Source organism: Anopheles stephensi, chromosome 2 (genome assembly GCF_013141755.1).
Source record: "Anopheles stephensi strain Indian chromosome 2, UCI_ANSTEP_V1.0, whole genome shotgun sequence".
NCBI lineage: Eukaryota > Metazoa > Arthropoda > Insecta > Diptera > Culicidae > Anopheles > Anopheles stephensi.
This window is the reverse complement of record NC_050202.1, coordinates 15,800,201-15,941,826: the sequence shown is the minus strand read 5'-3', so window position 1 is coordinate 15,941,826 and position 141,626 is coordinate 15,800,201. Positions and strand designations below refer to the sequence as shown.

At 44.4% G+C, this 141,626-nt stretch overlaps 9 protein-coding genes across 22 annotated transcripts in view; 5 read left to right on the top strand and 4 right to left on the bottom strand.

Annotated features, from left to right (window-relative positions):
* The window catches only part of LOC118507962 (vanin-like protein 1), a 2,375-nt gene extending 447 nt beyond the window's left edge, over window positions 1-1,928 (bottom strand). Inside the window, exons 1-4 of one of the 2 annotated variants that reach the window (XM_036047289.1) lie at window positions 1,589-1,928; window positions 732-1,522; window positions 424-670; window positions 30-334 (exon numbers count right to left, since the gene is read on the bottom strand). In XM_036047289.1, the coding sequence (XP_035903182.1) occupies window positions 30-334; window positions 424-670; window positions 732-1,522; window positions 1,589-1,654 (1,409 nt within the window). In that variant the 5' untranslated portion in view covers window positions 1,655-1,928. The remainder of the gene's footprint in view (window positions 1-29; window positions 335-423; window positions 671-731; window positions 1,523-1,588) is intronic. The other variant, XM_036047290.1, reaches the window with a different exon arrangement.
* A 19,981-nt stretch (window positions 1,929-21,909) lies between these two features.
* Window positions 21,910-47,855, top strand: LOC118504729 (peroxidase-like). The gene is made up of 6 exons (XM_036039581.1): window positions 21,910-22,154; window positions 44,320-44,525; window positions 44,592-44,965; window positions 45,030-45,780; window positions 45,854-46,181; window positions 46,257-47,855. The coding sequence occupies exons 2-6, from the start codon at window positions 44,320-44,322 to the stop codon at window positions 46,674-46,676; spliced, it is 2,079 nt and encodes a 692-aa protein (XP_035895474.1). The 5' UTR covers window positions 21,910-22,154; the 3' UTR covers window positions 46,677-47,855.
* LOC118504730 lies at window positions 30,760-32,627 on the bottom strand. Of its 2 annotated transcripts, XM_036039583.1 has the most exons (3): window positions 31,624-32,607; window positions 31,425-31,560; window positions 30,980-31,385 (listed from the first exon to the last, which is right to left on the bottom strand). In XM_036039583.1, exons 1-3 carry the CDS (start codon window positions 32,491-32,493, stop codon window positions 31,006-31,008), a joined length of 1,386 nt encoding a protein of 461 aa, XP_035895476.1. In that variant the 5' UTR covers window positions 32,494-32,607; the 3' UTR covers window positions 30,980-31,005. The 2 variants fall into 2 exon arrangements, with proteins under 2 accessions (XP_035895475.1, XP_035895476.1); XM_036039582.1 differs by having other exon boundaries at window positions 30,760-31,560; window positions 31,624-32,627.
* A 2,068-nt stretch (window positions 47,856-49,923) lies between the features above and the next one.
* On the top strand, window positions 49,924-59,629 carry LOC118504728 (peroxidase-like). 5 transcript variants are annotated; one of them, XM_036039576.1, is made up of 5 exons: window positions 49,924-50,330; window positions 50,396-51,125; window positions 51,186-51,513; window positions 51,580-52,487; window positions 53,835-59,629. In XM_036039576.1, exons 4-5 carry the CDS (start codon window positions 52,462-52,464, stop codon window positions 58,900-58,902), a joined length of 5,094 nt encoding a protein of 1,697 aa, XP_035895469.1. In that variant the 5' UTR covers window positions 49,924-50,330; window positions 50,396-51,125; window positions 51,186-51,513; window positions 51,580-52,461; the 3' UTR covers window positions 58,903-59,629. The 5 variants fall into 5 exon arrangements, with proteins under 5 accessions (XP_035895469.1, XP_035895468.1, XP_035895470.1 ...); XM_036039575.1 differs by having other exon boundaries at window positions 51,580-52,492; XM_036039577.1 differs by having other exon boundaries at window positions 51,580-52,719.
* A 315-nt stretch (window positions 59,630-59,944) lies between these two features.
* Window positions 59,945-78,908, top strand: LOC118504723. Of its 3 annotated transcripts, none has more exons than XM_036039565.1 (6): window positions 59,945-60,862; window positions 72,940-74,160; window positions 74,309-74,508; window positions 74,742-75,146; window positions 75,223-76,711; window positions 76,780-78,908. In XM_036039565.1, the coding sequence occupies exons 2-6, from the start codon at window positions 72,976-72,978 to the stop codon at window positions 77,734-77,736; spliced, it is 4,236 nt and encodes a 1,411-aa protein (XP_035895458.1). In that variant the 5' UTR covers window positions 59,945-60,862; window positions 72,940-72,975; the 3' UTR covers window positions 77,737-78,908. The 3 variants fall into 3 exon arrangements, with proteins under 3 accessions (XP_035895458.1, XP_035895456.1, XP_035895457.1); XM_036039563.1 differs by lacking the exon at window positions 59,945-60,862 and adding an exon at window positions 68,582-69,316 and having other exon boundaries at window positions 76,780-78,901; XM_036039564.1 differs by lacking the exon at window positions 59,945-60,862 and adding an exon at window positions 68,582-69,367 and having other exon boundaries at window positions 76,780-78,901.
* Window positions 78,599-81,363, bottom strand: LOC118504726 (serendipity locus protein alpha-like). The gene is made up of 4 exons (XM_036039567.1): window positions 81,192-81,363; window positions 79,447-81,130; window positions 79,282-79,380; window positions 78,599-79,211 (listed from the first exon to the last, which is right to left on the bottom strand). Exons 1-4 carry the CDS (start codon window positions 81,285-81,287, stop codon window positions 79,033-79,035), a joined length of 2,058 nt encoding a protein of 685 aa, XP_035895460.1. The 5' UTR covers window positions 81,288-81,363; the 3' UTR covers window positions 78,599-79,032.
* A 76-nt stretch (window positions 81,364-81,439) lies between these two features.
* Window positions 81,440-83,829, top strand: LOC118504724 (glycosylphosphatidylinositol anchor attachment 1 protein). Its single transcript, XM_036039566.1, has 4 exons — window positions 81,440-81,906; window positions 81,982-83,246; window positions 83,314-83,479; window positions 83,542-83,829. Exons 1-4 carry the CDS (start codon window positions 81,538-81,540, stop codon window positions 83,644-83,646), a joined length of 1,905 nt encoding a protein of 634 aa, XP_035895459.1. The 5' UTR covers window positions 81,440-81,537; the 3' UTR covers window positions 83,647-83,829.
* A 2,849-nt stretch (window positions 83,830-86,678) lies between these two features.
* On the top strand, window positions 86,679-94,814 carry LOC118504727 (glucose-6-phosphate 1-dehydrogenase). Of its 6 annotated transcripts, XM_036039572.1 has the most exons (6): window positions 86,679-87,022; window positions 87,101-87,414; window positions 92,271-92,443; window positions 92,984-93,130; window positions 93,199-93,416; window positions 93,485-94,814. In XM_036039572.1, the coding sequence occupies exons 3-6, from the start codon at window positions 92,378-92,380 to the stop codon at window positions 94,542-94,544; spliced, it is 1,491 nt and encodes a 496-aa protein (XP_035895465.1). In that variant the 5' UTR covers window positions 86,679-87,022; window positions 87,101-87,414; window positions 92,271-92,377; the 3' UTR covers window positions 94,545-94,814. The 6 variants fall into 6 exon arrangements, with proteins under 6 accessions (XP_035895465.1, XP_035895462.1, XP_035895466.1 ...); XM_036039569.1 differs by lacking the exon at window positions 87,101-87,414 and having other exon boundaries at window positions 86,680-87,022; XM_036039573.1 differs by lacking the exons at window positions 86,679-87,022; window positions 87,101-87,414 and adding an exon at window positions 87,439-87,531.
* Window positions 94,815-101,122: 6,308 nt separating this feature from the next.
* LOC118502503 (irregular chiasm C-roughest protein-like) lies at window positions 101,123-111,765 on the bottom strand. The gene is made up of 4 exons (XM_036034736.1): window positions 111,668-111,765; window positions 108,245-108,315; window positions 103,565-103,912; window positions 101,123-101,726 (listed from the first exon to the last, which is right to left on the bottom strand). Exons 2-4 carry the CDS (start codon window positions 108,294-108,296, stop codon window positions 101,686-101,688), a joined length of 441 nt encoding a protein of 146 aa, XP_035890629.1. The 5' UTR covers window positions 108,297-108,315; window positions 111,668-111,765; the 3' UTR covers window positions 101,123-101,685.
* Between the last annotated feature and the right edge of the window lie 29,861 nt (window positions 111,766-141,626).

Below are 141,626 nucleotides of genomic sequence, written 5' to 3'. Positions count from 1 at the left end.
TAGTCAATCCGTCACCGAAGGGTACTTACGCATCGCCAACACTCGGCACAACGTTGTACTCCGTATCCGACACATCGAACGGTACGATGCTAGTGTCCACGTTATTGGGCAGCACAAACGTGTCGCTATTGTCCGCAAACTTGGCCACGATGGTGATGGAGTTGAACGTGACGGCCTGGTCATCGTACGCCTGGTTCGCTTCGAACCTTCGCGAACAGTCGCTATAGTTAGTGGATGAGCAGGCAAAAATGGCACAAGTCGTAATCTGGCCATCGGCAAACCCGTCGAACGTACGGTCAGCATCGTACGCCGCTAGCTTGTAGCGATAGTACTGCTGCAAATGGTGAACAAAAGAAACCAGAAATTAGCGAATTATCAAACCCGATTAATTTGGTGCCGGAGCATGATAACGCCGATCGTTACCGTGTTCTGTAGATTGGATTTGACGCTATAGTTGAGGGTAAAGTTGCAGCAGTGGGTTTCATAGCAAACGCTTTCCTCGAGCTGCGCGTTGGAAGTCATCGGCAGATCCTTTGTAGTGTACCGGTCGATCTGGTCCCGCTTGAGGAACAGCTTAGCCATCTGGGCCGGTGTACCTTTCGGCTGCGGGATCTTGTTAAAGGCCGCGTTCGGGAAGTTCATTTTCGGCACCTGAGCAACGTACAGCTTACTGCAAATAATTCAACCATTATTCTTTCTGGCTGGTGTGCAATCCTTCCGAAAGCCCTTACGTCTGTGGTTCGTGATTCATGACGGTTAGGATCTCACCGCGCCGACCCGAATAAACGCCAGTTCCGGTGCTGCCCACACCCGGGAAGCTTGCACCAGCCGCCAGCAGATTCACATTGTTCGAGAAGGCCCATCCTTGCTGAATTTGCGACGCGGTCAGGAAGGGCAGCTCCGAGAACCACATCGTCGGGAAGATGAAATCCGTCACGTTCAGTCGCACCAGCTCCAGGGCGGGTTCGTTGAACATCAGGTCGAAGCAGATAAAGTGTCCAAACCGTACGCCGAAATCCGTTTCGAAGCTAACAATCTCCGGGTAGCTGGTCGTGTTGATGCCTTTCTCACCGAACAGATTAAACTTCCGGTAGCGCGATACGACCATACCCTCCCGGTCGAACGCCACGTTCGTGTTGAAGTGGTATAACCCATCCGCACTGCACGGCCGATTGTCCAACCCCTCGGGACATTTGGCTTTCTCGGTCAGATTAATCACGACGTACTTTTTGCGATTGCGTGCCGCACAGGAAATGTCCCGCACGACCCGTTCGTACGTCAGGTTGTTGCACGGTACGATCTGGTCCAGTGGATGCGGCACAAAGGAGGCGGTGTCATAGCGATTCAGCGTACCCTCGGGAAACACAATCACATCGGTAACGTTCGCTTCGCCCGAATCTATGATGGTCAGATACTGTGCCAGACGGTTGGCCGTACTGGTTTCGACGGATTCGCCCTCTACCCGGTTCGAGCTAAACTCTACCACACCGGCCCAGTAGTGTGGATCGTTCGGGGTGGAAGCCTACAGGGCAAGGGAAAGGGAATTTAGGAAGTATTCATTCGGTCGGATCGCTTGCAGATGGCTTACCTGTTTGCTCGGTGCAACGTATAGCAGCAGCAGCAATATGCAAATAAGGACCGGCGGTTTATTCATCGCGTCCGCGTGTGTGTGTCTCCTGCTTACGATGCGCGTGCTGTCGACCTTCGATGGTTGCGGGCTGATCGGGAACTGTGGTGGCAGCTGACTGTCATCGACACTGTAGTCACCTGGTCGCCGTCAACACACACAACGGTAGGGCGCGATAAGTTCCAGATCAGAGGCACCCACTAGCGCCATTACATTACCACTATTGATAAGCGTAAGTAATTTACAACGGGGTTCGTGTTGTGGTGATGAGTGTGTGTGCTACAGTGACATACAGAAAAGTACACTGATGCACGGGAAAGGAATGGAATAATTGTTCGTTGATCAAGTATTTGCCCTTAGCTTTGGCTTTACACATGATCTTGCAAAAATATGGTGGTGTAGGTGAATTTTTTTTTTCCCATTCGTCTCGTCGGACCGATTGATAGGATGAGCGGTGTCGTTACATGCCCATACCCATCTTTGACGGTTGAGACGGACCGTGATTACAATTACAATGTATTACCGTTGGACTCTGATCTGGAACCGTCTTATCATGAAGAGGTAGAAATTATCATCCGACGGAAGTGATACTGTCCGGTTTTTGATCACGTTTCGTATAAGTGGTCTTAAGTACGCCCGCTAGTCTGATATGCAAAACCATCATCGCTCTTCTCTGGAACAATAGTTTGTTTGTGTTTTTTATTTCACAACGATGGATGCAAAGGTGAATCGCTTTAAAAAAAAAACTTTAAATTTAGTGACAAAACTTGTCGCCCGTAGGAAGGTCTATCAAACAATGCTAACGCCTGCCCAGCAGCTGTTATCACCCGAAAATCGTGGTATTTGTACAAGTCTCGTACGCTGATTTAGGTTTAGGAATTGATAAGGAAACCGTTTATCTTTCACTGCCGATAACAGTTCGAACCTTAACAAGATGTTTGGCATTGATTATTCGTTACAAATGGTTCATAGAGTTGGTTGTGAAACATCAACAACAGTCTTTCACAAATTCCAACGAGTGCTAGTACGATGTCTTAACTGCTGTGCAGTGTTGATAAGATTTCTTTATCAGGTGGCCGACGTCGAGTGAGTCATTTGCTTTGTTGTGGTGCGATGATGCATTGTATTGGTATTAAAAAAACGATCACTTTTGGACAAAATCCATTCGGTTTTTTCGGCGAAAAAAGCTTTCACTCGGATGGAGCTTTTTATTCTAAATGTTGACACGTGATGTTGCAATGAAGGGATCACGTGTGAGGATTACATCGTATGCTTGCATGCGAAAATTTTCAAGTAATTACAACCTTTAATCGTTATTTGGAAAACGGAATTAGTCCGGAAGCCTTCAATTTCAAGTACTTTTAAAGCTCGTTGCTCTTAGTTTCAAGTGCCGACTGTAGATCATACCAGTGACTCAGTAAACCTCCTATGGATTTTTACAGATAACGTAACGTTTATTGAAACGCGTCTTAATGTATTTTAAGAGGTAATAAAAGCTCCTCGGCATTGCAATTTTCATATCTTTGTGATTTGTAAATAACTGTGTGCTTGAGAAATTCTTATGCTTGTACATTTCATTTTTAAATAATTTTCTTAAATAAAACTTGCCTTTTTTCTCACTTTGTATCTCGTGCTTTTATTTGCCATTAATTTTAATGAGATCGTTATTTACTTTTTCAATATTTTTTTTTAACTTGAACGTTTATTTTGTTGGTTTAAAGATTTTTTTTATTAAAATATTTATCAATAATCAATGTTCACTATTGTATGATTGATGACACTATTGAATCATACAAAGAGCATTACTATTTTACGATACGGCAGGCTTCGAATCCTTTTCGGAAGATTAGGACTTGGGTTATCGGCCACGTGGAATAAGCCATTCAATGGCCCATCAGTGCCCTTCCTTAACTGAGTCATGAGGAATTGTTTAATTTAAATTGTGTATATAATTTTTTAAAGTATAATCGAGCATGCCCGGGGCGTAATACGATAATGGATCCGGCGTAAAAATATGCAAAAAATATGAGAAAACTCTTTTTTTATTATCTACAACTTTGCACAACATCATTTTTACCTATGTCTCCAACTTTTTTTTATTTATTCTTAAACAACTAGTGCCCTTATTGTTCTGTTGCGCACTGTATATTAGCTTGTAAGAAAGATTTTACAACTTAAAAAAAACACGATTCTCTATAAAACGATCGTTTTCGATACAGCAGAAGAACGAACTCATAAGCACTCCAACCTTCATTTGTTTTGCTTAATTTTTCAAAAATTTTATCGCGGCTAATTAATCACCTTCCCGCAAATCGTTCTTCCTGCGGTCGTTGAATGCGATCGGGTATTGTGATAATTTGAGACAAAAGTTTGTGCAAAATGGTGTCTATTTTGAACCGAAGCCTACGGTGGTGTAAATAGTTTAAAAACATAATTTCCGTAAACAAACAAGCCGGAGAAGGTTAAACCATTTTTCCCTCCGAAAACGAAATAGTAAATGAAGAATGCAAAGAAGAGTAGTATGAAAAGGAAAGTGGTAAGACATGGAGCTTATGCATAAGCTTGTCTTCCAGCCACAAAGTTGCCCCATCATGGCAGTAACAACCAACAAAAAAAGCTCCTCCATTTTTGATCGAATTCTTCCGAGTGGCGGGCAAAAAGGTGCGCATTGCATGCGTCGTTGTTCCTGGGGCTTGCGGATAGACTTATGACATGGAGTTTGGCTGTTTTTTTTTGTTGCTGTTTTGCTGTGTGTTGTCCACTTTTAAGCTCTCATTTTTCCCCATCTACACATGCGTGCACTTGTTGCCCGGCGGCTGATCGTGTCCATCGTGGACGCACTCGAAGGTCGTTTCGCTGGCCACCTGCCTTTTCCTGGCATTGACATTGCCCTACCCTCACATCGGATTTTGGAATCGGATCGGTTGTTTTGTTTCTTGTTTGGGAGGGTGCTTAATGTTCAGCCCCCTAACCCCCCCCCCCCCCCCCCCCCAGTTTATGCTGTTTCGTTTTTTGGCGTTGGCTTCTTACTGTTCGGTGCGTGCGCACCAATGCTCAAACGCACGCTCTAGCGAATGTTTCGGAAGAGAATGCTCCAAGCTACGGTGGCCACGGTCTAGGCAATTATGGGATCCGAAGACGCAGAACCAAACTCCAAAAAAGGTTTGTTCACCTGACCCGGTCCGGCCGGGATTGGGTTGGATGGGGTGGGGAGCCTTCTTGTAAAGTCGTCAGAGTCTCCACCCCGTGTAATGTGTAGCGGGCTGCACCCACTCTCGGCTGGTTGGATGAACTTTTTTATTCGATGGCTCAAAGTTTCGATTTCAGTTCCACAACGCGGAAACACATTAAAAGAGACCGAACCACCCGGATCCACACAGCATGTTCTGTTTATTGAATTCTTCTTGGTGAGGTGCATTTTTATTATTACTGCCTTTGGTCGTTTGCTAAAATGTATTTACCCGCACATAAAGATACCGCTAATTACATTCTGCAGCGGACTAAAAATGTATTAATCGTAGAATAATTACCTTTAAATTATCACGCGTTTGCTCGCTTGTTGCTTCATTCTTCTGCAAACAGCAGTAGCAAAAAAAAAGAGAGGTTCAATCTATCAGTTAACTACTTCTAGCAGCTAAACTCATCTAGCTAGGGAAGGAAGCTAGGAACTCCATCAAACACACAAAAAAGGCAAATAGTTCACACCCCATCACGGCCCGCCGGCAGCACGAAAGAACTAGATTAAACCTGCCTCCCCCCGGCGGTGTGTGTTGCCACAGAGCTCTTGACAGCATTCTTGACGTCGAAAATCACAAAATCACCGGGGCATGCAAGAGGGCAGAGTTTCGAACCGATAGATTAATAGTGCATTCTTGGGGTAGGGTAGAAGCAACAAAAACAATCACATTCAATCCACGCGAACAGATAACGCAAAAAAAAAACGCACACAAGACAATAAAAAGCTCACAGTTCCGTGTGGAAATCTGGCGCGAAATGGCCCGAGGGTAAAAAGCTGAGCTAAGAAGCTACAGAGTTGAGGCACTTTACCTCATCGACTCTAAGACCCTCATCGGTGGGAAGGAATTTGAAATCGTTTATATTTCACCGTACAATTTTGATATTCAACAACGTCTAATGACAGTCGAAAGTGAGGTTCAAAGCTATGCGTTTGAATATGCACACACACACACCGCCTCTTATGATAAGACTGCCGCAAGTTGTGAGAGAAAGTACACAAAATTATTCAAATGTAAAGGATCGCGCTCCAATGCATCTTTCGAAAGGAGACCAATGTTTGTCTTTTAAAGCATTGTTGTGGGCAGTGTTGCGAGTGGACACATATTTTAATAAGAACCGTGTTACTTTTACTCCAGTTAAGTTTGGCCAACCGCACGATCACCCGTCCTCGGGCATCCAAAGGGGATGAATGAGCGAATGATGCGGGCTACAGGCGGCCTAAGATTAATTGGGATCGGTTCAACGCTGCTTGCTACTGCTGCATTATTTAGTGTGATTCTGATTTTTTACACGCTCATGAAACGGGGAAATAATGTATCGGTTTTTGTTTTTCGCAACGGCTCGTTTGCTTGGTTGTAATGCGCAAGCGTATATAGGATGTGGTGTGGCATGCTGAATTCGGATTGCTACAGTTACAGTGGCGCGCGTAATATGAGTTTTGTGGTTGTGTTTGTTTGCAATTTTACATGCGGATTAGGCGTGTGTTTTAACTGCCGCTACAGGCGGATTTTTTAAGCATGGTTCTATAAAGATTTTATGGTGAGGTTAATTGGATTACTCCGTTTGAGTTGTGCTAGTTAACTGTTTATAATTAAAGTATAAAGAGCAGTTTTGCAATGTAATAAATTCTTGATATGATTTAAGTCTGTGAGAAGCCCGCGTTCCAATCATGAGTGCAATTTATTTATTTCATCATAAATGAAATAAACAATCAGTTCCCGAGTTACTAGAATACTGAGATAAGTGGAGTGGAGAAATTTTACAGTATTAAGAATTTATTGTATTGTGTAGAATAATTTTAGCTTAAATTTCATGCTTGAATGTTCATTAAAAGAAGTAAATAAGAATTCGATACCTTATTGCTAGGTATAAACAATGTGTCAGGCAGTATTCGAATTACGAGGAAGCTCGAGATATGTAGAGCTCTTCGGTCGGCACTATCCGCGTAAGTCGGAAAGTCACTGTACATACATACTTAATCATGCTGCTCGTATAGTTTCAACAGTTCCTTCACTGAACTTAGTAAATTCTACACCCGAAATTAAACATTGTAAAAAAAGCAACAGGTCCACCTTTAACTGCACTATAGCCGCAATTGATTATTTGGCTTCATTTGATGTAGCTGCTATTAAATTAAAAAAAAAAAACTGACTTGGCCTCTCTCCTTTTCGTTTCTGAGTTTGTCTATTTTGGCCTACATTGCATAACGGATTTACCATCCTAGACGTAGCCAGGTAGTTGAATAGCCAACCAACTGTGTCAGGCATTCGTATACTTCTTCTTAGCTTAACGGTGAACGGCCCGGACGGGATTCGATCCCCGGGCTCTACCGTGTGAAGACTGACGAAGCTATCGTTTGGGCTACCTGACCGCTTCGAAAGTCATATACTAGTGCTATTAACTCACAGCACACGAACATACTCGGTCTGAGCTTATCGCTGAGAATATCTGATGTTTGAGGATCTCTGAGGACTGACGATCTTGCATAGATCGTATCTGGATATCTATCTTGGATATCTTTAAATCACTGATAAGACTTTTAAATTTCATCCAACTTCTAAGAGCATTTAGTAAGCTTAAGATGGAGATTTTTGTTATGGAGATTGCATACATTTAGGCGGATTATCTTAAACTTTCAGAGTTTAGCGAAAGTTATTGATGCAGTAGCTTAAACATATATGGGTAAGTTTGGGCCACGTGGAAAACAGTTTGTGACATAGAACCAATCCCTTAACCAAACAGACACACACTCCGCATGAAGAATAGTGATGAAAGCCCTTGCCAGTTGAATATTGTTTTCCGTTTTTGTAATCTTCCTTTTAAGCTATGGGGGCCCCCCCATATGCAAAACCTACTTGCCACCTAATTGTACGGACACATTGCTCAAAAGGGCTGCGTATAGCGTCTTCTTGAGCGAAAAAAAACACGAACGAACGAAAAAGCGGTGCTAATGATTGGACAATTTTCCTTTGCTACATTTCGGACGCCCAAAACGCCCAAAAAACAAAGAAAAGAAAAACGACAACCCCAAGCGTTACAGATGGTCCACTTGGGCAGAATAATTATGGCACTACCGTTCGGGGTAAGGGTTTTTGGGGTGGTAGGGTGCGCACGAGCATAATGACGTCCCAAAAGGTGGCGCGGATGCATACGCAAAGCGGGCCAAAGAACGATGGTAGCAATTTGGTGTGACACCATTTCTGTGCCAGTGTGTGAAGGTGTCCCGAGTGTGTGGGGCAAGCACGAAACACTGAAGCTACAAGCTCAAGTGACCGGCTCGAGTGCCTTATGCAATGTGCTAACCCGGCGACCTAAGGTGAGTGCGTCGTTGGGCCGTATTAATCGCCGTTTCATCGCCCGATTCTCGGCTGTGGCGTTGGTGGCTGATCGAATCTGAAAGAAAGGCGCTGATTTATTAGGTGCAGCCCGGTAAACAATGTTTCACATTGAAACGGTAACCGCTCGGTCGGTGGCGGTTAGTACCGCAGTTTAACGACGTTACCGAAAAAACACGCCCTAAGCCGGATCCAATCATGTTATCCGTTGTGCGGCAGCCGTCCCCGTTACCGATGCTGAGCAAGAAAGTTTCGGCGGCGCACATAAATCGGCACACTGGAGCGCACTCCGAATGATACGGAAGCGTCCATTAATTCACCACACTGATGATGATGATAAATAAATCATTTTTCGCTTTCAATCCGCGAATTTTGGGGCTAGACAACAGACCGCCGGGTGGTATGGGTGGTTTGTATTCGTTTATTAGTTCGTACCGCCCTGTTTCGCGGTACACGGCGTAATCAAGCAATTAGTTAATGTTGAGTATAATATGCTCCTTTCGATGCGCATTCAAAATGTGATCTCGTGAGTGTGTGTGTGTGTGGAGAGTGGAATGGAGGAGACCAGTTTTGTCCTTTGACTCAGCCATCTCATAGCCATCTTAGCACTAGGTTCGCATAAATGGATTATTGATTCAACACGATCGCTTTCCATTTGCTGGTAGTAGGTGATAAGTCGCGTTAAATGACGAAAAAAGCTGCAGGCGATGGGATCGTTAGGCACTGTTTTGACCACAAACCATGTTGGGTCTTCGGTGCGCTATAAATTAAACGTTATCGTGATGTGCGCAAAGATCGTTACGGGGTAGCACTTGTGCAGATTTCATTTCCAGTTCCTCCGTTTTTTTGTCTCGCTTAGCCGTAAAATAATTAGCGATGATTCATGGCGTTTGCTGGGCGTTTTATAACTTTGTTTTGTATGCATTAGCCATAAATAAATACCTTTTTTACATAAATAGTTACTTTTTTTGGGGGGCGGCGGGACAATGTGTAATCTTGGTGTTGATCAGAATTGAAAGGAAGTTTCGAGGGAGCTAAGCATGCTGAACTAAAAAGCTAATTAATAGGTAATATAGGATTGGTGTAGGATTTATAAGAGGAGATATATTGATTGGTTCAAACGGAGACTTAACCTTTACCGAATAACCATCAGAAGACTTAAGCCTTTCCCTTCAAATTTTATGGAAAGCTAGCAAACTGGTTTTGTTGGACCATACGTACTATGAATGCACAGGTGAATCTCAAGAAATCTATTCGAGTTGACCAGATGTTCACACAAAATCTGGACACCAACTTTAATACCATACTTTAATACCGTAAGAGCACTACGTGACATGTCCTCATAGCACAATCCATGTCCTTGAGCTATTCCAGACACACTGAGATCGTAACTGAGAAACTGGATTTGAGAAAAAATACAAAAGATCTTTGCATCGAAGTGCAAAAAAAAAACAGGAAAGTGTCAACCGAAGTAAGTTTTGTGCGGGTGTTTCCTTGAGCGAAGATTCGTCACTAGATTTGCCTTTTACCTGTGATTTCACAATGAACAAGAATCCAAAAAAGGGTTTACGGAATGCTTTATAGAACTGCTGCGCGCTGCGTTCGCCTATAAGAGCGTTAAGCCCTTTTTCGTAGGGTTTACAAGTTCCAGGTGAAAGGAACTGTACAATTTATGTCCTTTGCTGTTTTGTGTTGCTCAATAAGCACCTGCCAAACAAAAACGAAATAAAAAGGACGAAAAACTATGGAGGATATTATAAATTTCATATATTTTTTAATTACCAATACAAGTTTTGCACAGCCAATCAGTCATCGTAAAGCACCTGAATGTTTCCATCATATATCACATTGTCACCGTAAATCTGTAATTTGGCAGAGTGGAATGAAGAGGAATGAGAAAGAATCGAGAAATACATGAGAGTGAAATTAGAGAGAGTGATGGGAAAGTTAAACAAAAATTAAAAAAAAAATGACAGAGGATTATAAAAAATTGAGAGAAAAATGAGAGAGAATCGAGAGAAAAATGGGCAAGAAATGAGCGATAAATGAGAGAGAAGTAACTAAACAATTAGAGAGAATCGAGAGAGAAATGAGAGAGAATCTAGGTAGAAATGAGAGAAACATGAGATTAAAATGATAGAGAAATGAGATAAAAATGAGAGAAAAATAAGAGCGCTTCGAGGAAATGAAAAGAGGATCAAGATAGAAACAAGAGAAAATTTAGAGAGGCTTAAGAGAAAACTGAGAGATAAATGAGAGAGAGAGTCGAGAGAGGACCAAAAGAGAAACGAGAGAGAATCGAGAGAGAAATGAGAGAGAATCGTGGGATAGTTGAGAGAGAAATGAGAGTAAAATGATAAAGAAGTAAGTAAAATGATAGAGAAAAAAGAGACAGAAATCATAGAAAAATAAGAGAGATTCGAGAGAAAATAGAGGGAGAATCGAGAAAGAAACAAAAAAGATATGAGAGAGAATCGAGAGAAAAAAATCTCAGAGAATCGTTACAAAATTAAGAAGGAAATTAGAGAGGATCGAAAGAAAAATAAGCGAGATATGAGAGAGAAATGACCAAAAAATAAGAGATATTCGAGAGAGAAATGATAGAGAATCGAGAGAGAAATGAGAGAGAAATAACTAAAAAATGATAGAGAATCGAGAGAGAAATAAGAGAGAATCGAGGGAGAAATGAGCGAAAAATGAGATTAAAATGATAGAGAAATGAGAGAAAAATGAGAGAAAATAGAGGAAGAATCGAGAGAAAATTGAGAGAGAATCAAGAGAGAAATGAGAGAGAATCGAGAGAGAAATGAGAGAGAATCGAGGGAGAAATGATAGAGAAATAAGAGTAAAATGATAGAGAAGAAAGAGAAAAAATAGACAGAAATGTGAGAAAAATAAGAGAGATTCGAGAGAAAAGAGAGGGAGAATCGAGAGAGAAATGGGAGAGAAACGAGAGAGAAATGAGAGAAAATCGCGAGAGAAAAATCTCAGAGAATTGTAACAAGCTTAGAATAGAAATTAGAGAGAATCGAGAGAGAAATGAGAGAGAATCGAGGGAGAAATGAGAGAGAAATAAGAGTAAAATGATACAGAAGTAAGTAAAGTGATAGAGAAAAAAGAGACAGAAATGAGAGAAAAATAAGAGATATTCGAGAGAAAATAGAGGAAAAATTGAGAGAGAAATGAGAGAGAATCGAGGGAGAGATGAGAGAGAAATAAGAGTTAAATGATAGAGAAGTAAAAGAAAAAACAGACAGAAATGAGAGAAAAATAAGAGAGATTTGAGAGAAAATAGAGGGAGAATCGAGAGAGCAATGCGAGAGAATCGAGGGAGAAATGAGAGAGAAATAAGAGTTAAATGATAGAGAAGGAAGAGAGAAATGTGAGAAAAATAAGAGAGATTCGAGAGAAAATAGAGGAAGGATCGAAAGAAAAATGAGCGAGAAATGAGAGAGAATCGAAAGAAAAATAAGTGAGAATCGAGAGATAAATGACCAAAAATGAGAGAGAACCGAGAGATAAATGAGAGAGAATCGAGAGAAAATTGAGAGAGAATTGATAGAGAAACGGGAGAGAATCGAGGGAGAAATGAGAGAGAATCGAGAGATAAAAGAAAGAGAAACGAGAGGAAATCGAAAGAGAAATGAGAGAGAATCGATTTTGCCTAATTTATTTTTAGTTAGCAAAACTAACCGACCATACAGCTTATTTTGTTTGAACGATTCAATATTTGTTAGGCCATGTTGAGAGCAATCAGAGCAATAATTAAGCAATACGACCAGGCTGTAATTTTTAGTCCGTCATCTCATCGATACGACCCTTCGCATCAAAGATATGAATTTAGAAAGGATTCTAAAACAGATTTACCATTGAAACCTTACAAGAAGCAGATTGAAACAAAATATAACGATTTCGCAATGATGTATTTGATTCCCAGCCGCCGGAATGTTATTATTAATGACTGTTTTATTGTGTGTAAATCATGTGTAGCGTGATCCAGATCATTAATTACGATCAATTAAAGCATTTTGGATGGCAGGTGCATATCGGCAAAGATTTTAATAGAGCTTGGCATCATGTGACATCGGTATCCTGCTGCTCGTTCATTGAGAAATCAACAAAGCAAAGTATCGAAATGGTGAAAAATCGCTGGCCAACGATCCAACCGGAGTGCGGTAACCTTCTCCATTACGCGTCTGCAGAAGGTTGATGTTTAGCGTTGACACTCGTTCAAGATCATTAGAGTCTAGTCGCCTAAAACGTGTCCAAGAGAGCGAAAATAAAATCCTGGCTTCGAATGAAGTTCAAGTTTAATGCGTCAGCGTAGCTGTCAACGGTGCACACACCCCGAAAAAAAAATTGTGTTTCGATCGCACGCTAGAAACGCTGCCAGGCAATGTCCACAGACAGTCAGATCGACTCACGATCGCCACGGAACAGCGCACCAACTAACCGATGAATGATGATGATTGATAAAGCAAAACAAAAGGAAAAAAATGGAACCCGCACTAGAAAGACCTTGCCTTTCGACCCCTCCGTTCAAGAAGCAGATCCCAGACATTACCAAAAAGTTCTGTAACAATTTCCTTCTTAAACGTTCGTTCATCTACCGCCCATCCCAACACGATCGTCTGGCGGGCAGATTAATGAGTCGTAAACGAGGATAGATCACTTCAACGCCAACTTCAGTATCCGGACATTCACTTGATCTTAGTCCATCGCCCAACTGGTCAGATAAGACCAATGACCACCACCTGCACATTTTTTTTGGTGTGAATTGTACATGGGCAGCTTGGGCCGGTCGGATGTCGTGAGCTTGTTCCGCAAAATCTCCTCGAAGGAGCCAGGTGGATCTAGTTTAGCATCTGGCCTGAAGATCTCAGGGTTATTGAAGCGATAAAAACGCAAGGTACTATAAAACCGACGAGATTCATGCGTCGAATTTTGCACCAGCATATGTACGACAGTCTGGGTATAGTGGCGACCTTGATTGGCCGATCTCGACGCCATTTAATCGCTTACCGTTCGGTGCAGCCTCGATGCATCTCGTTGGACTAGTGACCACGATCTAAGCCGCCAAAACGATAAAAATCCAACGCGATGGGTGCCTTCACACCAGCCGGCGAGTGTGTGTAGGCCGGGCCGCTAATAGATTGACCTCCAAAACGCAAACTGTATCACCACAGGACTTGGGGTTTGGGATTGCGTTGCGAAGGTTTTACTTAGCGCTGGTATCGAACGAGTGTCCGTGTGGCTTAGCTGGACGCTATGGATGATCGTGATTTATGGACGCCATAAATGCGTGCTTGAGGTTTTTCGAACTATTCCCATGGAGTTGGTTGGGAATGTATCGATCGTTTCTCGGATATTGATTTGTTTTCTAGTGAATGAGATAACTTAATATACTGTTTAATCGGGCCTTGTTTTTGTTTTGAACCTGTTTTGAAGTGGGAAATTATTATCCGTAAATACTTTTCGTATTGGAATGGGATTTTGGCTTCTTTTGATCGAATACATCCAATTGACTGATTCTGATAAATGGTGTTGGCAGATGTAGATCAGTCTGTTGTCAGGCTAGAATAGTTTCTTATACTCCTAGAAAGGATTGGTAAGTTTGTTATTTTGTGTACTTTAAGTTCAATCAAACACAACTTCTATCAAACAAAGCTATAAAGGTTTTTTTACTGCAGAAGCAGATGAGATCTGTTTGAAAATAATGATCAGAGATCTTCCTAACAGATTTGCTTAATCGATACATTTTGGACATGCAGACATTTTCTTAGGACTCTGCATATTTTTTACGTTTACGAGACTACGATGATAAGCGGTGTATTACTATAAAAAAGATCGCTAAGCCTGGGAGCCCGTCAGTTTTCGTGGGCGAAGCGGAACTTCAAGAATATCGATGACCTCCTTCTCTTTACGTTACTGCTAATGAAGTCCACTCTAATCAAGTATCTTTAAAGAGTAGGTGTAGTATGTTCTATGCTGTAATTGTTCTTTGTCACTACAACCTGAGAAGGTCTTGGTCGGTCAGACCACGATTATCGTTACCTTGACTTAATTATATCCGTTACTTGATGCTCAGTCCTGTGTACGGAGAGGCGGTCCGGATCCAATCTAACTAACTAACTAACAGGAACTTTGTCAAACTCAAGAGGTCTTAGCCTGTCATTACTGGCTTCCTATTCTGAGTTTACCTCGTCTACAGCCTGCTTATGGGTCCAATGAATTATGATTTGTACAGGTCTAAGTAAAAAATCCAGTTGCCTCCGATATTTTCTTAACTGCTACATTAATCGATTATTTTTAACCTTCTCTTTTTCAGGTATATCTTAATATGCGCTACTAACGGTCTACCGTTCACACACAACGCCTACAAAACACCTCTACCCAACTAGCGGACCCACGATCACACCAGATCATTTACATTGATCTCATTCCACCTGCCCTGCCAGGCCTCGTGACACGGACGAGTGCTTCCGAGTTGGCTGACCCGCGCAAAGTTCACCACAGCACACCGTGTTTGTGGGTACTTGCACCGCCAAAAATAACCTCCTCGTTGGTGGTTTTTATGCCCCATTCGCCACAGCCAGCCGCGGTGATTATATGACTTTACACACGTGCGGCTCACCCGGGCGAATGTTGCAACTTTCATGCGAGAGAGTGTTCGAGAGTGATAAATGGGCTCCACCATGGTTTTTTTTTATTGTGCGTCTTGGAGAGTACCATTTCACAATCCTCGCCAAAAACACTTGACGCAGAGTGTCATTCTGTGTCCTGCGTTGGAGTTTTTCCTTTGACAAACCAACCATCTCTGTAGCTCATGTCTGGTGCTCTACCCTTCTTGAGATTGTGTCTTGTTTAAGCATAGCTTAACAGCTGTTTCTTCATATTGTTCAGAACGGAAAAAAGAGGCGTAATAGCAACCATGAGCAACTTGAGGTAGTTTCTGGTCGTTGTTTGCGTTTGTTTGAGGAGCAACGAAAAGAAAGAACACATGAAGGGTCTCGGACTGGAAAATTGGTCTGTGCCAATGTTCTCAGACGAGATGCTAACAAGTGTGGTACGAGCAATTAGTAGCACGACTTTGCCTTTGGTTTGCTATCAGCGATTGTGTTGAGTAGCTGTTAACTTCCCTCGTTACTGTTTGGGGTGGAGAAGAAAAGTCTTGAAATAGATTGTCTTTAGTGATATTTTTCTAACATTTTTAAAATATTCTAGAAATTCTTTACTTATAGAAAAAATCAAGGACAACTTTATTTTTTTACTATTTTTTTAAGTGAACACTAGGAGAATAGTCCGACTTATTCGACAGCTGCTTACAATATCGAAAACAACAAAACACACACACGACACGATCGCATAATAACGCATAAAAACACAACGCGCACAACACAATTTGGAAACGGTTGTTATGAGCAGTTTGCGCAATACCGTTGAGCAAACATTAGTAAGTAAGTCCGGCGAACACTTACGCTGGACGGTCAGCTGTCGGAACCAGTCGGTGTCTTCCGTTCCGTTCCGCGACACTTACCAGTGGTCAATTGTGGTTTTGCATCGCTCAATCAGGTGAGTTATGATTGGCAGGTTCATCTCCCTACACCTGCTGCAGTCATAGTCTGCAGTACGGAGCTGCAAAGTCACCGCCAGCGTGATGCTCGCGTCAGATGTCACGCAGCACCAGACGATTGGAGTCTTGGTCACCGACAGTAATCGGTGTGAGGCACAGGTGTGAACAAACAAAGCCATAGCACGAGTAACTTTCCCTTGGGCACGGTATTCAAACGGCATGATTTTATGAGACGTGCCACCAGAGCCCAAGAAAAGGCAACGGAGCGAATGTGATAGTTCGGTAGATTCGGTTCCGTATCGTTATGGTCGTGACTTTCCTACCTGTTTTACTCCCGATGGAATTTGGAGTATGTGCGAGGCGGGTTTTTTTTTCGTACGGTGGCAATTCTCTGTCGGTTCGCAAAATTATATGTGGATTTGCCGAGCAGGAGAAAGAGGGAGATGGTACATACAGTTTTGAGGCCCCAATTAATTGAAGGCCATGTGCGGTTGTTGTTTATTGGGCATCGGTTGCCGGTCGCGTTACGCTGACGGGTTCGGGTTGTTTCGCGCATCGAAATCACACACTCTCCAATTTCACCATCTTGATCCCAACATCAGACAACCGATAAAACCATTATCTGTTGCCAACGGGTGGAGGTTGCCAAGTTAACGTGCCATTTCTTTGCCGGGAGTACGTGTGGTGTGCTACCGGTATTGGTAGCCAATTGAGGTGATGCTATAAACGTATTGCTTATCTTTTATATTTTTGTCAATTGTTGATTAATGAAATAATTATTGCAAGCGGTTTTTTTCTGTTTTGAAGGCACATGAGAGTTCACCATTTGTTGTTGTTGAATCAGAGACATTTGAGAGCTTCCGTGATTACGCTTCCTGAGTTGAGTGACATTTTGCCTCCGGTCATGCAAACCGCACATTAATGTTGGCAACGAAACATAGATTTCAAGTGAAAGAGAATGTTTGAGGGTTATTAGTATAATAGGTTTTCGTTGCGAGGCTATGTAAATGTCAGATAAATGAAAAGTTATCTCCAATGAGCTAAATGAAGATGAGTAATTAATACGCACAATGACGAATAAAGCTAGCTTCGAAGCTTCGAAGTACGAAATAAGCTAGCTAGCTTACATCATCGATTGCTTATATTTGTGGCAAAGCTTTGATACATCAGACGTTTGTATCTTTACCTACACATATGACAGTGAAATAAAGTATTTAAATAAAGTATTTTTGTATTTCTTTGTCTTTTGAGTATTGTCAATTTCTTGTTGTTGCTTAATAAATTTTTAACATCTCTATGCTATGTGACTATGTTATTTATTCATCAGGGACGGCCTGGTCGTATTGCTATATCTTTATAATTTCAATAATTTATAATAAATCACAAAAATGTCTCGAGAAGGAAAGGTCAGCGAGAAGGGAGAAGAAGGTCACGCTCTAACAGAAAACTTCAGAATCCAACGCAAATTTAGCACAATCATTATGGAAAACGCATCAGACCCTCGCCATCTTCAGGAACTCGATAATGGATTACGGAACACTTGACAACGAACCGTCCAAAACATTCGTGGTAAGATTCGGAGAAGGAAATGTCTCCCAACTAAAGTGAAAGGTGAACTATTTTTAATTTATAATTAAGCAACGCGGCCAAGCTGTTCTATCAGAATAAAAAAAAAATACAAAAATATGATATACTTCACTGGGTAGTATTAATTCAAAATGATGATTTTGAAATTAAGACAAATATAGAATGATTTTATAATTTTCCACGCAATTGTACGGTGTCGTACGAACTTGTCAATGTAGAAATTTAAGAAGAAGCCAATAATTTTGATTGCCTGTTGATTTAGTTGCTGTAAAACTTGAACCCAGGGGTCGAATCATCAGTCTAAACGGTGAAACGATGAGACATTGATACACAAAATGAGCCAAGATCACTCATGTTAGAATCACATTAAATGAGTAATTGAGGACTCCTGTGATAAACATCTTTGCGTCGGTGGGTGCGATCGTCGATGTAAATGACTTCCAGCAAACCTCAGCCGTGACCGAACGAGTTTTTGGGCAAATCTTCAGCGGAGAGTCTCATTCAATCATTTTGTATCCAACACGTAGTGACAACTGATCTCTTAGGTTCAAAAAGAGCTGACAATTCCATTTTTAGAGACGGCCATGGTCAAGATCCCGTCTAATAGACTTAAGGAGGCTTGGAACTACAGAGAAAAATATTGGTGAAGCATAAACACAGTTTTAAAAAATCTTTATAGCCTTCGAAAGCACATCTATTTATGATACTAACATTAAACCAACTAAAACATAATCAACCAAACTCGAAATAAACGAACCCGTCTACCGAAGATCGTAGGACAAATGCAATCGTTAGAAAGTGCTCAGTATGCAACTTGGATCCCTTTTTCCTACTCTATCGTGCGTTTGGTTCACTTTTCCCTTGTGCAATAACACTCTCCTCAGCTGATTGAGGGGATGGCGATTTTCCTGGAGTTGCTCGAAATTCGTCCAATAAATTTTTGCACACAACCACTCGTCGTCCAACTCTTCACTACTCCACACAAGAAACAAACCAGGACATAATCGTGCACGAACGTGTGTAATAAAAGCTTAGTCTCAATTTCGAAACACTGGACCGGCATACTTTTCGGCAGCATCTGTACAGCACCGCACACTCGCTCGCATCGGCCGATCGTCAAGTGGCAGCCTGTTCGGCATTCGCCGGTCGCCAAAAAACCCCGCAACTGGAACAGTTTTCGAACGTTAGATCATCGGCAGTGAGCTATGCCAGGTCCAAACCACCCGGTGTGGTGACCCGGTCGGCTACTTCACCCATCCCACGGACCATCCTTTCTTTGCAAACCGTGCCACATCCACGTGATCTACTGTGCGGGTGTCTGTGCGGCACATTGTTCGAGTTTCTTTCTTTCACTTGTTGCGCGGACACCGCTAGTAGACTTACCGTTCCGCACTAAAGGCCGGTGAGCATTCGGACGGTGATGGAGAGCGAGTGTGCGAGCGAGTGTGTGGATGTTGGAAAGAGTGCGGGATTCCTTTCACCCACGAAACGTCACCTTGCGCCGAGACGCATTTTCGGAGATGCCTCATCGATGTATTTAGTTTTCCGCCATTTTCACACCCACCATGCGGCTCCATCCACGACAGTTGGATGAGTTGGTTCACAGTTGGATGAGTTTTGGAGTTTATTGTTGGTGGATGTAATACAGGTGCGTGGCCAAGGCAGCAAGAAGCATATAAAAAGGGAGAAGATATTGGAAGGAAGGAAAAGCTTAAATCCGATTGTAATCGATATCAAGCCGGTGCGATCCGGGCATTGATAACGATTGCGAAGTGCATCGTCACATTTGACTGAGCTGACCGTTGATCGATCATCAGGTCTGGCCCTCAGATGGCTGACTGAGGCAACAGATTAGCTGTAGTTGTTGAATAAAAACACACCTTGCATCATGTCCATTGCCGTATGTCACGTTTGTTAGCTGAGGGAACCGTAAGACAACAAGTTGCGTCGGAATAGGGTTATGCTGCCCAATTTATGCCATTTTTAATATTGAAGGGCTGCCAATAAAATGGGAGAAAAAAAGGGCCGACATCTTCTGTTCCACTTAGCCAACAAACCTTCGTCGTCTACAATCGCGATTTGGGTGTGCATTTGGCCACCGGCAAACGAAGCGAGAAATGCAATTGAATTTATTGTTTACGGTGCGAAATTAGCTTCACAAGGGCATATCAATTTCTACCCAAGTGCAATCTACCGTGGTAGGTAGCTTGACAAATGCTGCTACTAGTGCTGGTGACTCGTTAACCACGCAGGACGACGAGCGAGGCGGAGACGCCTCGTTGAGCGTTAAGATTGCGCCGATCGTAAACACAATTAAAAGGCGATGGATTCGCGTAAATCCACCCAAAAGCTTGCCGGTGCGTGGCTGGGTCTTCAATTGCACCTGCACGATCTAACGTGCATTGTCGCATGTTGATGTCGCAAGCACCAGGCGTACGGGTATGTGGTGGCTTTGGTTCTTTCTTTTTGCGAGAATAAACCTTGCAAACACCTTGGTTGGGGATGGTCACTTTCGGTTAAAATATACTGCTAGTCATTTTTTCTTGCACGCGTCTTCTTCAGGGTCACGGTGAGACTAATATTTCGCGAACGTGGAGAATGACCGTGTCGAATGAGTGTGGAGGTGAAAATTTGAAGCTTTTTCCACTCCAGCTCCAACGAATGGTACCCAGAACTGAGGCGGGTGAAAATTAAATTTCAGCGAATAATTATTATTCACTTACAGAGGTGTTACAGTTATGGCTTAAAAATAGTTCGCACTTTTAATTAGCGTTAATTTGGTTTGTGGGCGAAGAGCGAGATTCCTTCACATTCGTTTGTAATTAACTGCAGTGAGGCGCTGCATGAGTGGTAGAAAATTATTCCTCCTCTTAAAGAGTCCACACGGTTTCACACGGTTTTAGGATCTTTGAGGGATGGCAATTGGTGTATGATAACTAATGACAATTTGTGTCTTTCTGCTAAGCTTCTATCTGACACCTGATGGTTTTTGTAAATTAAATGATTTAAAACCCCGAGATATTATGTCTACAACACTAGGGGCTTAGTATGATATTGATGCATGTTGGCGATCTACTTAGAACATACCAGTTTGTTGTAAAGATGTATTCCTCGGCAAACAAAATTCAAACAATACAAGACTTTAAGGCAATCGAGACTCGGACGAATGATCTGGATTTGACAAGACAATACGCCAAAAACTGGCTACTTCAAGCATATATGGGCTTTAGTGTTTTCTTGATGTCCTTTAAGACTCTCCCAAAGAACTGGTCTATGGTTTTGGATGTTTGAACAACAATCAACGAAACGCTAGAGCCTATCCTGGATAATGTGCCCAGTTCACGGTTCCGAGATGGAAACTCTCGGAAACTCGGAGAATAGCACCGTACAACAAAATCCTTAAAATCCTTTGGGACCGTCCATATGGACAGAGAAGGTGGATTAGTTGGCTATTATGGCAAATATTGTCGTGGAAACATACTAGTTTTGGGTTTTTTTTAAATTTATTTCTTGTGCAAAGGGCGCTACATGGTTGCATAGATCTCCACTGGTGATATAATGATTGCCCGTAATTTTTGTTCCTTCCTTCTATGAAAATTGTTAACGTTATCGTTTAATATTCAAATTTTTTTTGAAGGGCACCAACCGTTAAGAAGCTATAAAGACTTTAGCTAGGCTAATATACTAACTTAAACATTTGCTGCTAGAATATCTCTAAAAAGATCCAAATGATTGAGTTAAAATAAGCAAATTAACTAATCTTTATTTAGTTACATTTTTTTACTTTTTGGAAAACCTAGACAGTAAATCTCAAAATATTAAAGTAACTTGATGTAGTCAATAGGCATTAATTTAAGGCGACGATCGACCAGCCGGATGCGATACTATCACATAGAGCAGCTATAACACAACTAGTAGACGTTTCCCTTAATTCAACACACTCGTTCTCTTTCTCTCTCTTTCTCACTCACGACTAAACTTCGGAGTTTTCCACGTTCCACGCTCTCACAGCTGAAATCTTTCTTCGCAAGTTCAATCAGTTACATTGCACATTAATTCACTACTTAACTACCTCCGTTACAGTACACGCTGCTCTCTTCTTTCTCTCGCCGGCGTAATGTTTGGCGCGCATAAATTTATAGCACGAACGAACCGAACCGAGCGGTTCGTTTTACTCTCGTTTTCATTTACCCTTCCCCCGTATGCGCAAAGCCCGCTCTGCCACTAAGCCTTCGTCGATCAATTTTACAATCGTAGCCAGTCGGCCGAACCGAAACTCCCGACCAGAGTACGAGTGTGTGTGTGTTTTATGGTAACCGTCATCGTTGAGATTTTGAAAATGTGTGGCGGCCACGTTGGGTGCGAACGAACGGTTCGGCTAGCGATTCGTCGGGAGGGTTTTTTTTAATGCTTATGCTCTCTGGCGGCTGAGCCACCATTGCTTTACACCGCCGCCGCAACGATTCGGCCGAAGAAGAAAACCTCGGTTCGGCTCCGCCAGCGTTGGGGGTCGTGGAAAATAAGTGGTCCGCGTATAAAACGGAGCAAACGGATCCGTTTCAGTCACAGTTCGATCTTGGCTTCTTGGCACGCACAGCGGGTGCTGAGAAACTAGAGACCACCCTTTCGTCCTTTTTGTTTCCGCCGTCTGTGCTGCTTGTTTTCCCCCCCATCGGCACCATTTACACAGCGCACCGTTTCCTAGTGCAGGAGAGTGAATATAGTTCTGGTGTGTTTGCAGTGGGCCAGTGTTTGCTTGTGCAAAATAGCGGATTTACCTACGTATACGAGCAAGGTGAGAACAACGGCTGATATCTTATAGTTAGGGATTCTAACTACTCAAGAACAATTGTTTGGTGTACGAAGCGAGCAGAAATTGAAGCGTGGATTATAAGAACTGGATAGAGTGATACTTTAATTTCTGAAGGAAATTGTTAAAAGAGACTGCTAAAGAACAATTGTGTGAATTCGAACAGGAAGTGTAATATGTACAAAGTGAGCCAAAAAAAAAAGGAGAACAAACTCAAAAAGATCTGTCAGTGAACCAGATCACAGCCATAAAGTTCATGTTCTAACTGCAGAACATTAAACGCACTTAAGGAACAGATCCGAACCTTGCACCATCGCAAGGACACCCCCCCGAAAGCAATAAGGAACCAATTTTACGATCGAATGATCTAACCTAAACCCCAGAGCTCAGCATCAGAGTAAAGTGCAATTTAGCAGCAAACACATACCGAGCACATGTTTTCGGTTTGCTCCATTGACCCGCTCCGGATTCTAGTGTGAGTTGACCTGAGGTTAACTTGAACTTGATATCCAAGGAACGCTTCGGCCGTCTTGTATCGGCGTAGACAACATGGTCTACGCATCTGCTCATCGATGCGTGTTAATTTAATCGGGAGTATAGACGTCTGATGGAATGCCTTTGTTTGCGTTCGTATTAGCGCCAGATGCAGAGATGAAGAGATAGTGGTTGTTTTTAGCACCTTGCATGCATTTTTTTTATGGCGGTGGCTAAGATGCAGCTTTAATGAGCTTCTGAAGGGTGTTAGATTTCGTATCGGGATGCTAAAAAAGAATATAACTGCTTTCTTAATCAGATTTTATTACAACGATAGCTGATCGTTCTAGATAAATGAGAAAGCGTTTTTCAAAATCATTCACTTGCAGCATCTCAGCAACTCGCGACAATGTAGTTTCTAATGTCGCAATGTCACACACGCGTACCGGACAGCAGGTTCTGTCCGAACGGAGCAGGTTTATGAAACCCGATGGCGGAAGTCTGATATACTCATCCTCCAATCTAACAAGCCTAGGAAAAAGTGAAACCAACAGCTCTACCGAGACCGGATCTTCATACCCCTCTCGAGCCTAAGTCTCCTCTTGCGACCCTCCATCCGATCCGTAGTACGGTGTGTAATTTGCTGATCATCAACAGCGATCACTGACGAAGCAGCGATTTGTTGCCTCCGGCTTCCCATCCTCTGCCCCTCGGACGGTCTCCGGCATGTACGTGAGATGTCTGGGACGATAGCGATTACCTTACCGTTTTCACAACAATAACACAAGAAAAAGTACGCCACTGTACGTGTAGGTGGAGCTTTCCCCGAGTACTGGTTTGGGGGAGGCTTTTGGGATGGGGAAAATTATATCATCGCTTTAATGACCCACTGCCTCCCTGGTTATGTTTCCTCGGTTCGCACATGCGTGTGAGAATTAAGATGCGAAGCTAGCGAAAAAAAAAGGCTACGAGACACACGCACGCACAAAACGACCTTCCTGTGCGCGATTTGGAGCTGGCACTTTCAAAGAACGGTTTTGCGCTGACTCATCTGAGCCCGGTTGTGTGCAGCGAAGAACAACTTTCACAAGCCTGCTGCTGCCAGGGCGCGTTCTGTACGGTGGATGATCGGAAGCCGCAAAACCGGTTAAGTGCTTTTTCGGATACTTTTCACCGGCGAGCGGAATTGGTTCTGACGGTCGACAAAACCGTTTCAACCGGGGCAAGGAAACCGGATGGTTACGTCGACGACACGCAGCTATCACGCGCGCTCGCGCAATGGCAATCACTTGTCGCCGTTGGCTGGCAGTAGATGGGACCTTGGCGTGGCAAGGCCAACGCTTTGGTGCGCTTTCACTTGCGCAGACACTCTCGGTGCGCGTCTCGGCAAACCCCCGTCTGTCTTTCTCTCCGATGTTGTTGTTTCCACCACAACTCAAGGTCCTGTTCTGGAGTTTGGATGCTTGCGAATTTCATAATCCGTCGAAATAAGGGTTCGGAGTTTGTTTGGTGGGCGTGAAGCTCGGGGAGTTGAAGATTGGTCTTATGGAATGATGATTGTGCGAGAAATTGTCCGAGTGCGGACCGTTCGCGGACACGCACTTAAACGCACGACCGGAGCAACTTTAGCCAATGACAGGTTAACGAATGAGGGTCACCATTCAAGAAGGATTGTAAATAAACAATGTTATTCACCCCTCAGGGTAGGAACCAGGTTTCGAATAAAGGCTCCGAAAAAAAAACAAGAGAGAATAGTTTAAGTAGTTGTGCGTAAAACAGGTTCACTATTTGGTTTGTTCAGGTAGTGCGCTGTGTTAGCCTTAAACTGTCAATCAAGGAATAATATTCATTAAGCACATTTGGCGTCAACTTGCATCATCATTGTGTAATAGGGGTAAAGCTGCTGGTGTTTATCTGCCTATCAAGATTTGGGGCCCCTTCTTTCCGATGGATTGTTTCGTAAAAGATTATCTTTTCAGGTGTGCTATCAAAGTCTCAAAAGTTCAGTACTGTGTGAATTGCACGCAGTTTTAATTATACTTTCCCTTAGCTTCGCGATCGCGATCGTCTAACTGCATCTGCCTGTGATTAGGGTGCTATCTCGGCACCCTAGCGTTACCCACACTGCTAATGCATCGCTTATGTAAAGCGATACTGTGCTGGTTAGCAATTTCTCACTGATTAGCCAAACTTTCCCGTTTCGAGAGAACCATAGTGCAAAAAGCCATTCGCCACTTTCGCTTCCCATTTGGACGACTGTCAATTTTTCAATTCAGCCAAACTGTAGCCGGCCCGATGATTTGGGTTCGCAACATAATCACAGAGCCTGACTGACTGGACTGATGAAGGTTCGAGAGCCCATATATCAGAAAATAGGGTACCCCCTGGCCTGGTGGTCAGATAATCACTCAAACCCTACGCACTTTTGACAAACGGATAGAAATTAGAACTGATCGGGTAGCCAGGCACTTGGAGTTGGAGCGGGTGTGCAAATCACAGCCTTTGCCATCTGAAATGGGCCATTAGTGACGTGAGGAGTCACCGAACAGGACGAGCCTGACGCTTGTTTCACAATGAATACAGCGTCGTTCGTTGCGTCATCGTTCGCAGTCGAGCGATTCTTGAACTTTTGCTGGAACTAAATGTCCCGTGTTCGTTTCAGCAAATGTTCGATTTCTGCTGAAACCGTAACCGTTGTACTTGGTTTTGTGACATCGATGCAAATCGAACCGTCCGATCGTACTGCTGTGGGGGTAGGTAAATTGCAAAGTACGCCGACTCGTTACGCTTGTGTGTTTAGCCCTGTCCAATACCGATGGTCTTACCGATAGATCGCGATCAGTTGTGACTTATGGGGTATATTGTCCAGCGGGAGTAGTTAACATTCCTGCGTTAATATTTACACTGCCGAGCACGCGGACTACGCACCAAAATTAAGGTTCAAATTGTGGAGCTCCTATTTTCTTGCGAGCTCCTCCTTCGGTACCAAATACGGGACGACGCAGTGTGCAGTGCCTGACGCCTATCAATTACTACATCGCTTCACCGTCTTCAATTGGAGCAACGCTGCAAACGTGCACACGGCGTGCGGAAAAAAGATGTAACACTTCAGTTAGCCTTGGATGGTCCGGGGACCACCTAGACCCTTTTCCTTCAGGTGGTCTGACGCGAAGCTTACAATTTTCATCAGATTTTGGTCTTTGGCCGGGGGTACGGCACACTCTCCTCTCCAATTACAACAAACGCTGCGTGTACTCGCTGGGAGTTCCCGGAATGTGGAAACATTTCAATCATTTTCATAATAACTCAATTTAAAAAATGCAGCTCTAATGAACCTTTGCAATGCTTAATTAACGAACATTCCGCCGTTTAATCTACTGCTGCTGCGGGATCGAACAAACTCGCATCTACATTTGTGGCGCATCTGTGTCAGGTACAGTCCGGGACACCACGGTGTCTACAAATTGGAATTTGGTGTGTTTCGTATCTAAGTTGGTATTCGAGATGCATCGCAAACTTTGCAGTTTGAAATCAATTCCCCGTTTAGAGTGCTATTAATTGTGATAATCAAGTCAATTATCGTCAGGTGATCGCCATCGCGCTCCTGATCTGATCGGTCACAGTTCGTTAAAGTAGGTTAGCGGTTAACGTGTTGTAATCTTTGGCATGGAAGGCACAATGAAACCGACAGGTACGTCACGCCCTTAAATGTGCTCGCTCTTCAAGATCCCGATCTTCAGACAAGAACGCCACCACCGTTGGGGACTACATCAATCAACGGCGAATGCTCGGTTGAACGCGTAGTGGAGACGGAAGCATGGTCCGTTTGCTGCTGTCACTCATTTAACAGCAAGCATTCCAAGAATTCTCATTCGCATCGCAATTGACAAACGGCACTCAGAGAGAGCAGCAAAAAAAAAAAAAATTCGATTGCGGCAACGGTAGCGAAACGTAGCCGGCGGTCCGTTCGTCGCGGGTTGGTCACCGAGCTGGTGATAATTACCTCTGCCAACACAATTGCACACTGTGGGCTACTAAGCGACGAAAGGGACACTTTGTCTAATGAAGAACCCGACCCTGCGTTCTCACCCGCCGGCCGTTCCTTACATCCTTGCGCATTCTGGGCGGGGAACTAGCGCGTTTTGATTTCGAAAAAAAAGCTCACGCAAAAGGGCTCACACGAAAAACGTAACGTGTCGTATGGGGACACACGGCACGCGATTGCTTAAGGAGGCCACGCTCACGACCGTGCTGAGGCGCCTTTTGTCCTACCTATGCGCGGTGCGTGCGGTGAGCAAAAGGTTTCTGACACGCACGCACCAACCATTCCCCAGCGTGTGACGTCTTAAGCAAGCGAGCTGAGATTGATTAACGGGGTTGGTTGGCCCTGTGGTTTCGAAGGAACAAAGCTACCCAAAGGGTTCCAAGATTTTCGGCACAGGTCACTCCGTGTGGGCCTGTTTCGCAAACAGCAAAGCTGTCACGTTTCTTAATGATCGATCAATTTAGTGAGGGCTTTTTAATGTCCACCACCAACTAATGGGTAGTAAATGATCGAACCACGCGCCACCAGGGAAGCTGCAGGGGTCTTTCGCGAGCTCACGCTTGCAAGGCAATGTTAGGGCGGAGAATGTGTCAGCAGAGTTGTGTAATAATTAGAGCAAGTGCAGCCAGCCGGGTGGGTGGACATGCATTCGCTGGACCTGTCAGCTCGGCGAGGATTAATCCATCCTTCGCGGATGGAAGTCGGCGAACGGGTAGCTTCCTGAACCATTCAGCCCTCCTGCGAGACAAATGGTTGGTCATTTTTTTTACCGCTTCGATGCGATGATGTGATTGACATGTTCGCTATTCATCTTCCGTCAAGTGTCGGCGGCTTAAATAAAACTTTCACATCGCCCAAACAAGTCCGTAAACCGCAGCCACATTACTCACCCTACAGCATCAGCGTAATTCACCCGCCCCCCGGTATCGGTCCAATGCGATATGATTTATTGACTTATAAATTTTTCAAACCAATTTTGCGCCTGTAAGATGTACGATTTCGCTTAATGCAGCCTTTTATAAAACAGCACCCGCTAGGGGGCACTCTCACCCCTATCAACCAGTGGTGGTGGTTTTGCTCCAATTGATCTTGTAATGTAGCTTGGACTCTCGCACTGTTTGGCATCGCTGATGATTATGGATGTGTGTGGTGGTTTTTTTTTTGCGCACGGTCGCACTTCATACATTTTTCATAAATCTCACAACTGGTGTGTGTGGTTGGTGGATTGCATTGGGTTGAGTCAATCAGTCAGTGATCGCCCAAATTTGCTCATTTAAAAAGAGCTTTTCTTTCCATTGCGACTGCCGGCAGGGGTAGTTTAACGGATCGATGAGCAAAAAACTGCCCGCAATGCCACGACATTGCTACGCGGCAGTTCAATGCGAAGGGCGTGTGGCTACTCGGCGGTTACATCAGCCGGATGCCAACCGAATCCTTCACCAAAACGATGCTGATCGCTGCATCGGATCGTAATTTAATTAGTTGCTCTATAATCGAGCCGCAGCGTATCATTATTTATCATCAGTACGGTTTGTTAATTTTCTTCAACTTTATCAGCAAACATCTCGCATTTTTTTTAACTCCTGCTGCTGAGTTAATTGGTTGATCTTGTCGGGGGCTTTTTTCCAACTCACCACGAGACAATAAAAGCGGCACGGTGATAAACAGACACGAACATCACACAGCATGAAACACCCATCTTAAATTAGTTCAATACCACACATATTTAGGTTGCTATACCTCTTCGCTGTTTGCAAAATGATTAGCTCTACGCGTTTCACAGCTATAAATTCTCGCCTTCGACGACCCCCCGCATTAACGCTAATTAGCTTCAATGCCGTTCTCCCGGGTTACGGCTAGAAACGCAAGCAAAATAAAGAGAGAAAAAAATCAAACAGCATCACTTTCACACGACCTCAACCCAATCACAAGAAGGGTAGTACAAGCGCCAACAACAACAGCATTTAAAGAAAAACACAGCAAAAACAAACTCGCAGCATCCATCCACAGACACAATGGCCACAAATTGATCGTTCAAGTTTATGTGTGGCTTCATCCGTCGCTCTCGTGTTGCAGTTTTCTTTGTGTGCCCTATGGCACACAAACCTTCAAACCAAGATCGTAACAATTTGCCCACCAAAAACGATCGCGATGCATATCGCACTTCGGAAGCGCCCGTGCCCGTGCAGTTGTCATAATTTTTCACGGTTTCCGCAAACCGTTGTTCGGTGGGGCCAATAGGCTTGTTTTTTTCGCTCGTTTCGTGCCGTGTGCGATCATGACATTCATGATGTGCCGCCAGATCAGCTGGTGTCTTATTTCAATATATTTTTTGCGAACGATCTACGTGCATCTTCTCACTGTCAAGACCGGAGACCTTTTCCATCAGCTGCTAAATGCCACAGAAAAATTGCGATTTTTGTAGAGTCGCTCGATCGAGCAGGTCTAACCCACGTTGACCATATCAAAACTCACCAAATGTGCTGCCTTTCTGTGTTGCACAAATCACACAGAAAGCGTAAAACAATAAAGGAAAAACTCATAACAAACGCTATCGGGCGCGAACGCGATCAAAAGACTTCAATGCTTCAGCAAGCGACGAACCCCCTCAAATACGTAAGGAAATGCGTTACAGTTTTATGCACGAAGCATTTCGTGCTGGTATCGGTACGGTACGGTGCAGCAGGAAAGAATGATCGCGGGAAAAGCGAATCATTCCGCATCGCAAATTGATTACCCTATGGGGAGGTGGTATGGGAGGTGGCATGGGCGACTGGCAAGGAAAGTAAAAGCGTTGAGAAGGAACCTTGATTTTGTGCGAGCCACTCCGAGCGTGCGCGCCATTATGCAACCCTGGCCCCTGGCCGGGGGGTTGCTTCCTTCGTCCGCAATTCGTTTATCGGATCGGTTTGACGGGGTGATGGCATTCAAGAAACGTGCCACTGCATTGGGTGTGAATTTTTAAGGCTCGCGCTTCCGATGCTTCAGCGGTGCCTATAATTGAGCCAAATTGCCGTGATGCTACCGTCCGCCCGGATTGGTAATTGAAATAATAATTCCTTCCGGAGCGTTCTATTGGCTTTGGAAGCGAAATGTCAATCGGTGGGTAAACCAATTTAAATGCTAACATACAAAAGAGAAGGGCATTTAGCGTGATGCTTCACCACTACCGTTTATGGAAGAGGATATACAGAAAGGTAAAGAAAAGAGATAAAACATATAAATTACGAACAAGATGAACACAAAACAGAAACAATTCAAAAGAGTGCTTAACGAGTGAAAAGTGGCAAAACAAACAAAGAAAAATTGTAAAATTATGAAAAAGTACATAAAATAATGAAGTAAATAATTAAGCAAGCCAATATAAAGCAAACATTGGCATAAGGAAAGGTGTTTCATAAACAATTGCAACATTTTTCTTTTGGCCGCTCCCACCTTTTAAATTGCAATACAAGAATTGTGAAAATACGCGCTCATAAATTTTGGCTTCTTCGGGGTGGACATTTCGTTCCACCCTACATGATGTGTGTTTTGCGTGGCGTAACGCATTGACGCCGGTTACATCGCCACTCCGAAAAAAGATGTAAAAGTGTGTTGTGCTAAATCACAACTAATTATGTTCCATATCGACTTGCGACCGTTGCAAACTGGTGAAGGGAATCTTGTGATCAAGCCGAATGTTTGAACATAATAAGCGCTAACAAAGCGTGCCTAACGGATTTATGGCACTTTTCACCAAAAAAACAACTTTCGTGTGGTAAATTGGACTTCTATTGTATAAGAGAGATGCGCACTAAAGCAAAGTGCTTTAATAAATAAATAAAAGTGTAATGTCCAGAACACCGTCCGGTTCGATCAACTTACGGGTGATGGTCCGAGAAGAAATGGACAAATAGTGTCATAAATGTTATTCAATGGCGCTGGACCAGTTTTGATTGGTGGAACACAACCGAAACACAATTGGGACGTCGTCACATTGCATAATGAGCAAAGCACCTCATTCGAAACGGAAATAGCAGCAGCAGCGAACTCCCTGCCGCGAGTGCCCAATGAGTCTTATTAGCGCTGGCTTAACCCACCCGGCGTGCTTTCTCTCCTTTAACCTACCGCGCCGGAACTCGCAGATCAAACTTTCTCTGATTTATTACCGATGCTGGTAGGCTGGTGTAGGCTACCATGCGTCAATCGGTTCGGTGCGTGGCAGCACCAGCAGCCGGTGCACAAGTAAGTAGCATATGACATGGCCGCACACGCTGTAGGTGGATTAAATAATCGAATCGCGCTCGGCTCAGCACACCGGAAAGCGTCTATTTGTCTTTACTTCTTTTTGCCTTTTTTACCGGCCGCCTTTCCCTTTCCCTTGCCGGCCTTGTCGCCGTCACCGGCCGGGATGGCTGCCGCCGGTCGGTTCATTTCTCCGGCCGGTTCAAACTCTTCCTCCAGCACCTGCATGCCACGCGATACCTTGGGACGTATTTCTTGGGAAGGACCACGCGGTGTTCGCAGCTCGATTTCCACCTCATTGCGTGGATTGCCTTCCGCGGAGGTACGCTTGTTCTTGCCGAGCTTTAGCACGAACACATCCACGTTGGGGTCGTGCCAACCTTTGCGGCAGATTTCGATCCCAGCGCAGTCCCGTTCCACGTGCTCCGGAAGCGCCTGCAGTCCAACGGTACGGGTTGGCTCCGGCTTTTTCCGGTAGTCTTCCACCGTTACGGGGGTTGTTTTTTTGGCCACCATAAAGTCACCGGACCAGTGATACGCCGGGTACTTGAGGGTGCCTCGGATGATGGGAAGCTTACAGCCGTTAGCTTCGTGTCGGATGTATTCCTCCTTCAAGCCGTACACACCATCCGGAAGGGTAAGAGAAGTCTACAGAGCGAAACAGATAAAATGAGCTGCTGTGGACCGGACACACAAACTCTTCGCACTTACCCAACATCCTTTCGTGCAATCGCTACTATCCTCGCCATCAATGCTCACAGCAATGTTCGCATCCTTCTCCACCCGAATACATATGGCGTTTCCGTTCAGCTCGGCAGCATACTCATCGTACGGTTGAACTTCCGGAACGATTTCAGTTCCCACGATGCTAGCCAGACTTGCTTTGGGAGCTACCAACACCTGATCGTCTTGATCCTCCAGCGTTACACACTGCACGACAGGTTCGTTCTCCATTTTGTAGCACGTTACCGGCTGTTGCTGAACATCACGCCCTCCAAACAACACCTTCTGGTTGATGTTTGGTCCCAGACAGGAAACTCGAATAGTGAGGATGACCACCCCAACCACTACATTTCCCGTTTCCACTTCGAGTGGATACGATGCCTTGAAGGTATTGGAAACGGGCTTGTTTCGCTGGGTTTGCTCCACCACACTGGACAACATCGATTCTTGTGAATTGTCCTCCTGTGGCATCATTCCATTCTGAAGATCGTAACCCTGCGCAAGTCCAACCAACATTTCGCGGGCCGGTTCTTTCCAGCTTCCGACCAACCTTTTCACCCCATCCGGACCCTTCTCGTGGGCCGATATGCGTAGTTCAAGCTCTTCCTGCAGCTCCAGCGTTGGATTGTACGCAAACAGGCAGTTCTCCCCCGTTTTGCGTACCTCCATGTCGAGGGCAGAGCCGAAATCTTTTTCGCAAACCTCACACCGTACCAGGTTGGAGAGCTGGAGACGGACGCAGAGCTCACGTCTTACCGTACCGGAGTCATCTTGAGCCGCCTCTGGGCTAGAATTTCGAACGTCCGAAAATAGATGCAAATCATCGACGATTACTTCAAAGAGGAATATGTACGCCATGGTACAGGGAAAATTTGGTTCGTTTGGCGGGTGACAAAATGGTCGCGAATTTCGGGAAAGCAAAATTTTGGGAAATTTAGAACAACACACACAATGAACAGTACAAAGCGGACAAACTGAAGGATGGATTTTACTGTCTAAGCCTACTTGATCAAAACGCCATTTTGATTCTGCTTTCTTTGGTAATTTCTTTCCCAACGAAATGTCCTAAAATGCGTCTTTTTTCTTCTTCCTTTCATTCCAGGTAAATAAAAGGGGATCGAGAAAGCCGACCTTTGGTCGCTTAATACGTAATTTAACGTAATCCGTGTCACCGTAAGTGGGCACACACGCGTGCCAGTTCAACTAATCAACGTCACATATCTCACCACACATCAGCGCAGGATTAGTTTCGAATCACGTGTCGATTGGCTCAGCCAGAAAACAAGAGACCCACAACCCCTTTCGGAATTCAGAGGTTAATCAATTATACAATCACACACTCACACACGTTTCCTGCGCTCGGTTTGATTGATATTTTCCACAATTTCTGGAAAGCGAGCGGTGTCCAGCGTCACTTTCGCTGTCCCGGGCAACCAGAAAAACGGGGCTGAAATTGCTCTAAATTACCGGTCACCCTGGGCACGCGATATTATGGCATCGATGCCGTTACAAAGTCTTGCAGGAACTTTCCACGAAAGACACGCCACCAGAGTGTACCTGCGCTTACACTACGATCCGGCCGTGTTTTCACGATCACTCATTTTTGCATTTCACGAGTCATCATAATTTTTCGCACGAGAGCTTGTGATCTGTGTTTTTCAATCCCCGTGCAACCTCCAAAACGCTGTGTCACGGAAAGTGATAGTGCGCGGGTTTGTTAAAATTGGAGCTGTCGTGTGATTGATTTTTGCATGTCCACGATGTGTTGTACGACTGTCGCATGCAGCGAGGCTTCAGCTTTTATCTTATTAAAAATCCACCAATAAATAATGTTCGCGTTGATTGACAGGTTTGGATAAGTCTGTCTTTTATGCAGGTAGCTGAGGAATTGGTATTTTAATTGTACCGCCCAGGTGTTATTGAAGCATATAAATAACCGCTCGATTTGGACAAACAATCGACATTCCTTCGTCAGGCGACATTGTTACCTCGGTGATGGATGTCATAGCATGTCACTGGCTGTGCTGCTGAACGATTATTAGAATTGATGAAGCACAACAAAGCTTTCAGCTCGTCCATCACTTCCTACTTTAGGCATTACAATGCCAAACTTTTAATTGCGGTAAAATTCCTTGTTGTAAATCAAAATTCCATCCATTTTGTAGCTCCATTTGTCCACCGTGAGCCGTTTCGAATTAATTCTTCCCTTCACAATTGTTGGTTGCTAGAGCTAGAGTTGGTAAAATCGATGACCCACTCTCTGAACCGGTACGCTGGCGGCCCACACCCATTCATTCTAATCACGATTTCTGTCAGCTGCCAGCTGCTAACCTCTAGGAGCGGGGCGGGTCTTGCCTTACTTTGTTGCAAGGAAGTGACCAAACTGTGGCACTCACCGCAACGAACAAGATTACAGCCGATCATTAGTACGGTGGTGGGGTGGCCAGGTCATTGAGATCGATTAATTGGTCGTGCGTAAAACGGCGACAAACAAACAAGCACTCGTCAAAACCGCAGGATGACAGCACGACTGGTCTGGAGAAAAATCGTTCGCAATGATTTACATTTGAACGGTTTCAGCTCAAAGAAGCTTTTCTGAAGGCTTCCTCTGCTTGCGGCACAACGATTTATAACCGAGATCGCCCAGTCACCTTTCACCCGGACCAATCCAAGGTTTGAGTCTACTGCTGCGTACGAGGACACTCAGAATTATCGGCTCGACCATCGCCGTTGGAAATTGTATCCGTTTGTCATTTATCTAACGTCGGTTTTTTGGGAGCACAATGCAACGTTTTGATGTGTTTCCTTCGCACGATCAACCATTTCCGTTGGTTCCGATCATTTCGATCGAGCTTCCAGTGTGAGAATGTAAAGTTGCGTTACGCAATTCGGTGTTTGATGCGAATTGTCCAATTAGAAAAAAATGGTGTGTTGAGGAGAGTCTTACTCATAACTGAGGCAAAACCTTTAACCTCGGGCAAATGGCGATGCAGTAGCCGCAGCTTCAGCAGCATTGATTGACCGGAAGTTGCTGTATGCAGTTGTTACGTTACGCGATCGTTTACTTGATCGAATGGGTTTTATACATTTTGCCCTGCCCGAACCCTGCAATCTGACGCTCGGAAGGAGCCGATAACAGCGACGCACGACGGGCAACACTTTAGACAAATTGCTTTCCAGAAATGGGGGGCGCCCTGGTACCCACTACATGTAATTATGTAGTACCGATCGAATAAGGAAAAGCCACGAAACCGCGAATGGGTGAAGATGTTTGGTAGCGATTGCTGGCTCGGTAATGATAGACATTACGCGCCGGGATATGGATTGGTTGGTTTGCATCTCTTATTTGTACTAGGTTTTGTACAATAATTCCAACCCAAGCAGCGGTGAGTTATCGCTGCAATTTTGTTTCTACTCTAGCCCTATCTTTATAGGCCCTATCACACAGCTGGTAATGAGAAACTGGAGACCGATTGTTAAGCGAGCCGTGGCACACATCTGGATATTGCAATATAAATTTCTGAGCAAAAATGATGAAAATTCAACACAACCCTTATCAAACCGTGTGGGGCATCTTGGTGAGAATTTACACGCGGTGAGACTTTTCTCACCTTTGCCCATTGCGTCCTTCTGTGGGGTGCATAAACAAATCTCAGATCATTGCACCGCGTACGATCGTGTGCATCTTGTGAAAGCAATTACTTTCCATGCTAGCCCAGTTTGCCAGCTTGCGAATCACCTCCCAGTGCGGTGTTGTTTGATTAAAGACAGTCAAACAATCACTATTTGTTTGTGGCGCTTTGCAAATCGACACACGAAAGCGCACGCCAACACGTGCCAACTGGGGTTTTGCTGGTGTTCCCAGTTACCAAAAACGCCTCCGACAGCATACAAAACTAATCGGTCTTTCGGCCTGTTACCAACCGTGGGTAACTCGCCATTTGTTTTGGGCCTTTGCCCAATATGGGAATGTAGGCACAGGGCATACCCACCCACTGCACTGGGCTCCAAAGTTCCGACCATGCGTTGGATTGTATTTTCCGGATGCCGTTGTGCCAAGCGGTTATGACATGGGACCGGAATGCAGTTGGCAAAACTCCGCGAGCTCCAGCGCTTTGCCAGGCACGATTAGTGATTTGTTAGCATTTGGTGAGTGCGCTGGGAAAGTACGGGTGGTTTTTCTTGGTTGGCGTTGGACCGTGTGCAACAATGTTAGCAGCGTAGTTTAGCATATTTGAATAAGTGTGGCGTGTGATTAGTGCAGGTCACCATTATGGCTTTATGGAACTATTGACGCTGTCATTTGGTTTGCAAGAGTTTGCTTCCGGGAGTTGCAAATGTAGTTTCTTCCGTATGAAAATGATCTTTTTCTGCTGAAAGTTATCAAATTTAGTAAAAAGAGTCTTTGGTTGGGCAATTTTGAAACAATATAGCAGCGACAAGAGAACTGACAGCACTGACAGCATACAATCAGTAGACAGCATGGCGAACTACTAATTAAAGTTTAGAGTGCTGAGTTGAGTTCTTTTGCTAAATTAAAATAGTTCCACAGTATCCAACAGTCAAATTTAACAGCCAAAATTAAAACGAAATTTAATTTTCATTTTGCTACATGGAAAACAGTTTCCTCCGAAAGAGGAAAGTGTGTCACGTGGCTACAACAAAAAAACAAACACAACCGCTTCAACTTGCACCATACAATTGTGCTTAATTTCTATACAATTGCTATTTAACCAGCCAGCCGAGTGTCACAACTGCATCCGCCACGAACAATACGCACCGACGCGATTCACAACTCGATTAACAGTTTCCACAAGCTCAAGCCGAAGAGGGCTCAGTTTGCTAACGGTGCGCGATTTTGCGTTAACAAGCCATGTCCACCCGCAAGCGAGAGTGATGCCTGAGCTACACTTCAATCTAAATCGCCACTGTCGCAAACGAGCTGCATCATCGCGTACCGCGACACAACGTTTGAGCGGTATTGGGGCAATCCTTTCATCCTTCGTTAATTTTCACCCTCGGTCGCCGAAAGCTAACCGGCTGTTAAGCTCTCGCAAGCAAGCAAGCTAATAATTTGGGATCATTTTTTCCCTGCTCTTCTCCTCGACGTGTACATGTGTGCCCTAAATGGCTACAATTGAACGGGTACATGCTTTCTGTCTTGCACAACGTAAGCCCACCTGAAGAAGTTAAAAGGACCGAAAGATTCCTACCACCCGTGTGTGTGTGTGTTCGAACGCATACTCTGGGGAACCATTCGGACACCTACCGAACCAAAACTGGGTGGCATCTCGCTAATGAGTGAGCACATTTTTGTTCCACCAGCTGTGCTTGAAGGGATCGAGGGGGGGCTACAGCAGCACCACAAGCAACGAGAAGTAATGCCAATGTCAGGTGGCCAATCTCGTCTATGAACGGCGGCAACACGCTGGGTTCGATGTACTAATGCGCCCACGAACGGTAGAGCGAGAAGGGACCGTGCTCGGCGATTTTACTGATCGTCATCGATCGTCACTGATATTGATCTTCACCGATTGAAACATAAGCGGTGAGCCATATCGGTGAGGCTCGCGACTCCCCATCGAGCAGCCGCATGTTTATCGGTGGCAATTATGAAGAAGATTATCATCGACACCGTTCACCGCGTGGCGTTGCTGCTGTCATCTCCAACACATCATTACAGCTGAAGGTAAGAGGAACGGGAAGGAGTGTGAGGAGGTGTTGTGATAGGTTGATTGATCGGAATTGAGACGCACCGGATGCCGGTGATTTATGCCGGTACGGTAGTGTTTAATGTCTTAATGACATTAACGATCCTCTTAACGTGTTGTAGACGATACGGAATGATGAATGATGAGAAATTGACATGAGGAACTGAGCTACTGTATCAGGATGTATAGATCGTTACTAAATCAAGATGGTGGCAAATTGGAAAGGAATTAGTTCACTTTACACCGAGAAGGTCGCCGCTCTACATTTGAATAATACAATAACGATCGTTGCAAATTCGTATGCAATTGTTATTCAAATTGTAAGCGCAAAATGTGATTTAATGTTTTCCTCAGCTCGTACCGTACGGAGCAAGGCCGTGGAATTGATTTATGGTACACCTCGTAGCACTTGCCGTACGTACAGTGACCTCTCTCGTCTGCACGGCTGTACTTAGCTCCCCCGAATGCTAAGCCACACTTGACACTGTCTTCGTAACCAGAACCTGTTAGCCAACCCTTAAAACTCGACCAAAGCTGGCCATTAACATTGGACGAAACAAAAATAAACCCCCCCTGGTCTGCACAGGCTTTTCAGGCTTTTTTCTCTCGCATAACCCACGAGCAAGTGTGGAGCTTTTGAGCAAGCAACATATTCGTGCCAACACGCATTGGCGTGAAAGCTTGGTGCTTGGATTTTTGCACAACATAATTCTCGGATCCTGGCAGCTTTTTTTTACGGGTACAAGGTCGTGACGAAGAATGTTGCTGTCCCGCTAATCCGAGGGAGCTAGAGGGTTTGGTAAACAGAATTTACCAATCGCGATCAATCGATAGAGTGGACTGATGTGCACGGTGTCTAAAAACTGAAGGAAACCAACATCTCGAGCACCCACCGATCGATCACTGAGGAGGATCGGGAATTACTCAATCTAGAGCGGCTAGAGCGATGATCCACTTGGACACGACGAAATGCATTCGTGATCGTGAAAATGTACACAAAGTGATGGAATGGAAAGAAAAGAAACAGCGCGAAAGACATGACTAGACGACCGAAGTGTGTAATACCATCATCGAATCTGAATGTGCAGCATCAAATTCGAATGGTCGGCGTTGGTGATTGTAAAATTTGTTTCATCAAAACAGGAACAATGTACCCAGTCGTTTTTTTGTGATGCAATATGAGGTTTGCATTACAATTCCTGCTAGTGTTGGAAATCTTAATTCTTATTTGGTAGTTTTGGATGTCCAGAGGTAGGCAATGTGCAGGAATGGAGATGGATTAAGGTGCACTAGCTTGGAGTCACAACTCACAAAGATGTCTGCAGTATAGTCGGTGAGTCTGAGCTCTATTGGAAGGCATAAGTTGTAAATGAACAAGCTGAACTTAACATTGAACCATTTTATCTCAAGCCAAGGCGTTCCTTTACTGCAATGCCAAAGTGGCTAACGGCGAGTCATTGACCACCTCGGGCACTACTGTCCGAAGGGGGTTAGTAACGATGTAAACATTCACAAAAACCTACAGCTCCAAATACATTCACGACGAAAAACGGAGGTTGGTGTGATATTCACGCACAGCGTGTTAAGCACCGCTCATTACTTCATCATCATCATCACCTCAAGATTGTAACCTGAAGAGCAACCGTAGTGTACCTGACTCCCGGTACCACCATTATGGTGCAAATTACAGGCTCGACCATGTGTGCGATGCGAAAACGCTCGATCGATGATTTGTTCGCAAGACTCATTAGCGTCATAATACGACACATTTAGCAACTTGCGTACGTGCTCAGGGTCCGGACCCCCAGTGTCAGGATTCTCAAAATACTGCTACCAATTTGCGAAGCATTAGAAACGGAATCTGCAACTGTTCAATGTTTAATGACATGTGATAATTGGATTTAGGTGCCGACGCTTATGCTCGGTGCAATACACCTTCCGTACGTCCTTTCGGTTCTGATCCGAACTAAGCTGATGCCCCCGTGGTATGGGGAGTAATTAATAATGTAACGTGGAACATGTTCATGATACTGCTGCCAGTTTGGAATGGGTTTTCTCAGTTCTTGGAGCCGTAAAATGAACCATCCGAGGAGCTCACGTACCACGATGCCCGGTGGTCTAACTGTCAACCCCATATACCATCCATCGATTCGTACCCGTTCGCGTTAACGATCGCGCGGAAAAACCATTGGTTTTGCTTTTCCCTTTTGGTAAATTGCGTAGCAAGGTTGAGCGTGGTTCTGCAGCGAGCGTCGGCCTAGCCCGAAGGTTTGAGCCGAGATGCCCGCAAGTCTTAGGCCAGCCAACGGGGCAGCAGCTGTCATTATCATGTCCTAGAGAGGAAAATTGACGGTCGCCTCGGTATGCGCTACCAGGCATGATGTAAGCGACCCGCCGACACAAATCGTTGAGCGATCAGGTTGTAAAAGCATTTCTACACCCGTGACAATGGTTAATATTTGCTTAATATTTACCAGTTTAGCGCTTTGGAAAGGTAACAGGCGTCTGTGACACAATAGGGTCCGTATCTTTGTATCTACAAATGTTGTTAACAATATATTAGAAAGCACGAGCAAGGCACACGCAGGCACACACCATAATTGCATTTAAGTGGATCTTAAAAAAAAAGCAAAAATCAAGATTAATAGTACCATGCGCTGAGCTTCTGTGTGTGGAGTACCTAGGTACTCCCTTGGTAGACAGGTGGGAATAGCAACTCGTTTCCCGGTGAAGTTGTAAGCAATCATTTACACTCCCGTTCGGCCTGTCAGCTACTAATGGAACTGCCGATCGCGGCTGCCTGAACCGGATCACACAAACGGAGCGTAACTTAAACCTTCGCGTGGCTTTATCAAAACATTCGATTGCGTGAGACGGAACCCCTTGTGTATGTGAAAGGATGCCTAAATTATGCTGCTCCTAGCTGATTCGGGAGACTGTTTTTGGAGATGGTGTACAGAAACTAGTTCACAAGCGGACACAAACACCCGGGAGGCCTGATGAAATTGTCCTCTTTCTATCTTTCCCTTCACCGAACAATCAATTGGCGGTAAACAAGTTGAAGGTTATGCTAGTGAAAGTCAAATGCGACCAAGCGAAGCGATGGCGGCATTCCATTAAGAATGCACGAGTCCGAGTTCTCCTCTCCGAGGATTGTCTAGTGGACCATTGTGAATGCCACCGATGTGAAACAATTCCTTCGGGGGCGAGGAAAGATTTTGCTCGGCATGAGAAAATCTACCTAGTGCCCGATAGCATCTAGACGTGCCGTGATCGTGATCGAGATTGGTACGGCAGCAGAGGCCGGCGTCGATCACCATCCGTCATTCCGGAACCGCTAGCTCCCAAAGGTACCTAAACGCCACCATTTACTAATCTGACTGTTACTGCTTGGCGGCGGCGATCGTATCGGATCTCAATCCATATCCATCGGCTAATTGGAGGTTCATACCTCCCGTGCTACAACCATCACACATATTGATCGCATTAGCATTAGTGTGGGATAGATAAACTGCTTACTACCTCATCTAGCGACCTCGGCGATCGACCACACGCTGGCGGGTGCGACATGATCTTGTCCAAGGTCGTAAAACATCATGCGACATGCTACAGCAGCACAGTTGGTGATCTATATAGGTGTCAAAAATTTGAGACCCCCCATTAAATTACGGTTTTAACTCAATCTATCGTGCCGATTCTTGGTCGCTCGAGCAGCAGTCTGCAAAAAGGCGGATAGAAACATTATATTCATTCGTCACATCAATAAAGACACAAATAACTCTATCAAATCCGCTTCGCTTTTGCGATAGGTAGGAAGCGAATACAAAAAAAAAGACAACCACCTCACCACTCGCCCAGGATAATCAATCTCCTTTCAAGTGATCGGGTGTCCGGTTCACGCTGTTTTAGCCCGGTAGCAAAACCAATCGCGTTCGCTACGATTTACAAGCTGCGGAAAAACTTTAAATTAATTAACGGCGCACGAGGCGTTAGCGGGCTCGGGCGCTCAGGACAGCAAAGAATGTAGCGGACAAGCATAGACAATACGTCCGCGTATGCTGGGAAGGGTATGCTACCGGAGGAGACGTTTAAATGTTGCCTCTCGAACTGCGAACGGTGCCCTTCAGATCACCATACCGAGAAGGTTGGTGCCATGCTCGGACGGAGGCTCTCTTCGACGATCGTAAAACTAATAAACCATACCCAGGCACTATAATACCCGGCCAAGAATTGCTTCCCGAGTTCGTGTGTCCGTTGGAGTCGAGTATTACATAATTTGTTTCCCAGTGCGATCACTCCATTCACGCTACCCCGTGGCACGATTCACAACCCGGCCAAGACCTGGCAAGATTCTCGGAGCCCCGTTTTGTATATGGTCGTATTTCTTTGTCGCGCACTCAAGGAGTTTGCACTACTTATTCCCCGAGAGGGCCCATCCGAGTTGCACATGGAATTCAGAGGGAACAGGGGGTGTGAGTTGGGGGAGTCATTGTGCATGGGCACGAAATGCAGGCGGCCACAGAACACCATCCCAGCTGAACCAGAATGCCACCGAATGCTGTGATCGCATCGAATGTAGGTTGAGCATGTTACTGTTGACGGGGTTCCTTCGTCACCTATTGCATATACATAACAGCTTCTAGCTCCAGTGCTACGTAGAAGGGAGCTCTATTCGATACTTGAAGCTCCACGACTTAAGCTCCGGCAAGCGCTTTCGATGCGAAACGACTGATAAAATGTTCTTTTCTCCAGTGGTTTCCCACTTGGTTCGGTTTGCAACAGTGCATATGCACGAGTTGCTCTTTTGCATTCGTGTCTCCCCGTGTTGGAAACAGATTGAGGACTCCTTCAAGGGTTGCCGTGCTGAAAGTGAGCACACCCGCGCACTCTTAGCAGCGAGTGAGTAAGGTCAGTTCGAAGTTGCTTGCTTCCTGAACTTCGCCTGTGTTGACTCGCGAGTCTGGCCAAACAAGTAACGATTCGTGTCATTATCCATCAAACTAATAACCTTATGCAGCACAAACAAAGCATAACTCAGGTAGGTGAGCATAGAACAAGAATTAATCATAAAACCACAAAACCCACAGTCGACTGCGCTATGACTCCGCTAGGTGGCTTAGAATTCAAACAGACCGACACCCAGTTTGCCAGAGCACTGGGCACTGAAAGGAGAAGTATAATGGCATCGCTCAGTACTCACGTCCTTCGAACGCGAGATACAATCAATACCCGTACCATTATTTGGTTGTTTGACCAGGCCTGGGCAATTACGCGACCCATTCTTACTGATGATAGAGCCAGAATCATCTCTTCATAATCAAAAGCAAACGGGGACAAACGGGCGTGAATCACGCACCAGCACAGGCCCGGTGAGCACAGAAAGAATTAAATTCAATCTTCAAGTCGTCGCCGTACGATGATGAAAGTCTGAAGGTCGCATGCACAATCGACCATATTGCATTGGGGCTATTAGAGATAATTTTGAAGTGTACGCTCCATTTAAGGAAGGAATTCCCTAGTGGGCGCTTTAAGCAAACCCTTTGCAAGTAATTAAGCACCGAAAATGATAGTCATACATTTGGTTGAGTGTCGCAGGTGTGACGTTCCTGTGTACGTGCATGCCAATAAAATGTGTACTTTATGGCGTACCGTGACCTTGCGACACGATAAGTAGTTGCAGTAAATGAAGTTCGCCCCGTTTGAAAGTATCACTTAGCGGAAGGTGATGGGAAAGCTTTTCAACGGTACTAGCAGCTAATAGTGGCTGGTTTGAATGTCGTTTGAAGCAGCAAGAGTGTCGTTTAATTCACTCTTCACTGTCAGGTTTTTATTGTTCCTAAGCCAGGTTAAACCGAGCCGGATAACTAGTGGTGTTGGTAAAAGCACGAGTAGAACGAACGCGCTCCATCTCGCACTTTTGGGTTCGAAACTCGTCCTCCCAAAAATTTAAAAATTCAGCAAAGAGGTGTTTGAGTCAAAACAAGCTCAAGGTATAAAATTATGGTGGTGTGGTGTGAGGTTTTGCAGTCTGTTAAAGGAAGTAATTTAGAGCCTCGGCGACTTAGGGGTGTTACCTTCCTGACCCAACAGACTACCCATTTTGGTAAGGAGGAATTTATTATCACCCATTGCAGACAAAACTGCACACATGCTCACGCAAATCTATTCTACTACTACTAACCTTAAAACACACACACTTACCACCACCGGATAGCGGCAATTATATTTCACAAACGCGCTGGGGTAATTGATAAAAGCGCACGCGAACGAAAACGGTTGCAAACGTGCCCCCAAAGCTTGTCGACATTGAATAAACATGAACTCCTTCGAACAAACCAACCCTCCAGCTCTCTAGCTCTCTCTCTACAGTAGCAAACACACCCTCTTCCCATCCATTGAAACGCTAGAACGAGAATTGAGGAAAAAACTCAAAGGCGTTACTCTGGCGTGTTTTAACACTGTCGTGTGTGGACACATTGCCGTAGCTGGCGGGAAGGCACACACAACAGTAGGCGCGCAGGGTGTCCAAGTTGTGGTGTGCGCACCGCAAAGATCGCAAGCCGGTAGATGAATTATGAATCTGATTTTCCATTTTGAAAGAATGCACCAAACCGCCAACGGAAAGCACGTGATAGTGGAATTTGAATTACCTCAAGCCAGGTGCTGTTGTGGCTCCGGCTTTGGTGTCTTACTACCACACCACACTGCGAACTCACCGCTGATTACCGCTGATTGTGTTAAAGTGGATCACAGCAAACAATCAATTGCATTTCTCATCGGGTGCTCGTGTCTGTGTGTGTGTGGCAATCGTTTTGACATTTGAGGTCAAAGTGTGTGATGTATGAGAAAAAAAGGTGTACAAATCAAATGCACTAGGTCTGGTTAAATGGTGGAGAGAACACTGTTCGATGTAATTGTTTCCAATATTGAGCCGGCGGTCTAATTAGATGTGATGTTTGTTCTCTCTTTACAGATGATGCTGTTTGTAGTAGCATCAGCGTTGATCGCCCTTAGCCAGGTCGATGCAGTGAATGTGGCTACCTCGTACAGCGTGGTCCACCACGATCAACCGGCCGCACAGCCCCGTCTGCTGCAGAAGTCGTCCCACGTGTACGCACCGTCCGCTCACGTCGTTTCTGCCAGCCACTCTTACAGCCATGCTGCCGCCCCACACTACGCGTAAGTGACAGCTACATTTTTAACGCCCGCACCGTGTTTAACCGGAGATTTATCTTCCACCTGTAGCCCACTGGTCAGCAAAACCCGCTACACCGTTCCATTTCTGAGCGCACTGCAGGCTCAACCGCAGTGTCCGGCACCGCCGACCTGCATCAAGTCGCGCTACCGTACACTGGACGGTTCGTGCAACAACCTGCAGAACCCGACCTGGGGCACCCCGAACCGTCGCTATGGTCGTCTGCTGACGCCGAAGTACGGTGATGGCATTTCTCTGCCAACCGTTTCCGTTACCGGACAGGAGCTTCCGAACTCGCGTGTTGTGTCGCTGGTTGCGTTCGGCGAACAGGACATCCCGGATCCGGAGTACACTCTCGCCAACATGCAGTGGGGACAGATCATGACGCACGATATGAGCATGCAGGCCGGTGGTACCCAGTCGAGTAAGTATGCAACAGCATGTTGTCGGAAGAAGATCCCATCCTTACTGGCGTTACTTCTTCGCAGAGAAACACCCGACCAGATGTTGTACCGATGATGGCAAGCTGATTGGCAAGGAGCGCGCCCCGAGCAGCTGTTACCCGATCATCGTCCCGGAGCACGATCCAGCTCACTCGCAGACCGAAACCGAATGTATCAACTTTGTCCGCACGCTGACCGATCGCGAAGATCAGTGCACACCGACCCACCCGAGCCAGCCGGCCGAACAGCTAACGACTGTCACCTCCTATCTGGATCTGTCCCTCGTGTACGGTAACTCCGATCAGCAGAATGCTGGCATCCGTGCCTTCACCGGCGGACGTATGGCAGTGGTCGAACGTGACGGATATGAATGGCCACCGAACAACCCGAACGCCACCACCGAGTGCGAGAACGAGTCGCGCGACGAGGTTTGCTATCTGGCGGGAGATTCGCGCGTGAACCAGAACCCGGGACTGACGATCATGCAGATCATTCTGCTGCGCGAGCATAACCGTCTGGCCGATCAGCTGCAGAAGTACAACCCGCACTGGGACGATGAGCTGCTGTTCCAGGAAGCGCGCCGCATCAACATTGCCCAGTACCAGCACATCAACTACTACGAGTGGCTGCCAATCTTCCTCGGCTGGGAGAACATGGTCAAGAACCGTCTGATCTACCGTGTGAAGGGTGGCGAGTACATCAACGACTACGACCCAAGCCAGGATCCCTCGGTGCTGAACTCGCACGCTACTGCCGCCTTCCGTTACTTCCACTCGCAGATTGAAGGACGTCTTGAGTAAGTAGCCCGATTTAAGGAGGTGTTTAAGGACAGTTACTAATCTTGTTCGCACTGTGTTTTGTGTTTGTAGTTTGGTATCGGAGATCCGCAAGCCAACTGGTTCGCTGCGTCTGAGCGACTGGTTCAACCGTCCCTCGATCATTGAAGCCGGCGATAACTACGACTTCCTGACGCGCGGTCTTGCCACTCAGCCCGAGGAACTCACCGACACGAACTTCGACGCCGAGATCAAGCACTTCCTGTTCCGTCGTGGACGTCCGTTCGGTGGTGATCTGCGTGCTATCGACATTCAGCGCAACCGTGACCATGGTCTGGCTGGCTACAACGATTACCGTGAGTTCTGCGGATTCAAGCGCGCCTCCACCTGGGAAGATCTGATGGATCTGATTTCGCCACAGGTAGCTATTGCATTTCGGTGCTTGGTTTTCCGCAGAACGATCTAATGACGGTGTGTTTTTTTTTCGTATCTGTAGGACGTTTCGAAGCTGCAGTCGCTGTACGCTAGCATTGACGATATCGATCTAACGGTCGGTGGTTCGCTGGAGGCTCACGTCAACGGTGCCCTTGCCGGACCGACCTTCCTGTGCATTCTGACCGAACAGTTCTACCGCACGCGTGTTGCCGATCGGTTCTTCTACGAGCGCGGCGATAAGGATCTGGCCTTCACCCGCGAACAGTTGGCCGAACTGCGCAAGGCTAGCATGGCCCGCCTGTTCTGCGACAACGGTAACCACGTGGCGTCCATGCAGCCAAAGGCGTTCCTGCGAATTTCCCACAGCAATCAGGTGGTGCCCTGCCAGCAGATCCCGGAGGTTGATCTGTCGCTGTGGAAGGATCTGTCGTACGACAACAGCCTGAACTCGTTCCACTATTTCCACAACTACAAGAAATAGGAGCGTCGAAGCTGAAGATGAACGCGAAAGAGTGTAGTTCCGCCGCGCACCAACTCACCTCTCATGCACACGTTTTCTGCACACCTCGCACCCACTTTTCTGACCGGGTGCCTATCGCACCTGTTGGCCTCACTATAGCAGTGCGATCAAAGCGTTTCGCATGGTTCGTTAGAATGGGTATGCGTGTGTGTGTTTTCGTTTTTTTTTTTTTGTTTTGGCCAGCGCTCTCTTACACCCTCTCTCACCCCCCTTTCATCCCCCTAAAAAAAATCGTTGTGCGCAAAAGCGGTTTACGCAACTGTTCGCACGGGGAAGGCACGCTTTTTGAGTGATATTGCATGTAGCGAAAAATCTAAAATACTCTTCTCTTAGTGCACATGATCGTTGATACACACTATCGGTATCTCGGACCGCGCATCCATGATCGACACTGCATATTTTGTGCACTAATCCCAGCATTCACCATCACCTGCCCAGATAGCAATCCGTGGTCGTGCTGCATCGTCGTGTGACATTTTCTCATCTTTTTCTTGTTGGAATGCCCTCCCACCCGTTGCAGCACGCGCCCTGGTCCCCGGCTCCTCAACAGTCACGCATTTTCGCACCCTCTCCCAATACCAAACAATCGATTGCCAGTGTGTGTAAGTTAGAAGAAAGTCCACTTAAATAGGAACCTTGTCGTCGGTTTTGTTTGTATTTGTTTTGCCATATTCGTTTTTCCCGGTCACCAGATATGCTGATCGCGCCGGTTCAGGTTGCAATTCCGCTCCGCAAAAATGTGCACAGTGTTTGCTATTATGAGTTTTTTTTTATTGTTGTTGTTTTCAAACGATCACATATTTATCGTGCATCATTTATTTAGCAATCAAAACAGCATCCAACGTAAACGTTTGACAAAAAATCGAGCAGACTCCAATCGATCGAAAAGGAAAATACTGAACACTACTCACGCTAGACTCCATACAACTTTTTTCCAGAAAGGAACTGATTATCTACTGATCACATTCTCTCATCCACACCTCTCCGTACTTCTTCATCACATTTCTTCAAAACCCCTTCGTCCTAGTGTAGTGGTAAAACGAAATAGTGTTATTTAAAAAAACAAATGAAATTATATTAGCTGTAGCTGTATGTTGTTTTGTGAATAAAGTTTCCTAACTTAAATTTATAAAAATGAAATTAAAAGCGAGTGGTTTTATTATTTTTGTACGATATTTTGTGCTGAGACAGTGATATAAACTATACTGTGATCAATGACTGATTCATTTTTTTTCTGCAGAGCGCTTGATGAATGGCTGAGTCTAAAAGTGTTTTGGACATCATATATCCGAAATTGAAGGAGAAATCTGTGAGATATATCTAGATGTGAGATATATGGGAGATCTTCACCTACATCATCTAAGGTTCATGTCTGGCAAGGACCACCGAATATATCAGCATTGCTTGATTTTTCTTGGAGTCATTTGAGTCCTAGGAGTAGGCGGTCCCCTTGAAATGCACGGTTGCTCTCTTTGATTAGATGCTTGTTGCATAAAATTATTGTCCGTTAAATATTACTCATAATTATTGCTGATACAGTGACGGGAGATGTAATAAGACCACTTTTATGTTCGATTTTCAAACTATTGCTTCCGATATTGTAACTAGCTACAATCAAACCAAAATTTGATAAAAATATCCTCAGCATCTTAACTTCCGAAAAATATGTTTTGATGTAGATTCTTGAATCATTGACTATCAATAAAAAAAACCTGAGCAAAGTATAAAAGCTTCGACAAAAAAAAACTTTCTATAACAAAGCTAGACTGCGTTAAAGTTGAAACATAGGAAGAAAAGATTATCAAAATTATGACAAAATTTTTGTTTTAATATTAAAGTTGATAAATGGAGCAATACCAGGCCGTCCGTTGTGAATAAAAATATTTGATAAATAGTCTTATCTTATTGTATATATACGATCCAAGGATAGGACTGTTTTCTTAACATTTTATACTTAATTTTGCAAAAAATAAACTTAGTCTATGCGTGAAAAAACGACAGCACAACTACAATTTTACAATAATAAAACATTATGTGGACTTATTCTAATGTCCATCACTGTAGCTCTGGCCATACTAACTTGACGGACATGAGTTGTTAAATCGACTGATTCCTTTTCTACTTTCTGAAGGATGTACTTTTTTTCGAAGGGAATATATTGGTGATATATCTCTCTCTCTACCAAGGACGATAATTTTAGTTGAAAATCTAAAAATTTCATACGATGCTGATAGGAATGATAAGGGCTAAAGTGCTTCAAAGCCATTGGATAAAACTTCAAAAGTTTTATTTTTTTAACTGAAGGTAGCCACCAGTCATACAATCATCGCAAATGATTTCAAACTTAAGAGCTATATTTAATGAACAAAAGAGTTTAAGAATAAAAATTTGATCATCATTGTTTGTCAAACTGCATTAATCACAAATCAAGAACGCATAAAAAACAAACAAAAACGAATATGAATGAATAGACTGCTTGTGTTGCTATCAGAGCCGATATCTAGAACAGATACCTAGTAAAGCATATAGTAATACCAACTGCGCAAACAAATAGCAACTTACAAATAGGTATGGAGAAAAAAGCGTTCAGATAGATTGCTTAATACAGTTTACTTTTAGTAGGTTAGCAAGAGCTAGTTAGTTTATCTAGCTGTGTGGAAAGAGTACAGCAATCTCTTCACTGAATTCCAATTATTCATAAATGAATCAAAACAACAAAATAATTGGAATATACAAGAAAGAGGTTGTCTTTCAATGTAATTTCTCCTGAAGCACAACCATGTCTAATTGTTTAACGAGTAAAAATAATAAAAGGAAAAAGATCATGGAGTACCTAACACGTGACATGATGATTCAAACGATCGGATTGTTGCCTTCAACTGGAACCTTTTTGCCAATTTCGCTGTGTTTGGCAGATGGAGTCCCTCAAAGGAAATCATTTATGTAGTGTCTTGTAGTAAAAGCAAAGCAGTGTTCTTATAGTAAAAGCAATTCTAATACATCGTTCTCGACACAGTACAGCGATCTGTATTGGAAAAGGTGGATCTTATTTGAGGATCAATACCAAGTATTGTGCTCGTAAGAGAGAAAAAATGAAATAGAATAACACATTTATCATGCAAATCGCTTATCGTAATTGTTTGCAGATGTCACCGGAGAAAATATTGTATCCGTCTTGGATCCGCCGGTCGATCGATATAAAAGAAACACTGCTGCGATCGTGCCGGTTCAATGCAGGTCCTATAATTCAGTGCGCTAGGGTCTGCAAAATGTGGTTCTTAGCAAAAGCATTTCTGGTGTTTGCCATCGTAGTGCGGAACGCGTTGGCGCAGTGTGACGCGAACTCACCGTACCGAACGTTCGATGGTACCTGTAACAATCTGCGAAATCCGTCCTGGGGAGCTGCTAAAATCCCGTACGGTAGGTTGCTGCCGGCCGAGTATGGAGACGGTGTGTCCGTACCGCGTCGTTCGAGAACCGGAACTGATCTGCCAAGTGCTAGGTTGCTGTCGCTGACGCTGTTCAACGAGCAGAACATCCTGGACCAGAGGACTACCCTGGTGAACATGCAGTTCGGTCAGCTGGTGGCTCACGATATGGGACTTCGTGCGGGAAGTGAGTGGTTTTGAGGAAGGATGCACTGGATGCCATCTGAGCACAGTATCATTTGTGTTACGCAGGTTTTGATACAATAGCTTGCTGTCAAAATGGACGAGTCGTCCCGAATCCTGGTAGACGTTGCTTCCCAATCCCGGTCCAACCGAACGATCCCGTCCTGTCTGCCGGAAGGATACAGTGTTTGGATTTTATACGCACCCTTAACACCTGCGATGTCTCACCAGCTAGCTGTTCCAGCCGGCAACAGGCACAGCAGCTGAATGATGCCACATCGTTCCTAGATTTATCGGTCGTTTACGGCAACAGTGCACAACAGAATGCGCAGCTACGTGCGTATGTCGGTGGTCGGCTGAAGGTGGACAATCGCAATGGGACAGATTGGCCCCCGAGGCATCCGCAGTCCAATACGGCCTGTACGCTGAACAGTGCCACCGACACCTGCTATCTGACCGGTGACGAACGCAGCAATATTACGCCGGAACTGACGATCCTGCACATAGCGTTCCTGCGGGAACACAACCGTATCGCGCAACAGCTGTGCAAAGCCAGGCCCCTGTGGAACGATGAGAAGGTGTTCCAGGAGGCAAGACGCATCAACATTGCACAGTACCAGCACATCGTTTACTACGAATGGTTGCCCTATTATCTCGGACCGGATTACATGTACCAGCGAGGGCTGCTGGTACGTAACTATGTGAATGATTACAATCCGTCCGTAGATCCTACTGTGCTGAATGATCACGCTAATGCTGCTTTCCGGTACTTCCATTCTTCGATTCTGGGTAGCCTGAGGTAGGAACGAGGTTAGACAGAGGTGAAAGAAAGGTTTTGATACCCATTTCCATGAGATAGTCTTTTCCAGGAATCACGATCCTTTGCCGGTGCGATCAACATCAACGATCATATGTTTAATCCGACCGTACTGGAGCGAAACGATGGATACCGGATGCTGACGCGTGGCATGACGACGCAACCGATGGGACGCAATGATCCGAGCTTTGATCCGGAGATTAGACACTTCCTGTTCCGAATGCGCGAACGGTTTGGAACTGATCTGAAGGCACTAGATATTCAACGGAGCCGCGATCATGGCATACCGGGCTACAACACGTTCCGTCAGTACTGTGGCTTAGGGCGGGCCACCCGTTGGGAAGATTTCGTGGAGCTGCGTGGACCAAGGGTAATGTCTGCGAAGCGTGCTAATAACTTGCTTTTAACGATCTGTAAATGATCCCTTCTTCAACAGGATATTCAACTCCTTAACACCCTCTATCGCACCGTGGACGATGTGGACCTTACCGTCGCTGAGTTCTTCGAGCGCCATCTACCCGGTACACAGGCTGGCCCGACGTATCACTGCATTCTAATGGAACAATTCTTTCGCACACGGAAAGGCGATCGGTTCTTCTTCGAGAATGGAAATGGACCGGGAGCTTTCACGGTGCCGCAGCTGAACGAAATCAAGAAGGCAAGCATTGCACGCATACTTTGCCACAATTCTCCGGGCGTTGTTCAAATGCAGCGTCGCGCGTTCCAGCAGATAGCGGACGTCAATCCTTTGGTACCGTGCACGACGCTACCGGCACTAGATGCACGTTTGTTTTAAAATGGCTTTATGATGAGGAGAGGAAGCTAAAGTGATTCGTTGTTTAAAATAAAATTAAAAATGTCTTTTGGGTTAATAAGCAACTTGATCTGGATTTTATAAGAATACTTCGAGTGGAAGAACAGATCCGTGTAACTGAAATTCTTTATGCATTTTTTTAATATTTCGAATTTATTTATTATAGAAAAATGAAACTCAATAAGAAAATTCATCCAGCCAATAGCAGTCAATTGATAGCTCCACAAACCCCTCCGTTCTTTCCCTTCAGCTACAGCTTTGATTATCAACCAATAGCCCCCTGATCGATGTATCTTATCGCAAAACGAGCTAAGATTACGGTGCGAGCAGCTGTGAATTATTCGAAGCAGCTCATATGGGATTTAGCGAATGCAAGTTACGGAGCGCGTTGATTTGTGTGATTCAGCCAGCTTTACTGTGAAGCAGTGGTGATGATACAGTGCTCTGAAAAAAATCTTATCAAGAGTTTTAATACGAATACGCATTGTACTCGCTTCAGTAATTATGTGCAGTGTTGTTTGCAGACGAAGGTGAGGTACGTGTAAGGGCAAACGGCTCCACTTTAAATGCTCTCTTATAGCCAATTGCATAGATAAGGTGCTGTGAAACCACCGTTTACCGATTATCCATGACAAGAAGAATAATAGATGATAATGTGTATTGAACAACAGTGCATTGAGAGAGTATACATATGAGAAGGTTAAAAAGGCAGTGTAAACTAAGCGAAGAGCTTGTGGGTGATGACCCTCCATAAGCTATAAGGTGAGCTGTGAGTAATGATTTTTTTTGTAGTTGTTCCATTCATTAAGTACAGTATATTCGGCTATTACAGTAGAATATAATACCAAACCAATATTGTAAGGAAATGGCTTGTTCTAGCCAAATTCTAAGCGTCTGTTTCTATAATCTCTTATAAATTTATGATGTGATGTGATTTTAGGGATTGAGATATGCGGGGAGGTAAATGTTGGGAAGTCTGAAAATATTTTATGAATAGAAAAGGGTAATAAGGAGTAAGGAGAGTTAATCATTTAAAAAAATTATTACAAAAAAACTAAGCTATAACTTATAATATTATAATCAAACTTGGCCGAGGAGAAAAGAGTTAGGATAGCAGGATTTGGTATTTACATAGGGCGAGTTAGAAAGGTGGCGTGGCTGGTCGTGTACGAAAATGGAACAGAAATGCGAGAAGGGGAGGAAGAGAGGAAATGTCAGCCAGTCTGAAAAGCAGCAAATAAAACTAGAATTTGTAATTGTAGAAGCAAAAGGAGTAGAATTTATTGAAAATGGGTAATGATCTCGACAGTGATATGCCAAACATTCGAGATAAGATAAAGGATTCGTTAACGTGAGCTATGTATAGACTGTCGAATTTACAACTAAAAACTATACAACTACAAATTATCGACCTGACGTTTTATATTTTTATATATTATATAATTAGTAATTTCTTTGATAATCTACTAACATTTGTTAAGCTGTTCTTTTCGAATGAAAAAATAAACAAAAACCCAATATTTGTCCAACTGCATGCACACTGTGCACATACTGTTGTGCTTTCGCTGAGTGATGTATTGCGTGTTGCATACTTTTTGGCGTTTTCCCCAAAGGTGCCGTGAAATCATCTTCTAGATGAGGTAGAGACGAATTTAGTCAAATGATTCTAAGTCTCTATAATAAAAAAAAAACAACTTTTTGATGGTGTTGTGGATAACATTGAAATACTTTTTACTAATACTTTTTTTAACAGACTTATTTTTCTGTAAGAAATGTAACTTAATTCAGGTACAAAGATTTCAAAAATTTCCCGGAGGAACATAACGTCTTTTCTGATTTAAAATTTAAAATTAAATATGTCTTTATGCTATTTGCAGAAGCAGCATGAATACTTCACACACGTACGCTGAGTATCCTGTAAATAAGTCTACAACCATGGAATCAACCCCAAACAAAATCACCATGCCCCAATCATCGCCACAAACGACCTTAGCCATTTTGCATAACTCCGATAAAGGGCGATCCACCATCCACGGTGACTCGTACCACCTGCGTGTTGCAATGATGATCATTCTTCGGGCATACCGAATGTACCAACTGGACAACGATTTCTGCTTCCTGGTCGCCGTAGAGGTAGCCGCAGCTGGGAAATTCGACGACATACTGTTCCACTTCTCATCGCCAGCACTCGGGTCCGGTACGATGTTTATACAGGCGAAACATAAACAGTTTGCCGGTCGTGTCGTCGGTAAGGCATCGAATCGAGCTACTGTAGACGTGAAACAAAACGGTAGATTAAAGCAAGCCGCACTATGCACTGCTTGGGATTCGAACGCAAGCTTTTCGATCCCGATGTACTTTGTGTCCTTTCTCGAGATCGATCAGCATCTACCAAACGATGCTCGGTACGTGCTGTGCACTAACGCTGGACTCGATGGGAGCATTGAGCGCTATGCTACGATCATCAATCCACAGCAAGATAACGCTTTACTGTTCTGTGCAGATATAGGAGCGACGTGTTATCAGTTCGCTGGAGACAAACCTTTCGTAGAGCTGATCGATACCTTGAAAGACTCGTGTTTCGCTAAACTAGGAAAGGTATTTGCAGGGAGCATCTTTGCTGGGAAGACAGTTACATTCAATGACACATTGATCGACACCTTCGACAGCTTCATAATGGCTTGTCTAGTGCCACAGAACGAAGAAACAAGCGACCGATCAGTGATCACTTGCAGGTTTAATGAAGACTTTTTCAACGCAGATGATACCACACCAGCGGGAAAGTTTCGAGCGGCGTTTCAAAAAGAATATAAATCATTGTTTGTCAAAGGTAAATTGAAACAAAAGGATAACATCTTGCATGAGCTGGAAATCAAGATCGATAGGGATTCGCTTACGTCTGCTACAAACACACGAGAAGACGAGATATTTGCAAAGTTTGATGAGAAAGTGCTCGAGTTTTATGATAAATTTCTGCTTGTTTGTAATTCTTCCAATGAAGAAGATCTACGCATACAGGCGATGAGCTTGTTACCACGGTGGTGTGATACTGAACGTGGAACCGTATTCGATAAGCTGCAGGGAGTATTGCTGGATGCATTGAAGAGTCCTTATCCCGTCCCGTTGGACCTCACGTTTATACAAAGATGCTTCTTGAGTGTAGAGCTTGCGCCAAGCATTACTAGCTTGAAAAGCTTCTCGGGAGAATATATCAAGTCGGTACGCGTCAAACATCATCAAGTAGAAATAGATCAGGAGCGCTTGAAAAGTACATCATTATATATGTTTCTCGACGGCAAGGCTGGCTGTCTAGTTTATGAGTTTTATAGTTCACTTGATCAGTCGATAAGCGCTCATATTTTGCTTCAAGTCCTAGCATTATTCAAACACGAAACATTATTTGTGGATAGTGCAAAGTATGCAGCAAAGCAAGAAATGATCGATATCCTTGAAGACTTGTTGTCCTATCTCAAGGATGTAAATCATCCTACCGCCAAAGTGGTAACAGTTCTAGGAAAATACGATCACAATTCAATTGATGAGTTTAAAAAATTATCAGAAAAATTTTGCTATAAGATCGTTGTAGTAGCGAAGGCGTCGGAAAGCCCACCGAAGGACGTATCTTTACTGCGATTTGCAGTCAAGGATCTCACACACGAAGCTGCAAACCAGCTGTACAAGCAAACCGATAGCATGATATTTGGAACTGTTTCGTCACTGAGCGGAATAGTGGACAACACAGACGATTTGAGTTTTCTAATCGCAGTATTGAAGTTTGCTGATCAGACTATGGGAATAAAAGATCATCAGTTAAATGTGTTCAATTATGAAAAGATCAAACACTGGTACATTCATCGGCGTATTGTACCGTACGAATGGAGCATCTCGAAGAGGCATTCGGTTCATAGATTCTATCCCAATATGAAAGAGATAGAGCTGGCGATAGCCTCATGCAACGCGGAACCCGATCCTCCTGGTATCGAACCGGGCAGCAGCAGCAATGCAAAAGTGCATATCCTACTAAATGATGCTGGGTATGGTAAGACGTCTTACCTGACCTGGCTAGCCTGGCATTTGTCGGTTTATGATCGTACGCTGTATGTTATCAAGTTCATCGCAAATGAGTATTCGACCGATTTTGAACGGTTGGAAGGAAGCGAACTTCAAAGTCTTAGCGATACAGAGATCGTGCGGCTACTGTATCGTTACATTCATCTAGCGCTGTTCGTGCCGAACGTTAACAAACGCACTATTAAAGAAACCGATCTAAACAGAGACGAGGCCGATCGGTGTGCCAAGCTGCTGACGGTTTCAAACGGTCAAATAGTGTTGGATGTGGCTGCGGGACAATCGTTGTCAACGATCGAGCTGATCGAGTTGCGACTGTTTCGTGAGAAGTTTAACCAACGCAAGCTGTTGCTGATTCTTGATGGGTTTGATGAGATTGCTCCATATTATAAAGACGTGGTTATGGATTGTTTTGCCCGTTTTGCTCGACTCGATGGAGTACGATCGCTGTACCTGTCCAGCCGTCCTTATGGGTTGGAAGAAGATCTGAGGACAACGTTTACTAGCTGCTCCATGTATCAGCTGGAACCATTTTCGAGGGAGAACATTATACTTGCGTTGTACAAATTTCTCGTCAGCGACTTGGACGATTACAAGAATTGGGAGGAGGCACATCGCATCGATGTGTTGCGTGACCTTTTCTACAGCATTATCGTGGATGTAACCCATGCACTAACTGTGCCACTGTTGCTGTATATGGTTCTGGTTATCCTGCTGCCGGAGATAAAGACACGGGTAGACAAACACTCACACCGGTTCGCGCCGACCATGTTTAACAACGCAAAGTTTGGCATTTTTCAACTAGTGCAAAGATTCATTGACAGAAAGATCACAATTCTGTACATAGACAAAACCGGTACAACTGATGCCGCCGTTAAGACGGCAACAGCCAAGAAAAACCTAGAGCGTTTGAGGAAATACATCAAGAAGCGGCACATGCTGTTGGCCGTATGCGCACTGTTCGATGGGCACGATCGAGAAGCGCTGCTGTCCAGCAAGGAACAGGACCGTGCGCTAGAGTCGATGGAGGAGGTGATTAATGGTGATGAAAAAACGGGACTCGTTCTTGGTGTACTGGGAGAGCGGCCGCAATTTGTGCATCGAATATTTGCCGAATTTTTCACAGCTTGCTGGTTGTCCGCGAACCGGACCCGATTCAGGCAGGAGCGTATATTTCAATCGCAATCCCTGTGGACTCCCGCCTTAAAGCAAACTCGCAATTTTTTCGACTGTCTTATAGTTAGCGAAAGCAAAGGGTGTAATTTCCATTGGGCATTGGTGAACCATTCCACTGCACAGGTTGTAAAACTGTTGCGCGAAACCCCGTCGGCTGTTACTGTGAAAGATAAGGTTGGTCGGCTACCATTGCATTTGGTAGAGTACGTTTGTACGGACAACATACTGCAGAAGCTACCGAGTGAGCTGGTGAACGAGCCCGATGAACTGTTTGGTTGGAATGCTTTGGATTATGCATTTGTTCTGAATGAAAGAACGGCTATACATTGTTTGCTGCAGAAGGGCGCCAAGCTTAATGCAGATACGGCTGTGTTTCAGCAGCTATGTTCCAATGATTCTGATGAACTACTTCAGCAAGGGATACGATATGTTTCTTACCTAGAACGATACGACCATCCAACGGGCATGGCAAAGAGGCTCTGTGAGCGGGTGGCTCGTTATATGATTCACGAGCGAAAGGTGGATATTTATTCTTCAAGGGTAAAGCTGAATTCTTCATCGATGCTGGAATATTGTGTACAGGAGCATAATGTTTTAATGCTCAGTCACATCGTCAGGCAGTCCGGGGAGCCCTGCCAAGTTTTGGGCAGATGTGCCGATCGTTTGCTTGCAGTATCCTTACAGGAGGAAGCTTACAGTATTACCAATTATTTGCTCGAGCAACGCGTCTCTCTTTTGACCCAGCTTCACCGCAACGGACAACTAGTGGGTTGTGCTAAGCGTGCAATTGAGAAAAATCAAGTTGAATTGTTTAGACAAATTTTCCACGAGTTGTGTATCCGCCTCAAGATTTCATGTGCAGATGAAACCGACATCATTGATGAATTGGATGTTGTTCAATGCGAAGGTGAAATACCAGAATTTAAGATTTTAGTTAAATACTGTTGCTGCTCGAAAGGGTATGAATACGGTGAACAATTCAAATTATTTGACAAATACGATCAATACGATGCGGAATGTTTCTTGGCAACAGTGCTGGACGTCGGGAGCGTTAGTATGATTAGTTACGTGCTTCAAAAGCTGAAAATGGACGTTACTAAAGCATTAATTATGAAGCTTATAAAATTGCTACCATTTTTCAAACGGTCCAGCCATAACAAATCCATACCAGCGTTCAAATGTCTTCTCAACAGGATGATCGATCTGTACCATGTCGATCAAGATGGACAAACATTGTTGGACACGATCGTTCAGGATGGATGCCTGTACATGATACAGTGCTTGATTGATAAAGGTTTTGAAGCGAAGCAGATCAATTATAAGCATCTTACAGGACTGTTAACCAACTACGGAAAATATTATGCGGCCAATCTGTTTGTGTACCTTCAACAAAAATCGTATGTGGATTTCTTTAAAGCCTTTCACCCGACAGGGGAAAGTATTTTTGATGTCATAATCTATAAGGGACATTTTTTATTAGCGCAAGCACTAATTCAAGCTCAATTCGGTACCCTTTTAAATTCGGAAAAAGAAAATGTGATGATGGATCTACTTGAAGAAATGCTATTAAAATACGGCGTAGAACACGTACTGGACATGTTGAATGATTGTCACAAAAATAGTGCCTCTCGTTGCATTTTGGAAGATAAGGAATGGCATCTAATCTATTCCTCGATCCGGAAAAAGATACCAATTGTTTGAATTGTTTGATTGTTCTGGTACTTATTTTATTGTAAATTCTTTTAAGTGAGACTTAAACTCGAACTCTACAAAAATCTTCATGCAATTTAAAAACGGGGGAGTTTACTTTACATCACTTAAGAAAAAATAAATAAATCGCCAAATCATTAAACTTTTCTGCAGAAGATGAATGAAGCTGTTGTATAAATATTTATCTCACTTTTTATTCAACGTTGAGAGCTTAAAGAAGTAGAGCAACGAAAGAAAGATTCTCAATATTCATAAAACCGATAAAGTTATCTTGTTGTTTAAATTTGATTTATGCTATTCAAGTATACTACTAGGCAAATGCTTCAAAAACATTTTTATTGTAATTTATATTTTATTAAGCAATTATTAAATTTGAGTATTGAAATATATTAGTCAATCGTTTGACCCAGGAAGTATGATAAAAGTTTTTCTTCCTTTTCTTGGCTATAAATGTTAAAATACATAAAAAACTGGAACTATTAATGATAGTACTCTACCATTTAGATTAAATTTTATGCTCTCGAGGCTCACGAGATGTTGGTCAAGATGGTAGCCGTGCCGAACTTAACAGCGGCCTTAAATGTGGGTGAGACATGGCCCATAGAGAACTAGATAAAAAGTGCTCAAAATAATTTAAAACTCTATCTTTTATTACAAATTTAAGTAAAACATAATTTCGATAAAATAAAAATAAAATTCTAAAAAAAATTTTGCAATGCTTTTTATGCGGTCCTTCACATTTTCTTTTCATCATTTTAATTTTTTTAATTTTTTCTACATAATACATTTCTTTTCATCATTTTTTTTCTTTTTTTTTCTACATAAAAGCGTTTATAAATAAATACAAAACGAAACAATTGAATTTTTGTTTGCATATTTACGACAGAGAGAAATAAAATGCTGTTGCGTACCACTGCCTTTCAAGTTAGTGCGCGAACCCTGCCACCCGGTCAAGCACACCAACACAACCAAAGGCCCGTTCCTTGATGTCGCCGTAGCGCTTCTTACAGTACGCACCCCACAGCCAGTCGTTGCGCACGCACACAAACGCAACGTCACGCAGAAACAGAGAGTGAGAGAGAGAGAGAGAGAGAGCTGATAGCCGTGGTAATAAACAATGAACGCCTGGGCTGCAGATTTCAAAACATTCAAGCGCCGCGAAGGCGATGCAAGAGGAGCGCATAGAGTGTGTTGTTTACGTGCGGTGCAGACGTGCAGCATCGCTTCACGACAGTAGCAGCAGCCGCGGTAGAGTGTCGATCGATCCTCACGCCATCGTTAGAACGCGATCGTGAAGTGCGAGCGTTACAGTTCACGTTCAAGTGGATTCGGTAGCTGTGTACAAAAATAAAGCAACCACACGCAGCGTCAATTGGGACAAGATGCGACGAGATTGTTGCTGATGTATGGAAGAGGAAGAAGAAGAAGAAGCAGAAGGAATGGTGAAATGATGTCGTGGTGCGTTGTGCGCTGCATCGGTGTCCGCCAGCTTAGCTATTTCGCGTGTGAATGATAGATGGCTCCGTCGTTCGTTCCAGCGGCCGTGCAACACCGTCAGATCCTGCTGTGCTTTGTAGCGTTTGTCCGCGGTGTTTACGGTGGCCATTCTGTGTGAGAAGTGAAGTTCCGATGTGGCCTCTGCCGTTGATGTGGCATGTCCTTCCCCGTACAACAATGTACAATTTAGCGAATTTGTAGCAAAACGCGGAATAGATGATAGTTCACGGATAGCTCAATTTTGTAGCCAATTTTTTTATGTTTATTAGTGCGTTTGTATGTGTGTGTGCGTGTGCTTATCAATGTTCAGTGTGCAGTGTAATTGTAATTTGCTAGCGTATAATCGTTCCTGCGGTACGAAAAAGTAATAAGTAGGATAAGAAGTACGCACAACAATCAAGGAGGAAGGAAGTTGTTTTTATAAGAACAACCGCGTTTCCCATTTATCTTAAAGGTAAGTGTAATGTATCCCCCTAACCCTGAACCCCTTTTAAGCGCATCCGAATGCACCGCCTATTACTGTCCCTGAACTGGGGTGGATCCGTGCTGGTGCTGCTGCTGCTGCTGTTGCACGCCAAGTGTTCGGGAAAACGAATGAAACGCATCGAAAATTGTAATGGTGGTGGTACTGCATCGCCAAACAAAGAACGAAGCAACACATGCTTACTGCACACAACAGTACACACAGCAACGCTAACCGTTTTGAAAGACGGGTTTCCTTATTGCCTTGCTCGGTGTTACTGGCTTGCGCCTGTCCAGTCCTCCGGCCATCTTCCTTCTTCTCCTCCTCCTTCTTTCTCGTTATGCTGAGGTTTTTTTTCCGAATGCCAAACCGACACGCTTGAACGATGATGCTCTGTCAGTCAGGCAGGCAGGCAGGCAGCTGGCTGCCTGTGTGTGGTGTAGGCATATGTGGCATGTGTGTGGACACGCACACGAAGGCTAAAGATGCATCGCAAAGCAGATCGAAAGCACCAAGTGATGATGATGATCATGCTATACGAGCCAAGGAACGGATCTCGCATGTTACCAGTAGCACATACTCACCATTCGTGGTTTCAGAATGCAAAGCAGGCGGCGAAGGGTTTGAATGTTGCGAGTCTATTTCCTTCTCGCTCTGCTCGCCCTCCCTTTTTCCACTTGCTTTATGGAAGGATGCATGGTTCCCAACATAGCGTCCCCTACCGTAGTGCGCACGACGTATGTTGTAATCGCGTTAAAAAGGAAGAAAAGGAAACACGCACACCACTGCACGAAGGAAGGCGTTGCCCATGACAACGGATGGCGACGTTACGCTTCACTACGACACACAGCCCCCAAAGCAGCGGCGGCGGCGACCAGGATGTGCGTCTCGCGCACGTAAACAAACGTACCGCACACCTTCACACCGAGTCCTTGCGATGGCGTGCAACAGATGTGCGGCTGTGTGTGTGCGTGCATGCACAGGCGCTTTCCCTGGTGTGCGAAGAATGCACGTGAATGGCGCGCGGTTTGAACCGACCGTCTGTAATAGCGCCTGTGAGCGCGCCTGTGCATAGTCCGTTCGTTTGTTGTTTTTTTTTGCTTGATCTAACAGCTATTTGTGTGTAATCGTAATGTTGCGAGAGCAACTTCCTAACCTTGACTTGGAGCAGCAAGCAAGTTGGAGATGCTATACTGCCTGCCCACTTATGGTTCCGTTGCCCATGAACGGGTAACAATGAAGGGTAAAAAATGTGATCGACGTGCTGTTTGGCGCACTATGTGTATACTAAAAACATACATTATGCCACTGCCGATTCGGCTGGGGCCCCCCGAATCGTCCCGGGACCTTAGCGTCCGTAAGAAAATTTTGCACAAAGCAGGACTAGCAGCAGGTTCCTTTACCTGTCCCTGGAATGTTTCAAAGATCCTGTCTTTGTTGCACTCATGACCTCGACATTCGCAAATATGCGTTTTTGACCCACAGCAAGGCCACTTAGGAGAGACAAAGTGATTTGCCAGTGGGTGTTCGTTTAGCAAGATTTAGCGATGGAGATGGAGCATAAACCGAAATGCATTCCGTATCGTTGCTACGCTCTTTCCACGTCTCGGGCTGTTTTTATTGGCGATCGTAAAGTAATTTATTTTTCTAAGTTTAGCCATACACTATCGGAAATCGGTACTTGCATTAAGTTATTTAATGTGTCGCATTCCTTTCAGCTGACAAAGAAGGAACATCAGTGAACCGTAGAAAAGTGCATTTGGCTTCTAATTTTGTACCACTTTGCGATCACTTAAATTTTTATAGCAATAAGCGCAAAATATGCTTAGCCATATATTAGAGAGTCTCAAGTCTGGATACTTGAAGTAATAAGCGGTGCAGGATTTCAGTATTCTAAGTTTAAAAATATGTATGTAGAAGAATTCATCACGATTTAACAGATTTTTTTTTAAGTAGAGCCCTGTTAAAGTGTCACTTCCGATACGTAATACTGGCTATAAGACTACGAGTGTTTTTAAGGCAGCAAGATGAACTGCTGTGTAAGAGCTTAATTAGAGGCAGATTGGATTAATTTCTCGTAACTCGTACTGTGCATGACGCAAAGTATCAATAGCAAACAGCATCGGGCATGGAGACTTCTGGGCAAAAAAATCTAATATGGAAACAAAGAGAGATTACTGTCGTACGCAGTTGATCATCCAACGTAACAGCCGGGATCGAACTATTCAATGGTTCTCTAGACTCAAGGACGCGTGTCGTAGTCATGCTTGACAAGTATCGACGAACTTACGAATTGGCATTTATCACCCTATTAATGGGGCGTCAGTATGATATTCACAAGGTTAGACGTTGGCTTTACCATTTATCTGCGAGGGCAGACAGCACGCAAAGACTTAGATTTCATTCAAAAATTATTATGCTTAATTTTCCCCAGAAATTCTACCGTAGGTACTTCAAGTGAAAACCAATTCTATATGTTTCTTAAGTAGTAGGAGTAGGATAAGTTGAACTTGGTTTACTAGCAAAGCTTTGCTTGAAAGCTATGTTATGAACGTTGGGAATTCATCTTGCAAAGCATAATTTTCAGAAAATGTTGTTATAGGTTAGCCATTTGTAAGAAGTAGCTTATCGGAAGAACTATGACGCGATGTGTTTCGGTTTCAGGCTGTTGCCAACATTCAGGTGGGATCCATTCGAAGTTGTTTATTGCTAGCTCTTGAACTTCCGTTCTAGAACTAATGACTGTTATCGCGATTGATGCTCAGCATTTTTATGAGTAAAGAATTAAAAAAAAAATCTTTATCATGATATCCAAAGAAGGCCAATTTCCAGCTATTCACGCACTCAAACTCTCATTTTTACGCCTGTTTTAGTCACTACTACGAATGAGACTTCATTCGGTCGCGATGTACTTGTATGATAGTTTGAATCGTTTTGCCATTACCATCTTAGAACATGCTTCATCAAATACAAGGAAAAATATTTTATTTATGGAACACCTCCACAATGCTTCTAACACAAAATTAAGAGTAATATGAGAGAAAAGTTCTGCGAAAAAACACCTATGCAAATAAATCAATTCACGAGCAAAGCCGATGCTGATTGGATAATGTGTCATATGAAGCGAAGGTAAACTAAGATCATGTAATACATTCACACTTCCTACCATTGCAAGATAATCACAATGTTTGTCTGAATCAATCATAACCCATGGATACTACAACAAATTCAGAATGCTTCTGCTGAGTACACATGTAGGAATAAGTTGCACAAATTCAAGAAAAATAAAATGTCTCACTTCTCAGCAGATATATGCAACTGTCTCCAGTATTAATTAGCCTCTTGGAGGGCTCTAAGCGAAATGGAAGTTTGAGGCACCTAACACATCAAATAAAGCAATACGGCCAGGCCGTTCTTTATGAATAAAAAAAAAAAAAAAAAAAAAAACACATCAAATACGTTACCAAGGCCAAAGTCAGAGGCAAAATAGTTTGTTGTACGAGTCTCCCTTATGGAGGAGTTTGGGTTCCTAAATTCAAAATTTTTTAGGCTACCAGGACCACGCAGCTCGCTTATAATATATGATGTGGTGCTGCATAATCGAACCTGCCATATGGGAAGACTCGGTCCGTACGGGACTCGAATGGGATTCGATCATCGTTGCAATCTGATTAACCTGGGATGCCTTGGGACATGATAGCTTTGCTGTTGGTAAAGGTACTGTTACTGTTTTCTTCTTTCTTGGCCTAACGACCTCTTAGGTCATGCCTACCATTTCTGGCTTACTAGACTTAATGATGGATGGATTTGAACCCCGGTCCTGTCGTGTCCGGTGCCGGTGCCGCTGTCGCCTGGGCCACCTGATGGTAGTTACATTTGCTATAAATGCTGTGCGTAACGAAAGTGATTCATCAAACCAGTTACCAGTTACACATTTCAACGCCTCTTACAAACGAATCCCAACCTCTTCTCGGATTGATGCGACCAATTGCTAAACAGCAAACAACTTCCCGTGCGCTAATAAACAAACAAAACGCGCGCTGCCGCTGCTGCTGCTGCTGCTAGTCAATAAAATACACCAAACAAACATGCTGCAGCACGCTATTTGCAGAAAGGTGCATTCCTTGCTTTTTTCCTCTTACCTCAATTCAAATAAATATACCGCCAACCCGGTAGTCGATCGCCGGATTGGAAGTTCATTCACACCGCCGTCGGGTGGTACATGTGTTTTGGTGTTTAGTCACCCGTTCAGCGAGAGCGGACGACTGTTTTGAAAAGCGAACCAAATAGCTTACCGCGACATGAGCGCGACCTACCTCAAGACGACGGCACACATTCGGTGCCAGGGCCGAGAAGAAGCTCGATCCGTGATACTCCGCCAGTGGTGGTCGTGCTGGTGGTGTGCATAACCTCCAATCCATCAACGCCCGCATTTTGTTGTGGCGAAAGTCACCCAACCGTAAAGGCAACGACCTTCCGACGATGGTAGACAAAAAAAAAACGCGGACCACCACTCCAAGCAGACGCATCATCATCAACGCCGCCCAACTTTTCGACCACCTCCTCGATGGTATCACAGTTCATTGTTTGACTGAACACAATCTGGTGGTAGTTGCTGTCTGTGTGTATGTGTGGGAATGCACCTACAAAATCACACCCCAAAAAAACCGGAACTTCAAGATTGGGTTAAGTCCTGTCTGCATGTGCAAGATACGTCTCGTGACAATTGGCAAAAGCACACAGGCGCCTCATGAGGGTAAAATAAGATGGCGAAATGTCCAAACAAAAGCCACGAAGCTCCGAATGATCGATCGTGTTACTGACCTGCCACAATCGCTTGCAACCACAAACAAAGCAGGACTCCAAAAAATGCAGGACATCACTTGGGGACTGTTGGGGTGCTTTCGGTGCTTCCCCAGTGGGAGGGAAAATCCCACCCCGTTCCGGTGATGGCAAAGGAAAGGGTGAACAACCGACACAGTTCGTGCTTTGCTTCCTAGCTTGCGCAGTGGGGAAAAACTTCAAAAATCTAGCGCCAGAAACGTCCGTGACCCTGCGTGGTGCTGTGGTGACGTGTTGCCAGACGGGAGTTTCCTTTTTTTCCTGTTTTCCACGCCCGACGGTACGCTACGCTGGTTGTGACCGGGGTAGCGCACGACACGCCATCGGTGCGTCATCGACGACGACGACACGGGGACCGCCCGGTGATGGTGGTTGTACACGGTATCCGTTCGTGTGTCTGTGTCGTGGGGGCTTGCTCACGGTGGGAACTTGCAAGCGGTGCAGTGATGGTATTTGTACGATTTCTTTGTGTCCAGAGCATCGATGCGTCTGTTTGCCCCGGGTATGCATCTTTTGTTGCGCGGAAGGAAGGGATGCGTCGTCACGCATTGGGGCAACGGGGATTGATGAGGCTCGAGATTGGCTGTGTTCTCGCATTTCCTATACGCAGGCTACATGATACTCGTGCACGGTTAAGTACTACCGGTTGGTTGGTGTATTTGCTCGAGTGCGAAATCTGAACCACCATCAAGTAGGAAGTTGTGGTTAGTGATATGGCACCACACTCGCCTTTGGTTTACTAAGCGATTAAACCGCGTGGAAAAAAGTGGGGAGGTATCATTTGCCACATCATCAAGTGTCTTGCGGGTTAATTGCATTGCAAGAACCAATCACTTGAGGCCTGAAGAGAACATGATAGTCTTAATTCGCTTTAAGGGTCATTTAAGGACTACGAAGAGATGAAATAAGATACATCTTTTGGGTGTTGTCGCCAAACAAGAGAGTGTCTTCCAAAGAAGAGAGATTGTTTATTAGATGGCTGAAAGAAACACGCCATTACTTTGGAATGAATCATTACAATTATCTCGAACTAGACCGTGCAATAGTGGTTATCTTAGTTGGTTAACAGAGTGAAGGCGAGAGTGAAAGATAAAATATTGCCTACCATCTGGCTTTCTTGTGACTTTGTGACACGTAGTTGGAGAGCGTCAATGTTGTGTACGATGGAACAATCTGGGTGAGATTTGCTATCAAGGCTGTCGTGTGAAAGATCTATGCTGAGGTTACGAACAATGATGCTACGATTGTCGGTACCAAATTTTAGGACTATTTTATTTATTTATTTATTATTACGGACAGATGCCATATTATCAAATTTTAGGACTACTTGTTGTAATAAATATAGGCAGAGCGTTTGCTGGGATAATGTGGAACTCAGAGGTCGATTTAATTCTTCTTGGTTCTGAATTCTTCTTGGTTCTGAAGGATGGTCCATTTCAGCTTCGCGATAAGGAGAAGGTACGACAGAATCCACCTAATCTTGAACAGAGTTCAGCAATGGCTCTAATATTACTAGCACATTTCAAACAGCTTGTATGTCCCATTCAGGACCGGGGTTCAAATCCCATCCGGTCCGTTCCTCCATATTGAGGACTGACTATCGAACTATGTGGTATCAATAAGTCCAGTAAGCCAAAAATGGCAGGCATGATCTAGGAGGTTGTTAGGCCAAGCAAGAAGAATGATTATGTCCAAGTCCTAAATCGGCCAAACGATCACGACTCCTCTGAATAATTGGAAGAATTAAAATATCTTCAATCTACTCTCAATTCCGTTGGTCATTCAACTATGATTATATTCTTTATTTTTGTTATTGAAGCAACTTCTTCTGCTTGCTAAGTGTAACGAGCTGTAAGGGCATGCTATAGGTCATATATCTAGACGTATTACTACTAAGTAGCCAAATAGGTCCTGGTGAGATACGATCCGGCTCGGTCCGGCTGAGTAAAAGATTAGTAAAAGATCAGCCACCACTTCGATGCCTCTTATTAAGTTATAATTATTTGTTTTTGACAGTGATGTCCAATCAAAATAATTCATCCTAATATCGCAACAGACCGACATCATTTCACTCTGTTCGTCTCTCTACATTCCATTCACTTTTTGAAGCCTCACCGTAACATCTTTCTCGGTTGCGGTTTTTCCCACGCTCAAACCAACCAGACAGTGCAATGCCGTTTGCTCCGCTTTTCTTCCGCCCAGTGAATGGATACAAGTTCCGCGGAAGAACGGAACTACTCTACTATTTACCTATCCGCGCTGTGTGCGCAAGTCTGCTGTCCTTGACAGTGGAAAAGAAAACTGTGTCGTCAGAGGTCGTTGCATCCCACAGCACAGACGGAAATGCATCGTCCCATACTTTGACTTTCATTGTTCGGTGTCCTGGTATCGGGAGAGCGGGGTTGGGTGAACAGCTATCGTGCGGCGCAGTTCGTTCACCTATCACACAGCGCGCGCAACTGGTCCTGGTAATAACGTTGCCGAAAAGAAAAACAGACAAGGAACATAGCGCGCAACCCTGTGGCATATCCGGGGTGGTGGTAAACCGTTGTTGCACTTTTTCTTTCTTTTCTGTGCTGGTGGGACAAAGAAATTTGACCAATTTAGCGTACTATCGGTCGGTTTGATATATAATCACGGGGCTTGCGCTGAAGTCGCCCGGCGGTGTGTGTGTGTTACTCATCATTATGCTCAGGTTAGAAAGGTATGATGGAATAAAGAGGCTGCCAGGGGGGCAGCAGGGGGTGGCCGCATTCAGTTGCAGGACGCACACGAACTATCTGCGGTGATCAATCACAGACACGCTCAAGCATAGCGCTCACTAGCCCGCGAGCCCCAGGAACAGCTCCATCGATAAAGACAGCATTTCGCGGTGGAGACGCGAGATACGCGGGTCGCGAGTCTCAAACCAGTTCTTGGTCTCCTCCGTGCGTGTGTTGGTGTGGTCGGCTCTCGGAGCAGAACTTCGCGTACAAAACCCCACCAGCGCAAAAGGGTGGGCTTCGACCGTACCGTACGCGAGTCTCTCCGGTCAGTTACGTTCGTCGTGCCGTGGTGGATGGAGTTGAACTGTGTGCTGTGTGTATCCGAGTGTTCGAGCTTGTGCTCAGTAAGCTCAGAGTGGTGCGCGATTTTGTGTGTGCCAGGAGTTCCTGGCAGGGGTAGCGAAAACTAAAAAAAAAAAAAAACACCGGCCAGAACTCCACAATCATTTGACGCGTGTGTTGCAGCGTAACGGCGCAAGCCGCCAAAAAGGAACGGCCGACAGACATCGCACACGAGATCGCGACGATCATCCAACCCCTTGTGTGTGTGTGTCTGTAGAAAAAAAAAACAACGATCAAGCGGTACAGTTGCCAAAGGAAAGGATCATCCGGGTGTTTGGGGATCGCGAGAGGGCCAAGGAAGTTGCATTTTTCGTGCAGTGCAGTGCTGTGCCGTGTGTGCCGTTTTCCCCGTATATGGTGTCCGATTGATACGCTGTCGGTGCACTTTAGCGCTGGCCTTCTTCCCTTTGCGAGGGCTCGCTTTAATAAGGGAGAGCAGCTGTTTTGCTGTGTGTTTGCTGTGGGGACGGATGCCATGCATTGACTACGGGGACGGGTGAGTGAGACCGACCGTAGTGACCTAGTCAGCAATTGTACCAACATATCGGCAAGTAGTGGGCCAGGGTACGCTAGGAATTTAATTACAGAAATACAAAAAAAAACCCGTAGAAGTAAGATAATTGTCACCCACTTCCATTAAAGGCGCTGTGTTGCGCTCTCTATCTGTGACAGGCATGTCGAGTGTCGTGCGCCGTGTGTCCCATATTACTTTTATCTTCCCAACATGCCACGCACGATTAGGAATTTTGTCAACGTGAGTGGGAAGTTCGCATACGCACCACCGAAAACCGGATAGATGTGTGGATAGTTTTGCTAGAACATGGACGATGGTGTATCGAAAAGGTTCGTGGACTCTCCGGGATTCCGGGACCATCACGAAAGAACTGGTTAGCACGCATTTAAAACATTACGCAAATAAAGTGCGAACGCGTTGTGATGTGATACGTCAGGAGGTCAGTGTACGACGGCCGTCAAAATGTCTTCAATTGAGCGAGGGAGAGAGAGAGAGAGGGTGCCCGGGGGTGAACAAACAAAATGGTGTAGTAGCTGACACAACACATGAGGAGATCGTTTATTTTTAAAATCCCCCAATCACACCACTCCTTCAGTACGCACGTCTCGGTGGTGGATGTGCTGGAGATACGGTTGATCGGAACGGATTGGCCGCGGTTATGCTTTGTGTGCCCGCACATTATGAAACTTGATGGTCGGAGTGCAGTTTTTATTGCAATGGACAAGCTTCATCAGCTAGCAGCAAAAATGCCGCTAATTAAGAAGGTGCCCTTTGGAAGAATTTTTTGATAGTGATGAGGCAACTTTAACCGTTGTTTGATTGGGTTCGGCGTCGTCAGGAGTTCTTGGGTGGGGGATATGTTTCACGATATTCACCACACGCACGTCGATCTTCGTATGATCTTATCTGAACCCTCTGAAGTGGATATGGATTTCTCGCCCCTTTTTTCTCTCTCGGTTTTGCTTGTGTTTGCGTACATAACTCAGTTATTTATGATGTGCGGGGATCGTAAAGGCACTTGATACGATGCTGCGTCGTTGTTTGCGAAACTTGATTTGGTCTTCCTTTTGCCCCGCTTTATTTACCCGACCAACATGATGTGAATGTTTCTTTTTTCTGTTAGCATTCTGTGCTCAGTGCACTGTGTTTTTACAGCTGATGGATTTATATCGATGAGATTTATCGGTGGAAAATGGACAGAACATCTGGTAAAAAGTTGGTTGTGAAATGGATTGAGTGACGCGGTGTGATTCGACTTTAATTTTGGAAATGTAAAATTGGGACAGTGAAACGAGTTTAGTGGAGTTTTAATGCGTCAACGGATGCGTATCCATCTGTTGCTATACGGGATGTCATGATGATGTGCATGATCACACAGATTTGTTGATGAAGGATGATGTGCTGCTTAAACTGTGTTTATTATTAAAAAAATGTAAATCGGGACCAGAATCAAATTTCATTAGGAACTTATTCCCGGAGGCAGGACTAGTTACTTCTTCTCAGCCTCATGAGGTCTTGTGGCGTGTCACTACTGGTTTCCTAGACTAGAGTTTACTCACAGCCGGGTAGCCTGACGTCTCCATCGTCGAGGCCACCGTGCTTAAAAAAAGCTACAAAAAATATTAAATTATACAAAGATACAGTTAAGTATTAATTACATTTCCGAATCAACCGTTGCATCCGTCGGTTACTTTCTTGCATGCCCGTACTTGATCGCTTACTTCGCGATAGATTACAGACGCCGCTCGGAAGACGCTTCTGAGTCATTATTCTGTGGGGGGGCTGGTTCCTGTAGGCGATCCATTGGCGTACGTGTTTAATTGAGTTTTATTGCCGAGCCGTTATCAGGCAAACACACGCCGGCGCAGGCATCAAGAGAATGCGCGACATACACGGGCAATCGTCATCAGTAAAAGTGATTGAAATGGATTAAGCGTTCGCACTTCAATTTGCCACAGTCTATAACGTGTTGCCCCGTTTTTTTCTCTGATAAGGTAGTTAGAAACGTTTGTTATAGCAACTTCCGATTGTTATCGGAAGTTATCGTCTGCTGTTGCTTTTCCTCTTTGTCTTAATGGGCTGGTAGGGTATTTTTTTGTTATAAGAATCTCATACCGATTTTGTCCGCTTCTTGACTGGAACTTATTTGATTCAACATCTTCTAGAGGTGTTCTAGAGGTAGAATGGCCTACCATTCTGGCTACCTTCACATTTCCCTGGAACTGGTTAGTGAGTGCTATATAGGGTTGGGCGGTGCCGTTGTTACAAGTCCCCGGACTGCTCTGTGCATTGACTAGACTAAATAGACTACATAGAGGCATTACAACAACTTGGCGGTCTTCGTCTGATCTTAGAGCTCCCGATGCCAATCATAGTCAAGGGCCAATTGCTGTCAAACCTTTATCCAACCTTTCTGGTAGGATATCCCATCTCCAATAATACCTACTCATTTTTAGTCCTTCAATCTCACACTCTGGTCATTTCTCTTCATAGGCCATATGAAATAAACTAGAAGAGATTCAGTATAATTGTACCATGATATTTGTACCCCAGAAAAGCACTTCATACGACAATCTTGAGATGTATTTATAAAAGATCAATATCAATAATTTAAAATCGAAAGAAAACCTCACGAAACATTGATTGTGTGCATATAATGCATCCTTAGATTGTTAAAGGCTTAACTACACTTTTCATAATTCTAAGACCCGGAATGGCGAGACATTGAAGCTGCAGTGATTTTGATCGAAAAATTGGCTATCGATACTGATGCAGAAATATAGTGATGCAATGTTATAGGCAGATGACTAAGCTTTCAATATGCTGTCCATTGGAGATGTTGTGCATCTTCTCTTAGCGCCAAGATCATGCCTTGATCGTGTTGGCCCTACGCAACGATTCCATACCAGGTTCAGCCATGTGACTGTTGTACTACCTCACCCAATGCTATTTGTAACACAACATCATTATTTCATTGGTTTTTTTTTCTAACATCAAAATCGATGCAGTTAAATGCTTGTTAGTTTTACTTTCACCTGGCCCTCTTCCGAAACTTGTCGCTGTACTGGCGAAGGTTTCATTGCTATATTGGGATTTGCAATAGCTATGTGATTAACCGTGAACATCTTGTCAACGTTGTAAGCACAAACCATCGCAGGGACAGTTTGGAGCATGACATGGCTTCCAGTCTCGGGTCGCGACGTGCATTGGCTACATAAACGGTCAAGAGCACGAGAATGTGATGTTGCAATATGACGCAAAATGGTTGCCCTTCATGTAGCTCTGCTCAATCTGTCTAAAAGTGCTGTTTTATGGTCTATATATTGATATTCAACGTTGGTTGAGGGGTCCATCCATGATGAATAACAATACTTTGTTCCGATGAGGATCATGGGAAAAAGAGTACAAGCAGCTTAAATTACTAGACTTCAGTTGAATATCTGATATTTACTTCCTCGATTGATGTTTGTCTCTTGATCGCTCACGAAACAAATGATGGGCCGTTTAATCAAGGTCTCAATTATTGTATTCATCATAATGCTTTTTTAATCAATAAAATTGTATTATTTATTGATCGATTGTTTTCCCTTCGTTTCATATTACAGCAATTGGTGGCAATAAACACAAAGCAATAATACAAGATGAACGATCTCACCTGCCTGAAGTCCCTCCGGACGGTGCTGCGGGACCTGGACGTGTACGACGTGCTGCAAGATTTCATACACCACCGTGTGTTCAACAGCGAGGAATGCATTGAGATTACGAACGAACCGGACGAAACATTTAGACTGGATCTGATGTTTATGACGCTAGAGGTGAAGCAGCAGAGCGACCCGCAGATAGTGTCCCGCTTTATGGACGCGCTGCGCAACTACTACGACTGGATTGTGGACAAGTGGGAACTGTATCGGAACACGGTGACGAAAGAGTACAACCAGTATCTGTCGTACCGGAATGAGTCATTCATGCCGTCGCAGGCTTCGATCAGTGTGTACAGGAAGAACATCCGATGGACCATACACAAGCACCTGATGTCACTGCGCCACGGTGCATCGGAACATCGGTATCTGTTCATCTACGGTAAAATTGGAACCGGCAAGCAGACGCTCGTCTGCCAGGCCTGTGAAGATCTGACGGTTGTGATGCGCATGAACTACAAAATCTTCTACCTCGATCTGGCGTACTGCAACACCAAGGAGGCAACGCTGGAGATGTTGGAAAAGTTGCGCGTGCAGCTGGGTGATGCCGTGAAGCAGGAGGAGCGCAGCAACAACTACAGCTATCCTTCGAACAAAATCGACTACTGGAAGCGCACCTTTACGCAGGCGTTCGAGAAGGAACTGTCGGAAAGTTTGCTAGTGCTGGCGCACGTGCGCAGTGCCGAACTGATCAAGGATTTCGATTTCAAGTGCAAAACCGTTGTGATCACCAGCAACAAGGATGTGGTGCACGAGGTGAGCGAATCGGAACGGTTCGTCGTGGAACTGCCGCAAGGTTTTACGGAGGAGGAAGGGCTGGAGCTGTTTGCGCGAGCACTCAAGAAGAAAAACACCATGCTACCACCGGAAGCGACGGAGCTGTGCCGTGCCTGTCAGGGTAACCCATTTCTCATCAACCTGATCGCACTGCGGATGAGCGAAGAGTGCAAGAACGAGGTGCCAATCAACTGGAAGCAACACATTGACAATCTGCAGAATTTCAGCATCGGCAAGTCGGAGCGTGTTTCGAGGACGATCGCTTCTACGCTGGAGCAGTTCAGCGAGGAGGAGCAGCAGTGCTTTCACGATTTGGTGATCTTCCGGGACAACGTGCCACTGTCGCCTCGTGTAATGATCTTACTTTCTTGAAAATTACTAAGCTTCACTAGCAAACTACCGAGTCACTTTGGTTCAATGTGTTCACGCCACGCTAACACGCTCTTTCACAATGTTTCTTTGCACGATCGCGCGTTTTCGCGTGGCAACCCCCCTTTAGGTGCTGGAGATGTACTGGGGAAAGGATAAGGAGACGACCGAATGTTTCCTGTCGAAGTTGGAACGGCGAGGACTGCTGGAGAAGCGGGTCTGTAAGAATAAGATGTTTTATATGATGCAATACATTTGCTATAACGATATCATGCATCCACCGGGCTCTGATATGACCAAACTTCATCGTCGTCTGCTAAAAAACTATAGGTATGCACGCTTGTTCTAATGTCCCCACAGACTCCATCTCTCTCCGCCGTACATGCCCTCATAATATGGTGCACGTGCTACTGGAATGTCGGCTGCAAAATGTTACCACACCGATGGTATTAACCACACACTTTCGGAACTAATTATCTTTAATCAACGAAAGCTAACAACCAAGTGGATTTAAAGTATTTCCTCGAGCTCATCACTATAAAGCCGCTTTCTTTAACTTCTAGCATTCGTGAGAATCTCACTAACCGTCGGGAGCTAGAACTGAGCAACGAGTTCCCGAACGATGACTACTTCCACTTCTACATCGGGTACCACATAGATAAGGCCGGGGAGCACGATCTGTTTCCCGAGCTGTACCAGGACTTTGGCTTTCTGGAGCAAAAGTTGCGCATCGCCGGGCTCGCCAATACGGTGGGCGATCTGCGCAAATATCAGGACAAAATTTTCCCCTCCGTCGAGGACAAAGAGTCGATCATTGATACGCTGATCGATTTCTTGATGGTGGCGGAATGTTTGCTGTCGGAGGATTCACGCCTGCTGCAGAGGGCATTAAACTTTCCCGGCGAAATCGGGGACATGGCGAAGGTGCAGGTGGAAAAGTTTAAGAACCGGCTGTGGTTCTGTGATGTGTAAGTATTACTGTTGGGAAAAGAGCATAACCGCCAAGCATAGCCCCTAATCCCCTGTTTGCGTTAATATTTGCAGATCTCACGGATTTGAATCATCCGTCATCAAGCTTTGCCATCGTCCGGACAAGGTACGCCTGCAAGATTCGAGCCACGTGTTTGTTTCGCTAGCCAACAACGATATCCAGCTGTGGAACCTGTCCGTCGAGTACGACGTTCCACCAATGACGTTCAAGGGCTGTCACGGCGATCAGGTGAAAGATATGCAGAAAACGGACCAATTCCTGGTGGCGCTCAATTGGCGCGGGCTGATAAAGGTGTGGTCCACGAAGAATCCACCCGATCGTCCCGACTATCGGATGCGCGATGCGACACCGCGCGAAGCCGAAATGACACTGTCGATAAAGGGTGGCTTCAGCTGTTTCTGTGTGCTGAAGCAGAACAAGCACACGGAACTGATCGCGATCAGTCAGTCGGGGTTGCTGTGCGTGTACAAGGTGTACACAACCGTGTTCCGGACGGAAAAGCCCGACATTAAGCATCAGACGGATATACAGAATGCGTACATCTTGCTGCCGCTGAGAGATTTCCACTCGCCGGATGGTGGTAGCGCGATCAGACGCTGTCTGTTTCTGGTCGAGGTGGGCGATGTTCCGATGGGGATCGTCTTCAACATGATGTCTACGAGCATTGAGTCGAGATTTGTGGAGCCGGAGGTAGCACTGAACGTGCACCAGCTGCCGGAAGGATATCTGTTCGTAAACGCTACGCAGGTGCGTTTGAGGCCGCTTCGGCCGTACGGGTTGGATGAGGCAAGAGTTGTGTACGAAGGAAGGAACAGCGTTAACACGTGCAGTGTGGTGACGGAGGACAAGCGGTTCGTGGTGCTCGGTACACAGCGTGGCATTTCGATCATCAACATCAGCGAGGGTGTTGAGGTACGGCGCATGAACAACAGCCACTCGATCGTCGATCTGGATGTGCTGATGATGGAGGAGAGCATGTCGCATGTGCTGCTGGCGTCCATCTCGAAGGATGGTGAAAATGCGATGAATCTTTACAGCTTGTCGCTCGACACCACTAATCAGTATCAGCTGGAAGGTGCTACCGTGTTTCTCGCCAGCCTGGAGGATGAACCAGTGCTGCTGAACACCGTCGATCGACACTGTCGGCTGCAGCAGACCCTACTGCATGACAACGATTGGGGCGTTTCGCACGAAAAAACGTTCACCAACGAACAGATTGATGCACCGGTGCTGTGCCTTATCGAAACTCCTTCCTCGTACTACTTTGGACTTGAAAATGGAAAGCTGCTGAAGCTGTCCGAATGGCGCAGCAACGGCAAGATGGTGAATGTGGTCAATCTCGGCACCGAGGTCAGCTATCTGGACCATTTCCGACGCACCACCGAGCTGGGAAGTGTGGACGTTTTGGTGATAGCAGGCAAAAATATCTGCAAAGTGTACGTTAACGAAGGCGAAGAGTTCGAACTGAGCGATACGATACGGAAGTGTTACTTGCTTTACGATCGCTTCCTGCTGCTGATCGGTGATCGGTGCTCGATTCAGGTTAGTAAGCACGGGGTTTTCGCGCGTGTGCCTGTTTCATATTGCAATTCGACCTCTTTTCTCCACAGATTTACGATTTGGAAAACAAATCGCTGGAGCTAGTACAAAAGGAGATGGAACGTGCGTACGGTGCCTCGGCCTACCAGCAGCTGCCCCGTTCGGCACTGATATTGTGCACGGCCGATGGGATCGTTTACCACCTGGGATTGCACCAGGCAGCAATCGAAACGTTCGATTTGGCACCGTTCGACGAGCTGCTGACCGTGAAACCGGTACAAGCCAAACTCGCCCCGCCCGTCAGCACTACCAACGTGATATGCAGCTGTGCCTTATCGGCGGACGGAGAGTTCCTGGCGGTCGGGTGTCACGACGGTCGCATCATTCTTCACCAGATGGATCTCAGCCGGCAGCTGGGTGTATTGGAATCGCATCAGTTCCCGGTGGCGGAGTTGTACTTTAGCAGCTGGAGTGAACCCGGCGCCCCCCACATCCTGGTCAGCGTTGGCGAGCAGATCGTGTTCTGGAGCGTAGACTATCTGTACAACAATCAACCGCGCAAGAGCGTCTCGAGCATACGGCTCTCGGGGCGCTTCACCACACGCAAAACGACCGTGGCCGATTCAATGTACTCGGCGAACGATAATCGACGCTCGTACGGGAGCAATCATTCGGGCTTTTCGACACCGATCATGGGCAGTCCGGTGCAGAAAAGTTTCCTCGGCGATCGGTTTGAAGAGTCGGCCCACTGGTTCGATAAGCGTGGTTCGTCCGGCAAACCGCATCTGCTGTCGTGCATTAAGCTGATCGGACGGGCCAAGCGGTTGATAATGAACAGGGAGTTTAACAAATTTCTTACCTTGGACGATGAGGGTTACGTTCACTATTTAAGGTTTTATCGTCCCTCGTCGAACCAGCTGCTGTTCCCACCTCCACCGACGTTCGCAATGCGACCGTCGATCGTAACGTCGGCGGTTACAACGATGATGAACGGTAGCAGTGGTAGCAACGCCGTCCATTTCATATGACGGTTTTTAGCAAACGAACGAAACCTGCGGGTTAGCTGCTGTTACATCCTACTGTACATTCTGTACACTGCCTTTTTACGGTAAATAAGAACCAGTAACTGTACTGTACGATTTATGCTCGAGACGACACTAAACCGCGTACCGTGGTTTTGTTCGTTTGCTAGTGCGTAAGCGCATGTGTTCATGCGTTCTGTTGTGTGTGTGAGTGTCATGGCTGCTACTAATGATGGGCGCTTGGGAGCTGGCTCCGACCCTACCGCTCCGGATCCGACTCCGACTTCGGTACCGTCGGTACCTCACCGACGGCTCCGACTTCGGAGCCCTTCGACAGCTTCGTGGCTGACTGCAAACTAAAGCTTTCGGAGACAGTTACGAACATAGCTTTTCCTTTGTACGCCGGTTCTGGAGGCTTTAGTGCGTTTCTGGCTCCAGAGTCGAGGTGGAGCCGGCTCCGGAGCCGTTGAAGTGGATCCAGCTGCGTACCGGTCGGAATGCAGTCGGCTCAACTTTTTACTGGAGCCGGTTAGAGCCAGCTCCGGTACCGGTGCCGATTTTCCCATCACTAGTTGCCACTACTAGCGTCCCACAATATCCATCCCTCCTTACCTAGCTGTGCCAAAAGAGTGCGTGTGGAAGTTTTTTTTTTTGGTTTTGGCTTTCCAGTCTTTCATAGCCATTTAAGCATAGAATCAACCAAACGTACGCGTTAGCGGAAGATCGTTCAGTAGTGTGTGATAATAAGGACGAGATCGAATACTACTACTATCGGATATCTCGAGGAACGGTTTTGTGAGAACAATTCTTAACTTAAGTAATCTAATTTAGTATAGCAATAGCAATAACACTCGAGACAATGCTTGACTGAGTCGGTTTGGAAACAGTATAGCAGAAACGTAGACTCAAGCTACTCCAAATGCATTTTTTGCAGATTGTACAGATTTTAGCCTAATCGAATCGCTCAACCGAGGGTGTTTCCTAGTAGGTGCACGGATGCATGCAGGCTACGGAATGTCTGCCGAAGAGTGTGCGTGTTTTTTTAACGATAGTAGATAAAATAGTTTACGAGTTTTATTACATTCCGTAGATGTAAGAATGAGTTTATGGAACAATTTTTTTTACCTAAATACCGAAACCCGAACTATCGAATAAAACTTTAGAAGGTTGACTATAAATGGTCTTGTGTGTTTGAGCGTAGTTAATGTAAAAAATAAATCATCTAAAAATAATCTACACGGCCTAGTCCGAATGTCCGAATCGCGTTATCGGATATTAGGCCCTTCTTGGTCTCGCTTACGGTCATATATCAGTATATATGTTGATTCTTATTTTATTACCGTCGACGATCGCTATCTCCTCGTTGGTGATAGACTTGCGGATAATCGTCGTCGATGGGTTATCTTCCGTGGGTATTGTTAACTTACGTGAAGCGTGCGTTGAGAACGTGTTTGATAAGTCGGTTAACTCATCGAGAATATCTGGGGCATGAAAAATACTGCCATTAGTCACACGGGAAATGCTACATTTACGCCACCTGATGCTACAAACCTGTGATCTGTAGATCGATGTCACTTTTGATGCTTTCATACAGCTCGGCAGTTTGATCTCGCTGTTGCTTTTTGAACATTGCCACACGCAGACTGTTTCCTAGAATGATAGATGTGTGTTTTAAATGTGTCCTTTTTTGGGAAAGGCTAGACCAGAGTACGTTACTTCTTAATGGCTTCTTCCTGATGGAACCCTTCTCCGGCGTCGTTACGGCACGATCTCGTCGATGAGCAATAATATCCGTAAATGAGTTAATTTCAAGCAATGATGGTGCTTCCAACCTTCGTTTTCCCGGTAACCCACGGCGGCTCTGGTATAGAATATTTGAGGACGACATGCGCAACTGGGTGGCGGAAAACAGTTCCTGCAAGTTTGCTTCGATTTCACGCCGTTCCGACGAGCGCTCTGGTGAAGTGCACAATTTGTCCTTCTCTGTTTCGATGTGACATCGTTCCGGTGAATGTTCTGGTGGTGCTGACGTTTTTTCCTGCTTACGGGATGTGACATCGTCTGCGGGAGTTTCCTTTCCATCCTTAGCATTGTTGACTTTCATTTGAATTTTGCGTAGCTTCGCCAGCAGCACGCGAAACCGTTTAACGATCCGCGATGCATCGATGTTCGGGTCTCGTTCGGCACACATTACGATCGCTCGGCATTCCAGAACCATTGTACGATAGTCACCGTAATGGATGGAAAAGATTTCGTCCTGCAGATTCACCTCGACAGAATTGACTTCCAGATGGTTTAGAAATATTTCCGCCTTGCGAACCATATCGAGTGCTTTCTGCATGTTGAAGCTTTCCTGCATCTCGTCCAGCGCTCCATCGAGCAGCTCAATCAACGATAAAGCGAACGCATTCGTGTCGATTATTTTGTGCACCAAAACACACAGGTTGGACGATTCCTCTAGCCAGTGTTTTTCCAGCAGCCTTGAATTGCTGTCTGCGCCGACGTACAGCGAGGGAATAAGGTACGAGTCGAGCGCTTCCAGCGAGGCCAAGCAGCTACGGATGGAAGCCGATATTTTCAGATTATCGGCGTACGATATGGCAAACAGTCCTATTTGCATCAAACGCTCAACGTAGCTATCGAATGGTTTCGTTAGTTCCTCGATTTGTTCCTCGCTTACGCTGGAACTGATGCTGGTGCGTAGCTGCGCAAGTAGTCTACGGTCGGTGTCACCAAAGGTGTCGTACACCAGCCGTATGAGGCATTCGTTGACGTGAGTTTCCAGCTGGTAGATGGCACTCTCAAGAATGCTTACACGCAGCTTTCTATCGCTCGAATCCTGCCTGCTGTCCGTTTTCCGCTCTAGTGCCAGACATTCCTTCAGCACCTTTTGACAAACGTTGGTAATGCGTTTCCTGTCCTCGTCCGGTAGCACATTGCAAAAGCCGAATGTTTGCGAAATGAGCGCTTCAACGACTGACCGTATACGGCCACTCTCCACTATGACTTCGTTGTACTTCGTTTCGTACTCATCCTCCGCGCAAACCTCCTCACTGCCAACCGTTAGGGGAGCGATAAGGCTGAGCGCTAGGTCGAGATAGCTGACAAAGTTCGAGTCGGATACACTTTCCGGTGAATCCTCGGCCTCTAGCACGGATTTCAATCGTTCCAAACACCAAATGATCCGATCGAGAAAGCATTGTCTCGCCTGCGGCAACCCTTTCCGGTTGCTGGAGGGATCCACTTCCGATGCGATTGTTTTCTCCAGCCAACGGATACACACCACGATCTGTGACATGCACAGGAAGCACGTTTCAAGCTCTCCCACGTTGCCATTCCCATCGAAGATGAGATGCTTGTGTACAATCCGTAGAAGACGATGCAAATCACCACAAACGGACTGCAAGGATATTGGTTTTTAGAATAAGGTTGTTGCAAAGAACACACCAAAACACACTCACGTTAAGCCATTGTATGCCGCTGCTCTCGGTTGGTAAGAAACCATGGTACAGATTATCCTGCACCGTTTTAATGCACTCCTGAAGTTCTGGTAGCATTTTTGTGTGCGAATCTCGTTCCGTACCACGCGCGCCCAACAGGACGCACCTTTTCCGTTCAAAACAATTCAAACTGTCAACGGTTGTGTTGACGTTTCTACGGGTCGCTCGGTTGCCGTTTCTGAAGGGGGGACGCGTTTGACAGCTGCTGACAGTCGATTTATTTACAAAACACAATCCGTGTATTTTCCACCAGTTTCTGTGTGCCGGCAAAGAAGCAAAACCCCTCGGAAAATAATTGTCCCGCACGATGGGTTTGCTAACGAACCCATCGATTTCGCAAAAGGCGAAATATTGTCGCAAGCTGGTGCGTTACAATACGGCCATCTGCCTAACGCTGTATCTGTTGGGCGTTGGCTTTTTCTGTGCCCTGCCGGATGTAAACTTCAACTCGGGCACCTACTTTTCGGAGAATGCACTGCTGCCGGGGTTGGTGAATTCCGAGCTGGAAATGGAAACGGTAAATCTGGTCAAATCGTTGTCCGCCGAGCTGCAGCGGGAGCGGGAGAGCTATCCGAAGGCGTTGCCCTACCCTTGGCTGCTGGCCAAGATGCGACGGTTCGGGCTCGAAACACACACGCACAACTTTACGCTCAATTATCCGTTCGGTGGCGGCAAGGTAAACTTGGCTTGGCTGCGTTAAAGTCACGCTAAAGGGTGGCAAATTGCTAAACGTTTTCCCCGTTTGCTTTAGCGCTTCAAAGGAGAGAATGTGTTTGGCATACTTCGCGCACCACGGATTGCATCGACCGAATCGATCGTGATAAGCGTCCCGTACCGACCACCGGAAACCGTCCACACGGACGTATCGGCCGGTGTGCCGCTGATGTTGGCCTTTGCCGATTTTGCCCGCAAGAAGAAATACTGGGCGAAGGATATTATTTTCCTCGTTACGGAGCAGGAACAGCTGGGAATGCAGGCGTGGTTGGAAGCGTACCATGGTGGGGAGGAGGGTCGCATCCTCGATTCGGGCATGCTGCGAGCAAGGGCCGGATCCATCCAGGCCGCCATCAATCTGGAGGTGCAAAGCTTAGACATCAGTCATATAAATCTAAAAATTGAAGGTCTGAATGGACAGCTCCCGAACCTGGACCTGCACAATCTGGTGCAGAAACTGTCCTCGAAGAATGGTATCATCGCCGGGTACAAGCAGGCATCGTCCAGCCCGAAACGATCCTTCCGCTATCAGGACAAGCTTTTAAACCTTCTGTCGATGGTTTTCTCCCAAGCGAGCGGTGTACCGACGGGCAATCATGGACTTTTCCACAAGTACGGCATCGAAGCGCTAACGCTGGAAGCTGTGAAGCGGGAAAAGGCACAGCAACAGTTCCAGGAGATCGGTTCGATGCTACGCATCATCGAGGGCATTAGCCGTAGCCTGAACAATCTGCTGGAGCGATTCCATCAGAGCTTTTTCTTCTACCTGCTCGTATCGAACGATCGGTTCGTTTCGATCGGAGATTATATACCCAGCCTGGCGCTTATGGCTGGCGCTCTGCTGATCAAAGCGTTCATTCACTATCTGGCGATGTACTACTCCGGTGACGAGAGTGACGTGGACGAACAGGAGAAAGCGGAACCGAAACAGAAAACCCCGACGGAAATTGGATACTTTTCCGTTGGCATTGTACTGCTGGTGGCGCATTCGATCGGAGCGTTGGCTTTCTTCCTGCCGCACAGCAAACCGATCAGTCAGTATCTGTACGAGGCTAATCTTTCCACACAGTTCGGATTGTTCAGTCTGTTTGTGGCTGTGCTGGTGATTGCCTTTACGCTGCCAGTGTTTTGCGGTTTGAGCGGCATCAACGGAGAAGCTCTACATGTGGCCGTTTTGCTCGAGCTGGGAACGGTCCTGTTGGCGGTGGGAATGTTAAACTTTTCCCTCGGCTTTAGCCTTTCCGTTTTCCTGGTGCCGTTTATAATTTTAATTCGACCGGGAGTATCACGAGCCTCAAAGCTGTAAGTAAAATTGGTGCCAGTGATGGCCAAAAGGATTCTAAATTATTTTTCTGTGTCTTTATTACAGCTTCTCAAGACTGTCCTGTTTGCTGATAAATCCCTTGGTGGTACTATACTGCGTGCTGGCTGGACTTACGTACCACCTATTTCCGGAGCTAGCCTTTAAGCCACTGCTAAACAAAGCGCTCACCGCTACACAGGATGCACTCACTTACTCCGTCGTGGATTCAATGGTAAGTGTAGGCTTCATCCTTTTATTCGGTTGTGGGATTTTTAACTCACTCTTCTTTATCAGATTTACGGGAACTGGCTGTTCGATATGGTATCGCTTGTTTTTGTCCCGTGCTGGATACTGCTGTGGGTGCTTCTTTTCCCCAAGACTGAACCAAGGAACAGCTAAGCGCCTGGCATAACCAAATATAAAGTGGTGAATGAAAAGTGAACTCAAACGTAGAAAAAAAATCGTTGCATTTCCGAAACAATTTTCTTCTTAATTATAAGTATTTCTTCATTTTAATTTAAAAAAAAATCAATTATTATTTCAAAGTAGATAAAGGAATCTTCTGAAGGTTATGATCGTAAAGACAATCCTTTTCTTTCTTTAGTTGCCAATTTAAAACAATTCAATTCAATTCTATAGAACTCATAATCTGAAATTAATAATGCAATTCCATTGTGTTTTTTTAACCCTGCCAATATCTCAAATAGCTAGGGCGAGTAAATCCTTTGCCAAAGCGCGTGCTCTTAGTGCACATATTTTAATAACGATAACGCTACATCCGTCTTCCAAGAAAAGTCGGTTAGCTGCACCCAAAGAAGCTTTGCCGGAATTCTAGCATTCTGAAGCTCGACTCACCGTTCCTACCTTTGTGCGCACTATTACACGGGCTTCCTTTCTCCCTAAGTAAGTTCCTTTTTATCTGGAAGCGGACGCTCAGCGACGTGCCCGCAGGTTTTGTTTGACGTACGGTTAGCAGTACTGATGCAGAACCCCGGAAGACGCTGCTCCGTATCAGAAGCCAAAGTGGAAAACTTGCTAGCATCAGCAAACATAATCCCGTTCCACGAGAAGTTACCACCACCCCAACTGTTGGTACAGAAACGGGTGGGGTAATGTTGCATTGTTGCGGGGTGGTGGTTTGGGAAAGATTTTCGGAGTGCATACGCACATGCTCCGACTGCTGCTGGGAAGAGGTAGCACACCGTCTGTAGAGATATGTTTGTCCCGAGCAAGAACACAAGCTCCTTCCTGTGGTACGCTAGGATGCTAACAAGCAGGTGAGGGAGTGTGGAGAGGGTTGTTGGCGCTGGGTGAGAAACGTGAAATTATGCTAATGCGAAGGAAAATATGAAAATTGGAATTCTTCTCACCGAGCTTTTGCCCGTTCCGTACGTGTGCATGCATGTGGATGGTGCAATTCCCCGGGAACGCTGGGCACATGCGTAACTAAACAGTCGAAAAAAAGGGGTTTGTGCAAGCGAGTGGCTGCGGACGTCAGAATCAGAAGGCATCAGATTCCATGTGCTAAGAAGCGATGAAGGAGGACGTACGTACGGACGACCGATAGTCCTATTTCGTCAGATTTGGACAGATTTATATATCTTCCTTTATCCATTTGGCTGTGATTTGAGTTGGTGCGTGTTCGCATGCTCTTGGGAGAGGTTGTATTGGACGGAAATAAGGAACGGGATTCGATGCACCGTGGAGAAAAATAAGTAGGTGCACAACTCAATTTTTTTTGTATAGCATATCAGCTAGCACTAGATGACTAGGACCATAGTTAGCTTTTTATAACTCCTTTCTAGAAGTTCTCCTTGGTTTGGCTTACAGATTAGGCCGAACATTATATGTTTCATATAATATTTTTAAAAAAATATCTGATTTCATTAGCTTAGTATCTGGTTAACCTGATAAGGCAACAATCAGAGAAATTTTCTTATGAAATAAAATGTCTGCACTGCACATCCTATTGACTCAGGTGCTTAACTTTAACTGTCATAGACCGAGGGCAGTTGGAATTTTCGACTAAGGGAGGTTCACCAAGACGCTCTTGTGAACATCACAAGGTTCACCAAGACTCTAAACATACTCCATGGCTAGCTTCGCTAGGAAAGCCATGTTCCGCCTAGGAAATAGCCATTTTAACTGAGCCGCAACATACTATAAGCAAACTAAGCAGATGCTTGGGACACCAAGGGTATCTTATTGTAAGCTAGTTGCTAGATCCTGAGAGCCTTGAATCTCGAACATTTAGAAGGCCTACAAATCCATAACAGGCCTTGTAAAATATCTCAATTTGGGCCTTAACTCTGACCCATTCAGCAGATTAGACGTGCTGGTAGCCTCCAATTTTGATTCTTCTTAGGTCTACTAGGGATCTGCTGCTGCTGACGGTGCCATCTTATCACCATGATGTTGTGCTAGTAACTCTGATACAAATTTTCCTATGGGCCTAATATTTTTTTTTTTCTTAAGAAGTCTCAAGTCACCAGCGAGATTGAATCAAACTTTTTCTCACCTCACTTCACCTAAGAGGCACGCGACCAAGATGAATTGAAATTCTAGTGGAACAAAAATTTGTTTCGCTCCATAAAAGGGTTTTTGTTCTTAATCTAGTAAAACAATTTTACATTTATTTTATAATTACTCAATAATATACTATTTCCTCCTAATATTCACGCTTAATGATCACAAGCGCATTCCATGGGAAAGAAACACCCGATGAATCTATTTCCCATTATCCTATCCCGCCGATGTCTATCGAATGGATGTGCCCTGATGTTATGAGCGGTAATGATGATAAATATGTTCGTGATAAGTTTCGTTCACTGAAGTGCGTTAAAGTGAATTCTGTTTGGATTAGATAGTGGTGCCCGAGGCAGGCGTATCGTTCAATGAATACATTTCCGACATTTTATTGCCCCTTTGTTGTTGTATTGTGGAAGGAAGTATCGTGGCTGTATAGCGGTTTGAAGTGATAAGCAATATCTTGTCCAATTATGGCGAAGGGGAGAAAGATAGTAAAGTTTGGACTGGAGTTGTTCAGATATTGGTCAGAGGTTTTCTCAAACGATAAACGAGGAATGTAGTTGATTTGTTGTGAAAATTTGGAAAAAGTTATATTTTGAAGAACTACTTAGAAGAAGTAGTGCCTTTTGATGTGATGCCTTTCAGTTAAGATGGATGCGAAATAATTGGTTAAATTAAGGTTCACACACTTTAGATAATTCTAGCCGATCTGTTCTTTGGTCGAGTTTTGATAATTCTAATCCGTAACTCTGAGCAAGTCATTTAAAATTTCCAAATTGAGCCGGAAATCGAGTAGCATAAGCTTTAAGTGAGTAAATTAATTAAAACTCATTATGACTTCCTTAAGAATCGAATTTAAAATCTGTTGTACGTGTCCACTGAAGGTGACGAACCCTGCAACTCCCAACGACCGGCAAAGAACCGAGCGCCCATCAAGATCACCGCTGGCAAAGATTGTGGTGCGCGTCGTCGTGGGGAGAACTCAGCGAAGCGATCAGTCCCCGTCGCTTATTTTCGTGGTTCCTTTTGTGCCGTGCGGTTGTGCTGTGCTGTCGTTCGCGCGCGTTGTGACTCGTTTGTGCGTATTACGCCTCACCTACCTACAACAAAACCTACCTTCTGCTGCCTCTTACGTGTGTTCCAACGTTGTGTCATTAGCTGCGACTGCTTCCCACCTGGACGCTCGATTATCGCACCATGAATCCTGCTAAATCATCGTCCAACGGGTCCGGTGTAAGGGCAACAGGTAAACAAAAACTGCTGGCCACCATGCGGCAATAATTAACACACATGAAAAAAAAAACTAAAATCGCGTCATCTTCAGCATCAACATCGAAACGATAAGAGCAAAATAAACGATCGCGATAATGTTGTACTACGGAACGCGGTCAAACGGGTGCAGTTCCCGGTTGACGGTCGGTCGTCGGTAGGCTTAACAGTGCGCAGGACGGGCAAATCCGCAAAGGGTGGATTAGGATAGTGAAGAATCCTGAATGTTAACCTCACGTGATCCGGCGGTTGATCACGCAGCAAGAACCGATCTAAGGGAGATCGGGCAGAGGGGTGGGTAACGCGAACGAGACAGGCTGACTGCGTTCGTGGCGTGTTCCAGCGGTGGCTGCCTGTTGGCGAGATAAGGTCAGAGCGAAACTCTGTTGCTGGTGCGAGTGGTCGGTGATCGGCGGAGGTCATTCGAGCATTGTGCCTCGTAGAAGAACGTTTCGGATTTGTGGTGAATGTGACTTTGGGACAAGGGTAAATTCGCACACCGACCGCGGTGCTTTGCGATAAAGCGTGGCCAGCGGCATTAGTCATACGTCATGTGGAATGTTTATGGGGAAGGGAGAACCGTGCGTTCCGTGGGCGAGTGGGACGGAGTAAGAGGGAAAGGGGGTTGGGAGAAGGAATCTGGAAAGGGCGACTCACCGGCAAGCGTAATCTGCGCGTCTTGCTGCGTATGCGAGGATTTAAGTGTGCGTGCAATGTGTTGGGTGTATCAATAAGTGCTTGGGGTCTTCACGTGGCATAAGGAAGGAAATATATTTTTCGCAGCTACAGTTGCTTTTTCTCGTTTGTTTCCATATTTCTATCGAAAAAAAATATTGAAGATTTAAATTGAAACAAAGATTTGAAGGGCTATAAAAGAGTCGTGTTCTAGCTGTTTCACAATAATATAATTGCACTCTGCTAATTATTTTTGCTTATTTTTAAACATACTATATTTATTTATTTTTGACAATACGGCGTTTGACCGTAATAATAAATAAATAAATAAATAAATAAATAAATAAAATATATTTTATTTTATTTTATCAGACAGAACATTTCTGCTTGTTTAAATAACTTTGAACAATTATTATGGAAAAATTACCTCCTTTTTGACATAAAGAAAAAATGTTACTCTAAACAAAAATGTGCAAAAAATATTATTTATACTATTATTAACTTTTATAAGATTAATTGATAATCCTTGGCATGAACAAACATCTTGGGATGAAACTAAAAATGTTAGTAAAGTCGTAAAAAAACTCAAAGCGCCAAAACAATTCAGGATACCCTGTACCGTTCAATCGCTCGGTGTCTGTCACTCTATATGTGACTAACCAACAAGCAACAGTAGAAGTAGAATTACCAATAACCAAAGAGCTCGTTTTGAGCATGGCGAGCACGAACTCGTTAAGAACTCAAATAATTGTGTTGAGTCATTCGTCACTGACTGTATTTTAACTTGTTTTATGTAAGAGTATTTTTTACTCCAAGATTAACTGTAAAACGTTTACAATATTCCGACTAACCTGTGAAATTTCACAGGTGAAACAAAATCAGTGTTTCAACGTTTAGTTGAGGGCGTCATTAATGTTCCTCTGCGTAGACGACCCCTGCAACAGCACAACTTACCTGTACACCCAATATCGTCGACCGCGTGTTGCATAGCAACGTTCTTCGTGGTGTGCGTAGCGTCCTGCTCGACGGTTATGTTTACGTTTCAGACCCCTCCTCTCCCCTCCTCCTCTTCTCTCATATGCTTCCCCTTCCTTTTCATGTCTTGCGGCTTCTGCCTCAAGGCCAAGGGCTTTCGATGGATGCATTTCTCGCGGCATTGCACGACTTTTGCTGGATTAAGTTTTTGATTTTCGAGCGCTGCTGTGGGTCGTACGAAAGTGAACGGATCTTCGGAAACCTTCCTCCGGGACAGCGCACGATCGGTCGGTCCCAGAAGATCAGGTTAATCGATACGGTTGGTTTCCTTTTCTTGTACGAGTTTAGGTAGAGAAACTAGAGGTTAGCGAAGGTTAACGGTGGCTACATTGTGATGCACTGATTCACGGCAATTGCTACAGCGTTCAACAATGTTCAACCAGCAGGGAGAATAGGCGGAACACAGAGCGCTAGTTGAGGTGGTTATGTCACAGAGTGATGTTTACGTTGGTTGAGTGTTGGAAGAAAAATCATCCACACCGCCCTGTTGTGTCACAGTGAAATCGGGTTTGTCACCTACGATCACCTCCTCTGCAAGACGCTGAATGCAACTTTCGATGATCGGTAAGGTCATTATGTTCATGGTCAATGTTTGTCTAATGAATTATAGACCAAATCTTCACAGTGATATAATTGCTTATGTGATGAGCTTTTTCATTTCAAGGATCAGATCAATGACGTTGCCTTGCACCTTCTGCTCTACAATAAATCCAACATAAATAATAAGAATTGGGGCGGCCCGGTGTTAGATGCAACAGCGACGCTGGTCTTCATACGGCAGGACCGCGGCTCAAATCTCATCTGTGCCGTTAGCTTAGGTTAGGCCAACAGGTTGGTCGTCCACATAAACAGGGAGACTTGGTAGATCTAAATTTAGGTGAAGTGATCGGGTTGATCTCTTAGATCAAGGCTCGTATGAGATTATCGTATACGTAGCTAAAATGAGTATGGCTTTTCTTGGATCCTTCAACTTCAAGAACCTTAATATCTAAGTGTACCAATTTTAGCTTCCTTTCTTAGTTTTTCATAAGATAAGGAAGGCATTGTACCATCTAAATCGAGACAGAGCGATTTCATTCATCAGTCAGAATGTTCGCGATAAAAGATTGCAAGATTCTAATAAGATTTTAATATTTGCTTCTTCTTTGGCCTAACGATCTCGCTTAAGGTCATGCGTAATGATCTGCGTGGATTTGAACCCCGGTTCTGCCGTATGAAGACCGGCGCCGTTGTCGTCTCTACAATCGAGCCGTCCGTCTGATGAGCCGGGGGTATTAGGGATTGTGATCCGCTCGTCCTCTTTTACTCAGACAAGATTTAAGTATCTGATGCATAGAAGACTAAGGCAGTTTATGATCTCTTCTGTGGTACTACAACTTCAAAAACACCACGACTAAGGCCTAACATGTGCAGCTTCGTTGCCTTGACGTACCTGTTGCAAGATCTTCTTATATCATGCTTCCTCGGGAACAGCTATGATGGTATCTGATTCCTATGCCTTCCGGCCGCCCAAAATTATTGCTAATAGATTAAATGTTTGAGGTGATTGGCCCGGTTGGTCCGGCCCTAATGATACCAAGGAAGTATCAAATGTAAAAAATACTTTTACCCTTTTTTATTTACGTGAACTTAAGTTTGACATTCACAGTAGTGTACTATATGACAAATTGAAACGTGATACGACCCTAATAAATGTCACTGATCATACAAACACACTAACACTCGAATGCAAGTTAACTGATGCTGACGTCAAACTAATAATGATCGAACTGGCGACAGAAAAAAGGCGGAAGGCGATAGAGGCTGAAGATAGTTAACCAATGATTTGCAACCCCAACCACCCTCCCAGTCACAGGTGTATTATTTATTTTATTTCATTTAGTCAAAAGACACACACACACACGGACACAGACTCATCGAAAAGAAAATTTCATTCACGGTTGATCCAACACGCGCACCATCGCGCTCCAATCGGTGACGATGTTTGGCCTGTTCAATATTTACCACCCTTTACGAGAGAGGGCCATCGTGGAAAATGACTGGCCAGTTTCTGTTGCTACACCACACACACACACACGTGTGCCCGTGGACTTGGCGCGGATTGGCGAAGCAAACCGTGTGTGACGGACGGAGGCCTCCACTATTGCCTCTTCAAGGTTTGTTTTTTTTTTTTTACTTCTGTCCTCTAATTTGCGTAATTTTAACAGCTCGTCGAAGCTTACGAATGAGTTTGACAAATTGGAAGGAAAACAAAAACTTAATTATCATCGTTACGTCACTGGACGTTTCGATTCACGATCCGGGTGAATCCCTTCCCGTACCGGAGGAGGATTCGGTAAACACACGCATCGCTTCCTTCCTATCAGCGCGGCACACGTTGTAACGGCAGCGCTACCGAGATCTTCAATCTGTGATGCGCACACACAGAAGCGTGCCCGACACGTGACTGCGCGACGATCTGCGCGCCCGGAGTTGACTCGAAAAGGTACCTAGCCGTGCGGGTAATATGATCTAGTTGGCATAATATTAATGTATGTACTAGGTGTAGAAAATTTATGGCAATACATACGCTACCGCTACCGTGGTACATATGGCTCGCCCCCCCCCCCAGGGTGGGGATAATTGCATGACCCGTGTTACGGTTGCCCTACTGCGGATGGCCACACGTTCCATGGGTTCGTACGAGCCGTTACCTGGCCAGTCGATCGTTAGTCGATCGTGGTGATTGCACCGTACGCGGAGTGTTTTCGGTTTTTCTTACGCTTACTGCTCTTGCTGGGGCTACGGCAACTTTCGCGAAAGTGATCCGCGTTTTTTATCACCGGTGGAAAAGTTCGGGTTTTTCGGTAATTACACACATCGATGCCACTGGTGGGACTGCAGACATGAGACGCTTAAGTTCCTGGCTGCATGCACGGTTCCGTGCCCGTACCGACTCAACGTCCAGCGTGCCGGATGAGCTTGCCGAAACGTCCTGTAAGTGAGAAGAGTGGCTTTGGGAGAACACATGTGTGTGTGCGTGTATTGAAGAATTCTGGCAGGAAAAATTAAAAAAATGTGGCCTTCTCGTAGGAAGGCATCGGATAGGATCGCTGTGCAACTTTTCAATGCCATAACCGCAATATTGGTCGCTTTACGGCTGATGATTTCCGAACCGTAGTGTGTGTGTGTGAGTCACGATTCGCACACAGCGTCGTCTTCCACTAGCTCTTCTTGGTGATTTACTTCTTTTTTTTAATTCAACCACACATCAAACCAAATACGCATGTTAGGGCGCGCGCGAGCTAAGACAATGCGATGAACGCGTTCCACCTTAGTCGCGGCCCGGCCGTACCAGTGTGAGGATCGTGTGAGGGTCGTTTGAGGGTGCTTTACGAAAAAAATACGAACGTTTAGGGGTACGTTCCAGTCAGGTTCTCGGAGTGGTTTAATTATCGTACCACGGGCAGTGGAAAATTATCGTCTTACCTCCGGTTTATCTTGTCTCGTTTGCATGGCGATCGTCACGATTCCAGCCCTGTCCGGTAGCAATCATCATTTGAACAGCCGCAATTTCGACGGCGAATCGTTGGACGGCGAACAGGCACTGGCCATCATCCGGCGGAACCTGAAGTCGAGCGCGATGGACACGGAAGGCACACACTTCGACTGCAACTGTCCGCACATTTTCGTCGTTTTTGGCGCATCGGTAAGTAGCGAAGGGGGGAGGGGCTCGGGGAAGGGTCTGAGGGTCGATCGAACCACCGGGCTTCAGACACTGGTGTGAGGCACGCAACCGACGGTCGTACCGAGAACATTTTTTTAAGTTGGCAGGCCGGTCTCGTGCACCGATTCTGTGCTATAATTTATGGTAACTGTATGCGGTGGTTGACCGCTTGGAATAAATTCATGAGCTGTGCGCTAGTTGGCTTAAAGAGCTTACTTAAGCTGTCAAAAAATGACGCTTTGCGCAATTATTTTCATTCATTATCTTAAAAAGTCGTTTCGCTATAGTTTTATTATAGCAAATGACCGTCATTAAGTAGATTCTGATTACTCAATTATAAGTAGGTTACACAACTTCAAGTCACGTGTAATGAATACTCTTCAAAGCTTCCAGGCGCCTGCAGCTAGGCTAAAACAGCTAAAAGCAGTATCATGTGTCCTTGTGGTTTCTATAGGGGGATAGAATTAAATTCATTATAGCAATGCGAGTAGTATACCAATTAAAGGTTCAATTACTTTCCAGGGAGATTTGGCGAAGAAGAAGATCTATCCCACACTCTGGTGGCTGTTCCGCGACAATCTGCTCCCCTCGGACACCAAGTTCATCGGGTACGCTCGTAGCAAACTGTCCATTGCTGAGCTGAAGGAGAAATGTCGTCAGTACATGAAGGTTTGTGGATCTCGCACGACCAGTCAGTGTATGTGAAAGCTAAATAAATCGTTTGATATGATTTGTAGGTAAAGGATGATCAGCTGGACAAGTTTGAAGAGTTCTGGTCGGTCAACTTCTACGTGGCTGGTAGCTATGACTCGCGGCGCGACTTTGAGCTGCTCAACCAGGAGATCAGCAAGTTCGAGGTTGGACGTGCTGCAAACCGTCTCTTCTATCTGGCGCTGCCACCATCCGTGTTCGAGTCCGTTACGGTACACATTCGCAACACTTGTATGGGAGAGAAGTAAGACAGTTGCGACACCTCGTTTAGGTAACTTTTACTAACATGGCTCTCTTCTACTTATTTTCAAGGGGCTGGAACCGTATCATTGTGGAGAAACCGTTCGGACGCGATGCGGAAAGCTCGAACGTGCTGAGCGTTCATCTCGCGAAACTGTTCACCGAGGATCAGCTGTACCGGATCGATCACTACCTGGGCAAGGAGATGGTACAGAACCTGATGACGATCCGGTTCGGCAATCAGATCTTCAGCCCGACCTGGAACCGGGCGCACGTTGCTTCGGTGCTGATCACGTTTAAGGAACCGTTCGGTACGCAGGGCCGCGGTGGATACTTTGACGATTTCGGTATCATTCGCGACGTGATGCAGAACCATCTGCTGCAGATACTGTCGCTGGTGGCGATGGAAAAACCGGCCACCTGCCATCCGGACGACATTCGCAACGAGAAGGTGAAGGTGCTGAAAAGCATCAAGGAGCTGTCGATTGAGGATGTCGTGTTGGGGCAGTATGTGGGCAATACGAGCGGGCCGGATGAGGATTCGCGGATGGGGTATCTGGACGATCCGACCGTACCGAAGGGTTCGGTAACGCCAACGTACGCACTGGCCGTGCTGAAGATCAACAACGAGCGGTGGGATGGGGTACCGTTCATACTGCGCTGCGGTAAGGCGCTGAACGAGCGTAAGGCGGAGGTACGCATCCAGTACCACGATGTGCCGGGCGATATCTTCGATGGGAAACCGAAGCGCAACGAGCTGGTGATTCGAGTGCAGCCGGGTGAGGCACTGTACGTGAAGATGATGACCAAATCGCCCGGCATTACGTTCGACATGGAGGAAACGGAACTGGACCTTACGTACGGGCATCGGTACAAGGATGTTGCGTTGCCGGATGCGTACGAGCGGTTGATACTGGACGTGTTCTGCGGTTCGCAGATGCACTTTGTGCGGTCGGACGAGCTGAGCGAGGCATGGCGCATCTTTACACCGCTGCTGCACTACATCGAGCGGGAGCGGCCGGAACCGATAAAGTACGTGTATGGGTCGCGCGGACCGAAGGAAGCGGACCGGAAGTGTGACGAGAACAACTTCAAGTACTACGGATCGTACAAGTGGCATCAGAAGCATTGAAAAGCGCGAGTGGATGCGCGCGTTTAAAATTTCGAATTTAAGTTTCGTAGAAGAAGATTGTTATTTATTTATACACTGAACGTTAGGCATTCTTCTACTACTAACGCTACTACTAAACCTATTACTTCTACTACTACTACTGTATCATTCCTGTGGTTTGTTTCGGAACAATTTCGGAAGCTCGATCAAGCAATGCAAAAGGCAATGTAATGCATTTTTCGGAACAGTTTTGTTTTTTTTAATAATAAACATATTTCAAAAAAAAAAAAATTTACCGGTACACACACTAGCACTTCAAGAAATGTGAATCGTGCCAGCTTGCCAAGGTCCTGCAGATCTCACTTTACAGTAGATACCTCTTTGAAAGAGGAATCCAAGTCTACCTCTGATAGTCTTCGTCGGACGACAATTTTCAGTATTTTTGTCGAAAAGTATGGCCATTTTAAGAGAAGCAAATTGTATACTGACGGGTCTACCTCAGAGCGTGGTGTTGGCGTATATAACAAAGAATCCGAAGCATTTTTTCCAACTACGCCGACCATGCTCAATCTATATAGCGGAGCGCGTCGCAATCTTTTACGCCTTATTGATCATAAGTCATCTTGCCCTCCGAAGACGAATATTCGATTCGAGAAGATCTCCGACAGCTAAAGAGTTGCCAAAGCAGTAAAATCTATCAAGACTATTTAGAGCCCAGACTACTTCTTGAAAGAAATCGTAAAGGTCTTAAGCTGCTTGTTTGAAAAATCTCTCCCCAACTGTCCTTGAAGCCGTGGTTCCATGGCCTGTCAGAGGATCGTGCGTTAATTCGAATGATGTCGAGGCTTAGGATTAATCATTTCGCATTGGGCGCGCATCTCAAGCGTATAGGACGGGTCGACTCGAAAGCATGTGGCTGCGGCATCGGATATCATGACAAAGATCATCCTCTATGGTCTTATCTGGAGTGGGACGCTGCTCGATTCTCCTTATTGGACGCAGTCCGGGACATTGGCAGAACGCAGGGGATGATACCTACCTGAGGTTTATTTTTGAATTCTGCCGAGAGAACGGTATAGTAGTTTAGTACCTTCCTTCCTTCCATTCCTACTGTTTGTTATATGTGGTGCATGTCGCTTGTATGTATGATGATGAATGACTGGATGTATGAGTGAATTGCGATGATAGAGGGGCTTGGTATGGCATAGCCGGAATATCTTGGCTATCGGAATGGCTAACAAACGCAGTAGAGTCATAATAATGGATCTACGTAATAAAGCACTGACGGGATGTGATGTCCACATACGATATCAACCCCTGCAGACCACACTATCATGAATTTGGAAAAGGAAATGTCTCCAAACCATCGTAAATTGTATTCGTTTTGTAGTCGTTTTATTAAAGAAATTTAAAAAAAGAGGAGCTTCCATTCGCTCAAAATCGTTCCATATGCAACGAGCTGTATTCAATATTTCCACAGAAGCATAAATATTGATTAGATGGCTTTTAAGCATCGAATGTTCCATGTTACGTACAATTTCTTTTATCGGTTAAGAAAACAAATCAATACTGGGCTCGTTTATATGCAAGTGCCCTGAGAAGGGATGAGATGGCTCGCGGGTGAAAGTACGCACAGTAGAAGAAAGCTCCGAGCTCCACATATTTAGCTAGGGGAATGATAATTTGAGCAAAAAAACTGACCGATTTGTCTTGTCATCATCATGCGCAATTTTTCAATGTGCTTTCGCACATAATACGAGCCTTTCGGGAACCCTTACATGAAGAACCCGGTGCCGGACCGGAGGTTTGATGGGAGTTTTTTTTTTGCTTCACCTTGCGACCAGAAACGCCTTTTCTTTCCCCCCCAGTACCGAGAAATGTAGTCGCGGGACAAAAGTGCGTTGTGATAAATGGAAATGAACCCGGACCAAGGCATAGGCATTATTGATGTGGGGCAATATTTCGTTTATGGACTCACATTCCGTCAAGGCGTCGGTTTTTTGTCCCCAACCGGGCGAAGAAATTACTGCACGAAGCCGGCGAACGATGGTGCTGACCTTCGTGGAATCCGGAACAAAAAGCAGTACTCGGGAAAGGCACCATTCAATAGATCATTAGGCACGGATGTCGGTGGACAGTGAACGGTTCGCTCACGATACGCGGGATGGTTTTTGTGTGCGCTGAGATTTGTGATGATTAATTTAATTTTTATTCCTCGAGCTCGAATCGAAATCCGGATTTGATACCCTCCCCCCCCCCTCCCCCGGTGTGGATCGATCGGAATCGGTAACGTACGCTGACTTTGGTCAATTAGAGTGCAATTTAGTAATCAATCATGAAGCGAAATTATGCGCTTAAGAACTGCAGTCCGATCCGCTTGGAGGAGGCGTGTCCACTCTGTAAGATACAGAGTAATCGATTCGTGGCTGGTCACTGGTCGGAGGTTCCCAATATCAGAAGTAGATTGTGTGCCTTTTTTGTGTGTGTGTCTCTTGCTGATGCGGTGACGCTGAATGTCGTCGTACCACGACGATGGTCACGAACTCGCATCGGTCTCATTATGCAGGACGGTTAGCTAAAGTGACTTACGGGACGAAAATGGAAAATAATTGACAGCAAACGAAGAATGATGTGACGAAGCAAGCGACCAACAGACTGAAGGAACAATGTGGACAAAGCGAAGCGGACCGTTGGCCAATACTGGTGGAATTCGTTGACCGAAGCAAATTAGCGAAGCTTTTCTGTTTCCCTTGAAACGGGGTTTCCCCCCTTACGCTATCGCACTCTCCACTCACGAAGTTGCCCAAAAAACCTACCCAAAAAAGAAAACGAAAGAAAAAAGGAAGAGTGATATGGAAAAGCAGTGGCGTTTAGTATTGTTGCCGCTGCTCCCACTTTCTGACAAGTTGACTGGCGGCGAATCGGTTTTTCCAGCGCATAAAAAAAGGAAAGAAATTCGGAACCGACCCAGTCCAAGGATGGAAGGATGTTTCGGGCGTATTCCACCCCCCCGCACCGAAATGCTCATCAATGATTAATGGTGCGCGAGCTTCGTGCGAATGGGAACCGGACTTTAGCGCCGGACGGACCGCCAGGGTTGTAGCAAAACAGAATTAAATTTATTAATGATGCGACGCGTTTGTTGCCGCATCGGTGGAAAATGCATTGCGGGCGTCGCTGGTTGGATCGCTAGCTTTTTTTTTCGGGGGGTTTGTGTGTGGGGTGGCTTGCTTTTGTCTTGTGCGTTTTCATTTGGGCTGTCAGTGCGGGTTGAAGACCGGTCAGCCGGAAAGGTATCCCGGCGCATTATCGCGACCGTATCGGTGTCATTTGTTTTCCACTCGTTTCTTAATTAGATAATAAATGACTGCGCGGAGAAATGGGTGGGGGGGGGGGGGGTTGAGGGGATGGCGCAAAGAAATTAAACGTCATGGTGAGATAATCGGGAGAAGCAAATTGGAGCTCGGAGCAACCATTAAACATGGATGCGCATCGTGGACCCCACGTGGAAGATGTTTCTATCTCGCGGCATCGGGTTCGGTGTTAGCGATGGAGCCGCCTGGTGGGTTTCGTAAAGGGTAGCTAACTGCTTACCGCAGATTGATCTTGAAAGGTAACAACGGTGTTTGGGAAATTGTTGGGTGGGTTGTTTCTTCGTCTTGGTTAATAAATTATATTTTTATTTTGCTTTCTCGCAAGCGAAAGATTTCGGAATCGGATACAAACTGTACCATTTCAACATCTTCTTCTGCTTCCTCTTTGGGACTACATTCACTTGAGGAGTCTCACGCAATATCCTGACTAGGAGTTCTCAGATTGAATACCATCTAAAACATACCTTCGGAGCATGGAATAACGGAACGGTTCTATGGGACAAAATAGTCTCGCTAACCATCTTGTAATGCTTCGTAGGTTCTCTAAACCGCTCACGCAAAAATAAGTGTTTTAAGCTTAACAACGAGAATAGTCTGTTATGGAACTTTGATGCTGTTTAATCCTATACAGAACATTTGACGGAGCTTCACAGCTCGTTAGGTAAAATCGAACTTGACTCTTGAATAATCTTTTGAATAATCTCTTGAACATTTGGAGGGTTTCAAAATGCATCGTCAGGGTTTCGGTTTAGGGAATCGAACCTAGTCAAATTATTATTCTTCCTTTGGCAATACCGCATCGCAAGATCTCGGTCTGTCATTTCTGGCTAACCTTGATTTGATTTTACCCGTGACAAAAATTGAGAATTGGCGAAGTAATCGAAATGATATGATAGGAAGGTTTTGTTTGCTTATTGTTGATTTAAATTAAGCGGTGGTGATCATTGCTGCATCCCATTTGAATTGATCTTCCAAATCTTGATGGTGATGATTCACTGACCTAACCGAAGACTGGCATTTACTTCACGTATAAGACGTAGTAGTACATTGTACATTAACATGGAATGGGATTGAAGGTCTTTAAGTTAAGAAAAAGAATCCAGCATTCCTGATGATCAGAATTTAAACAACCCGTTTCAGATGCTTCTCGATAGATAGTTAAAAAAAATCTCCCACAAAATCTACCAATTTAACCTCCAAAAGATCTCAGGAACTATGCAAATGAGTCGCTATAGTTGGTATTTGTCCTAATCATCAAAAAGTCTAAACGATAATTAATTCTTTTAAAAGAAGAATCAACCTTTAGCTTGAAAATAAGTTACTAATAAATGAAAAGTACGGAAGCTCTTTAAAAGCTGTTTACAAGTTCCCAAGAACTTAGATGATCTTTATAAGCTGTTACTTCGAAAAACCTGCGTGAATAATTGTTAACAGGCACAATATGCTTTAAATTTGATAAAGCACTCTTTAAATCGAACATTTTGTAGGGTTTATACGAATAATTAACTCTCACATAGCTCCATACACGCTCCCTCTTCTAATTGTAAGCCACCAAAACTGATAATACCGTTGTTTTCATTTGTTTCCTCTTCATTTTCTAATTGATTTGATAAACGCTATACCAATTGTGCAAAAATTTCCGGCGATAATACTCTTTATTAAATTAGTTTTATTATGCTCGTCAAAAAGCCCAAATATATTAATAAAATGCAACCCGTCGACGGACGGGTAGCAAGCAGCGCCCCAAAAAACACAATAGGGCGAAAGGTGTTTGCGTGTGTGTTTGTGTGTTTTTTTGCCGGTTGTTGTACGCCCGTTCAAAAACGTGCCAATCCATTTCCCGGAAAAAAGCCGGGCACTCTGTTTTCCACTCCCGGGCTTATAGAGGCTGTCGCGAAATTTGCTACGCGCGCCTCGTGAAGCGGGATGATCGGCGAGAAAGGCGATTTTTAATTACTATGGAAATATTAAGCCCATATTAATAAATTTTCACCGACCGACCGACCGATCCAAGGCGAGCAGGCAGACAGTAGGCTGCGGATGAATATTGCCGTTAAATTCAACAATTATTTGAATCGTTGGTCACCCCGATTGGGGCGTTGGTGAGAGTGAGAGAGAGCGCGAGCGTTCGTTTTGTGGTGAGGCACGTGTTCCGGATTGCATACTGTCAGGGGCAAACGTTCGGTTGCGCTGCGTTACGGTGTTTTTCTGTCACGCAAGTTTGTTATTTAATGTGCATCAAATAGAGCGAAATGAGCGGATCTGAAGCATAAGTAGGAGGGGAAAAAAACAGCATAAACAACCGACACACACAGTAGTATAAAACTGCAGCAGAAGAAAACATAACATCCGATTAATGGATGAGTTCGATACCAGTGAAAAAGGACCGCTGTAAGCTTACTGGCCATTTTCCTTCCCGGTCTTGTTGCACGCCACGTCCATTCGCCACGCACTTTCCATCATGCAGTGGGAAGTTTTTGTTTTATCGTACGAGGCAAGCATCAGCAAATGGGATGAAAAATTAAGACGAAAAAGAAGAACGGGGAAAAACGGCGGGCCGGAAAATGATCCCAACAAATACCACCCCCCGTGCAAGTACGCCCCAGTTGCCCACCCAAAACACTCATACAAAAAGGACGATCCAATGCGGTATAAATGATCAGAAAGAATGAAAGAAAGCAAGCAAGTGTAAAAAAACAAACAAACCGAAGGACTCATTCGCAAAACTTCCGCATGCTCGGGAGTAAAAAGCGAAAGCAATGAAAATTAACGTACGCTCGAAATTCAAATAACTGGCATGCCGGTAATTATTTTCCTCTTCGTTTAATTGGCACGCGGGCTTTTATTTTTCACATTTTCGTTCTGGTTTCCTCCTCGTTTCCCAGGATTTTTGCCAATGGCTTTGGATCGCTTTCGGATTGTGAAATCGACTTTACCCCATCGGCTATCGCTATTTGATCAGCTTTTGGGGGTGCGGATGAAGAAAGCTCCCAATTGCTGGGCCGTTCCCTCCACCCCCCCCCCCTCCCCTTTTAGATGCGATCGAAGATTTTTTTTTTCGTTCGAAAAGGGAGTGTTGCTGCTCCCGGTTTTATTGCTTCTATTGATAACCTACATTAATAATGGTGATATGTGCGATTTCCTTTGCTGTGTCCAGCTCGGTGCCACGGAAAGTGTAAACTGGATACGCTTTGCAGGTGTTTTCTGCTGCAGTGCGAGTGTGTGTTACATTTTAATCATGATCATTTGCCATTAATCAGCTTGCACGGCGGTGTACCGGCACCCGATTCGTTATGGTTTATCGTACACCGTTGCTCATTATCGATGTTGCAGTTCGCAGTGACATAAACGATGCGTGATTATCCGTCCATTTGTACCCGCTGTGTAATGCTGAACCGAATTGAAATTAAAACCGAAACGATCTCGGGAATACAGAAAAAATACTATGTTAAAGTAAGCCTATCACGTGCTTTTGGGATGCTATATTTATATTTACGCAAGACGAACGGTGGCAAACGAAACTAGGGCTACCACGAATACTAAGCTTCGAAGAAATGTCTTTCATCAATTTGCCCGCACTGGGGTGTGTTACGCTATTATGTTACGCTTCCCGCGAAATAATATGAATTAATATTGTGAACGTGAGTGGGAGCAAAAGCTTCATCAATCATTTTGCTTCCGTCGTTTGGCGTCCGGCGGGTGGTGTGTTTACCGGTTAACGCATTAAAGTTGCAATAATGCTAATTGAACGTAGTATTTCGTATCCGATTTCCTCCGGGTAGCACTTTCTAAGTTCGGCCAAATTTTGCATGAAAATCTTTGGGTGTTGCTGTTTGATCGGAGACAGAGCGAGAGAGTTAGAGGGAGAGATAAAGAGAATAAGAATAATTTTTAGAAGATATCAAAAATAGTTTTTTACTCCAGGCGAATGAGCCGAAAAACTACAATGAAGAGATTTTTGTGTCTGATAATCAACGAAATACTTATTTTAAGTGAAACCTCTTCAAATTGCATACGGACACACAGTGTTGAGCAAAATAATTAGACCACCATAATAAACGTTTGGACAATTTTTGCTATCGATACTTATAATAAGTTCAACCCTATCAACCTAAACTTTTTGTTACAATTATGCTTTTGTTCAGAAATAATCTAATTTTTGCAATAGGTTAGAGAAAACCAAAAAAAGGTACAAATAATTTCTAATTTTTTAATAGTTATTTAAATTAAGCTTAAAAATAAGGAAGCAGATGCTCAAAATGATTGCAATACATTTGTCTGTATTTTGAATTTGATGTATGAGTACCACTTCCCATGAGCTAAAGATAAGTGAGATAAGTTAAATTTTGCACCTCATTACCTTAATTTTACTCTTAAAGAGGATAGTAAGGTCATTGCCTCTGTAATTAGCATTTACATATTTCTTTTAACTTGTTATATAGTTTAGAAGCAAGAAATTATTTCTGACCAGTTTAAGCTATCCAAAAAACCAAACCTTTGATGTCTACTTTAATTTAAATTAAGTTAAGTGGCTTTAAGTAAAAAAGAAAACTTTAATCTAGCTTAGGTCAGTGAGGGACTTAAGATAAAGAGTAATACAGTGCATGCCATAACGTTACGAACATATCGTTGATGGTGTAACATAAAAACTGATTACAACAGATCCACGTAATGTACATAATAGAAACACACCGGTAAGTTCTCATTTGCACTTTAAATTTGATTATGCTCCTGTCTAGTTTGATAAAGAAAACATATAATCTGTTTTAAAATGGCGAATATTGGCATGTATTAAATATTTAATCAATAAATCGGTGCATTTTAATATTTGATTCACCAATGCCACGTCCCAATGTGTGCCATTTTCATTCGGAGGGTTCCGATGTAAGACTACATAAATTGTTCTAATGTACACTTTACGAGAGAGAGTATGCATAATTTTAGCTTAAGGTCATGTCCAGTGAGAAAAAGGCAAACAAGGCCACCAAGATTCAAAATCTTGCTTTACAAATGAAAATAATCAGTAAATAAGTAAGTGTTACACTTGTTTGTAATTGGGGTTGGCTACCGCCCAGATCGTTATTTGGAGGGAACTTCATTTTTGAAAAAAACTCTTAGGCATGGTTTGTAAAAAAAATCGTACAATTCGTATATTTATGTTTTGCACTGTAGGTGAAGCAAAGACATTGTTTTTTTGTGTTAAAAAATACTGAATAATCAATTTTGCTATAAAAAGCTGTGCTCTAACGCACAGTAAACGGACTGTGCTGCAGAAAACGGATAACCGAATAATGAGCATAAATTAATCACCCGTCAAAGATTGGCCCCAAAACAGCGTCAGCGGTGGCGTGCGGTATACCGTCGCCCTTCAAGAGGGCCTTATACACTAATTATCTTTTAATGCTATATGCCCTGCGTATCGTACCCCGATCTCGAGCCACCAGCGCCAGGTAAGGGTTTTTTGTGGTTTAATTTGCTTTCCTTAGCTGCTGGTGGAATATCGTGTCGTGTGCGCTGAAATTTATTCTAGTCCCATCAAACTGTCACTTTAATTCCTGCCAAACAACGGTCCCGTTGGTTGGTTCCCGACTACCATCGCTTCCACCACCCCTCCCCCGTTTTTCATTCCCCAATCCGCACAAAGTCATGGAATGGCACCGTACTTACCGACGACGGTCAGCTTGGCCTGCGCTCTAATTGGATGGTTGTGTTTCGCCGGCCCAACCTGACACTGGTACAGGGCCGCATCGTCGTAGGAAGTGTTGGTGATCCGCAGATTGTAGACACCGTCGCTGTGGTTCTGGTTCAGGGAAAACCTCGGATATCCGACGATTTCATTACCGAAGCCGAGCGCAAACCCGTCCTTGGTCCACTGGACCCGCCCGGCAAGGTGTTCGATCTCGCAGCGCAACACCACCTCGTCGCCCTGCACCGCCTCGATGTCGTTCGGCGTGATGCGGAAGGTTTGCTGGTGCGGTTCGGCATCAGTGGTGGACGTCGCATATCGACCGCACACTAGTGCCGGACCACCACCACCACCACCAAACGAAAGCCAGCAGGATAATCCGGTCGGTGATAGACATGTGGACACGTCAGCCCATCCCACCCGAAACCGACCGGGGCCATTGTTTTGTGCGAAGGGACGATGGATTTAGTACACGGAACAAGTTTAATGGAGAGAAATGGAGAGAGAGAGAGAAAGACGAGAGGACAAGTGAAGAGACACGTTAAGCAGTTAAGATGGTACGGTCATAGAGTAAAAGTGATCTATAATGTTACAAGGCGATGTGCTGCGGCTAGCTGAGGTGGGTCGGACATCTTGCACCGAATGTCGTCAGTGTGCAGAAATAAATCTTTCGGTACAATTAATTTTAAATCAATTTACTTCAATAATGGTGGCTAATAGTTTTGTTGGAAGAGGTAGGAGATAGTTTACGGGAGGATAACAACATGCTTCATGCTTTGGAGGGATGAGTGGATGTTACGTGTAATGGCTGCTACCTTCAGGCTTTAAAGTGGAATTTGTTGCTCTATGTTCTCGTACAAGAACAGCTTGGTCGTATTGCTACGATACGATTAAGATTCATGTGCTTAAAGTGTCTGAATTTCATAAAGTAAAATCTACTTCGAATATATTGAATGGACACCTTAAACATGCTAAAGTGGATTTATAGTTATTCGCGGCGCCGGTCTTCATACGCGAGCACCGGGGATCAAATCCCATCCAGATCGTTTCTCCATAGTGAGGATTGACTATCCAACTAAGTGGTATCATAAAGTCTAGGTAGGCAGAAAAGGCAGGTATGACCTTCGTTAGGCCAAGCAAAAAGGACATATACAGTGCCGGGCTGTAGAATGGGGCTATTTGAATTTGAGAAAGTTTAAAAGTGATGTATTTTCTCGAATTGAATAACTTCTTTTGTATGCAATTTTTTGTTATATTAAAAACAATAAAATGAACAAATAAAACTAGAGAAAATGAGGACATTATTCCGTCAACAAAAGGAATCAAATCACATCTACCTTTTCATCTCATCACATCTTCAAATGGTTCAATTTTTAAGGTCACTGAGCAATAACAAAACAATAAGACCAGCTATTAAGATCGGAGCCGCTATTGTCTTGCTCACCTAACCGCCCCATTGAAATTAGTATAAGTCTTGTAAGATGTTGCTAATGCTGTTACCATGTTTCTTAATAGTTAATGAATTTCAAAAATGAGTTTTATGGTGGTCTTATAACTTTGCCAGTCACTGTACCAGATAAAGTAGAGCAGGAATAGAGGAGAAAACTAAACAGGCATTAATCGTATTCAAACAAAAGAGAACAAGATACGAATTTATTATAAAACTTTACTAAACAGTAGTAAAAACAACATAATTAACCAGGTCGGAGTACTCGTCAAGGGGTGGTACGGTGGTAAATGCGACAGCTGTGCCGGTCTACATACGTCCGGACGTTCTTTATTAGTGAGGTCTGACTATCCAACAACGTGATATCAAAAAGTCTAGTAAACCAGAAAAGGCAGGCATGACCTAGGAGGTCGTTCGGCCAAGAAAAAAGAAGAGGAGAAGAAAAGAAGAGGGTTGGGAATCAAACAGAAACTTAACAAAAAATGTTGAGTAAATGTAAAAAAGATAAAATAAATTTTGAAATAAAGAAAAATAAATAGTATTATATAGTATTGTACAATTAGTATAGAAAATTATTTATATGTTTCCTCACATCGCTCAATAACGATCGCATTAGAGAGCAGATCATTTAACAGTTGAGGGTGATTTTTTTACGATCCCATCTTTACTCGAAACCAAATAATAGCATTGTCACGATGGACAGTAACGTTTTAAACTATCCTTCACGAGCAAAAAAAAAGACTCTCCCGTAATGTGATAGCATAGAAAGGCGAAGAAAAGCGTGCAGAGCAACAATCACACATCCGTAGAGGAGTACGTGAGTAAATGCTTGTCCACATACGATAGGATACGGATAGGGTGTTAATGCAACAAATTGTAATTTATGGCTCAATCAGAGAGTGTGGCATCGGCGGGAGTGTATGTGATGTTTTGTTTTTTTCTTCTTCTATTTGCCACCCGAACCAGTACCGATTTTCACTGTTTACATTCAATTGTGGCAGATTCACGATCGTGAAAAATCGTTTCCATCTACTCGCGTCGGTAATAAAATCGCATTACGTACGCGGTAAACGATTGTTTTATTTGACAGTAATTAAACTACAGAAACGGAGCAATTCGTCGTGAGCGGTGTTTTTGGCTAGCTCCTGGATGGATGGAAAAAAACCGAATAGACAGCTCTAGACGAATAGGGAAAATGGTGAAAATTAAAAGCGCACGAACGACATCACAAATCAATGCCACCAGCAAATGGGGACGAGATGAATGTTGCTAATGGGGGGGGGGGGGGGGGGGGGGGGATGTTTGGTTTGCTGTCGTTGTACTGGCGTGAAGCATTGCAATGACCTTGGCCAATAGATGTCGGGTGTTGATTTCCAATTAAACAAAATGTGCTAAATTATTTTGCGGTGCTTAGACACAAATGCTGTACTCAACCGTCAACGAGTGCAATAAATCTCATCGCCTGCCATCAGGCACGCTCGACGAGTGGCCTATCTTGTCCCTGGGTTTTGTTTTTTTGCCTGTGCAGAGTGTCTTACTTCCAATCACCAGTACATCTAATAATTCACTACGAGCCTGCGGTTGAATGGTTCCCCCTTTTCCAACGGAAGCTTCAATCAGATGATATTTGAATCCCGTGGGCTGCAGGGCTGGTGTTGTTTGGTGCCAATTAGTACGGGCGAGAAATATTTGACTCGCAAGCAATGCTAATCAACGCTATCTCAATCGAGTGGAGCTTACTGTGTGTGTGAGGGTGTGTTTTTTTAAATAAAAGATATATTTCAATGGAGCATCAGCCAAGTGTTTGCGCTTTGAAGGATAAATAACACAGCCAATTTATGAAGCAAACCGAACGGCATCGCTCTTAATCAAATGATACCTGATTCGGGTGGCTATCAGTTAGTCCGAGTGCTCAGGGGTGCATTTGAAGGCACGGGATTGATTTAGAAATGGGACTACAGGATTGATTTAGAAGAGTGCAGAGTGCGTGCTGAGCGTAGAGAAGGTTGTATGTCTTGATTTAAATCTGTCATGCTGTGGCTTGGGACAGAGACTTGGATTTTAATTGATTGGGTCAGATTTGTTGCATTTCATCTAATTAAAATTGAATTGTTAACCTGTTTAACTAATGCTTGATTTTATGTATTTTAGTTTTTAAGTTTTTTTTCATAAATATTAAAACAACTGAAATGGCCTATTTGCGATTGAAAAAAAAACAACCTTGCAAGGATTTTTAATGTTTCGTAAGAAATGTTCTTCAAACGAAAATTAAGAAAAATACAGGGTTTTTCAGATGATAAGGCAATAGCATCCTATTTTATGGCAGGCTTCTATGGTGATATGGCAAACAAAGCTGGTTGATATGGAAACGGTTTCAGATGAAAGGGAAATTTATTGTAATGTTCTCAGATGATATTCTCGTAGTAGCCATTGATATTGTACACGTCCTTTCAGCGCTCGGGTAAGTGCGTGCAATATCAACGGCTACTATGACAATATCATCTGAGGAAATCACAATAAAAGGTATTTGATTTCCCTATCACCTGAAGCCGTTTCTATATCAACTAGCTTTGTTTGCCATTTCATCTAAGAAGCCTGCCATAAAAATGGATGCTATTGCCTTATCTACTGAAAAACCCTGTAAGTTATTGCTTTATTACAGTTTTTTTAATTACATTATAGTTAAACGAGATTGGGGCGGTCCGGTGGCCGAAGCAATAAAGGCACCGGTCTTCACACGGCAGGACCGGGGTTTAAATCCCATCCAGACCGCCTTCTCCGTACGCAGAGCTGACTACTTTGCTGCGGGTATAATAAAGTCGCAGAGAGTCAGAAATGGCAGACCGAGACCTCTCGAGGTTGTAATGCCAAGAAAGAAGAAGAAAAAAGGTGATTTAATTATTTTGTCCTTCACTTTACATTGGATATATCGCTCGTCCTCTCGCTAAATACAAAATAAAATAGAAAATATGCCTCATAAAATCAGAGCAGATTATTCAGCCTCATCCAAAATACGTAGGAAAAGAAGATAAATAGGTTGTTATGAAGTTGAACCCAATAAATCAAAATGAAGTACTGTTATAACTAATAAAAATGTTTTAAAAAGCATAGCAACATCACCTATAGGAGAACTAATCTTTGCTAGCTGCTATTAGATAAGAAACATGCTTCAAAAACGAATCCAGTATAAAGTTTAATTTACTACCACACTTACCAACATTGAAGACGATCGAAAAGTAGAGCAACTTCACCGTCAGAAACATCATCTCTCACTTCCCGTCGAAGCTATCATCAAATGATCCGATCGATCGAAGCCGGGAGTCAAATGCAGACCGCCAAGTCCAGTACCGGAACCGGAAAGATTGCGATCGGGAAGGGTTTTTTTGTTGTTGTTTGGGGATGAAACAAAGCAAAGCGAACGAGAGAAGGATGGCGACAGATTATTTTTCCAGTTGATTGGTAGCAAGCAAGATCCCAATTTTGAGCAGATAACGGACAGATAGTAGTGGTATCGGATCGGCTTATAGAGATGGGGGGGATGGCCGATCCATTCGCTCAAGACGCCTCGCAGACGTTCGTACAAAATGGTGGTGGTCCGATCGGCGTGTCGAGTGTCTCGGCCGGCGAACCGTAGAACGATGATTGGGTGTTTATCGTCGCTCGGTAATCGGATTATATTTCGAATCCCGTAGAGGGCGTCGCCTTCTTTTGTGAGAAGGGTTGACAAATTTTACAATCCAGTTCATTGCGATAGCATTATGGGGAGGAAAAAAAGAAGGAATGCACACGATACATGGGGCCACCAGATTTCATAAGCTATCGTTTTGGAGTATAAATATGGGGCCACTATTATGCGAGAAGCCACATGCATCAAACCGACCGTATCCGTCCAACTGCGTCACCACAGTGAGCGAGCGAGCCATGTGTTCTCCGTGTGGTTCCTCAGCCCTTTGCGGACATGTATATGCGACGAGCCGGGCAGCACATACGACCGTAGGCTTAATGGATAGTAGTGGCTTTAAAAATGTTTGCCTGATTGGCCAAGGATTATGCTTTCTTCTGTGCGAGGGACGGTTCTTTGGCCGGCTTATACACACACAAACACGTTGAAGCTGCACCATTTAAATGGGGGTAGGCAAAGAAACAAAAGCATCCGCACACACATGAAAAACAGGAGCCTGAATAGCAAGTATGGAAAGAAGCATCCGATGGTATCACATGTTGAGGTTTTTACTGCGTTGCGGTAATCGTAAAATTAAAATGGAAACGAGGCAGTAAATGGGTGTGGGGTCGGACCGATAGGAAAGAAAACAAAATCTCCCCTTAAACGCGTTGATGATACTTGCGTAGAATTTGCGGACACCATCAATTTTTGGGGGGAAAATGAAAATACTTTCCCAATGTACGAATGTATGACACATTATTGGGGTGGAGTGCTAGGAGTGTTATTGATTGGTTTTTGGGCGATACTTTTACATTGCTGTTGTAAATTTTAAATGGTGAGTAAACGTTGAAAATTTTAAGGGTGCAAATGGCGTAAGAAAATAAGAACTCTGGCAGATGTTCGTAAGCTTCTTGCATTCCGAAGCTGTAAGTAAGATACTGGTTTGAATTTCCTATCCATAATGAAGAACGAATGCTATGATACTAACAGCTTCGGAATATTCAACCACAGAAATGAGAGTATTTCAAACTCTTATCCAAATCTGCTGAATCCTGCACTGGAAACAGTCATATAGTTGCCCTTATACAAAGTTCTGAATGGTGTTCTAGAAGCTTTAGAAAAAAACTACGGCTCAATGGATATATCCAAATTCTTTAGCATTATCAAGATCTAAGGGAGCTAGATGATGGAGTAGAAAAATGAGTCGATTCTGAGAAATGATCGCCATGTTTGAATTTTTGACGATTGATGCCTGGAAGCAGGACATTTGACTGGAGAATGAGGAGCCCATTGGTAGAGGCGACGTTGACTCCGGTTTTCACAAGAGCCGAACGAGTGACAGTTTCTACTAAACGTACTTAAATGCCACAGTAGCTGTAATAGTTGCTTTCGTTGTACAGGAATCCGTGTGGGATATCGTTTTCAAGCGGAATTTTGGAGCTTAGTGTTCTAACAATTTCCCTCGTCGCACAGTGACGGTCAATAGAATATGACCACTTTCAAAATTTCTCTTATTTTTATAATTGCTTTTATAAGCTATGGATACTTCTGTCAGCGATAGTTAAACTGAAATTTGGCAAAAGGACACGCTCGACAAACGCTTAACTTTGTTTGAAAATCAATAAATTGTTGAATAAGAATAATAAAATCAAAATAAATAAAAATGTAAAAAATAACTATCTGACAACAAAACTAGACTGCTTTAAAGTTGCAAAAAAAGAATGAAAGGATGCTTACAACTATAAAAAAGGCCAGCTGGCTAATAGTCTTATTCTTTTGTACACTATGTTTTGGTTATAATTTTATGAAGATGACAAAAAAAACATTAAAAATCAATTTCTCGATTGATTGGATTGAATTTCTCAACATCTGCTCAACTAAATCGATGCTTGATAATCCGGAAGTTAATTTAAATTTTAAGATTTAAAAAAATTGCCGGTCTAATTCTATTGTCCGTCACTGTATATGAAGATAGAAGTGGCCAAATCGAAAAAAAGGAAGTTGATGAAAACAAATTGAGCATCGTGAATACCAATTTCCAACGATATATTCAAAAATCTTATTAATAATAATCTGATTTAATAACTCTCTCTCTCTCTTCTTAGCCTAAGACCTCTTAAGGTCATGCTTGCCGTTTCTAGCTTACTAGTCTTAATAATTCCACGTAGTTGGACAGTCAGTCCTCACTACGGGGGAACGGTCCAGATGGGATTTGAACCCCGGTTCTGCCGTATGATGATCATAAAAATAATTAGATATACAAAATAAACACCAGCGGCAGGCATGGTTCAAGATGTTGTTCAGTCAAGAACAAAAATCCCATTTACGGAGAGTCTTCATCTTTCATTTTTTAAAATTTATAAAAAAGCGTGTACAATGCACGTTATCAATAGTACGCTTTAAAATTAATCCAATAAAAAACACGCACAAAATTTCTTCAAGACATCTGGTATAAGGTTAGCCCCATTATTTACTAACACACGTACCCAATTGGCCTTTGCCATTGAGCCGAGGATGGAATGGTTGATTTCACGAAGCTCACAATCTCGATAATTTATCCCTACCGATGCGTACTGTTCCGGGCAAAACTCATCTCAACGAACCCGTGCTTCCGAGAAGTCACAAGATTGAGATATCTTAAGATGCGGACGAACCGAAAGCATTGGGACCGCTGGGATGTGCGTGTGCGACACACGCACTAATAAGGTTAGAATTGGTTAACAACAAGCACGGCACGATTCCCGCTTCACATTCCTTCCCCGGTACCCCCTTCGAAGTTCTCCGCATTCATCCACCACACATTTGTTCGGATCCTGCCTTTGCACTCATCACACGCGTATCACTTGCGTATCTGTTGTTGCCTGTATGGGTGCTTTCACTTTTTCTTCTCCCGCACCACAACACTAATAAGTCTTGCTATGAAGGATGCTGGATCTGTTTTTTTCTGTCCATTTTGACGAAAGGGATGCTTACCTTTACCGCCGGTAGGAAAGCTGCTGGAAGCTGAGCGATACTGTCGCAGGACCTGTCCACTGTTTGTGTTTGCTGGAATGCTATTACGAGTGTCAAATGCTGGACCAAAAATCGTAATGCTAGGCGATGGACATGCGCACTCGGTACCAGACCGAAACCAACCGGGTTTGGGTTCAAAGTGAAAGCAAAAATGACGGTTGGTCAAGTAGTCGGGACGGTTTATGGCTATTTTAAAACACATCTCGTCAACACGTGGCTGAGTTTTGATTCGATGAGCTCCGAAATAAATCGCCATAATTTGATGGAATTTTCATATAAAAGGTACCCCTGATTGCGGATCTTTTAATTGATTTTAGGATGCTTCTCCGGCAGATACTGCGGGACGCCGAATGCCGAATGAGCTTTGATGTTTCGATACGTTCGGAGCGCTGTTTGGATAAAATATGATCCGACCCACCACTCCGGTGTCTCTCTCTCCGCGCGCTCGAGCTTTCCACACTCATTTCCGCGGTACGCTGGCACGTTCCCAGGCGCAGTACCGTACAGCGCGGGCTCGCAGTATCGAAAATTGTGACCCATTGTTCAATCAGTAAAATCAATTTATCTTGCACCAAAAATACATTCCCTACTGCAACCAGTCTCGGGGACGTGGGTCGGAACGGGAGAACGGGGGCAAAGGAAGGACGGGGCACTGACGCTCGGATGGCACGACGTGCGCTTTTCGCGAAATATCACACGAAACACTAATTAATCAAAGCCCAAAATTTAAATTGACACCATACAACACCGCCACGTTTTCTCGTGCGGTATTTGTTTTTCGCCATTCCGCCGCAATGCCGGGGCGTCAGTTCCGTACGTTCCCACTGGCACAATAATGACGGACGGCTTTTCGCCATGTACAAATGGGTGTTCGTGTGTGTGTGTGTGCGTGCACGCGGGCGTGTTTGGGTGACTTATAACCTTAATTACAACGCAAACAGCATGCCATCGATAACGGGTTAAATCAGTAATTATGTAAATTAAATCATTGCTCACGCGAGTGACGCGTTCGCCGGCAGGAAAGAATGTTGGTGGTGCACATTTTCTGCAGTGCCGCTTGGATATGTTTGGGGAAGATTTCAAAATCACTTGATGGATGTAGAAATCTTGCGGCATAGTTCCGAGATGCAGCTTGTGTTTTGCTTTTTCTACCGAAAAACAGTGTAACATAATAAATAAATCAATGATGATTGATATGTGCAAGCAACATTGTAGGGTAAGAACTTCCCTTAGGCTAGAAGTATAATGAACACAATTATTTCGTTACTAATGATTGGTCGTGAATGAATGAGCTCGAACCGCCGTGTAATGGTCGTAATTAATTTTCTGCTGAGAAAAGTTGATGGGTTAATTAGGGTTGTTGGCCCATTGCACTCTATTCTCACTTGCAGCACACTAGGACATAGGGGCTCTTTCTTGCAGGCTAGTTTGAACCCTCAGACTGTCTTGAGGTTTCTTAGTCTTCTTATTTGGTACTACAACCTCGAGCGATCATATCTGGCTTTCTGTTGATTTGACCCCTAGCTGGATAGCTAGACGAACGGATAGGCGTTCTAGATGGGATTTAATCCATGGTCATGCCGTGTGGAGATCGGCGACGCTATCGGTTCGGCGTTCTGCCGACTGCCTTGAGGGCTAGAGGCAGGCCATTGGATGATCTTATGAGCAATGTGTTGAGTTGTCTTCTAATCCTTATTAGATATGCTACGAATTGAAAGCTCAGAATCCACTAAAAGATAGTAATAATAGGTAATAGAGGCTCTTCCTAGAGGAGAATACTTATGACTCCACAGAATTCTGAACTTTTTGTTGGAACGTTTATTTGTCTTTAAGTACGGTTCTCCGAGCAGAAGTAAGCTAATTTGAAGAGAGGCTTTGTCTTGCGGTCATTTCATGCGGCAGGATTGGGGTTCAAATTTCATCCAGTTCCCCTCTCCATACCCAGGGCTGACTATCCAACTATGTTCAACTACTATCAAGAAGTCTTGTAAACCGAAAATGGCAGGCGTGACTCAGCAGTTCGTTAGGTCAATGCTAGTCAATTTTCAAATGCCTAGTCAATTTTCTTTCATTGTTTGTTTTCGTGAATTTAATTCACAGCCACCACACGCGGTGGTGACAATACGGCATCAGTCCGTAATAATAAATAAATAAAATAAAATAAAATAAATCTCTCCTGGTTTACCTCGAATGTGTTTGATTTCTTTCTGAGGTTTTTTGACGATTCCTCACATATTTTTTCCAAATTTTTTTGTTTACTTTTCGCGACGTTGTAATTATTTATACACCCGTTTTCTTTTTAAATTTTTTTTTGTTGAGAAATAAAATTGAATGCTTCTTAAAGATTCGTTTATGGTTATCCTACAAGCAGGCATTTTTGAAATGAAAGGCTTATGAGTTGTGTGTTTCACGAAACGGTACGAATCTGACTAATTTTTTAACTCGTCGCACTCGCCGTACTCGCCGTATTTGTACTAATAAACGTGTTGAAAGAAGTGGAGTGTAAGAGTTTCGTATAAGGGTTGAACGAATTGAGAAATTCGTGTCGCGCTGTTGCGATTCGCAACATTATTTGTAAAAAATAATAAAAAGACTAGCTACGCTTTTCTTATCAAATTTCTAGAATATGATTTCGATTCATCCTGACTATTCGGCGTCGAGCCGTCATACTCTAAATAAATAGATAAAAAAATTGATTCACTCCTTGAAACATTCAAGCAATTAAATCCTGTGGAACGCAACTAAAAATACTTGGAAAATCGTCAAAAAACCTTAGGATGGAACCAAAAATATCTGGGAAAGCGTTTAAATGCCTCCCAGATACCCCGCAGCGTCATCAGTGGTGCTACTTAACCTGCCTTCCGAATTCGGCTCAATGTTCATGCCATGGATCCAGTTTCTGCCGGACAATTAATCACAACGTGCGTGAACGCATTCAAGGAAAGCAAAATAACGACCATGCGGTAAAAGGACTTCTAGGACTCCTGAAAACTTTGATTGGCATATCGGTTTTGCATGTTGGCAAGAATTTGAAGGACAATCACGCAGCTGCTCCGGGAAAATCTGATTACACTCGTAAGGCGAACTGTTCCCGTCGAACTCAAATTCCATCACTGGAAACATGCTGTGGTCCAACAGTTACCCAAACGCAGTGGTATTTTCTCACTAAACAGAATGTACCACACGATGGCCTCAAATTTTCCAGCAAGAAGGCCCATTTAAAGTGTCAATCCGGACGTATTGCATGAGAAACCGTTGCACGGCCAACGTGTTACTGTGTGGAGTACATTGTATTGCCGGAAATTATAAATTATTACGGGCCAAACAGGAAGGGCCGGTACTGGAGAGCTTAGTGCGCTTCAGGGAAGTAATTTGAGCTATTTTTTCTTCAAAAATCTGAAGAATCGAATAATGGTGACCATGAATGATGACAATGTTGGATTCAACGGAATTTTAAAACGGCTCCAATAGTTTGAACTCTAGAGGAGCTTTTAGCGAATACTTTCAGACTACGCATGTTGGTCGAAAAATTGCGAATAAAAAAAGGCTCTTATAAATATTTTTCCTGTGGAAATGCTTAGCGTTTAATGAGAACAACTTATTAACAATCGAACATAGACCGTAACCAGACTATTGTTTGACTTGTTGGAACTAATAATACAAGGACCAGGCAGCCGCAAGGACAATTTGCATTGGAAAAAGAACCATGCTGCAGCATCACTGCTCCCAAGGAATCAACAGCAATCCCGTTTTAGTAAATTTATTGGAAAAGTTACATCAAAGCGCCCACCGTCGATGAAACTGATAGTTCCACCGCAAAAGAAAAAGATGAACGATTTGCGGTGGTTGGCGTTAAGCCTTCGCGGGATAAGTCTTATGGCATACAATACAGGCAGCCACATTCACCACCAACAATATGTGTAGTGGCGTTGAGTGATAGCGGTATCGCCGAAAGGGACGCGCCACAATGCATTTACAAGTTTTTCAATTTATGTTTATTCTTTTCGATATGATATTTAAAAACTTATTCAATTACACCAGGGCCGGATGAGGCTGAGGTGCTTGCTACCACGCTGATAAAGGTTTTGCTAAACAGAGGGTATTCGAAGTGGTCGTGCTTTCCTTTGAATTTGCCTTTAGAACAATCTGAACCATATTATGATTTAATAGGCGTACTTTCTTAAGAAGCCTTTAAGGAATTAACGTTCTTGTAAGGAGAATACCTCCACATTTTTTAAATTAAAATAGCAGACAACAGACAAATATGAGTTCCAACTGAACGACTCGCAGCACCAAAAAAGCTTCACACGGATATCACATTACAAGTTAATTTTGCCCCGCACAGATATGTGCCGGCTGAACGATGAAACAATTTAATTTATTATGAGACCACACACACACACACACACGCACACACATACATATCAGCATTCATAAATGCTGCCGTGCCATGCGGTTGACGGAGAGCCGGACCGGCCATGTAAAGCTACGAAAATCCCCGTTTTTGCTCATGTGGCACTGTGGCCGTTTACGGGCAGAAAGTTTTGGGCAAGGAATTTTTGGCCAAACGACGATTACCAGCATTGGCGCCTTATCGTTCGAGCACGGTAAAACCCTTCAACACGGCTAGATGAAAGCTGTCAAAAGTTTTAGTCACGGTCAGTTGTGCTCGTACGGTACGGTACGGTATTACCCATTCTTCCTGGTACGGACCCAGTGGTCGGAAAAGCTACCCCTGGCACGGTCGTCCCGGTTTCTGGCGCAAAACATTCCTAGAAATGCATTCATGCAACCCTTTTTTTGCATGGGAAGGTTTTAGGAACTGGATGTTCGGGTCCGGGACGGGCTTTCGGATGAATATTATACATTACTTTCCAGTGATGTTTGTGCGAGTTTGCCTGGGCTGGTCCGAGTGCGAGATGGGCAATTTAATTCCAAGCATTTGGAAACGAACGGGTGGTACCGGGGTTTTGGCTTGGCAAAAACCTGGAATGGATGATGGTCCAATTTGGGTGATTATTATTGCATTATGCACAATGCGCAATTACAGCGTGCGTTTGCAGGGTCCGCACGTGTTTTTGTACTCCAAATGTGATGGTTTGGAGGAGGAGACTGTTGTGTGTTTGCAATCAAAATTCAATGTTGTTATCGGATTGTGTTCCTATTCCGACACATGTGAACGCTGTTTGAAATCAAAGTGAAAAGTAATTGTTTTGTGATAGAAAAATTTATGGTAATATTGCTGAAGGTAAAAATTTGAACTCAAACGGGGACTAACACTTTCACACCGTGAATGTACGAAGAGTAAACACATTTATGCATCGCACTCACTTAAAGGAGTTTTGTTAAGTAGTTGGGTGGTATGTTGATTATATGAAGAGTTGACCAAAGACAAGGGAGGTTGTATGGTCCAAAATATTCAGGTGTGGGAAAAGAACCCAGAAAGAACGACAAGGCACAAAACGTAGCGAATCATCAAAACTGGAGCTATTGGAGTCTACAGTATATCAGCTAGCTGGAGTATATAGCTCTGGACGGAGTTTCCTGAAGACTGAGCTTGCTTAAAAACTGATCATCATTATAGCTGGTGAAGTTACTGATCTTGGTCCCCAGTGCGATCCGTGAGCGCCATGCCACGTTACTTGCATGGATTCCAAGGTTTTCCAAGGCCTGCTAGATATTTTAGCAAACCGGAGGCTCTTGATCAAAACATGCCTGCTTCATTAGAGTATGTAAGAAACATCTACAATACTGGTTCATTTTTTTTTTATTCATAAGGAACGGCCTGGCCGTATTGCTACCGGTTCATTTTACAAAGCCTTATGTTTAAAAGCATTATTAAGGCTTGTAGATATCTCTTATAACATTATTTTAACAGTTTTTATTTATGAATTAATGATTACGGACTGATGCCGTATGGTTTTTTAACAGTTCTTATAGATTTATAAAATACGTACAACGCATTCAAATATATTTATTAACATTATCAGTTACTGTTGTATGTAAGTTTGAATAAAAATTCATAGCTAAAGGTCGGTAATTTTAAGCAACTTTCCTCAGCTGAAGGTTCTTCAAGAGTTGCTTTATATTCTGTTCTTCATAAAGCAAACAAAGTTCAGTTTCTCGACGGCAGAAAATTAAACCGACCTTTTTTAGAACGAAGACTAACAATAACAACAATAAACAATATGAACAACAATAAAACACAACAGAATACAACAAAAAATCATTGGGAATCGTTGCGCTCTCACGACGCCTGTGAGTGCCCAATTTTCAATTGACCCGAATTCACAATACCACCAACAAATGGGAGATGTGAGAAGCGGTAGCAGGGTTTTTGGGGCGGAAACGCAGGCATGCTGGGCAACAAATGACAGCGGCTCGAAAATCATGTTGTTCAAATTGTGCTTATCCAGCTTCCGGGACAATAGAAAAACTTTGACCAGCTCACAAAACGGGACCGGAAACCGGAATATACACAGCACCAGACTGGCCGACGACCATTTTCTGCTAAGTTTTGCAACACCAGACCAGCGCGAGTGAGCGGGCGAACGAGCGAGCGAGAGAGAGAAAGCAGAAGCACGCTGTGGTTCCAGCATAATGGCGCATTATGTTGATGAAGCCGATCTGCTCGGCTGGTGGAGGCTGCACGAGCAGTGTCAACGAGCAGTGTGTCCGTCGTCAGTGTCGTCATCGTCATGCTACAAATGGATTTAGCTTTCGCCTTCGCACCGAAGCTCTAGTGCGATTTTCGAAACGAATAGACTTTTCGAGGGCAAATTCGAGGGCCTCACAGGTCCCAAAAAACCCGGGGCGATTGGCAGTGAGCGAGCGGTCCGGGAGATGCGGTCCACAGGTCTTGTATAAGTTGTTTTATCTTCGCTTTCAGGGTATTCATTTGAATAAACATTATTCACCGCTAGGATCTTGATTAAAAAGTACGAAAATGGCGAGTTGGCACCGTTGCATCGGTTTGCTTGGTCGCACTTCGGAATGGAAAAGTTGGTCCATCTCGTTGGGTACCGGGGGTTTTGTATCGAATTCTCGGTACCCCAAAAACGATCATTTCGAACCACGACCACCGGGCGGCGCGTTTGTTATTTTAATGTCGAAAAAGTTGAGCAAATTTAGCGCTGGTTTGTGGGTATATGTATAAATAATTTTTCGTTGTTGGTTCGCAGTGTGGTCTGGTTTTCATAGAACTGTTGAAAATTGTAAAACTTTTCGTTGTATCACCAGTGGTGGTGATCGCGAAAGCAATGGAATTGGGGAGCGGTGGTTTACAATCGTCATTCGCACCCGGGATGGAGGCGCCTGGTGGTTGGTAAATGTATGGGTCGGTCGGAGTTAGGTCGAATGGAATTTAATGATGGCTTTGAGGTGCTGTGATTAGTATCGAGGGTTAATAATGGTAAGTAGTGATCACTTTCAAAGAATTAAAGCAAGATGTACTACATTATTTATTTTCTGCATTCGTAACTAATGATCAATATTTATCATAGAACGTTGTCATCCGCATCGGATGGAGGCGCCTAGTGGCTGGTAAATGTATTGTAATGTATTTTTAAAAAATATATAAAGATCTAATAAAGTATTTGTAGCCTATTTAAAATGGTGCCTATTTCCTATAATATTCCTTCTTATTCTTCTTTGGCATTATAACCCCTAGAGATTTTGGTAGGCCACCTCGGGCTTTCAATTCCATTTTTCATTTCATTTTATCCTCAGCTGAATAGTCAGTCCTGCATACAGGGAGACGGGCTGCAATGGATTTGAACTCCGGACCGCCCCAAAAAATCTTTAACATTGACAAAAATTAGAGCAGTACATGACCAATTCTCTGTTTTATGGTGCATGCATGCTAATACTCTTTCAGTAAGTTCTTCTTCACACTTTGCTGGTCTTAAATGTTAATGAACGAAGGATACATCTTTTGCCAACCCAGCAGATCCCTAAGCAATTGTATTACATGATAAGAAAGTGAATAAGTAAAGTTCTCTTATCACGGTTCACCTCATTTCTATTGTCCTTCTCGCATACGAGCACTTAACAGCCCGAGGCCAATGTACCCTTAATACACGCTGCTCTTACAGAAATGAAGTTCTCGCTAGACAATTAAAATTCTTGGAACGCATCTGCACCACAAAGCTGATTGACATATAGTGCTCGTCCGCTGCTCGTGTGTGACAGACGGTACGGAGCACAAAACGTGTCCGTACTTGTCGTGGTGTGATGCATGTCGATGAGATGTATGTCTCCGCACATGATTGAAGTAGTGAGCAGAAGGAATGGTTTTGGAGTTGGAATTGATTTGAATTAACATATTTACGAGCTTAACGGCAGATGTGACGTGCGTGATGGTTTTGACGAATATAAAAGTTAGAAAGCTTCTTAACCCGCAAGCGTAATACACAAAAACGGGGTTTCGTTTGCTCTAAACGCGAGCATAGTGCAAAATGCATGGGCTGCATTGCAATTAGTATTGTTTTGAGTGGATTTTCCCCGAAACGAACTGGGAATGAAGGATGTATGTGAGAGAGAGACTTAGAGGGATAGAGAGAGAGAGAGAGAGAGAGAGAGAGAGAGAGAGAGAGATAGAGAGAGAGTGACCCGGTGCAAGCGATTATCGACGGTCAGTAATTAAATAAATGCAAAATTGATCCACAATCTCGTGCGATTCGTTTGAAGTATTGCATGTTTATTGGCCTGTTTTGCATAGTGATTGGTTTTGCTTATCACTCGCAAACATTGTTTGTGTGTCTGTGTCTCTACACACAGTTCAAAGCGCAACCACATACGTCAATTGGTAAATATTTGTTTATTGAAAAAAATAAAACAAAAATAGAATGTGTTTTTGTTTTTGCATAGCGCGAGTGGGGATTGTATTTGCCGCAATACGGTAGATTAATTTATTTATGGGATTGGCAACATGTCACTCCTTTCATCTGGTGAAGTTTAGCATTTAAAATGTGTATGGCATGTGTGCATACCTGCAGCTTTATTTTCTATTCAATATAAAGCAGCCGTTAGAGCACTACCGGGTTTATATTCCCGGTAGTCTGGTTGAAGTAACCGGCGTAATCGAGGACTTCGATTATCCGGAGGAGGATATTTTGAACTTTGGGGTGGGTGCATTTCAAGCACCAGGTACCCCAAGGGTTAAAGTTCTTGAGGTGAAGAAGCTATTCAAGCTTGATCCCTCAACAAAGGATGAAAAAAAATATGTTCCGACCTCCTCCCTCCGGATCACGTTTGAGGGAACGGTACTTCCGCAGGCCCTCATCCTAGAAGGCCTCCGGATACCCATCAACCGGCCATACGTGCCAAGGGTGGCCACCTGTTCGAAGTGCAGCCGGATTGGGCATGCCGATCCGTTTTGCACTCGCAAGATTTGCTGCGGAAAATGCAGAGGGGCTCACGCTACCGAGGAGTGCAAAGCCCCATCCCAGAAATGCTCGCATTGTCGGGAGGAGTGGCATGAGGTAGCCTTGTGCCCTGTGTATCGGAAACTCCAGAAGGAGCAGATCAAAACTGTAGCCGAGCGGGCACGCGGCTCGTACAGCGATGCTCTCAAGGGAGCAAACGCATCGAACCCTTTTGCAGTTTTGGGTACAACTGCAAATGGCGAGCCTAGTCCGACTGCACCCGAACAGGTGCCACTGAGATCGGTAAAGATCATGAGAGTACCTTACAAAAAGGTACAGCGGAAGGTTCTAAAAACAAAAAATAGACCTTTGGCACCACAGCGCCACGCTAAAGTTTCTTCCCCCGGTCCAAAACGTGACGCTGATCCAAAAACTCCCGCCCCCCAAATTGCCAGGAAACAGCCCAAGAAGAAGCGATCTTCTCGGACTGAAGCTCCAGTGGAAAGCCTGGCTTTTCCGACGGAGCCCATGAGCTTCCCGAGAACTCCCACCCCGTCCCTGTCCGAGATCCTTGAGTCCCTTCTTTTGACCCTAAACCTCCCGCAGCATCTGCACATGATCGCAACTTGGGCCCTTCCTTTCCTGAAGGGGATGATCAAACAGTGGCTGGCTCAATGGCCATGCTTAAGTATGATGGTCCGTTTGGATGATTAATGGCTCCTACGGCTACTATCATACAGTGGAACTGTAGGAGTTTGCTTGGCAAGCTAAACTCTTTTAAAGCATTAGTGGGTGAACACAACTGCGATGTGTTTGCCCTCTGTGAAACTTGGCTATCGGATGAAATTAAATTAACCCTCCCGGGATATAATATAATCCGTGAAGATCGCGTTACTAGGGGTGGAGGGGTACTGATTGGTGTTCGAAAGAGTCACACTTTCACCAGAATACCCACCCCTAGACAAGAAATGATAGAAACTGTCGCAGTTAAGGCTAAACTGGGCGTTCTTCACGTGACAATTGCATCCATCTATATCCCCCCGATAGCCAATAATGAAAAAGAAAAAATTGAAAAGTTCAAAGAGGATCTTGGAAATTTAGCAGTGGTCTTGCCTGGACCGCTTTTGATCCTGGGAGACTTTAACTCCCATGGAATCGACTGGGGGTGCGATAAGGATGACATTCGCACTCCTATCATCCGAGATTTCTGCGACAGATTTGGGTTTTTGATTCTCAACTCAGGAGAGGCAACTAGGATGCAGACACCTCAAAGTAGGGCGAGTGCACTGGACCTGTCTCTATGTCCACCAGCAATGGCCCTGGATTTTAGTTGGAAGGTGATCCAGGACCCTATCGGCAGTGACCACTTGCCGATAGAAATTTCCTACATCAAGGGAGGATGTCCAGTAGAAGGAACCCCCGTTAAATGTGACTTAACGAGGAACATCGACTGGACGAGATACGGCGAATTAATAGCCGCTTCGCTTTCTCTTGACTTGGAAGATTTATCTCCTATAAAGGAGTACGAAAAACTTGTTTCATTGATAAACAAGTGCGCCCTTGAGGCCCAAACAAGGCGCTCCCACCAAGCAAGGACATTTAAAAAACCTCCCACTCCTTGGTGGGACAAGGATTGCCAAGCGGCTTTTACCAAGAAGCGTGAGGCATTTAAAGCCTTCCGGGACACGGGCTCGAGGTCCTTATATGAAAAATATAAAGGACTAGAGAGAACGTGCAAAAACCTGTTGAAGGCGAAGAAAAAGGGTTATTGGCGTAGATACGTCAATAATCTAGACCCCGCCACTTCACTTAATTCGCTTTGGAGAATGGCTAGAAGGATGCGAAACAGCAACAACATCAATGAGAGCGAAAGCTTTTCTGGCGAGTGGCTGTATGAATTTGCCCACAAGCTTTGCCCCGATTTCGTTCCTGCGCAAAGCTTTACACAACATGCGCCTGGTAGTGACCCTAGGATGGATTCACCGTTCACAATGGTAGAGCTATCACTTGCTCTCCTATCAAGCAAAAATTCCTCCCCGGGTCTGGATCAGATTAGTAGCAAATTGCTTCAAAATCTGCCCGACATAGGGAGGAAGCGTCTGTTAAGTATTTTCAACAATATGTTGGAGGTCAACAGCGTCCCGCAAGAGTGGAGAGAAGTGAAAGTTGTCACTATCTTGAAGCCTGGCAAACCGCCATCAAGACACGATTCGTATCGGCCAATATCGTTACTGTCGTGTCTGAGGAAACTCCTTGAAAGGATGATTCTTTTCCGGTTAGAAGAATGGTTGGAATCGAACAACCTTCTCTCAAATACCCAGTTTGGTTTTCGTAAAGCCAGGGGTACTAATGACTGCTTAGCCCTTCTGGTTACAGAAATAGAGCTTGCTCGTACACGCAAGCAGAACATGGGATCTATTTTCCTGGATATACAGGGGGCATTTGACTCAGTATCACCATACAAGCTGAGTCAAAAATTAGAAAATGTGGGGCTGGGTCCAAAGTTGAACAACTTTCTGTTCAACCTTTTGTCGGAAAAAGCTATGAATTTCAACAATGGTCATGTTCAGCTAAAGCGGACCAGTTTCCATGGACTAGCACAAGGGTCCTGCTTGAGCCCCCTGTTATACAACTTTTATGTTAGCGAAATAGATTCTTGTCTAGCTCCGAACTGCAGCATTAGACAATTGGCTGACGACGGCGTCATATCTTTTGCAAGCAGGGACGCCGCCGAAATACAACTGGCTTTACAAACCACTTTGGACAACCTTGCCGAGTGGTCTGAAAACCTTGGTATCAAGTTCTCTGCAAAGAAAACTGAGATGGTAGTCTTTTCTCCCTTCAGCGACACGACAAAAAACAGGGAGAAAAGACTATTTGACCCGAAAATTGATGTCTTTTTGTACGGTGAAAAGATATCAACTACCGACAATTTTCGATACCTTGGTGTTTGGTTCAACTCAAGACTAAACTGGAGTACACACATCACCCATCTGGTGCAAAAATGCAGTAAAAGAATCAACTTTCTAAGGACAGTCACAGGATTCTGGTGGGGCGCACATCCATCAGACGTCCTACGACTGTATAAGACAACGGTACTATCCGTGTTGGAATATGGAAGCATATGTTTTCATTGGGCATCCAACACGCATATCCTCAAATTAGAGAGGCTACAGTATCGTTGTCTTAGACTCGCACTAGGGAGCATGAAATCCACACATAACATGTCCCTAGAAGTGATGACCGGAGTGATGCCGCTAAAACTTCGTTTTGAAATGCTGTCGCTTCGCCTTCTAGTCCGTTCTTCAGTATCAAATCCCTTGATCGAAGAAAATTTTAAAGCGCTTCTAGAGACAGGTTCTAAGAGCAAGATCTTGAAAATCTACGAAGATTTTGTTGCCCTACAAGTGCATCCTAGCGCTCCACAGGCATTAAACCGTGCTGCCCTTCCTGAGACCTACAGTTCCCTTTTAACAACAGATTCCTCGTTGCACGAGGAAATTAAGACCATACCGAATGATCTTCGCCCGATGGTAGTTCCGGGCATTTTCAGGGATAAGTATGGCCATTTAGACCAAAGAAGCCAGTATTATACTGATGGATCATCCTCTAAGGAAGGCACCGGCTTCGGCGTTTTTAGTGAGTCCGCCGAAGCATTTTTCAAATTGCGGGAGCCGTGTAGTGTCTACACCGCAGAACTAGCCGCAATCTTGTACGCACTATTGATTATAGCAGCGAGACCTTCGGATCAGTACTTCATCTTTACAGATAGCCTTAGCGCTATCGAAGCACTACGATCCCCGAAGGCTGTTAAGAGTCAGGATTTCCTGGTCATTAAAATCATAGAATTGCTTGGCTCCATGTTCGACAAGGCGTTCAGGATTTCGCTAATTTGGGTACCTTCTCATTGTGGAATTCCCGGCAACGAGAAGGCAGACTCACTGGCCAAAACAGGCGTCCAACAAGGCGCATTTTACGACCGTCCGATCTCGGCCCGAGAGTTTCTTCGCCTACCACAGCAACTTTTCCTGTCTCGCTGGCAGAGCATGTGGGAGGCGGATGATCTCGGGCGATTCCTTTTCTCGATCTCTCCGCAAGTGTCCCTGCGGCCTTGGTTCGGTGGGCTCTCTGTAGACCGGGCGTTCATACGCATGATGTCTCGACTTATGTCGAATCATTTCGCGTTGAATGCTCATCTTCAGCGTATAACTCTGGCTCAGACGAAGGTGTGTGGCTGCGGTGACGGATTTCACGATGTGGATCACCTTCTGTGGTCCTGCGTGGAGTTTGAAACTGCAAGACCCTCCTTGTTAAGCGCAGTCGAGAGCATCGGCAGACGACCGGGTATAGAAATAAGGGAAGTGTTGGCGACTGGGGACCTCGCCTACATGAGGCTCATCTACCGATTCGCCAGAGACAACGGTCTCATCCTTTGATTCCGCATCCCTATTATCCTTCCAATCCACATCCGCCACTCCTTTTGTTATATGTTGTGTTGTCTTTGTGGTAAATGTTTTATGTTGTGCAATGTGTGATCCGTTGACGGAGCAATTACATTCGAGGGCAATTTTCTTACTGCCGTAAAAGGAGGCAGGCTTGTGTGTTTTTTTTTTGTCTGTAGTAGTGCGCTCCAAGTCAGTCCAGCTTTGGAACAGCGGGGTCGCCTGGGTTGGCGTTGGGCTCGGGAGTGGTCGGCGGGTACAGCCTCGTAAACAGTGGAGTCACTCCAGCTGTTGCGAGATGGAATCCGCCGATTTTTTTTGATTCGATGTTGACTTGGTTGATCACGGGCTGTGTCATTGCTGGGCTGCTTGGAGAACATTGCACGCAGAAAAATTCATGTTTGTACTGTGCAAATAACTGTGCTTGTTTGTTTCAGTCCAGACCCATAATAGACAACCGGACCAAACCAACCCCCTTCGAAGCCATAGCCACAGCAATAGAACCGGATCAAAAAATCTACAACACACACACACGCACAAACAATAGAAATGGACAACAACCACTCATCTTCACTACACAACCGAGCATGCCCGGGATATGGCAAATGACTAGGAGGAAATGCCTAGTCAATTTTCTTTCATTGTTTGTTTTCGTGAATTTAATTCACAGTCACCACACGCGGTGGTGACAATACGGCAGCAGTCCGTAATAATAAATAAATAAAAATAAAAATAAAAAATAAAGCAGCCGTTAAGTAGCAATATTAATTCCACATTTCCGTAAAATTCTACAAATTTGCAATATTACTTTCATTAGGCCTCGAACAGGGAAAATTTAAACATGCTCCATTTATTAATTTAATTGCCAGTCATGGAATGGGTGTATCAAGGTGGGTCATACGAACTGGGATGGGATTTAATTCTTGGTCCTGCTTAATTCTGGATTCTTGGTATTAAGACCTCAACCTCTTTCTTTAGGAATAATCCAAGCCAAGGATCAATGTGATGGATCAAAGATGGCAGGTCTAACACGAAGATGACGAGAAGCAAAACATTAAAGAGAGAAGAGAAGGAATGTCGAGTTCAGAAGAAATGATAAGGATTATAAAGTTAGACTCAGCAGCAGTTCTGTGTCTTCAAGGATAGTAGGTTTCACGACTCAGACACCATGGACATAATGGGACCCAGTGCGTTGTTTGCTGTATTGATAAAATTGTTAATAAGATCATTCTAGATCTAGAGCTTCACAAGATTTCTGGTAGGAGATACTCTACTTATTCGGACACTGTATAAGGAAATGTTTCATGCCAATTATTCAGCAGAAGGTCTCCAGGGAGAGAGAGAGAGAGAGCGAGAGAGAGGGAGAGAGAGAGAGAGAGAGGGAGAGACAACGGAACTTTTTGGGGGACCAAGCATTAACCCCTTTTCAATCTGGTGCCATCCGCGGCTCGGAGGTAAAAACCATTTTCTATAAGTCAATCCAGATCCTGGCATACGCTGATGACATAGACATCATCGGTTTGAGGCTCTTATATGTAGCAGAAGCTTATCAAAGGATCGAGCGTGCGGCACAGAACCTCGGGTTGGAGATTAACGAGGCGAAAACCAAAATGATGGTGGCACCACCAGCGGCCCTGCTAACAAAAACTTATTTACGCAGGGGTGATGTACAGATAGGTGACCGCACCTTCGAAGTAGTCCAAAACTTCACCTATCTGGGGTCAAAAGTCAGCACCGACAACAACATTGATGTTGAGTTACGCGCACGGGTGCTGGCTGCCAACCGGTCATACTACAGCCTAAGGAAACTTCTCCACTGTAAATACCTGTTGCGATGGACGAAGCTGGGGCTGTACAGAACATTTAAAGTCCCAGTATTCACATACGCCTCTGAGACATGGACTCTGTGCAAGACTGACAAAGCCCTCTTAGCCGCGTTCGAGAAGAAGATGCTTAGAAGGATTTTTGGCCCCGTATGTGTGGAAGGACAATGGAGGAGCCGCTACAATGACGAGCTCTACGATCAAATTGAGATGGAGTGATGGCGTTGATGCGGTCACCAGACCGGCTGGGATAACGGATTGGCAGACGACGGCGCTAAACCACCACCAGCGCTAAACCATTTAATATCACCAGCAAGAAGGAAGCGTCCATCAAGCCAAAGAGCAATGATGCATTCTTTAGGAAATAAAACAAAACTCGAATTTGACCATTAAGATGTTGCTCTTTCATGCTGCCTTTAATGCTGCTCTTTCATTTTAGAGGCCGTTCCAGCCTACGCATCGATTCCATCTGAATGCAGCGTCTCTTCTGTCCATGATGAAGGCCTAAAAGGGCGTTATGGGCTGTGTCGTCCGGTGCCAATACTCTTTCAGTATTCAGAACACCATGAAGATTGATCGTGATTGAACGATCTCTTTTTTCAAATATCGGACAGATCCAGCCCGTTTCCCAAACAGTCGGATAAACTCCTTCCCTGAACGATCTTAACAGATTCCATCCTGTTGGCATAATTTAGACTGTACATTAATTGCGTTTGAGAATTCAACAATCATAGTTAGAGTCAAGTTCTGTCGACCAAAAATTACTCACTTTACTCAAAAACCGATAACGATAAGGTCAACCGAAGCGATTTGCTAGTCCCATTTCCAAAAACGCAGGCCTGAGGCAATAATGGCCATTGTGCGGTTGTTGAAAGCATAATATCACTCGGTTTAAGTTGGGGTCCCCTGCCCGTACCTTGGTCGAGTTGAGCTTCTTGCTGTAAACGCTTCATACTGCCCAGTTGGCTGTACGCGAAATGCCAAAGCGTGAAGAAAAGGATTTGCACGAACGTGTTCAACCAGGGTTCCACGCGCACGGAAGCCATAATGAGCGGTGTGAAAATTTCACTGCTGTCATCGCCACTTTTCCCCCTACAATTTATGAGCCACCGGGAGGTTTTTCGGGGGACCAGCGCAACCGTTTCGTCTAATTTGTATTTAAGTTCCTGCTTCTGGCTGTTTCGGGAGCTTGAGCCGCCCCATTCCCCTCCACATCGTTATTACTTTTGGACCAGATCGGAGAGCTGGCCTGGGACAGTCAGGCAGGGCAGTCAGGATGGCGACAAATGCATGAGCGTGCCGGCCAAGGACAAGGAAAACGAGCAGTTCCAGCCAACTTTCTGGTCATCCTCAAAATGTCCGCAGTCACTCGCCGTGTGGGCTGTTTTCTCGACCGGGCAGCAATAAAAGCACTCGAGACGGGCAAGTGAAGTACCATAAGTAAGCTGTATATTCATGATCATAATCCTTGCAAATAGAGTCTTCTGCGTTTTATATCAACCGTTTCCGAGGGTGGACGAAAATTGGCCCGTTCCGTTTGACCCTCTACATTCCCTCCTCGACAATGGACACGCATCGGCCACGGTCGGTTGGTTGGTTGGTCGGTCAGCTGGTTGGTTGGTACGTCGTTGCTCGTACCTACCAGCACGGCCGGGCGTAAGAAGAAAGCTTTAGGGCTGCGAACGACAGGAACAGATGAGCCGGAGCTAAGCTTAGCCGGGGCTGGTGCTTTTTTGATAATAATAAACAACGCATACTTCATCGAGAAAATCCCGCCCAGTTATTTTAACAAATGAAATGTAAAACGAATGCAATGAGGTTGAATTGTTTCCTGGGACAGAGCGAAATGTTGGGGATTTTCTTAGCGTCGGGCGCGGTTCGACGGTACGGGAGGTAATGTGCTTTCGGCAAAGAAAATGGCGGTTTTGGATTATGGGGGCCCGCTGGCACTGGCAAGATTGTAACGATTATTCTTCGTTTCGGGTTAGTGAAGGTGCTGGAGATGGGAGCCCCGGGGCTTTTGGGGCGAACGTAGCGAAATTAATTGTGATTGGAGGTTTGACAAGGAGCAGCAAGGGAGAAAAAACACGGAAATACAGGTCTGCTTAGCTTATTGTTTCGATAAGTTGAAATTATGCTCACGGGACGTTGATAAGCGCCTAGTTACATGGGAGGGAGGCTTTTTCGTTGTTGTAGTTACTCCAAGAATGGGATTAGGAAAGGTGAAGGAATGTTGTAAAGGTAAGTAAACATTCAAACCAATAATTTGCTATTAATCTTACGACGGATAAATCATAATGAAACGAGAGTTCAGTGAACAAGGGATTTTATTGCTTGTCATTAACAGTCTTACTGGAAGTAATTTGTAGCCAGTTACAAAAATGCAACTTTGAATGAGCTTTTTCGAGTAGCATAGCTACCTCATTGACATCTAAGTATATTCAACTACCAACTTCAAAGACTATCAAAATACTGAGAAATTGGGATTAATCCTAGATTATTTTACACATAGTATTTATGGCGTGACTGGCGAACGAGCTGATAGCATTGCCGACTTGAACCCGGCATAACCGTGATCAGGACTGACGGTCCAGCTCACAGAAAACCATAATAGACAGGCGAAGTCCTCCCGGGTTGTGGAGGCGATTTAAAAAGCATGTCATCATCCGCGTTACTGGAAGCGATTTGGGGCCTGGTCATCGGAGTTAAAACATTGTTTTAAAATTACAACGAGAAATCACCTTCATGTAAGATTTAACTTTAACTTTTAAGAAAGACAGTCAACTTTATCAAACAAAGAGCTTATTGCTTTAGTAGTAATAGTATGGCCTGCATGACCCAGCAGGTCGTTCAGTTAAGTCAGAGTATTTCAAAATTCGAAGTTAATCCGGGATTATTTCACTTACAGTACCGGACATTGAAAGCATTGTGATGTTGACCAGACATGTCAGTAGAAGCAAATTATTTGTGAATACTGTGCGTGAGGCAACTCAGGTCTAGGTTAAAGGTGTTAGCCTCTTTTAAAGTTTATGTTAAAGGGTTAGCAAAGGTTTCCTGATGACTTATGAAGCTTTGGAGCTTCTGTATAATTGACATTTCTCTTCCCCCTAATTGACATTGACAGATCTCTGTTTTTTTTTAATTAACAGCATCAAAATTCAAAATCAAAATAAAAAATGGTGGCCCGGTCGTAGAGACGACAGCCTCACACCATAGGGGTTCCGGGGTTCAACTACAAACATGGATCATTCCCCCGTAATGAGGACTGACTATCCTATTATGCGGTATCAAAATATCTATTAAGCCTAAAATGGCAGGCATGACCTAACAATTAAGTAACTTTACTCACCCAGGAGTTGAGGAGCAAGCTGGAATATCACAATCCGTTTTTCCTGGAATTTAGGACAAAGTTTTCACTCTTCGTCGAAATTCTTTAGCTAATTTATAATATTTACCACAAAATATAGGGATCATCGTCATCGTTTGGCTTTTATGGCAAATTATGAATGATTAGCATTTGAATCAATTCGTAAAATTATAAATTTATCTACAAACTTACCCTGCTGGCAATATATCGATTTCATTCATTCATTAGACTTTGCCACTGTCTAATGATTAGCTGTTCACCATTCCTGCTAAATAAATTCAACACATAATTAATGCATTAAATAAAAACTAAAAAGAAACCAGTCCACTCTAATATTCTATTCATATTTTAACTTATTCAGTGCTATTACGCTATTTGTCGTCGTAAGCATAAGCAACCAAATAAAACACACTCAAATTGCATTTGGAAAGTAAAACACATCAACCATTTCATTACACTCGCCAATGAACCGGCTGCATGAGCCGGGTTTACGCTTTTCCTTTATATACAATCTTGCCCCTTTATTAACCTCAAAGTGCAATTGACGATTGTAAACAGTTTAAGATTCCTGCACCGTACCGTACATCGCATTGAATATGAATAGCGATGCTCTTTACATTCATCCCCATCGAAATGTACTGTCACCGGGCTGTGTCCTCGAGATGGTTGGCGATGGTTGTCGTGCAGCTCGTCACCCGTGTGTACCCATGTGTGTGTGCGCGCTCCATGATGTGAGGTGCAGTTAAATTTACGATGCTGTACGACCATAAAAACCAGTGTCAGTCGGTCGGTTGGCCTGCCGGCGTACGGGACGCGACATGCGTGGAATGATAAACTTTACAGTCATGAGCCAACATAAATTAGTGGTCTCTCCGTGTGTCGGTGTGTGTGTGAGAGAGGGAACTCGATTTTTATACCGCTCATAATTTGGCTGTTGTTGAGGTTAAATGAAGTATGTACAATCCGAGACAGCTGGGGGATGTTATGGGTGTTACTTTGCGGTGACGCTTAAGTATCTTCTTCAACCGGTGAGTTTTCGGGGTGGGAAAACCAATATTAAGTACAACCAGTTAAGAAGCTACTTTCGCTTTATTTTGCGGCCCCAAACAACGAATGACTTTAAACCAAAATTTGATGCAATAAAAATTAATTTACGAGTCTCGGGATCCTTGAGTTTCTGAGACGCTTTGTGGAGCATTTAACAATTAATATTTACCCTGCTGGATGATGGAGATGGGAAGAAGCGTTCTACCGTTCCCGTTTGGCCCGGTGGGGTAGCACCAGCAATTGGGGATTGGCTTGAACCAACAAATAGACAGCGACAATCGTTTCATCGGTGTATTTGGGGCTCTCGATTTTAAAGCCCCCCCGGAGTGGCTGGGGGAATCGGGTTTGGCAAAAAGTTTTGTGCTGTGTACCACGGGTTAAGAATGAAATTAAATTCAACATCTGGTTTCGAGCCCGAGGACTGTGGGTGCACTAGCAGCCGGTATGCTTAGGGGTACGTATGTGTGCCGCCGATAGTGTTGGTGCTCTCGCCGGTGCCGGTGCAGCTTTTTATTTAACTTTTTCGACCACGAAACTGGTGAAACAATGCGAAACAGCGCATTGTACGCAAGTTGCTAAACGCAGTCGCCGAAGTTTTGCAGTCGGTGTTGTGTGTGTGTGTGTGTGTTTGTGTAGTGGTATTCGAACCGTGTACCGCACCGTTGTGGGCAATGTGGTAGAAATTAAATTAAAACTGAAATAAAATTATAATTATCCTTCGAACGGTTCGTGTGCGGCAACTAGAATGGAAGCAGGTGCCCTCGATAGCATAGCAGTGTGCTCCATCGGTCCTAGCGGGCACGGAATCGTTAACAGGCTAAGGCGGGAGCTAGAAGCAATAGAATGCTGTGCCTTGTTTTTCTCTCGGCACAGCTGAAAAAAAAATTCCACGAAAACGAAATCCCGAAAACTATCTGGCGTGCGTGACGCCATTTTCGGTTACGAGTATGCAGGAACGTAATCGTACAACTATCCATTATAAAACTGATAAATTGTCGAAAATTGTATCACATGTGTCTCTTTGGATCGGGTTAATCAGTGTGATTGATTGCAGCTAATTCATTTTTGGTTGCATCGAGGCGAGATGGGGATGTGGGAAATTGGTAATTATAAATCGGAGGTATGGTGGGTTACTTGAAGTTTCATGATGAATGAGATAATGGAGTATAGTATGGAGGTGGCACGTGTCAGATTTGAATTTGAGCGTAGATGGAGTGTTAAAGCTTAGTGATTGAAGCACTTCTCTTTTGTTAGTTAATATCTAAATGTAGCCCTCTAAGCCAAGAAAGTCGTTAAATATTGCTAGAATCTATTAGCAAAATGTTTTCTAGCGTTAAGGGAGCTATTGTATGGAATATCGTATTTGCAAGTCCCATTCCAATGTCCAGGGTTCAGGGTTGCAGTATAGCGAAAACCTCATCCTTCCGGGAATATGTGTACGGATTTAGTTGTGGCAAAAAGGTAACCATGTGTACTGCATGTTACGAGAATGAAGTTATCCCTCTCTTTCTTGGATTCTCTGCGCAACTTTAGAACTTCGATGCCTAGAGCAAATAAGAAGGGCTACAGATGGTTTGAAAATAGTGGGTTGGAGAAGTTGCCAAGCTTAGTTAATTCTAAAACAGCAACAACTAATCCTGTGGGGAAGAAATCTTGCTTGACGGGAAATCTATGCTATGTAGGAACCAGGGTGATGAAGGATATTGTACAATCTTACTGCTTCTGAGTAGTTACTTTTCGGAGTAATTTCATGAAGCTATTTCCCATTATTAGCTCTTAACTTTCAGGGTGTATAATTGGAAGAAGAATTTTGTTTCTGGAATTCCACTTCCACTTTTAAACTATTAAATAAGCTAAACGCTTTAGCTTGATGAGTTAATATTCGTTATGTCATTCAACATGATCAAGCTGGGACAGGTATTTTAATCTCTCATCGTAGGCACTGAATCATCTTTATCAAAATCTCATGGGTTGTAAGATATTTGACGAAGAGCCGAAACATCCAGTGAACTGTACGAGATTGCGTTGTGATTTTAGCAACAATCGTTCAGGATAAATGTGGTGGACTGTTGGCCGAGACTTTAGCGACGTCGGTCTCCACACAGCAGGATCGGGGATCAAATTCCATCTGAGCCCGCCCTAGGGATTGTCGCATTATCTATATGACGGGTAAATTCAAGTCACGGAGAGCCAGATGTATAGCAGGTCAAGTCAACTCGAGGTTTTTAAAATGGAGTTTATTTATTTATTTATTAATTATTACGGACTGATGCTTAAAATGGAGTTTATTGATAATAAATTCCAATAATGTATATTGCAAATAGAGTATAGAAATCTTTCAGAGGCGAGTCAAGGTCTTAGAGGGCCCCAAGTGAAATGGCAGTTGAGGCCCCTCTTATTGTAACTCGTTTTTGACTAAGACTAACAGAATTTCGCTCGCCAACGAGGCCCCCCTAACTGTCGAGGCCCGGAGCGGTCGCTCCTGCCGCTGTCGGCCACCTTATGGATTACTAGACTAGATTTAATACCATGGAGCTGGACAGTCAGACCTCACTAAGGAGGACCAGTCCCGCTGGACTGCCTTTTAACTGCTGTTAAGGCTCCTGATATAGGGAAACGATCATTTCGTCACGAAGGAGGCCGAGCTGAAGTCTAGTCGAGTTGACAGCGGCGCCAACCAAGACTGCTTGGTTCAAATCGAATCCTGAACCTCGTACGCAAGATTTGACTATCCAGCTACGGGTAAATTCAAATAACAGAAAACTAGAAATGACAGGTCGAGACTGTTCAAGCTTGTAGTAGCTCAAGTACTAGCTTGTAGTGATCATATGGTACTAAAAATGTAATCACTACCATCGCATTGTATTATTATATTTATATGCTTTCCCAATGTATGTGTGTCATCTGGGTCATTTTTTTCCCTACAAGTGCTCGTATCGCAATTTGTCAACGCTATAAAGCAAACCACTAATATCACCAACAGGCGGTAATAAATATCCCATTCTCTCTTTCTCTCTCTCTCGCACCCGACTGACAGCAGCCGGCAAAGAAGAATGTTTTGCGTACAAACAATTCGTTTCTGAACAAGTCATTCATTTTCAAAAACAACTTGCTTTATGGCAATTCGTGCATGGTTGCTCCCGATTTCTTCAAGCATATGCACACACACACACTCAAACACACCGGCCCTAAAACTCATGGCCACAAAGTGTCACCACACAGTGTCCTCTCGCAAAGGGTAACCACGCCGCTGAGGTGGGAATCACCAAACCGTCTTGTAGCGGGCAAATAAAAATGTAAAATTGACTGGCAAAGGGTTGTTTATTGTTGTTATTTGCGATGAAATATTCAAATTTAACGACCCCCTCAGCTCCCCCCTTTTCACTGAGTCACTGAGTATGCGTGTGTAATAAATGGTTGCGACGCTTCGTTAGGATAATGGAATTATGAGTTGTTTGAATTATGAGTTTGAGCTTTCGGTGTTGCGCCATTTCGGCATTGCGGCGAAGGCACTGCACCCGGGCTGGAGTGGACCGGGCCTGCCGATTGAGAGCTGCGTACCTCCGGGGAGGGTCGGGGGAGTGGTGTGTGCGGCTGAGGTACGGGAACATTACGCACATATGAATATGAACGCCTAACGGTTGTGTGTGTGTGTTTCGAGTGTAATTTTTCCAACTGTCCCAGTACCTTTTCGCCATGAGTGCCTACGAGTGCGTATCGGGGAATGGGTGGAGCAGCACCAGGGGTACAGGGAAGAAAAGTGAGATAAAAATAATTGGAACCCATTTTCCGGTTCGTGGCAAACGCCTCCGCGGACGCTGCGTTCCTCGCTGTAAAAGTGTTGCCGGATCATCCCATCCACTATGGGAAGAGTTTAGCAGGGAGGTTATGTTTGCGCTTCTTGTTTGTAAGTTTCCTTTTTTTTTGGATACTCTCCCTTTCCCTCTCTCTCTTCTGCCATAAGCTTCACACGTGCACTTGGCCATGTTAGCTTTTCGGGCAATATTCCGGACCGTTAGCGTTAACAAACCCCTTACGAATGTGGTACGATTTGAAGGTTTTTTATTTTATTACCCTACCGGTCGTCGGGTTTGGTTGATGTTCTCCGGGAATTTTGCTAATGATATGAATATTTCAAACAAATGCAGCAAAAATGGTGGCCACAGTATGTGTTTTTGGGTTGTGTTGGAAAACAGTGACGTAAGGTGGGAAAAGTTGGGTTTATTTTGGTCAGAGAGAATGTGTAAAGTTCTGTGAGGGAAATTCTTGAAAACCTATTATTTTATTAATTGTTACCAATGAAAAGTGCTGATATTGAAGCATGAACCTAGATATTCTAGAAAGGAGGTTTGAAGTTTGTTTCGTATCCGCTGGCTGGTGACTGGCAAGATATCATATATTAGCTAATAATTGCAATGACGAACTAGCTTTTGACTTTTCATAGGATTACGATTCTTCAGTGTGCATGAAAATGTAAATAAAAGACTAAAAGACGGGAAAATGTTAATTATAATGAAGCTTACCTTCTTTTTCGTTGGTTTAACGAGCTTTTTTTCATACCTGCCATTTCTGGTTTACTAAACTTATTGATTTCACGTAGTTGGATAGTCACTCCACTCTACGGGGAAACGCTCTGGATGGGATTTGAACCCAGGGTCCTGTGGTGTGTAGAGCGGCAAGGTTGTCGGCTCTACCACCAGGCCCTATTGTTGCCCCTATAGTTTGAAGATCTCCTAGAAATGTTGAGTGCATCAAATCCTTAACCATCGTCCATGGAAGGGAAGCAGTATAGATTATATGGAAATGTTTTCCGGCATATTAGGTTGGTTGTTGTGGGAATCGTTTGAATTTGGCAGTAGAGTTTAGGGCGTAAAACTCTGCTGCCCATTTGTTATCTTGTGGCCAGGAGCACGATATTCAGTCGAATTTGTTTTTCATTTGGTTAATGATAAAGATGTTTCGGATGAATGTTCGCAACTTGAGAGCAATAAAGCCAGTCCGTTCCTTCAGTTAACTCTTCACTGTTCTTAATTCTGTGCTATATAATAGACGCATTTCATAGAAAATAAACGATTGATCATAGAGTAATCAAAAATAAAACGAATAAGGAAGCGAAAGTGTTTGATATCGCTAGACAGGAAAACTTGAAATAAATTTGAATTAGACACGAAACGGTTTACCCTGAAACTGCTTCGGTATCATTAAGCATCCATCTCGGTGAATAAACATGACGAACTCTTGGCGAACTAGCATCATTAACCGGCACACTGCTAGTCGCACGCCACGTCCCGGCGGTGTTCCGGACGATTTTGTAAGCAGCAAGCGATTCCGGCAAACACATCATTATTTGTGCCATTTGAAATGAAAGCTCAGCAGGTTCGATGTTGGTGTTGGCAACTGTAACAAACGGCATCGGTTTCGCTAATTACTGTCGCATGCTCGCATGCTCGGTTGTGTTTGAAATTTAATTACTTCACCCTGTTTGATGAGCAAACATTAGACCACGACCGAGCGTGGCCGCTTGCGGGATGGTTATTATGGTGGTTCAGGATAAACAATCTTACCGGTTTCTAGACAAGACAGTTTCTTCGTATGCTGGCGTACCACCATTCGCTCACCATCCATCATTTTCCAATTAACATTGGTTCAACAAAACATTGCAGCCTTATCCTGCACCGGCACAAACTTCCAGCGAAAGCAAATCCTTCGAAGTGCAGTAGCGCACTGTTGCATCCGTCTGCCGAGTATTGGGCGATACGGAAAGGCGATTCGTAGTTCCGGAGCCGGGCGCCCGAAGATTGGGAATAAAGTTTGTTTGATTTTAATCAACATCGTATTATGAATTTTCTTCCACCAAAAACAAACACAAACGCACCGGTACAAGTGACGGTGGGAAGACTGTGGTTTACCCTGTGCTGAGAATGATGTACGGAAAACCAATGGCTACAGTACATCAACACGGAGTTCGCTGTAATCCGGAGATCGGGTGGGCCGACGTGTTGCCCAATGGCAGCAGCAACGATTTGTGCAGGTCGGGCACACGCTAAAGTCACTATCGCACTAATCTGTTGTCACCTGAGGCGATAAATCTGAGACATACTTGTACGGTGCGGAACCATTATCGAAGCATTACGAGCGGTGGTAAGTGCTCTTGGCTCTCTTGCTGCGGGGCTGCACTGGAGGAATTTCACTTTGTCGGTTGTAATCCGAGCGCTTCCTACGTGTGGCAGTGTAACGGCAGCAGGATGGGTTTGAGAGTTGTGTTGAAATGGATAAATTTTGACTCGTGGTAAAACATATTTTCCAGTGTTCGAGGAAGTTCGAGCAGCAAATGGGTGTGTGCGTTACGACGGATTGGTGGTATTGGATTAGAAGCAGTCAGGACCTTTGATGGAATTGTTTAAGTTTAAGACTTCGTTTGTTTGCACTTGGTTAGAAATATTCGCTTATTGATCTGCAGTAAACGGTAGCTGAAAGTTTATCAGGCAGAAAGAAGCAGCTTACATTTTTAAACTTATTTTTAGTGATTCTGATATTGAAGATCGGGAAACGGCCATTTTAATTAGAATTGAATTTTAAATCGATCTATTTTACTTCACTCTTTTATGCTTCCAAACGAAGAATGCCTAGAATGATTGGAATGGACTAATTTGCTAGTTTGTTTGTTGATTGAATCGAACATGAATTTTACCGGTAACAAAAAGCGCCTGAAGGTATGCAATTTTCATAGCACATATGACTATTTCCAGTCGCTGTGCAGTGAACCTTCAAAGTGAAACAATTTAACGCATCGAAGCAACGGCTTAATTCCGTTGGTATTGGTTGGTTCCCAACATAATCTTACTCAATGCTTTATCTTCATCCCCTCGGACATCCGCTTGGTTAGAGGCATTTCTACTATAACAACCTGATTAGTTTGTTTGAAGTAGTGTTGGGAGATTTGGGAGTCGAATACAATTCTAATCCTATTCTTAGTGCTAGTCCTACACCCAAGTAAGACCCTTGAAGTAGGCCCCATGCATGGCTCTGGCATATTCCGTTGAACCTGCACCAAGCGGTCTATTTTAACTGGTTTATTCTAATGGTCCTACTTCAAGGGGCCTAGTCCAAGCGGCCTAGTCCGAGGTGCCTAGTCCAAACGACCTAGTCCAAGGGGTCTGTTCCAGGGGGCTAAGTCCAAGGGGCCTGGTCTAAGCGGCCTAGTCTAGAGGCCTAGTAGCCTAGTCCAAGGGACCTTGTCGAAGGGGACTAGTCCAAGGGGGCTAGTTCAAGGGGCCTGCTTCTAGAAGTCTAGTCTAAGAGCTCATTTCTATGGGGCCTGTTTCAAGGGGTCTATTTCATTTGGCCTATTCTAAGAGGTTAGTCCAAGAGGCTTAGCCCTAGGTGTCTAGTCCAAAAGACCTAGTCCAAGGGGCCTGTTCCAGGGGGTACTGTCCAAAAGACCAAGTCCAAGGGGTCTTGTCTAATGAGCCTACTATACAAGTACAAGGGACCTTGTACACGGAACATATTTCAAGGGACCTGCTCCAAAGGGGGCTGCTTTTTCAGTTGTCCTATTCTGAGACGCCTACACTAATGCGGCCCAGTCGAAGGTGTCTAGTCCAAGACGTCTACCATCTAACATCATTTTATATTTTTATCTGATTCCTGGCAAGCTTGTACAAGCATGTGCGTGAAATTTTAATCAAAAGACTAATACCTGAAATTTTAAACTGCATGAAAACTTAATTTCTTGATGCACCAACAAAATTGCGATTCTAAGAGTCTAGAAAATACAACAGCTTTGTATGCATGATCCGCTGCACCTGCTTGAAATGAAGTTTAACGCTTATGCAAGGCACTCGAGCATGCACACACACTCATTCGCCCTGTAAAAGTGAGGTATTTAAGACGTGTTACCCGTTGTAAGGAAACCCCCTAGTTCGCTAGAAGAAGCAAACTAAAAAATGGAAGGTTTCCCTTGCTTACGCTTCCGGCGTGCAGCATCAAGCACGCTCGACATTTGCTCGCTCGTCCCGGAGCGGTTGGTGTTGTGTTGATACATGGGTGCTGGAAGCCTGACAAACCTGTGCACGGTGGTTTGTTGGCAAAACCATCAAACACACCGAGAATGTGTGAGTGTGTGTGGGTGTGTGTTCGGATAAGTGTGCTCTAGTAGTGCGTATGATGAGGAATTGTCCTTGCGCCACTGTGCAAATGCTGGACAATGAGAGGTAAACGGATACGCCGTCCTTCACCCCTGTTGGAAAAGCGAAAAAGCTAGAAAGAAGGGTTTTTGCTGGATCCGTTGGGTGGCTCAACTTACCTTTGCCCCCCCGGGAGGGGAGAGCAGGGTGGTGGAATTGGGTGGGAAGGAATGGGGACAGTTTTCTCATAGTTGCAAACAACCCGGAGACGCTCTTTGTTATTCAAATGTCTTGGCAAACGAAATTCCACCGTAAAAGCTACCGCGGGCACTACCTGGTCCTGGTGCCTGAGCATGGTTGGCGCGTTGCTACTTCCGCACGGTGAGTTAGCATTTCTTGCTTGTAGGTGTGTGCCGCTTTGTCGGGAGCCGGTTGAACGGGGACGAGCTTTTCTTCTCGCTGGATGGATTTCCCTGTAAGAAGCATTAGTCGGGGATGACGGAGGCACCAAAAGATGGGGAACAGAATGTTGGCAGTTCGACCTGCTCGATTTAACTTTTCGGTCGGTCGGTACCCTTTCCTTGGCTGCCATTGCTCGGATGCTTGGCTAGCTTCTTGCCGTCCCGCGTCCTGGCGTTCCTTTTTACCTCAGTTTTAAACATACTTCTTTTCGATCTAGCGCTGTGCCGGGCGTTCACAAGCCGCAAGACGTAAGAAACCAGCGAGCTGGGGAGACGGGAGTGTTAAGGATTGTGAATCAATTGTTGCATTTAAGCGCCATTGTTGGCGAAGTAGCGCCTTTTCATCTCGTCGAGGCTTTTCTTCGCATGGATAGTCCAGACGATGAGGTTTGTTCCCTTCCATCGGTTCGGGTTTCCCTTTTGCGTGCGCCGGTTTTATGTGCTACCGGCACATGAATCGCATCTATTTCCCTATTGCGTCCCGCCGTACACCGGTGACACGCTGAAAGTGTTACTTTCGGGTTTGAAAATCATGCCCGGCTCTTGCCCGATACATTGATCTTCGATGAGCTTCGTCGCAGTTGACGTTTCCATAGGAATGAAGGGTTTGTGTCACCTGTACCTGTGCGTTGCTAGGGGTAAAGTTGTGCTTGTGCACGCAACAGCAACAGTATTCGGTCGGAGTGAAAGATTCCTGGTGCCGGTGTGGTATGTGTGGTGGCAGGTGCTCCAAATTCTAGTGGGACTAATGTCAGGACGTGCTTGACGTCGCCGGTGAAGAATAGGGAAATTGTTGCACACAATCAATGTGTGTGTGATAGAGGACATTTCCCCCCTTTGCCTATCAGAAGATCAAATAGAAAATGTAATGGATTTGGTGTTACGGTTGCTTCCCAGAACAATGAAGAACATGTATATGCGAATAAGTAACGAAATTGTCACGTCTTGCATTACCCGCACGGAAAGGCATTTTTATCCTCTGGATGGTGGATGCAAACTTCGAAATACGTTCAATGTAATACAATCAGCAGTAACGCAAAGAAGTTTTATATGAATAGAAATACAAAGATTTCCAAAATGTCTACTATAATATATTTTTGTAACTACCAAACTTAAGTAAAGTATGTATAAAACTTGTGTTGCTAAAAATAATCTATAAAATCGGTTTTCAATCTTATATGAACTTAATTATTTCATTACTTTCATAAAACTGTACAGATTTTCAATTTTTATGTCTATTCTCTCTAATAAAATTATTAAGGTTTATAAATTATAGCACCTTTTTGGTA

Excerpts from the sequence above, each read along its gene's own strand:
- LOC118504726 (XM_036039567.1), bottom strand. The coding sequence starts at position 81,287 with ATGCTACCAGAACTTCAGGAGTGCATTAAAACGGTGCAGGATAATCTG. Across the intron at positions 81,131-81,191 it reads GCGGCATACAATGGCTTAAC|TCCGTTTGTGGTGATTTGCA; the intron begins GTGAGTGTGTTT and ends ATATCCTTGCAG. Across the intron at positions 79,381-79,446 it reads CAGGAAGAAGCCATTAAGAA|GAAACAGTCTGCGTGTGGCA; the intron begins GTAACGTACTCT and ends CTATCATTCTAG.
- LOC118504728 (XM_036039575.1), top strand. The coding sequence starts at position 52,389 with ATGATACAGTGCTCTGAAAAAAATCTTATCAAGAGTTTTAATACGAAT. Across the intron at positions 52,493-53,834 it reads TGTTTGCAGACGAAGGTGAG|AAGCAGCATGAATACTTCAC; the intron begins GTACGTGTAAGG and ends TGCTATTTGCAG.
- LOC118504729 (XM_036039581.1), top strand. The coding sequence starts at position 44,320 with ATGATGCTGTTTGTAGTAGCATCAGCGTTGATCGCCCTTAGCCAGGTC. Across the intron at positions 44,526-44,591 it reads GCTGCCGCCCCACACTACGC|CCCACTGGTCAGCAAAACCC; the intron begins GTAAGTGACAGC and ends TTCCACCTGTAG. Across the intron at positions 46,182-46,256 it reads TGGATCTGATTTCGCCACAG|GACGTTTCGAAGCTGCAGTC; the intron begins GTAGCTATTGCA and ends TCGTATCTGTAG.
- LOC118504723 (XM_036039565.1), top strand. The coding sequence starts at position 72,976 with ATGAACGATCTCACCTGCCTGAAGTCCCTCCGGACGGTGCTGCGGGAC. Across the intron at positions 74,509-74,741 it reads CGTCTGCTAAAAAACTATAG|CATTCGTGAGAATCTCACTA; the intron begins GTATGCACGCTT and ends TTTAACTTCTAG. Across the intron at positions 76,712-76,779 it reads GTGATCGGTGCTCGATTCAG|ATTTACGATTTGGAAAACAA; the intron begins GTTAGTAAGCAC and ends TTTTCTCCACAG.
- LOC118504724 (XM_036039566.1), top strand. The coding sequence starts at position 81,538 with ATGGGTTTGCTAACGAACCCATCGATTTCGCAAAAGGCGAAATATTGT. Across the intron at positions 81,907-81,981 it reads ATCCGTTCGGTGGCGGCAAG|CGCTTCAAAGGAGAGAATGT; the intron begins GTAAACTTGGCT and ends CGTTTGCTTTAG. Across the intron at positions 83,480-83,541 it reads ACTCCGTCGTGGATTCAATG|ATTTACGGGAACTGGCTGTT; the intron begins GTAAGTGTAGGC and ends CTTCTTTATCAG.
- LOC118502503 (XM_036034736.1), bottom strand. The coding sequence starts at position 108,296 with ATGATGTTTCTGACGGTGAAGTTGCTCTACTTTTCGATCGTCTTCAAT. Across the intron at positions 103,913-108,244 it reads TTCGATCGTCTTCAATGTTG|TGTGCGGTCGATATGCGACG; the intron begins GTAAGTGTGGTA and ends GTCCGGCACTAG. Across the intron at positions 101,727-103,564 it reads GGCCAAGCTGACCGTCGTCG|CAACACCCAAAGATTTTCAT; the intron begins GTAAGTACGGTG and ends CCGATCAAACAG.
- LOC118504727 (XM_036039568.1), top strand. The coding sequence starts at position 91,641 with ATGAGACGCTTAAGTTCCTGGCTGCATGCACGGTTCCGTGCCCGTACC. Across the intron at positions 91,732-92,270 it reads TGAGCTTGCCGAAACGTCCT|CCCTGTCCGGTAGCAATCAT; the intron begins GTAAGTGAGAAG and ends TCACGATTCCAG. Across the intron at positions 92,444-92,983 it reads TCGTCGTTTTTGGCGCATCG|GGAGATTTGGCGAAGAAGAA; the intron begins GTAAGTAGCGAA and ends ATTACTTTCCAG.
- LOC118504730 (XM_036039582.1), bottom strand. The coding sequence starts at position 32,493 with ATGGCGTACATATTCCTCTTTGAAGTAATCGTCGATGATTTGCATCTA. Across the intron at positions 31,561-31,623 it reads ATTGCACGAAAGGATGTTGG|ACTTCTCTTACCCTTCCGGA; the intron begins GTAAGTGCGAAG and ends TTCGCTCTGTAG.